The following is a 126,003-nucleotide window of genomic DNA, read 5'->3' as shown; positions in this document are numbered from 1 at the left end:
CAGTGTCACAAAATGGAGAAGACTGGGTGCAACAGGCCTCCCTTCCCAAATCTGCACTAGACTACCATAAACAAGAAAGGAACTTTTATTATTAAGCCACTGAGTTTGGGGAGTTGTTTGGTATAGCAGTTAGCCTACCTTGAGTAATGTCCCTAAGCCCTAAATTCAATAGCTTTTCTTATCCTTTCCTTTTTTTTTTTTTTTAAGTCTAAAGAATGTGCTTTATAACTTTTTACTGATTTATTTTTTAGAGACAGGGTCTTGCTTTGTTGCCCAGGCTGGAGTACAGTGGCCTGACTATAGGTCACTGTAGCCTCAACTTTCTGGGCTCAAGTGATCCACCCACCTCAGCCTCCTGAGTAGCTGGGAATACAGGAGCACACCACCACACTCAGCTAATTTTTTAATTTTTTGTGTTTGTAGAGAAGGGGTCTCACTATGTTGCCCAGGCTGGTCTTGAACTCCTGGGCTCAAGTGATCCTCCTGCTCTGGGCTCCCAAAGTTCTGGGATTATAGGCATGAGCCATCGTGCCCGGCCTCTTATTCTTTTCTTATTTTTTTTTTTTTTTTTTTTTTGTTGAGACAGAGTCTCACTTTGTTGCCCAGGCTAGAGTGAGTGCCGTGGCGTCAGCTTAGCTCACAGCAACCTCAGACTCCTGGGCTTAAGCGATCCTACTGCCTCAGCCTCCCGAGTAGCTGGGACTACAGGCATGCGCCACTATGCCCGGCTAATTTTTTCTATATAGATTTTTAGTTGTCCATATAATGTCTTTCTATTTTTAGTAGAGACGGGGTCTCGCTCAGGCTGGTCTCGAACTCCTGACCTTGAGCGATCCACCCGCCTCGGCCTCCCAGAGTGCTAGGATTACAGGCGTGAGCCACCGCGCCCGGCCTTTATTCTTTTCTTAAACTTAATACCATATGACCCTGGTAACCATTTCTTTCTTTTTGAAACTCTCTTTCCCCCCAACAATCTGACTTATTTATGGTCCTTTAATGATAATAAAATAGCTACCATTCATGAAGTTCTTACTATATGCCAGGTACTGTGCTAAGTGCTTTATCTTCCTAAATATTCTATGTGGTAGATGCTGTCACTCCCATTTTACAGATGAGAAAAGAGGTTTGAGAGGTTGAGCCCCTTGCCCAAAGTCTTACAGCCCCTCCTCCTTCTCCGTCTCTACTCTTTCTTTTGACAATCCCACCCAAATCATGGCTGCTGTGATTGTCACGTCTGTGTGGATGGCTCCCTGATCCCTCTCCTCATCTCCAGTTCCACATTTCCTGGCACATGAAAGTGCTGCTGGCATCGTAAATTCAACATGTCCAAAATGCAGCTATCCCTTTGTTAGCACTGTTCTAGACACTTTTTTTTTTTTTTGAGACAGGTTCTCGCTCTATCACTCGGGCTAGAGTGGAGTGGTGCCATCATAGCTCACAGCAACCTCAAACTCCTGAGCTTAAGTGATCCTCCTGCCTCAGCCTACCAAGTAAGCTGGGACTACAAGCATGTGCCACCATGCCTGGCTAATTTTTTTACATTTTGTAGAGACAGGGTCTTGCTATGTTGCCCAGGCTGGTCTCAAACTCCCGACCTCAAGCGATCCTCCCACCTCAACCTCCCAAAGTTCTGGGATTACAGGCATGAGCCACCAGGCCTGTCCTGTTCTAGATACTTTTCATGTGGTAATAGTTAATTCCCAGAGCTACTCTATGAGATGTTATTATTCATATCTATAAGGTAGATAGTATTATCTACATTTTACAGATGAGTAAACTAAGGCTTAGAGATTCAGTATCCAGCTCAAGTTTACCCAGCTTGTACACAGTAGAGCTGGGTTGAGGGCTGATTTCAAGGCCTAGATGGCAGTAATAACACCTCAGCTCTGCTCACACTGAGCTCTCCCTGTCCTGTCCTGTTCCATTTCCTGCCTTCTGTATTCATTCTCTACCCCTAACTTTCAAATCCTACCTCCCCTTCAAAGTTCAGCTCAACTGCCATTTCTCCACCAAGTCTTTTCGGCTATCTCAAGCTGGAAGGGATTTCCACCTTGTGTGAATTTACAGAAGACATGCTCTATACTTCACCTTTTTCTAAGTACACAAGTAAAACTTTAATTCATCCTCATCATTAAAAGTTCAAATAGCAAAATATAGAGCAAGAAGTTTAAGTGTCCTTTCACTCCCCACATTTGCTCACTTTCTACCTTGATTAATGTTTCTGTGTATCTGCTAGCAATTCTATTAGACAGTTATTTGAGGACAGGAGGCATAGCTGAGTCATCTTTATTCCCCTAAAATAGGCATTAATAAACAATTGCTGAAAGAATCAATTAATTTCAAATCCCTTGAGCCCGCACATATTACATTTTTAGCTGACAGTGAGAGGGTCTGTTCAAGAAGTGATTTTTTTTTTCCAGGGAGACTGGTAAAGACATGTCAAATGCACCCTCTCCTCCCACCTTTATTAAAGAACAAAAAAGCATCTACTTCCAGGTACGTGAGGCATCTGGTTTCTGTTTCAGCAGGGTCTCAGAAGGAAATGACTTTTCTCTGAAATTGTAGACACCCCACCCAGCTGTGGCATTGTTGGACCTCAGGGTAAACAGGAAGCTTCCTGCCTTGGGCTGTTCATGTCCCTCTCCCAGACTATTAAAGACTGTTAATAGGACGATAAAAGGACAGCTGCTGGCCATAAAATCAGCCCATTCCTTAGATCCTTAGAGAACAGCAACTAAAGCCCTCCAAGGCCATAGAGAAAACTGTGTCTGTCTCCAGGCTGTACCAGGAGCGTCCACCTAGCTGGGGTCCTCAGTTGTAGGGTTTCTGGGCACGAGGAGATCTAGTGTGGAGGTTAAGCGGAGACTGTCAGAGCAGTGAAATTACACCTATCCTGTGGGGTTTGAGTCACCTCTTCCAGCAGGGGAATTATCAGTCCTGATTACCCCCCAAAAGGAGGCAAAGAGGAGAATCCGAGAGCAAAGAACCCAGCGGTCCTACCTTAGCAATAAAGAGCTGAAACAGGACCCTAACTCCTCCTGTACACAGGGCGGAAGTCCCTGGATTTGCAGCTGTTGGCGAGGAGAGAGCGAACAGCTTCTGCCAACTGGAGAGACACTAGGGCAGGGGTGATCATCTTTTGCCAGGAAGGGCACTCGGTGTCTTGGCAGAAAGCAGAGGGCTGCCCCGATCTGTGTGTACATTTTCAGAAGCATTTGACTCTGGACCAAATTCTCTCAGCTGTGCTAACGCTGCGGCGGCGATGGATGGGAAATGCTTATTGGCCAGGCTGACCAGAAGCTCCAACAGAGGGTGCTGGGGCTCAGCCAGGAGCTTCCCTTCAGCTGGCAAGTTTAGCTTTCTGTCACGGTCGGAGGGAGTGTGTCAAAATTCCAATTCTCAGGGCTCTCCAGAAGCTGCTTGTGATTACCCATCTGTTTTGAAGAGTTTCTGCTTATTGGAATTTTTGGCTCAAATCGGGAGTAAGAGAGGTGATGATACAAAGCCGAACTCTGGCTCAAGGAATAGGCAAAAATAGCTCAGCAGGGGTCAATGATCTTACTACAATTAGAGTGACAGGCTCAACACCAAACGGGGGCCAGGAAGCACAAGGCAAATACCATTTCATTCAACCTTGGACTTGCTTACAATTTACCAATTCATGCTGCTGTGGCAGCTCCTCTGACCCATGTCTACCAATCAAGCAAGCACAGGCGCCAGAGAACGGCAGGGCAAGGAGCCTTATTTGCCAGGTGTCACTGCTTTCCCTCATTCAAAGGAAAGATCACGTAAGTTACTCCTTAGAGCCACACGCCAGGGTGGAGGAAGAGTTTCTTCTAATTGCTGAAAACAGGAGAACTAGAGATATTTTCTCCTAAAATCACATGTTTAAGCCTCCCCCTAAGTGTTGAGACTGGGATGATTCTGTTGTTTAGGGCAGTTCCTAAGATCTCACCACTGAACCAGTCTGAGCAAGAGCGAGACCCCGTCTCTACTAAAAACATAGAAATTATCTGGACATCTAAAAATATATATACAAAAAATTAGCCGGGCATGGTGGTACATGCCTGTAGTCCCAGCTACTCAGGAGGCTGAGGCAGTAGGATTGCTTAAGCCCAGGAGTTTGAAGTTGCTGTGAGCTACGCTGACGCCAAGGCACTCTAGCCTGGGCAACAGAGTGAGAGTGAGACTCTGACTCAAAAAAAAAAAAAAAAAAATCTTACGGTTGAAAAGGATCTACAGGAGACTATATGGTTCACCACCTCCACCCACCACCTCGAAGAATAACAGCATTTCCCCTAGTTTCAGAGGAGGTCACCAAGGCTCTGAAACACTCCCAAGGTCACACAGGGTGTTCACAGGGTTTTACTGAGACAACCGTTTGGGGACTTGCTCCTGCCACATTCTTCTTACCCTGACTTTTTTTTCCCAAGTGATTTGTATTATTTTTAAAAAGGTAATTCATTGCATGTATAATTGAAAGTAGTTTAATTTGCATATCTTTGTAAGATTTTTCATATAAATAAACGTACAAACCACGAAAAAATCATCAGAAACAATGTCTATTTAGAAAAGATGGTCCTACTTTACCACTGCCACTGCACTGTTGAGGCCTGCACCATCTTGTGGGGACTACCACCAGCCTGTCAGCAAAAGCCTTTGATGAAATTCGCTTTTAATAATTTACATTTAAATTTATGCATGGGTCAGTGGTAGGTTTAAGACTGTCCCTTCACTGACTGAGTAAAAAGATCCAGGTGTACTTTAGACTTGGAATAAGATAATCTTCACTTACAGTAAAAATAGTTACTATTCTAAAATTTGACCAAAGGAGGACCAGAAAGGGCTCTCTATGGCTCACACTTCTCCCATTCCTGACCAGCCTTCAAAGAGAGATTCAAACGGACACAGTAATGATCCCAGGACAGTGCAGGAAGTCCCAGTGTGTATTTTTACTTTCAGATCCCTGAGTAAAGTTGGCTTCCAGCCTGTCCCTGGAGACTCCAAGTCATGTCCAAGGCAGGAAGTTGCAATGTAGGAGTAGTCCCAGGAGCCAGTAACTCAGGAAGTAGCCTAGAATGTATCGTGTGACTGGAGAACAGGTCTTCCAGTTGTACAAAAGTCCCATGATAGAATTTCTGGGGACCTTTTGTCCTGGTGGGGAATCTCCTGCAGGAGGCTTCCAAGGCACAGTCTCTAGAGATCTCAACAGCGGCTCTTGATCCTGAAGCAAGTGAGCTGGAAACCAGTACACAATGGGAGTGGAGGAGCCCAAAAACCTGGTGAGAACCTAGAAATCATGAGAGGGGGGAACCCACACATTTATTGTAGTGTCACTGACTCAAATTGGACCAGCCTGGGGACTTCTCTGCTGCTGGGTGAACTATGGTCCCCCATAACTAGAAATGTATTATGCTGGAAAAGAAATTCAGCAGAGTTTAGGGTCTATCTTATAAAGATAAGTGTGATACCAGCTAGGCAACCTCTGTGTTACAAATAAACATAGATAGCTAAAGACTAATTAACCACAATAATGGGCCAATCAATACTAAAACTCTATGGGGTCTAATTTTAGTCCAGGGCCTGGACTCTAAACTCTGGGCTGTTGACTTGGGAACCTAAGACGGTTCCCTTACCCCACGGGGGTGGCAGAGCAGACAGAAAGGGTAGGTCATCCTGTGGTTCAACATTCTCCCTCTTTGGGGAGTTCAGAGCCCAGTCTCCAAATGGCCTCCCTCATCTAACCTGGAGACCCTAAGCTTTGCTGGCACTCACTCTACTACTGGCCAATCCAGCTACAAACACAGAGTGCTACTTTCTCTTTCTCCTGTTCCTCTTAGCCACACAGCCAATATACACCTCTAAGAGGCAGAAACTGCTAAGGAGAGGTTGGTAAGGGGAAAAAAGACTTCCTGGAGTGTGGCCAGAGCTAAGGACAAATATTCAGATGTAAGATCAAACCCTTCCCATCCCTCTTTATTGTTACCTCAAATATTGGAAAAGATACCTCCTCAGAAAATTGGGCATCTGCCTGGGCTCAGAGTACCTCAAGAAGCCAATGTTCAAGAAGCCAATGTGGGTATACCTATATACTAGGGGAAGCTCCCAGAGATCTCCTCTGTGCTTATTCCTGTATCTCAGTTGAATCGGGTCCTTTCACAGCCCTCATGTCTTCACACGTGCCCTTCCATTTGCCTAGAATGCTCCTCCTCTGCTTCTTGTATGGTAAATCCCTTTTTACTCTTCAGGACCCAGCTTAAATATGATGCTTTCCTCAACTCCTCCAGCGAGTTAGCTACTTTTTCCTTTCTGCTTCCACCATACTTTAGCTGAGCCTTTTTTTTTTTTTTTTAACATCTCAAAACAGTAACCCCCCTTCCATCCCACTGTACTATAATTTTGTCAGTTGAATCTTTGTCTCCGTATTTATACCATGAGACCCACTAGGGCAGCAATTTTATCTTACTCATGTTCCATCCTCACAGGTCTAACCCAGGGTCTGGCACAAAGAACACCCCCAAATAGTTGCTGAATGAATAAATTAGGTACGGGTTACTCAAATGGGAGAAGTTAGCTGTCTTCCCTGTCCTTGGCCAAGGGGTTTTGAGTGTGTTCACATCCTTATCCCAGCCAGGAATCCACCTCACCTGAACATGCATGCACAAACTTCCAAACAGCAGCAACACTACAGCGTGGACCAGGTACACAAACACCTGAGGACTGAGGAATCCAGGATCAGGCTTCTCTAAGGTCTTACTGTTCTTGCTCCTTTGCAGCCCAAGTGTAAGGCAGAGCCGAGGGTGGGTGGTCACGTATGTCCATGTTGCCCAGGCAACCAGTATAGCCATCGGTGTGGCCAACAGAAAATTGGGCACCTGCCTGAGCTCATAGTATTTCAAAAAGCCAACATTCCAGTAGACATCCTGGATATAGCTGTATATCAGTGGAAGGTCCCAGGAGCACCAGGGGGGCTCATTTCCCTCTGCAATCCGGTAGCCCTTGTCCATAGCTAACTGTACCAAGGGCTCAGGAATGGGGTGAGCCGAGCCTGGCAGACAGAATTGAGTGTAGGCATAATATTGAAAAAGGGCAAAGGGAAGGCCAAGTGTAAGCACTGACAGAAACAGAGAGGCCATCAGCTTCAAGAGTTGTCTCAGGGGATTCAGCACCGTAAGAGAAGAGAAAAAGCCTCGACACTGAGAATACATGAGGAAGCCAACACTGACCAGCCCGTTGGAGCGCACACCCGTGGCAAGGGCAAAGAGGAGTCCACTAGTCCAGACTCGGCCCCTCTCCAGCTGCCCCATAGCACTGAATGTCAGGAGGGCAAACAAAGCTTCTGAATAACCAGCTGCCAGGAAGACACTGGCAGGGCTGAGGCAGAAGAGCAGTGCTGCGTAAAAGGCCTGGTGGGGACAGTGCAAAACCAGACAGCCTAGGTCATGAAGCGCGACTGCGGCCAGCACAGAGAACAAGGAATTGAGCAATGCTACTGAAATCAGCAGGCAACTCCGGAAGCTCAAGAACCACCGCAAGGGTCTTAGCAGTTCAGTCGTCACCAGCAGGGCCAAGGGGAAACCAGGAAAGAAGGCAAAGTTGTGCTCATACAGGTACCCATGCTCAGCAATGAACAGGAAGTGTTCAGCATCCCAGCGAGACAGGCCACCTAGAAGACCTTCCACAAGTTGGTCCACAGAGCCTGAGGGGGCTAGTCGAGGAGGACAGAAGGCTTCTGCATGGTGATCTGGGATGATGGCATTGAAGATGGCCTGTGGGGTAAAGAAAAATGAGGATTTTGGGTGAGTAACTAGAAGAAAAGAATTGCCATTTAATAAAATGAGGAAGAACATACCTGTGGGGGAATCAAGAGTTCAGTTTTGTACTAGCTAAGTTTGAACTGGACACTCTAGAAGTCAACTATGCAGTGAGCTATAATGAGTCTGTGGGTCAGAAGAGAGATCAGGACAGGAAATAGAAATTTAGGAGTTATAAGTACATGGCTGGTATTTAAAGAAGACTGAATGAGATCTCCTAGGGAGGAAGTACAGACAGAGGAAAGAAGAGATCGAGGTCTGAGTGTCAACATTTAGAGGCTAGAAAAAGGGTGAGAATCTAGCAATGAAGATAAAGAAGGCACAGTCAGTGAGATAGGGGGAAAGCCAGGAGCATGGTATCTTTGAATCAAGTGAAGCAAAGGAGTGATCAACTCTGCTAAATGCTGCAGATAGGTCAAGTAAGATGGGGACTGAAAACCAACCACTGGATTTAGCAATGTGAAGGTCACTGGTGACTTTGACGAGAGCTATTTCAATGGAATGAAGGAGAGTGAAGCCTGCCTAGACTGAGTTCAACAGAATGGGAGAAGGGCAACTGGAGACAGTACAGACAGACAATGATTTTGAGTTTTGTTGTAAGGAGAGCAAAGAAATTGGGTAGTAGGTGAATAACAAAGTAGAGTCAAGAGAAAAATTTTTTAAAGTGGGAGATAAGAGTTTGTATGCTAGTGAAAATAATCCAGTGAAAAGGAAACCACTGAATATGCAGGAGAGAGAGGGGAGGATTGCTGGGCAGGCAAAAGGGGATGGAGTCCTGCCACACAGATGGAGGACCTACCTTAGAGAAGAGGACAGACAGTTCATCCAACCTTCAGTACTGAAGGCACAGAGATGCAGACATAGGTAGACAGATGAATATGGGGGGAGCATGTGGAAGTTCTCTTCTAATGCCTTCTTTTTTTCTGAGTTTTCATTCAGGAAAGCAAGTTATCAATTGAGATTGAGTACTGGGGAAAATGTGTAACCCAAGTCATCTATGACTCTGGTTCTCCAAATAGACTGTGCACTGGAATCACCCAGGGGGTTTCAAAAACTATTGATGCCTGGGTCCCTTCCTCAGAGTTAATGATTTAAATGGTATGGGGCACGGCCTGGGCATTGGAATTTTCTTTTAAAGCTTCCCCAGGTGATTCTGATGTGCAGAAAACTTTGAGAATGGGAGGGTGACTGGTCTAGGAAAATACACTAAGATTGCTAGGTAGCACAAAGGACTCACTTGCGTTAGTGATCTTGAATTAAAAAAGACTAGTTAGTGGAGTTGTGTGTTTTTCTCTGGGCAGATGCAGGCAAGGAGTAGGCAGAGAATTGGATTTAATGAAGGTTGGGCTTTTGTCTTGTGACTAAGACAGGGAAAAGGGAGCAAGAGAGACAGGGAAAAGGGAGCAAGAGAGTTGAGTGTATATACATAGGGATGACCACCATGATGGACCATGGAATCTTAGCTGGGTAAGAAGGGGAGTTGAAGCCATGCAGTGGGTGAGGGACAGTGAAACAGTGGTAGGATCAATGGATTATAAATCCTGACAGGGTGGAAGAATCGTTAGAGCTGAGGTACTAGAGAGGGTGAGCTGGAAAGATAGGAGATAGTGGTCAAAGAATGGGATGCATGAAACTGAGATTATTTGGCAGGGGTTAGGGGTTTTGGGTATGATTATGAGAATGCTGAGGACAAGATCACTAGAAAGTAGCAGGACAAGGAAGTCAGAGACCAGGGCACTGCATGCATCATCTTCATTAATATTGAAACCACTAAAAAAATCGAAGGAAGTAGTGCTGGGAAGAGTGACAAGTGAACCAGGAGCTAAAACCTTCAAGGAATAGCTGTCACTGACAGAAAAATGACAGCAACAATGAACAGTAACTAGGGATATAATCTGAGGGCTTGAGCTTATTAAAGTGGGGATGAGGGAGGGAGGGATAATGAAATTGCATTTATTGTTAAATGTCTTTTTGCCCCCTTAGATTGTCAGCTACTTAAGGGAAAAGAGGCCATGACTTTTTACCACCTAGCATAGTTCCTGGAACACAATAGGTACTTCAAAAATTTTTGGTTGGTGAGTGAACTGCCGAGAGGAAACATACTATTTCCAAAATCACCACCTGAATTAGAATCCAGCTGCCCTGGCTATCCCAGATACCTATGCCGGGCAACTTCCTGATACTGATCTGCAGTATTGCTCCTTTGGCTCTGTTAATAACTCAGCTAATACTGAGCTATCACTGACTCAGTCTCCCCAGCCTGGCAACAGGAACATAGCCCCATTTTTAAGGCTCTTTCCCTTTTTGGTCAGTTTCCTTATCAGGCTACTTCAAACAGTGAAAACAAATGGGACAGGAGTGACAGTCATAGATAACAGCCCTAGCCTCCAGGTTGAGGACTTGTTTAACTAACCCCTGAACCCAAAAGAGCCTGCTATGCCGCAGATAGTGGGGGAGGAGAGAGGAAAGGAGGTTTCTGCAAAGGAACCAGCTTAGAGCCTCAGAGGGAATGGTGCTTTGATAAAAGGCACACATAATTATGTTAATATAACATCCCTAGGGTGTTGCCATACATTCAACAACATTCATTTATTTACGAACATATATACTGAGGACCTAAGCAACAGGCACTGTGCTAGGCACCAAATCATTCATTTATATGTGAAATTAAAAAAAAATATGTATCAAGGGCAGCCTTGGAGAGGCAAAGGGAGGTGTAAAAGGGCACAGGCATGGAGGGCTGTACATGGGTGAGGCAGCAAGGGGAGGTTCCTGGGGGAGAAGAGGAGCCATTACTGATTAGTGAGTACATACAGATGATCTCAGGATTTACACAGTGCCACCTCTGTCCCACTCAACTGACTGATACAGTGCTCAGTCCCCTGGTAACGGGGCCCAAAGCAATGCTTTGAGCTGTCACACTGTAAAAGTATCTATGGGTACAAAACATCATAGTCTGTTAGAAAGACCACTGGCTCAGGAGTTAGGAAATATGGGGTCTGACTCTGGTCCTTCTCTATCTTGCTATGTGGCTTTAGGGAAGTCATTTAACCTTTCTGGGCCTCTGTTGCTTCATGTGTAAACCAAGGGATTAATATACTGTTTCTAAGATTCCTGACCACTTTTCAGTCCATGGTTCCCTCCAATCACATGGAGGGGCACACCCTAGCCCAGTCATGTAGCAATGGCACATTCAGGACAAAAGATCAGAGACCGACCTGCAGCATCAGAGTCAGGACACGGCAGCTGACTGCAAACCTCAGCACCTCCTTCTGGGATGGGTCCGGGGGCCACATCCTCTCAACACCAGGAATTCAGGGGCTGCTACCAGGACTGAGCTCCCTCAGGCTTCTAAACTCTAAAACCCAAGGAAGAAAATGTCATACATGGGTTGAAAGCAAATTCTTGAAGGAATTCTTCATAGGAACCGCCCCCTTCAGCATTACCATAGCAAACTTAATCCCTAACTTCCCGGATGAGGGAAAAGAATCTTGAAGGCAGAAGGGTTCACTAAGTGTCACTCTGAAGCACTGTATTCTTGTCAGAAAACTTCCACACAGATATGCATGAAGCTGGAAAGAAAGCTAAGCTCACAGAAAATCTTTAAAAGCCTGCTGAGTGCTCCTATGCACTGAAGACCTGGGTTCAAGTTCTGACTCTGTCACTTACAAGTTCTCTTTAGTCCCTCTGAGCCTCAGTTCTTTACGTAAAAAATGAGATCAGTCTACCTTTTTATTTGCCTGTCTCACAAAATTGTCATAATGGTGAAATGGACCAAAGTGTGAAGTACTACACAAATCTATGTTGTAGCTGCTATTATTTGGTGTGTGCCCTTTTCTTCTTGCCCAGAATAATAAACTAGGTCCCAAACCAGAGTCCCAAAAGTGGGGCATAAAACCATATTGGAAGACCATAATGACTACACACTCCAGCTTAGCTCTTTGATGTGTGTTCAGCTGGTCTGTTAAATTAAGTGGAGAAGGAAAAGAAAACCACCACTCAGCAGGACTTCAGCCAGCTCACATTGCTGAAACAAACTTAGGATGAAGACAGAGTCCTCTACTAGGGATGGAGAAAAACTGTTATTTCCATCTCTTTGTAGGAATGGCAGCAATGTATAAACAACTGCAAGGCCATTCTGAGGTAAAGAATGCACTTTAAGACTTCTTTTTTTTTTTTTTTTTTTTTTTTTTACAATTCCTTGGGCTAAAAGAAGTAGCAATGGCTCCTACAGAACTTTCAAACACCAGCCTGAGAAATCCAAAAGGAGAGCAAGAGCATCAGAGGCAGCTCATCGATCTGGGGTGAAGAACTACAGGAAAAAGATATTTAAACTGCGAAATTTAACAAGGAGGGCTGGAAAACTCTTCTTTCTTATCTGGCTAATACCCATCAAACCTTTAGGTTGGTTACCACTTGTTTCTGGAATTCTTCTCTGATCCTCACTAGACTACGTGCTATGCTTTCATAATACGCTCTTATTGCCCTCTGCTCTGTCGTATTTATTGATAGTGCTTATTTAAGTTGCTGGTGAGGGCAAGCGCTTTATATCACAACTATATCCCCAGGGCCTAACATGCAAATACACATCTTAAACCTATGTTCTGAATGAACGGAAATGGTAGGGACAGAATACACCATCACCAGTTCACTGACTCTAGATGCATTCCTCCCATGTTAAGAGCAAGACAACAAAAGTCACAGAAGCCACAGGAAAATAAAATTTCCCCAGAAAGGGAGCAAGGTTGGCCAACAGCAACAGTACTCCTTCCGCAACACAAGGGGGCGCCCGCTGCTTACTCCATCTCCAGGGGGCCTGAAGGAAGGGAGGGGCCGCCAACTTCACACCGGTTCGCTCACGAAAATTCAGTTCGAAGGCAAGCTTCCGAAAACGCCAGAGAGTAGCGGTAGTTTGTGAATCTACCCAACATTTCCAAAGTATGACTCGCTAAATCGAAAGAAATCACGGAAACAGGCACAACCCAGCTTCACACAGCTATCCTTCCCTACCCTAGGGTGAATTCGCTCTTTTTCCCTTCGTTGGCTTCCCACCCACATGCAGAAGAGACGTTGGGAACAGAAAAGCACTTAACCCACCTCTGCCTGTTGACCAGGCTGGCATTCTTCCTTTCCTCTCTCCAGAGTCAAGCTCTAGCCTCAGCGACCACAGAAGATTTGTAGCCTACTCTTAGCTTATAGGTAAACCAAGTAAAAACAAAGCTAGTCAATTCTCCTTCTCAGCTAATTGTCAGCCTCACTTCCCAACAACCCTTTTGCAAAATCAGACACTCAACTGGCAGGACACCTGTAGATCAACTAGTTTCACTCTTATTTTCCCATGAGATAAATAGGCCCCAGAGACCTCATTAGACACTGTGAGGCCAGCATAATTACCATCGCCATTTTATGGATGTGGACACTGAGGCTTACCAGGGTCAAGTGACACACCCAACGCTACTTAAAGAGGGTGTCATGTTTCTTGCTTCTGAAACATGGTATCAGCCTGCATCCCGGCCAAGGGTATGCACTCTTCCCTGGCCAGGATTATGACCCAGATCTCCCAACGCCTAGCCCAGTACTTCCTCCAATGACAGAGCATGCTCTTGCTGGGTATGCTTAGGGCAGGTGGACCCTATCTGAGAATTTGGGAAAGCCTGCTGAATTGGAGCCCTGGACCCTCTGAATAAGACTAACATTCTCCGTGTTTTGGCTAAGTCGCTCTGACCCAGCGTTCTCAGGGCCAAAGGCCTCACGGGCCGTCCCGAGCCAGGGGCCGCCGTCTGACAGCCCAGCCGTGTCTGAAGCCCGTTCTGGCCGGCTCCGTCCCGACACAGTCCCCACCGGGCACCAGGCATCTACCCCTCACCCTAGAGAGGCCAGGGCCCGGCGGCTACTCCCTAGGGAGCCTACGCAGCCCGGTCAGGCCACAGCGCCGGAAGCTGACGAGGGTGGGAGGCTGAAAAGGAAGAGGCGGCGCCCTAGGCCGCTATGGCGGAGGGGCGGGGCTCCCGGCTTCTTCGCGGCCTTCGCCTCATTTCTCTCAGTCTCCGTTTGACAGCTTCCCTCCCCCAAGAACGCCAGGGCTCCCAAGCTGCCGCCAGGTCCTCCGCGCCTGCCGGTCCCGACCTCCCCGGCTGGGCCCGAACCGCGGCTCCTCCATCCGGGACCCGTGCAGCCCGCGCCTGCGCGCTGGCTCCGCCGACGGCGGCCCCGCCCCGCTCCTGCCCGGACTCAGAGCCGCCCCGCCTCCCCCTGCGGCGGCCATGTTGACTTCGGGCGGGCTGGGCGGGGACCGCGGTTCCGCGCCTCGGCGCGTAGCACCTTCCCACCTTGGTGACACTTGAAGAGCTCTTTCTTGCACTTCGCCCTCCTCCAACTCTGGCCCCTTGCCGCCACCTTCAGTTAGCGCGCCGGGGCAGCTGTCTCAGAGTCGGTGCTCTTGCCCCAGTTCCATGCCCCAGACGTTCACCGAGTTCCCGATGTGGGCCAAGACTCTCGTGGTTGGGGGCTGAACCGCGCGCGGCCTCTTCACAGAAGCCAGAGCCGCGCTTTTCCTGCTGTCAGGCAACAACGGCTTAGCACTGGGTCTGGCACACAATAGATGTTCTCTGAATAGTCAAAGAAAAGCCTTCTTGGGGTTTCTGTGGCCAGCAGTGGCACCCTGCGTCCTGGGTGTGAAGAAAGTAGGGGATCCCCCTGATTTTCCCCTCCCCTGGCTACCAGGGACCTTCTGTCCCACTTCAGTCCTCAGCCCCACCTCAGTGGCTAGCGAGGATGGTGAGGAAAACCTCAGAATATCCCCAGGACTCCTTTCAGCTCTCTCACTCAAGCAGCTTCTCTTATAGGAAGTGGGGCCAAAAAAGAAGAAAAAAAGAAGCAAACTCAACAAAACCGTCTGTTTGGGGGGAGGGGAGCGGCCAGTTGGTACCCCTGTAACGGAAACTGTTAGAACAACTTTGCACCTTCCTTAAAGGAAACAGATAATAAATCCTTCTCCGTTGGTGGATTTCTTGTTTTTCAGGATTCCAAAGCCTTCTGTGGTTTCAGTTATCTGCCCTGCAAACCAAGCCAGGGTCTGGGTTAGCCTCTGGCCACAGCCCTGACTGAGGAAGGGGTTTATCTTCTGCAACAGCTACTAATGTGGGTGGGAACAAAGAGATGGCTGCTACCTCTCCAGGCAAAGACTAGCCCACATCAGTTCTGTGGGGGCCTGGGACTGTATCTTTTGATTCTTTATAATGCATTTCACACCCTGAGACCTAAACTGCCCTCAGATATTTGTTGTGTGTAAGGTGAATAAAGTACAAATCACATTTGGTCCTGTGTTGGAGAAGGGGGAAAAATGGAGTTTAGAAGGCTCTTCCCCCAGAATTTTCAGTGACTCACAACTTGTTCTCAGGCCAGAAGCCTGTGAGTGAAACGGCAAAGCCTAGGGGCACACTTGTGACTGGGGCCTGAGGTTGTGACTTGAATCTCTAGAAGTCCACCATGAGGCTCCAGGCAGCACTCTGCAGACAAACTGAAAAATGAACTGTCCTTGCTCTGTAAATTCACAGGGCAAAAAGACATACATTCTAGGGTTCCCCCTGTTCCCACCAGATTCCCTCAAAAATCTATTTGTAAAAGGGCAGGGATCTCTTGTGACAAGTCAGAATGTTTTCTAAAAGCTCAGCTCTCACCCTGTGGAGGTAGAACTTTGTCCAGATCTTCAGCTCTACTTTCCTGCTATTTCTCCTTCCCTTCCTTCTCTGCTACCCAACCCCCTCCTCTTCCGCTCTGTTTCCTGTTTCATTTTCGGGCTCCTGAGCTGACAGGAAAACAAGGAAGCTGAATCTTGTGTTCTCAAAGCCCTGGCTCCCTGGCTCATGAGGTTGGAGAAGGCTAGGTGGGATGGGAGGGGGTTCTGGGGCTCTAAGGCTGAGAGGAGTGCAGGAGGCAGCTCTCTCCAGTCTGCTTGTAGAGTCTGCAGCTAAAATGGAGCCTGCATCTACAGAGAGCCAGCGAGCTACCAGAATTGTGGAAAGCGAGCGAGACACAGCCATATCTCAGGGCTCCAGAAAGGCTCCACACCTCCTAGCCACTTCTATTAAGAAGCGAATATCCCACACCACCAAGAAACAATTTCATATACAAATCCCTAACCCAAACAATGAAAGCAATGCATCACTATTTCTAGAATCTTAGACTTTAAGAGGGTTACATCACTTCTATTCCTTGAATTTGCCTATCTCTGTTCTTGCTATTTTCCATTTGCCCTGCTTGAAACACTCTTCCACCAGACACCACCCGTTGGCCAGCCCACTATATTTGGGTCTCAGCAGAGATGTCGCCTACTCAGAGAGGCTCTCCCTGACTATGCAGCCACACCACTGCCCTGTACTATCCCATCACTCTGTTCTGTTTTCTTCATAGCACTTAACATCATCTGTCCCGTCTGTGCGTTTTACTCGATTCAATGTCTGTTTCCCTCTTAGGAATGTGAGCTTCTGAATGTAATGGAAGAACAGGGGCTCTGTTCGCCAATGTATTCCCCATGCTTAGAACAGTGCCTTGCATACTGTGTGTCTTCAGTGAAGATCTGATGGCTAAATCAATTTGTTTAATCTGTTACCTATATTTTATGGATGAGCGAACTAAGGATCACAAAGGGGAAGTGACTGGCCTGAAGTCACACAGCTAGTGGCAGAGCTGGAACTTGAATTCAGATCTCTAGCCTCCCTGGCTGGTTCTTACTACCGCTCCACACTGTTTTACTCTTTCACAGGTTTACCTCTTTCCCTCTTTTCCTTTTATCCACATGCCCAAGAGTCTTTGCAGGCTATGTTAAGAATCCTATATAGGGCACACCAAGTCTCAGCAGCTCCTGCTTACTCTTTCCTCCACCCAATTCTTACCTTCCTTGTTTGATTTATTCAACAATATAGGAATGCCTACTATGAAGGGATGAGGATGCGACAATGAGCAAGACAGACACAGTGCCTGACTTCATGGAGATGATAATAATATCTGCCTCACAGGAATTATAGTGCTTGGCATAAAGTGCTCAATAAAGATGGGCTGCTATAACTCACTGAACAAAAAAGAGCGAGTGATTTTCCCACTGAAGGTGTAGAGAAGAAAGGTCGTTCCCATGGAATACTTACCTCCCTGGAGCAACTGACTACTTATTTCTCTCTGTAGCTGCCTTGCCTTGACCTGCCTCCACATCTGGAGGTGGCCTTGGCCCCAGACAGGGCAGAGGGACAGCCCAGGATAGGGTATATCTACTCTCAGCAGCTCAATTTCCAGACACTCAACTTTCGATGGCCCCAATCCTATGGGATTGGAATAGCTGACCCTGATCTGGGATGTTGGCTCTGAGGCCATGCCATTGTGGGGCAAAAGTGACTACACTGGCCTCTTATTCCTGTCACTATCAACTATTTTTTTTTAATGTTCTCTCTCAGCAGAGTCAAAATATTTACCTTTTTTTTTTTTTTTTTTTTAAAGAGACAAGGTCTCACTATGTTGCCCAGGCTGGCCTTGAACCCCTGGGCTCAAGTTACCCTCCTGCCTCAGCCTCCAGAATAGCTGGGACAACCAACAGGAGCCACTGAGCCCAAATTATTATTTTTATTTATTTATTTTTTTTTTTGTTGAGACAGAGTCTCACTTTGTTGCCCAGGCTAGAGTGAGTGCCGTGGCGTCAGGTTAGCTCACAGCAACCTCAAACTCCTGGGCTTAAGCGATCCTACTGCCTCAGCCTCCCGAGTAGCTGGGACTACAGGCATGCGCCACTATGCCCGGCTAATTTTTTCTATATAGATTTTTAGGTGTCCATATAATGTCTTTCTATTTTTAGTAGAGACGGGGTCTCGCTCAGGCTGGTCTCGAACTCCTGATCTTGAGCAATCCACCCGCCTCGGCCTCCCAGAGTGCTAGGATTACAGGCGTGAGCCACCGCGCCCGGCCTATTATTTTTATTTTTAAATTTATTTCTTTAGAGATGGGGTCTGACTATGTTGCCCAGGCTGGAGTGCAGTGGTTATTCACAGGGGCAGTCATAGCACACTACAGCTTAAAACTCCTGGTCTCAAGTGACCCTCAGCCTCCTGAGTAGCTGGGACAACAGGACTGTGCCACTGTGCCCTCTGTCACTATCAACTATTAACAGGCAGAGCCAATGGCTGTGATGACAGGCAGCTGTGCCTTACCAGAACTTTATGCTACTTCTTTTTGCTGTGGATAAAAGAGCATTCCTTGGCAGTTTCTTCGGATGCTGGGTGACAGTTACATCTATCCTAACACCTGGGGTGACACCAGTCAGGTCTCGGACATTTACCAAAAGCATCCTTTTTGGCCTTTGCAGGATTGCTTGAAGATGTCCATCCACCCCAGGACAAAGACCCTGCCCCACCTCCAATTGCAGGAACCAAACACTGATCCTTTAAAGCCCATGGGCACTAGATATTTTTCACCCTTCCTTCAGTGTTTGCCTTTCAGTAGTCAGAAAACCTTGACCCCACTGAGAGGCCTAGCGGGAAGGCCTTAGCCACTTGTGGGTGGCAGTGGCTGCAAGGCAAAAGAGCCAATGAGGTTGAGAGTATTGTTTAGGCTGGACTTGGCTGCTCTCCAGCTATGAAAGAAGGTTAAGGTCATTTGGGGGGTGAGGAGGGAGGAGCCTGGGAAAAGAACTACTGGCCACACCCCTGGGTTCTCTGCTGGCGAGGTTCTATTTACTTCTCAAAAGCAAATTACTCACAGCTCAGTGGCTAGCAGTTCCCTTGGCCCATGGTAACTCCAGGCAGAAACCGGAGACCAGGCTAGGCGCCCCCTGCATTGCAGGAGAGCAGATGAAAGGAACCCAGGAAACCGAACTCCTAGGTAATGCTCCACACACAGCCCAGAAATGCACTTTCTAGACTAGAAAATGGAGCTCAAGAGGCCCAGGGTAAAAATAGCCATTAGCAATATTGCTTACCAAAATGTAGATATGAAAAGCTTGCCATCCAGTTTTTTCCAGACGAGTCCTAGGAAGGCATCTTGGTTGGCAAAGGTTTTTCTCTCTCAGTAGAAAAAAATACTACTTATTCATTTCTACCCCTGATGCAAATATTAACAGCCACACTTCATTTGATGAACACTTGATTGAAATTCTTAGGATAATTTTGCCTCATGTTAAATACAATAAAAACAAACCTTGCTTGCTGGGCTCCACAGCTAGGTCCGGTTACCCCTGTCATCCAGAAAGGAGGTACAGTGTGGTGTGTTGGGAAGCGCATGGGCCTTGGAGCCAGGTGAACCTTGCTTGGTGTATGAACTCAGACAAGCCTTTCACTTTTCTCAGCCTCTTTCCCAAACTGTAAAATAGCCACCAGAATCCTAACCTCACAGGCATAGGACTGTTGTAGGATTATTCATGATGTACAATGTCCAACATACAAATAGGTGCTCAACAGAAAACTGTTGTTTCAAGTTTCACTTCTTAGTGTCCACGATAACAGCATTTTCTGTTACTGCTTCTGATTTCTCCTGAGAAACCTGAACTTGAGGTTTCTCCACTGTTTCCCTAAGGAAGGAGATGTACACAGAAGCTATATATAGTGACATTAACCTACCTCTCATAAAAGCAACTCCATCTGGTCAACATCTATTTCGTTCGAGAACTACTTGAGTAGGTACTACGTGCCAGGCTGTGTGTTAGGACAGGGATGTAGCAGTGAATAATACACACCCCCCACCCCAGGTTTTACATTCCAGTGGAAGATGACAGGTAAGTACAATATACAATAGGCCAGGTGGTAACAAGAGCAGTAAGAGAAACAAGGCACAGAAGGGCAATTGAAGCAGGGGAGCAGAGACTATTTTAAATAAGGTGGCCAGAAAAAGCCTCACTTGTGTGACACTTGAACAACTCCCTGAAGGAGGTGAGGACTCGAATCATGCAGATATCTGATAAAAGAATGTTCCAGGCAGAGGGAATAGAAAGTACAAAGACTCCAAGGTGGAAACAGCCCTGTAGAGTGAAGAATGGGAAAGAGAGAAGATGGTGCCAGAAAGGTAGCAGCGAGGTAACCGAGGGCCTTGTTAGGCCATCATAAGGCTCTGGACTTCTGCTTACTGAGAAGCACTGATGGAGTTTGGTCTGACTTAATGTTCTATAGGGATCCTTTAGGTTGCTATGTTGAGAGTAGGTTCAACCAGGCAAGGCAGAAGCAGGGAGGTCAGTTTGGAGGTATTTCAAGAATCCAAGACAGAGAGTATCTTGAACTATGGTGGTAGTGGGTGGATTGAGGATTATTTTCTCAAGAGTGCTAACAGACTGGATGTGGAAATGAATGATTTTTTTGGCTAAGTGACAGAAGGATGGAGTTGCCATTTACTAAAAAACCTGTGGGAGAAGCAGGTTTCCAGAGGGAAAGACAGGGCATCTTAGCTTGAGCATGTTCACATTCAACTTCCAAGCAGAGATGGCAAGAAGGCAACTGAATTCTAGTCTGGAGTCAGGGAAAAGAACCAATCTGGAGATATTTGTGATTAAGTTGGAGGCTGCCTCCAGATAAATGGGTATCTCGTTGTTAAAAATTTCTAGCTAGGGCTGGGCACAGTGGCTAACGCCTGTAATCCTAGCACTTTGGGAGGTTAAGGTTCAAGGATTGCTTGATACCCAGGAGGCTGAGGCTGTAGTGAGGTACGATCACACCACTGCACTCCAGGCTGGGTAGACCTCGTTTCTTTAAAAAAAAAAAAAAAAAGAAAGAAAGAAAGAAAAAGAAAACAGAGATCCTCCTTTTGCCAACTATTTCTGAACATTTTTTTCTAGATTATCATCAATTCCTTTGTTATTTAAACCCACTTTATTTCAAGTGGTAACATGCTTTTTATGCCCAGAACTTCCTCTTGCAGGTTAGATAATCTCAGAGCTTTTTTAGACGTACAGTGTAGAGCAGCAGTCCCCAACCTTTTTGGCACCAGGGACCGGTTTCATGGAAGACAATTTTTCCATGGACTGGGTGTGTGTATGGGAGGTGCGGGGGCAGAGGGAGCTGTAAATACAGATGAAGCTTCTCTCCCTCCCTGGCCGCTCACCTCCTGCTGTGTGGCCTGGTTCCTAAGTTTCATGAAAGACAATTTTTCCATGGACAGGTAGGGGAGCACAGGGAGGCAGAGCTCAGGTGGTGATGCACAGCCCGGCTCCTAACAGGCCACGGCCCAGTACTGGACCACAGCCCAGGAGTTGGGGGCTGCAGCTGTAGAGGTTAAAGTAGAATACAGTAAAGAAATAACAAGGTCCAGAATGCCACCATTTAGGGGAGAGAGCACACTATGGGAGGTTTGCAAGAACAGGACTAACCCTCCCAACCGCCCCCCACTCCCTCCCAAAAGTCAAAGTTTTAAATAGTTTGAAAACAATAAAAAGCCTCACAAAAGTCTTACCAAGATTTAATGTACATTTATTCTTAACACGTGGAACATATAGTATAAAGATTTCATACTGAATAAATGATATTCATTAAGCCAAAAAAGGAAAAAAAGGAGGAATTTACATCAAGTTTTAGCTACATTGTTGAAATACAAATATGCAGATTTTATCACTGAAAAAATCTCAATTGTGTTTCTTCATCAGAACTTCAACTGAACCTAGAACTTTTTCACACCTCGATTAGAAAGAAAACAAAACAAACAAAAACCCAGAAAAAAATAAACTATAAGTTGATTGGCTGCTGAGACAGCAAGGACTTTTTACAGAGACCTGTACAGCATCGCGCCAAGAGGGGCGATGTCTGGCAAGAGATTAAATAGCTGTGTCTCGCTTTGTGCAGGTCACCAACTTGTTAACTCGTCATACTATAAAGGGGTAGCTGGGAAGGGGACCAAACTGTGGGGATTCAAGGGTATGTGCAATGTACAACGTCATATATATACACACGTGGCAGCGCAGCCGCTGCAGCTAAAGGTTAAAACCAGTTCTAAGAGGTGATCTCAGGGTTATTCATACAATCAAGGAGGAGAGAAAGAGGTCAGGGTGTTGTAGGTTCACACATGATACTTTGGGGGAAAAGCCTTTTTTTTTTTCTCCTCAACGTTTAACTAAAAACATTTTTAAAAACTACAGCTTGCTGCTGACCCAGCGTTTTCTCTTGTTTCCATGTGAGACATTATTATTACAGTATGTTTACAGTATCAGGTGTACAGTACAGTACATGAAAGGGTCTACACTCTACTGCACAGGCCTCTCCAGTGAACAGGGTCTGTCCACAACTGCGAACTTCTTGGCTCCTGCAAGATTGTGAATGTACAACAATAAACCACACACAGTTCAGCAGTCACCTTTTTTGTCCTTCAGAGTTTTTTTTTGTATTTTTTCCTTTTTTTTTTTTTTACCATTAAAAACAGTTATGAAATGTGGCGTCCCGTTGATGCAAGGGCCGGGAAAGCCATTTTTGTTTTATTTTTTTCCCCAAACTCACTGTAAACAACAGTAACTTTGGTTAAAATAAAAAAGTCTTCTATGTAGGCAGACCTTTGTCTTTTCAAACAGGGTGGGGTCCTGAGGGGAGTAAAGTGAGGACAAGGAACAGAAAGGTGTAAGGTGGGGAGGGGGTGGAAGGAGGAAAGAGAAACAGGAGAGACTTTTTTCCCAAGGGAGAAGCTGGACAGCACAGGGTAAACTGGATTCTGAGGTGGTTTTGCATAAATAAAGGGCAACAGTCAGTTTCTAAGTTCTCCACACACGCACACACACACAGGGGGGGAGATGTCCCACGGCTGTCATGACTGGCCAATCAAAAACAGTACATCACAAATGACTTGTGAAACCAATGAGTTCATCAATGGTGATACCGAGATGTCCAACAGCCGTGACTCGTACAGAGTAAACTCTGAGTGGTTCTCATCCACCTTGGCCAAGGCAAGCAGCGCGCGGGCAGCCCGTCGCATCATGTCCACACTAGTTGGCTCAAAGGGCGGGTTCTGCATGTGGAGGAGGCTGGCCTGGCTCTGCTGGAACTGCGTGGCAGCAAGGCTGTCCTCTAGGAAGCCCAGGAGGTTGCCGATGCTGCCCTTCTGTACTGCGATGGCGCGGGCTGCCAGGCTGTCCCCCTGCGCCAGGTTGGCCAGCAGTACCACGGCCATCTCCCGGCACACTGGGTTCTTTCGGTCACTGAGGAAGCGCACCATGGTGCTATACAACTTCTCCAGGCGGCTGAAGGGGGGTGTGGCCAGGATCAGGTCCACATTGTTGTCCTGGATGCTGAGTTTGCTAAGGGTTTCCAAGACTAGTCTCTGGGGGGAGAGGACGGCGTTGGGGCCCAGGGTGGAGAAGGGGTCCTGGGCTTCAGCTGAAGGGCAAACTGCCCAGTGTAGGAGTCCGTCCAGGACAGGCAGGCAAATGCTCTCAGGGTATGGGGAGAGGTCCAACTGCCCCGAGATGTTGGCGAGTGTGACCAAGGTGTTTTCCCGGAGCATCTCCAAGCAGTCCCACCACCACTCCACTTTGTTGCAGCTCACCCCTTGGTCCTGTTCCTCCTCCTTCTCATAAGTTAGTGGTGCCTGCTTCCGTTCTGGGTGCTTGTGGTGCAGCAGGATCAGCTTCCCTAGGATGAGCAGCAGCCCTGGGTGTTTGGACATCTCAAAGTCGTTGCCTGGCACAAACGACAGGCTTCGGATGGTATTGGAGACACAGACACAGCGCTTGGCCAGGGAATCCTGCCAGTCCAGAAGGGTACACAGTGGGGTCTCATCCTTACTGTGGGGTTCATCCTCTAGGATCTTGATGTTCCGGTGGCTCTGCGCTGGGCTAATGCCAAATGGAAACTTGCTGCTCTCCTTGATGGCCTCTGCAGTCTTAGCTGCCTCCTCGGACAATGTGCTAGACCGGGTAGACAACATGTCATCCATAGTGGCTGTGATCCGTTTTTCTGGAGGGCCATCAGGCGGGGGCCCCTCCTGTTCTGTTGTCCCTGGCATACCCTCTGCTGTTGTGACATGTCTCCGGGGAGCTGGTGGGCAGGGTGCATGAGGCCGGGAAGGCAGTAGATCTTTCCTGCTCTCAAAGTGGGTCTGGATATGCTCAGTCGTGTCCCCCCCACCAATCCGCCAGTGCAGCAGACCACTGTCAAACTCTTGCACGCGCCCAAGCTTATCTGAGCAGTCCACCACAAATGGGTCATTCTTCTGCACGATCTTTACTGGAAGCTTATCAAACTTACTGATCAGCTTCTCCTCACTACTCTCTGAAGCTGGCTTGTCCTTGCCCGAAAAGGCCATCTCCTCATCATTTTCAACTACTTCCTCTTCTTCTTCCTCAAGTTTAGGACCTAGAAGTTCTTCATCTTCTTCCCCTTCCGTGGGGGCTGGACTAGACACCTTGCTGAATCTCACAGGGTCCAGCAGTGTTCTCTGGCCTGGGTCACCCACCTCATACTCCTTTAAAATGCCAAAGATCTCGATCAGGCATCGTCGGAAATATTCCACAAGGAGCTCTAGCAACCCTGGGAGCTAAAAAGAGAAAGAACAGGAAATAAATTAAGGAAGAAAAGTGACCAAAGAAGGGAATCCTTGATTTGAGAGCCCCAAAGTCTTCCATCTAATTACCCTCACTTTCCTTCTAGGACAGATATCTGAATCACTCAGGAGAAGCAGAGTTGCTCTTTTCCCAAAGGTTCTCCAGAGAGAAAACTGTTTACCTTCGTCTCTCCTATACCCAGCATAAAGTTCTTCCTTCTGCCCAACCTACCTTCACTAAGCCTGTCGACACTAGCCAATAGCTTTGCACCTCACCCACCAGTTCCACCCCTCAGCCTCGTCTTTCCCAACCAATCTTCTGCTTTCCTTCACCAGGCCAGTTTCCTACCAGGTGGTCATTGTCATTATCTCTCTTAGAACACTTTCTACGTCCCACTGCCTAGTGGAGTCCAAGCCTAGGGACGGTGGGATGACCCAACACAAGTTTAGAGGAGAGAATGTGATGCAGGCAGATATTCATCTGCTCCCTTCTCCAAGCTCCCCAACATTCCGTGAGGCTGGACTTCCATGAATCTTGCACCATAATGAGTGGGATGAGGCTTCAGCTCTTCAAACATTGGGCTAAGCTGGTGTTAAGGAAACCCAAATTCCAGCATGGATTACTATATAGACTATTTATTTACCTCTAGAAGGAAATATTACTTTCCAGTCAGATTAATCTTTGGTTGAACAGTACAGCAAAGTGGCAAAAAATAAGGACTATAGAATTAGATCTAGGTTTGAATTCTGGCTTTTTCAGGAACTAGCTGCATGAAATGATGGAAATCTCTAAACTTTACAGGGTTGTCTGAGGTCTAAATGGAATATGTCAAATGCCTGGCATATGGAAATTGCTCAATCAAAATTTGTTCCTTTCCTTTCTCATGGGAGGCAATATTATGCAATGGAAATAAAATCAGGCTTTGGAATCAGATAGATCCTGCTGACAGCTGTGTGAACCTGGGCAATGGTAAGACTTTGACATCTCTAAATGGCCACATATCCTGTCTCTGAGGGCTACTATAAGGATGACATGAAAAAAAAATTAAGGACCTGCCACAAAAAACGGTAACTACTACTAACAATGTCCTCCTAGTCAGTTCCTTTATAGATGAGTTGGTAGGTACTAACAATGATCAAAAGAAAGAGTAGGATGGTGTAGCACAAACTCTTCCCAGCTACTGAGAAAACACAAGGTGTACATCCTGTGCAGGGTGGGTCTGGAGAATCAGCTTTGCAAGAATATCACTAAACAAACCTCCCACCCATTTTACACCTAAGGAAACTGGGATCAACAAAGACCCCTTCTATTCAGAGTAAAAGAAGAAAGGGAAAAACGGAAAAAATCGCTCTATTTACTAATTAAAAAAAAAAAAAAAAAAAGACCACAGGTTGTCCTGGGTAGTCTAGAAAATAAGGTGTCCTCACATCAATAGAATCTGCACTTTTTTTTTTTTTGGAGACAGGGTCGCATTCTGTCGCCCAGGCTGGAGTGCAGTGGCATAATCACAGCTGACTGCAGCCTCGAACTCATGAGGATCAAGTAATCCTCCTGCCTAAGTCTCCCAAAGTGCTGAGATTATACACATGAGCCCCCTCACTTGGCCAGAATCTGCATTTATTAACGATACCAAAAAGTGTCTCCCAAATTCTCTTTGAATTCATTACTATTATCAACATGATGCCTTACAAAAATTATTATTGTTCTCAATATCCTGGGCCCATGCCCAGTGGCAAGAGAAGAAAAACAAAGTACTGGCATGGAAGATATGAGAGAGTGAGAGGACCATGGTAACTAGGAATGGCTTCATTTCTCAGTGTCACTTACTACTGTCCTTTTTTTTTTTTTGAGACAGAGTCTTGCTCTGTCACACAGGCTAGAGTACAATGGCATCATCATAGCTCATTGCAACTTCAAACTCCTGGGTTCAAGTCATCCTCATGCCTCAGCCTCCCGAGTAGCTGGGACTAGAGGCGCACACAACCACACCCAGTTAAATTTTTTTTTTTGTAGTAGAGACAGGGTCTCGCTCTTGCTCAGGCTGGTCTTGAACTCCTGAGCTCAAGTGATCTTCCTGCCTCAGCCTCCCAGAGTGCTAGGATTACAGGTGCGAGCCACTGTGCCCGGCCTATTATTACTGTCTTAAGATCCCAGGCCCTCTCAATCTTCCCGAGCCACCTGTACTCACCTGACTGAGGTTGAAGGTCATGATGCTGTTGTCATCATATAGCAGGATGTTAATGGTGTCTAATGCCCACGTGCTCTCTGCCAGGAGCCCAGACTTGAGGGACATCATTACCCGCCATGCCTCCGGGGTTCCTGAAACAAACCTCCATGTCGTCCATCCACCAAGCCCAGGTTGGCTGGAGGCACCCCCAGGGCTGCCCCATCAGACAGGCTACTCTGAAGATAACACAAGGTGGAAGGCAGTTCCTATCTGGGAGGTGACACACATCTGCCCCTCTTGGCTTCTTCAGGTAAGAGATCACTGCATGACAATGCTTTGAGGGAAAACCTGAAATCAGCTTATTTCTTCCTTACCCGAAGTCCTTTCAACACTGGACCAGATTTAACCTAATCCAGAATATGAGACAGAGGGAACAATGGACAGGATGGTAAGGGGCAGATTAGGCAACCCAATTAGGGAGGTCTCCTTACCAATGTCTTTCATCGTGAGCCGCCTCCTCTGCTTCAACACAGGCTGTGTGGCTTCAACAGAGCCAGGTGGAAAGGTGATATCCCGTCGAATCATGGGGGGCTGCACAGGGGCAGGTGCTATGTGCGAGGCAGGTACTGGGGGTCCTGCCTTCTGCATTTTCATCCCAGAGTGTAGGAATGGAGACTTGCTAGGAGAGGTACGGTTCTCCATTGGCCGGGGCAGGGGAGCGGGGCTGGATACCTGAGGAATGTGATTCTGCATGCTTGGCGAGGGCTGGTAGTTAGATGGAGGGGGCCTTGTCATGGGGGGCACGGGGGCAGAAGGACCATATGGGGGTTGGCGTGTGCCATGGGAAGGCCACGGGCCTTCATGGTTGGCCCTCTGATCCGTGTGCAGCATTTCATCTGTTCGGTTCACACCATGATAGGCAGGGCCCTGGGGGGCAGAGCCCGTGCTCTGCCTATTGGCATAATTATAGGTCATGTCATTACGCCCCTGCCACATGGTGCCTTGCTGAGAAACCTCAGCTGAAGCCTGTATGGGGCCGCCCATCATTTGTGGTGGCATGTTCTGCTGGGCACTGGAGCCAGGGGGTACAGAGAGACGGTCTCGGCCAAACTGGAATGGAAATTGGTTCTGGGGGCCGCCTGTTGGTCGGCGCTCAGTAGCAGCGGTGGCAGTGGCAGGATAGGCATTGCCATACTGGTTGTATACATCTTGCTGAGGGGAAGGCTGGGCAGCTTGTTGCTGGCTGGCAGGCTGGGGCTGGGCTGGGGGCAGCTGCTGCTGCTGCTGCTGCCCCTGGCCGGTGCTGTACGGCACGCTGTACATGTCCCCTTCGTGTCGCTTGGCAGGAGGGCCGTATGCACCATCCATCGGCCGCTTGTAATTCTAAGAGAGACAAGCACGGGTGAAGTTAATACTCTGCACTCAGGGACACAAAGTCCACAGATGCCAAGATGGCTACACCAGAAACTTGCTTGGTTTACTTCTGTCCCTCTAGAAAAGAGGATATAGACTCCAGGGATTCACCTTTACAAAGTATCTTTTGCAGTTATTTCTGAAAGCAACCACCACTCTTTCTCTCTGGCTATCCCTTGCTTTAAGGCAGAAAAATGTACAAAACCTCAAAAATCAAAATAAGGTCTATTTCTAGTACTTGTGGAGAACTAGGGAGACTGGACTCCAAACGGAAGAGACTGAGAGGACTTGGCTCTTCGGGCTAGTTGGGTGAAAGAACACCAAAGCATCTAAAGTGCAATTCTTAGACTTCAACACATTAGATTAGTTTACTAACTAGCTTTCAAGGAGAATCTGCACGCCAGTTCATTCCCAGCTACCCTCCTCACCTGCTGCTGCTGCTGATACATTGTGGTCTGCTGGCTGGGAAAGGGGCTGCCGGAAGGGGTGCCTTGGGTGGAGAACTGATTGCCATAGGAATCATGTCTATAGGAGGGAGAGAAACAGAGGATCAGGGTGGGAAATGGCAAAGCTGAACCACAGCAGCACCGAGACCAGGTTTACTCACCGTTGCTGCTGCTGCTGCTGCTGCTGCTGCTGCTGCTGCTGCTGCGGGGGGTAGCGGCTAGGGGAATACATCCCCGAGTCTGGGGTGGAAGGCATAAGATTCGGCTGGGGGGCCCCAGTGCCCATGTTTCCCTCGGGCCCTATTCCAGGCTCCGTCCTAAAGAAAATTGGAGAGGCAGACTGAGTGCGCTATAGCTGTGGGGTGCTGGAGATGGCAGGAGCAGGGGTCATGCTTACCTCACTCTGTCATAAGGACCTCCATAGGGATAGTGCTGTCGTGGTCCCATCGCCACATTTCCCAGCCCAGGGCCGGCAGCACGGCTGTAAGGGTCACCCATCCCGCCGTTGGGGCCCTGCCCTGAGGACATGAAGGGATCACCCCCTGGAGCTGAGTGCAGAAAAGCAGGCTGTGAGCAAACTGGTAGGTCAGCAGGCCTAGCAATCTACAGCTTGCCTGCTCCAAAGACCTAGGCCCTCTTCAGAGTAATGGGTTTGATCTCACTGTTTTCCTGATAGGTCTGAAACAGATCTAAAGAGGCCCCAAACAGCAAAAAAAACATGTACTTGTTAAGGGGTGACAAGGTGAGGCCAAGAAGAGAGAGATAAGAGAGGAGGTAGGGATGAAGAAGGATGGGTAGGTCAGGCGGTTAAGTCAGGAAATACTTCATTTCAGAGGATGGTGCCACAAGAACTCTGAGCCACTCTCAAGATATCCCCCTATGGCCCTGGCCTTGGCTTCAAGGGAATAAGGTCAACAGCGGTTGGTCACCTTTCCTCATGCTGCCATAAGGATCCTTATTTGGCTCGTAGGACATGCGCCCCATCATGTCAGAGGTATTCATACTGGGCTGGTACCCAGGGTTTGGAGTCATGGAATTCCGCTTCTGGAATGTGGAGTCACTTCCATCAGGAAAGGCATCCTGGATCCCAACTGAATTGCTCCTGCTCCAGAGTGAGGAAAACCAATTAAACCCCAAACAGACCAATTCCTTTGATATAACACAGGCCACACAGGAGTCAGTGGCTGGGCAGGCAGCAGCAGGGACCACCCTTGGGCTCCACAGAAGTTCCAATGCACTTAGCCCCAGGGTCCCCCAAACCACCTGCCCCTGATCTTGGCCTTACCTTATGCCTGGCAAGGGGGGGATCTGACTATGTGGTGTGGATGCTGGAGTTGGTGGCTTCAGGTCTCCTCCTTCTGCCATGGAACTGCTGGTTGACTGAGGAGTCTGTGGCCCCTGCATAGACCCTGATCCCGCTGTGGACAGAGATGCAGGGTGAGCAGTTTGCTTGACAGGAATGTTTAACTTTCATAGAAATATACAAATGCCCCAGAATCTCTTTGGAAAAGATCTTTTTAAGGCCTTTGAAACCTCCATCACCCTCATCAGCAGGGGATCTGCAAGACCAGGTCCTAATAAGGGGAATTTGAGGTTTCTGTTGCCCCTTGTTTTTGTTTTACATTTAGAGAAGAGAAGTGACATGCCATGACATTATGCTGGTGATTTCTCAAGTCACTGCCAGCATCCCCGGCTATTTCTCTTTACTGCTCCAAGGATCTTGTCTAATTTATTAAACCCTGCAGTGCTGGTGCACGAGCTCCCAGTCAGAGCCCCAAAATCCAGGGTGGGGAGAGTCCATCTTGTCCCGAACCAGTAGCTCATTTCAGGAGCCAAGAAGCTACTAAGCTCAAGTATCCAGCACAGTGTCATCGCTCAGGTTCAAATGCTACTCTAAGCTGACGTGCACAGAACTACCAGTAATTAACGTTTCCATTAGTTACCATTCCCAGCAGTAGATATCCCACTGCTGAGGCCTCCCCAGTGGATGAGTCATCTCAGGCACTCATTACACCCTCAGAGGTCAACACCAGGGCACATGTGTTTACACCCACCTTCCAGCCACCCTGGCCTTCTTCCCTCCCCAGGCTCGCCTAGGCCCCAGCCTCCTCTCAGAAAGAAGGGTGGGCAGACGCACTCCCATCAGAGTTCCATTCATATCCCCTCTCCACTCTCTCCTTCCCATTCATTACCATCTCAGCTCCCTGGAGAATTCAGGGCTCTAGTCTGAGCTGCATTCTAAGGTGCTGACATCAGTGGGCCAAAGCTCCCAGATGGCCCTGTCTTGCTGCGATTTGTCAGTTTTCTCCTACTCATATGTCCCTCCCACTTGCCAGTTTACAAACATTTGGCAAGATGCCAGGTGCACAACAAAAATTGAAACTTAAGGGCTGGGCTGGGCATGGTGGCTCACGCCTGCAATCCCAGGCCTTTGGGAGGATCACTTGAGGCCAGCAGTTCCAGGCCAGCTTGGGAAACATAGCAAGACCCCTGTCTCTACAAAAAATAAGGAAAATTAGCTGGGTATGGTGGCACATGACTGTAGTCCTAGCTATTCAAGAGGCCAAGGCAGGAAGATTGCTTGAGCCCAGGAGTTCAAGGCTGCAGTGTGCTACGATTGCACCACTGCACTCCAGCCTGGATGACAACTCCACCTTTTTAAAAAACAAACAACCCCCGCCCCACAAACAACATTAAGAGCTGCTGCAGAGTACTGTCCATGGGAGTTGCCAGTGCCCACTCTTTAGTCTGCCAACCTGTTAAGCCCTGTGGTAGGGCAGGGAAGAGCACACATCCCTGGCATCTCCTCTGCTACCCTAAAGGCGGCAGGCACCACTGCCAGGGTAACAGGCCCTCAGCCTTGGTGGGGCTGCTCACCGATCCTTACCAGGAGAGGGAGGCTGGATCTTGGCCTGGGACTTCTTGGAATCAGCAGCTGCAAAGATGTCTGGGGGAGGGTCTTCTCCCCGTTCAATCTTGCACTCAAAGGCATAGAGACACTGGATATACTGCTTTTTCAAGGAGCTGGCAGCACTGCTTGATGTGCCTACATTCAGATTGGTCGCGAGTTCCCGCCATTTTTTGTTCTTGTTGACCTGTATAACCAACCAGAAGAGTCGGGGTATATCTTCTACCTGGTTTTCCTGCCCATAATCCCCAAACCCCATCAGGCTGCAAGACACTCATCTCTTATGGAATCACCATTTTTAAGTAATTGCAAAAGTTAATACTGCTTGGTGAATAGCCCACAACAAATGTTAAATCTGTGGCTGGTTCCCTCTACCCTCAGAATGCTCCACTGCAACTATCAGAACGTGATTGTTCAAAATAGGGCAAATCCCACATTCCTATTAGAACGGAGTTCAGAGAGTCTGGTTTTTGCCTTACACAAATAACACTGCTGAAAAATGGTGTGCAAATCACCTGCAGATCCAAATCCTATCTTAAATGCACTAATAAAAACTAACATTTTATGAAATGGAGACTCTTGGGGTAATATCAATGACCACCCTGCTTAACTTATTTTTTCAAACTGTGAATTTTCACATCTGATTTTTTTCTCAGTGTGCAGCTTCTTGCAAATTTAACATTCCTGTGCTGCGGCTCCCCTGCATCTTAGGGACATATAACCACAGGTTCCTTTCCCTCACCAGTCACTGTCTCAAGTGTCCAGATGTTCATGGCCTCATGACTTCTTTTGTACCTCCCCAGCAGCCAGCCTATAGGCCTGTCTCCTTCCCTCAGCTTCAGGGCACATTGACTAAGACTATTCCCCAAATGCTCCCTAAAATTAGTCTTTCTGCTTTAGCCTGGTAGGTTTCCTTCTTCATGGGTTCTTATAGGTATTAATCCACCATATGGTAAGCCTGTCCCCCCAAGGCTGGGAACAAGGGCTTTCCAGTCCTGATCCACAAAGGAAGTTCAATAGGTTGTGACACTTGTTGATATGGTACCTGTGATACCAGAGAGAAGAGTTTAAGGAAGCACAGAGGGGGATGACCTACATGAAGGGGAAATGACCAGAAATAACTTCCTAGGGCGGGTAACACCTGAGCTGAGTCTACATGGTTGGAGATGGCCTTGGTGGAGGAAATTCCAGACTTTTCCCCATACCCATGCCATCTGGGCCAGTCTATTAGAATGGCTCATCCCTCTACCTAAACACCACTAATCCTTTAGAAAATCTCAAGACTCCATCTTTTGCCTTCTTGGAACCTTCACAGACTAACTTATAATAGCACTCTTTTACCTCTGAATTCTCATTGACTTTAGAGTTCAATACAAAGCAGTGCCTAAAAGGTTTGCATCCTTTTGCAAACTAGAAGTCAGGGCTAGGCATTAGGATTCCTCCTGTGCCTCATCCTAGGTTCACTGAGTCCAGAAGCCCACCTAATCCTAACCCAATGCGCCCTTTACCCCACAAGCAAGAGAGGCCTGGTTATGAGTATCAGAACGGCAGGAATAAGCCCAGGGTCACCTCAGAAGACTTCTGTGGCTTTGCTTCCCACGCCAGTTATGTGGCAGTATGCACGTGTCTTGTTTTGTTTTGTTTTCCTTTGTGGGGGAGGGGAATAAAGCCTGAAGGGAGAAGGAATTCATAACTGACTGTTGGTTGGCTTCATTCCAATCACTTTTCTTTTCTGCTGGTGACAGCTGTTTTCCTCTTCTGATTTAGAAGGTTTAGAATAAGTCCCTCCCGCCACGCCTCCCTCTGAGCTCAGCCACAAACTCTGATCCAACAGCAGGTTTCTGGTCTGGTGACTACAGAACATACACAGGAGGGAATTCTGCAAGGCACAGTGTGCTGTCTGTCAGTGTTGCCTCACCTGTTTGCCTCCTGGGCTGAGTCTAAAACAAAATTGTAAGGTACCAGTGTAAGTGCAAGCTCTGGGTGATGTCCAATTCAGAGGTTTTCACCAAGGATTAGTCTATTCACTTAAGTCTTCTATACAGAGTAACTAAACACATAATTTTCCACCACTTCTTCCTTCATAAACTATTTCTATTAAGCAGCTCCTGAAATCCTATCTCTACTGGGAAGCTTCCGGAATGAGAAGCTCAACAACTGCTCTGGTCGCTCCTGTACCATCTTGCAGACCAATTTATGTGGCAGAAACCTTGCTGAAAGCTTTAATATTATTACTAACTTTTGACAGCCTAGCAGAATATACACTGGCCGTACTTTACAAACAAGGAAACTAAGTTCAGAGTGGTTATATACCTTGATTAAGGTCATATATGTTATAAGTGGCTAAGACAGGATCAAAGCCAGGCTCATCTCTCCAAATCCTGCCCTTGCTACTGTGCCAAATTGCTTCCCATGGAATCAGAATGCCCAGACTCTCCCTATCTTTGTACCTCAGTGGGATCCTAGATATATGGTAAACTTACTGCTAATACCTCATACTACCAGGAAGGTCTCAGCCTCCTGACTCCGCCTTATTTTCTAAGACCTGTGCTCCCTGGTCTGACAGTATGCGATTCAGAGAGTGGGAGAGGGTGACGTCCCTATGGGATGCATGGTACCACATGAAGCCAATGAGTACCTAGAGAGGAAGCTTGTTGAAACCACAGGGGAAGTCAAGTGTCAGGCACTCACTCACCTGAGTCAATCCACCAATCTCCTTCACAGACACATAGAGGCGATAGAGGTCCAGAGGTTTCCTACCCACAGCAGGCAGATTTGTCATGCCCATGGCCTTCTCCTCTGTGAAGGCCAGATAACGGTCCACCCACATCTTCCTCTCAGGCTCACCACCCAGCTCATACAACTTGGTGATCTTCTCATTGGTTGTAGTAGAAGAACTGGATTTCTGGAAGGTTCAGGTCAAAATTCATAGGAATGGGTCAGATTCAAGGCCCATGCTAAGGGTCTCAGAAGTCTCTTGATGAGGGCAGTGATAAAGCTTCTTACTCTGGGATGGTCACTAACACCTGCACTCCCTTCACCAGGTTGAAGGGCCAAAAGGGAGCTAGACTTTCTTTCTACAAAGGAAGGATGCTAATACTGACTATATGTTATGTACCAGGAGCTGTGCTAGATGCCTTTACATATGAGGTATTATAAATTATCCCCATTTTTAAAGATAAGGAAGAAGGCACAAGGAAGCAAAACCTAAGATCTCACAGCTTTTAAGTGGCAGTGCTGAGTGCCAAACCCTTATTCACCTGACATCAAAGCCAATACTACCCCCACACTACTACCCAGGAGCCTGGACACACTTAGGTACTGTGTTTTAGAGAATTTGAGAAATTCAAAACACAATCTTGAGGCCATGGGATAGATTAAAATGAAAAGAAATTCTTTCTCCTCACAAGAGAGGAAGGGTGTCCCACCTGGCTGAAGGCTTTGGATATCATCCTGTCCAAGACAGGAGGATGGCCAGAAGGGCTGGGAGCCAGAGGTGAAGATTCACAGGAGATGGCAGCTGTGATTTTTTTATTTTCTCTCCTTATATAGATAGGGGAAGTGAGGTATGGCTAAAGATGGAAATGTTTCAAATAACCCAAATGCTGAGCAGGTTCCAAGGCTACCACACAGCCTAACAGACAGCACACCCAGGACCAACCTACAGGGAGGCCAAGGACCCAAGACCCATCTGCCTCATCTCCTCCTTTACAGAACACAGGGCACCAACCATTCCTATTGTTATGAGTAAGGCTGAGGAAGAGAAGAGCAACTGGTTGCCCATGGCATACCCCATCTATCAGTGCTTGAGTACAGGAAGCACAATTTCACACAGGGCACCAGCCAAACAGGAGAGAGAACTCTATAATGCAGGGTCTGGCATTTCCTCCATAACATGCAGCTCTGAGAATATTATGTTATTTACGTCAGGATCCCGTAGGCTAACTCTAGCCTAATTCAATGAGCTATTATTCTGGGACCCTTCTTGATAAGAAGGGTCAACAGCAGCTTTTACAGAGACTTTTTTTTTTTTTTTTGAGACAGAGTCTCACTCTGTTGCCCGGGCTAGAGTGCCATGGCATCAGCCTAGCTCACAGCAACCTCAAACTCCTGGGCTCAAGCGATCCTCCTGCCTCAGCCTCCCGAGTAGCTGGGACTACAGGCATGCGCCACCATGCCCGGCTAATTTTTCTATATACATTTTTAGCTGTCCATATAATTTCTTTCTATTTTTAGTAGAGACGGGGTCTCGCTCTTGCTCAGGCTGGTCTCAAACTCCTGAGCTCAAGTGATCCTCCTGCCTCGGCCTCCCAGAGTGCTAGGATTACAGGCGTGAGCCACCACGCCCGGCCTACAGAGACTTTCTAATTGGTGTCATAAAAGGCTGGAATCTTCTCCCTCTTTTCTTTTTCCCTCCTATCATTGAAAAGGATAGTACACAAAGTTGAAAGGATTCAAGACAAAAACCATTACCTTGGATTTGGATTCTGTCTTGGGTGTCCCATCTGCCTTGTTGTTCATTTTGGTGGCTGGAGTTAATTTGACATCCCCAAGGCCCATCATCTCTGGGCTGGCTGCCATCCCTGTAAAAGAGAAAAAAATTCTCAAGCCCAATAAGTTTAGCTAAGATGTGACAATCACCCTTCTTCTTTTTCTTCTTTTTATGAGATAGGGTCTTGCTCTGTCACCCAGGCTGGAATGCAGTGGCATGATCATAGCTCACTTCAACCTAAAACTCCTGGGCTCGCGCAATCCTGTCTCGGCCTCCTGAATAGCTGGGACTACAGGCATGCAACACCATGCCCAGCTATTTTTCTATTTTTTTTTTTTTTTGTACAGACAGAGGTCTTGTTATGTTGCTCAGGCTGGTCTAGAACTCCTGGGCTCAAGTGATCCTTCTGCCCTGGCCTCCCAAAGTGCTGGGATTTCAGGCTGGAGCCACTGTGCTTTGGCCAAAGATCACGCTTGAAGAAATCACTGGGGTGAGCAATGACTACAACTTACCTGCAGAATTGTTGGCCATGGTTCCACCCATGGAATATGGGGGTCCCTGAGGGTTGATCATGCCAGCCATACTATTAATCCCTTGTCCATAGGGAGGTCCAGTTCCCATCATGCCCCCTTGATTCATATTGGGGTAGCCTGGTGGCCTGAAGAAGAGGGATAGTGGAAGAGAGACTAGGGTTAGAGACTCTAAGCTTTCAGATTGGGACTTGAGCTAAATGGGGTTGTATGATCATCTATTTAGGCTTAAAAGGAAAAATTTATGAGTCCCAAAAACCAGAACTATGCAACACCCAGGTATTTTTTTTTTTTTTTTTGAGACAGAGTCTTGCTCTGTTGTCCAGGCTAGGGTGCCGTGGCATCAGCCTAGCTCACAGCAGCCTCAAACTCCTGAGCTTAAGCAATCCTCCTACCTCAGCCTCCTGAGTAGGTGGAACTACAGGCATGTACCACCATGCCCAGCTAATTTTTTTACACACACACACACACACACACGCACACACACACGCACACATTTTTTAGTTGCCCAGCTAATTTCCTTCTATTTTTTTAGTACAGATGGGGTCTCGCTCTTGCTGAGGCTGGTCTCAAACTCCTGATCTCAAGCGATCCTCCCACCTCAGCCTCCCAGAGTGCTAGGATTACAGGCGTGAGCCACCACGCTTGGCCCAGATATTCTTATCTTTTACCTCCCACAAAAGGTTCTAAGAGGGTTCAAGCTCCACATAGCAAACAATAGCTCAATTTTAAGGGACATACTGTTTGAAGAACAGAGCCCTATTATGTCTTGTAAGTACCACCTTCCTCAAAGTCACCTCTAAAGTCAAGATGTATCTCCACATAAGGGCCCTCTCTATGGCAAAAGGCCTAGAAGAAATGCTCAATTGTACCACTCTTTGTCATGCCAAACCCCAACCAGACTGGACTGGAACTATCAGCAGAGCACCTGAAGGTGGCTTTGCATTCTTTCCTGATGAGCCTAATGCAAACTCTGCACTTCCATCATTCTGAAGTTCTACCAGATCCACCTCTTTACAGACAAATCACTCTGCTCTAACTGGGTTCATCAACAGCTCAATAAGATTTACTTTAAGAATGGTGGGCATCACAGGCCAAGTGACGCCAAGTTTAAAAAAAAATAAAATAAGTAGAATAAAAAAAGGTGGGCATCAAAAACAGGGAGTGGAGATGGAGCTTTGAATAACAACGGAATCATAGTCAGTGAAGTCCATGGCCAAAGAAGAGATGAATCTTTAAGTCACTAAATCTAATCATACAAGCCTTCTGCACTTCAGCACACAGGACCACATAGAGCAGTAGGAGAAACAGCAAACCACAACCCTACCATCCTGTTTCTCATACCATAGATTCAGGTCACGTGTATCATTAAGAATCCTTTTGGAAACCAAAAAAATTGATTGATAGGTATGAAGCCACCTACTCTGAAGAGATTTTTTTTTAAATTCAAATAACCTCTTCTTTCCTTCATAGTACTTAAAAACACAGAAACAAAATAACCTGTCCTTTATAAGCTCTTTATGTATGATATTTGGTCATGTGAAATTTCATACCAGTCTAAGATGCTTGAAACCCAGTTTTCTAAAGAGCTCTCACACCCCGCTCCTGGTTTAGGTCCAGAAGCATCTCAATGTCCTGAATGGCTCTACGATGGAACAAGTAGAATTTCTTGCACTGACACGCTATTCACTTCCCAGGCTTTACCTGTTTTGGATAGAATTGGCAGCAACATGCATGGCGACAGCAGTTTCTTGAGTTTTCCGGTTCATGCCCCCTGGTGGGGGACACATCCCTGACCCAACCTGAGGTGGCATATTGGCCATATTAGGGCCATAAGGCCGGTTGCCCATGGAGGTGTGACTCATTCTCCCTGGAGGAAGTGTGCCATAAGGTGGGATGCCCGGCTGTCCATGCATCTGACCTCCAGCACCCATGGGATTCATGCTTCCAGCCATGCCTGCACTGGGGTAGTTGGCGTTGGGCAAGGCATTATAGTTTGGCTGCCTGGGGTAGCCTCCTGAGAGGGAAGGGAGAGAAGACACAGAGACTTGGTTAGTGACTCACTAACAACTCATTAGTATTTCTCAACTCTCTAACTCCAAACGATGGGAATCATTTGATATTTTGGTCAGGAAAGAGATCAACTGCATGGTAGCCTTTACCTCCATGGGAAAAAAAAAAAAAAAGGAAAGAGGAGGCTAGGATCATATAAAGGCAGCAAAAGCAAGGTTGGCTTTGCTACTATCCAGGCCCTTCAATTCCTAGAATTATTTCTTTTCTATACATTCTTTCCTTTCTTGCTTTCTATTCCATGCTCTGTGTAAGATATTCAGTTTTAGATCTGCCTAGGGCTAATTTTGAGCAAAGAACTATTAGGACTTATTTACTAAAAAAATAATTGTAATAACCAGTGGCTATCATATATTAAGTGTGTGTGCTCAGTGGTGGGCTAAAACACTCTATCTCAATTTTTTTTTTTTTTTTTTTTTTTGAGACAGGGTCTCTGTTGCCCAAGCTGGAATGCCGTGACACAATCATAGCTCACTGCAACCTCCAATTCCCAGACTCAAGTGATACTCCTGCCTCAGCCTCTCCAGTAGCGGAGACTACAAAAATTTTTTGTAGAGACAGGGTCTTGCTATATTGCCCAGGCTGGTCTTGAACTCCTAGCCTCAAGTCATCCTCTCACCTTGGCCTTCCAAAGTGCTGGGATTACAGGTAGGATCCACCATGTCTGGCCTATAATTTCATTTTTATAGATGAAATAGAGGCTCAGGAAAATTCAAAGACTTTCCTGAATAAGGAAAGACAGATTAAGTGGAGACAAGATGGAACCCTGTCCTGCCCCTACTTCAGGACCCAGGCTGGGTGGATGTAAGGCAAAGGATAGTTCTATTCTTACAACCCAGATGGCAGCATATCAGACAAGGAACTGTTCTCTCCTCTAAACTCTACTCCTAACTGGGCAGAGTATACTCACCTTGTGGGCCATACTGACCACCCTGGGGACCATAGCTCCCCATGGAGTTCTGCTGGTAGGAGCCCATGCCTGTGTGCATCTGTCCTCCGGAAGGCTGACGCGGAGATAAGGCTGAGCCGGGCTGGGGGGAACTGTACTGGGGCATCTGGGGGTTCCTCTGCATATAACCTATTTGTGGGTGGTATTCACACAGTTATTAGCTCAGTACAATGGGAACAAATGCTCCCCCCCTTATTCTGGGACTTTACCATATACATTTTCTTTAGCAGCTACTTGCATGGAGTCTCTATCTGGTTTGCTATATAGTCATGTGCCCTTTTAGGCACCTCCAAAGTGACATAAGCCATTAAACAGGGCATGCCAACTGTTTCTACTAAATGGAGGTTTAGAAAGACAAGGAATGATGACAAAGATCAAAATGGTGAATGACTTAATGGGTGAAGATTCAATGCTGAGTCTTCAGCAATTGCTGACCAAATGAGGTATAATGTAGGAGGAAATCTATCAAAACACAGACAAGCACTGAGAAATGAAGAATGACTGCTGGGGAACATGATTTTGGAGAGAGCAACATGGCCAAGCCCACACTAATTTCACAATTTGCTGCTAGGTTCCATTACAAAGAAATAATAAATATTTAAGATGATGGATATGCTAATTACCCTGATATGATCACTATACATGTATTGAAACATCACTATGTACCCCATAAATATACACAATTATTACATCAACTTTAGAAAAATGTAAAAACAGTTTGATATTGGGATTGTCCTAAGCTTCATGGTCATACAGTTCTCTAAAAGCTAATGTATAGGCTACTCAAGTGTCTACCTTAGCTCCCTGGCCCTCCCCAAAGCCTAGGCCCTCACCTCGATCTTGGGCAATGCTTGATTGGTTCATGGAAGGATGCATGATGCTGTCCGACTGGCCACTGGGTGGCCGAGGTGGCATCTGGTTGCCTGCTCCAGACAAAGAAAGATATAAGCAAATCATGGCTAAGCCTGGGAATTCTAGCTAGGAGGACAATTCAGAGCTGTGAAATAGCTCATGGAGAAGCCAAGCACCTCTCAGTATCTCATACAGAGAGATCCAGCCAGAGTTCCCATCTCCCTTCTTTAAATGGTAAGGGGAAACCATCTAGACATGAGCCAGAGATGCTCCCTCTGCCAATAGAAAACTGGGGCTCCTTAATGTCACTGAGACCAGTCACCTTTCCCTCTCCCCAAAGCCCAGCACTTGAGGGTACCTGGCACTGCAGCAGGCGAGAGTGGTCCTGAGCGAGATTGAGCAACACTGGCGGGAGAGCCAACAGGGGATGGGGAGGGGCCTCGGATGCCAGGCAGGTGAGGGGAGGTATGAGGAGAGAATGGAGACTGAGCTGGATTACTCTGCTCTCCTTGGCTGCTGGAAATCCCTGATGTGCTCACTCCAGGGCTCAGAGCTCCTTCTGTCCCCATGGGGAGATCATCTATTGAACCAGACAGATCCTAGAACATACATACAAGAACATGGATTAATATATTAGGTAGAAAGATTCTTCTGTCAATAATCCCACTACTTGTTTAGCATTTTCCTTAAATAACCAAGAGAAAACACACACACTCGTTAGTCATGATACTATAGCTTATATATGGCAAACTCTGTTAATGAGTAGGCAGAAAATATTTTAGACTTGATTGGTCATATAGTCTTTGTCAAAACTACTTAACTTTGCCACTGTGGTAAAATCGTAATCACAGACAATATGTAAACAAATGGGTGTGGCTGTGTTTTAGTAAAACTTTATAAAAACCTACCTATGGTTTGCTGACCCCTATTCCATGCCCTCAGAAGCAGATTAAATACTTTCGATTTTTTTCCCAGTCCTAATCTCTATAGTCATAAGAAAGCAGCTATTTCAGGGAGCCTTTAGTTTTTTTCCAATGGGGAAACTTTACAAAATGCTGCTAGTATGGCACCAGGAGCTATGAGAGAATGTTAACAAATCTGGGCAACATTTTCAGATCCCTCTCTCCTTCCACTGTATATTATAATGGTTATTATAGATTATTACTATTACTACAGATTATCATAACTTCCATTTACCAAGGACTCACTCCAAGTCACCATGCTTTGCAACATAAGGGGTAGGAGGTGACAAAGGGATACAATGCACGGCAAAGAATTTCTTAACTGCCAAGAAGGTCTGGGACTATATTCCTAACACCTGGTCTACAACAGGGATAAACAAATGTCTGCCAACTGAACAAATTCAGTTCTTTTTCCAGGTTTAAGTTCTTCAGTGAGAACTTGGTTGTAGGCTTTACTTGTCTTGAATTAATCAGTAAAGAGTTCACTCTAGGTCAGGCATGGCGGCTCACACCTATAATCCTAGCACTCTGGGAGGCTGAGGCTGGAGGATCTCTTGAGGCCAGGAGTTCAAGACCAGCCTGACCAAGAGTGAGACCCCTTCTCTACCAAAAAAAAAAAAAAAAAGGAAGAAGAAGAAAAAGAAAAAATTAGCCAGGTGTAGTGGCGAGACCCTGCTCTACTAAAAATTGGAAAATTAGCCAGATGTGATGGTGTGTGCCTGTAGTCCCAGCTCCTTGGGAGGCTGAGGCAGGAGAATCACTTGAGCCTAGGAGTTTGAGATTATAGTGAGCTATGATGACACCATTGCACTCTAACCTGGGAGACAGAGCTAGACTCTGTCTCAAAAAAAAAAAAAAAAAAAAAAGTTCACTCTAGGTCAATAAACTCCACTATTAGCAACTGGGAACTCAATTTGAAAAATATTCATCCCAAGAAATGCACTCCCAACCCACTTGCCCCATGTTTACTCTCTAGCAATACCATTCCAGGGTAGGAACTAACTGCTGAATAAAGGATGAAAACCCTAGTACTTAAAGTTAAGAAAAGAGTTCTGGCTGGTTGCAGTAGCTCACTATAATCCTAGCACTTTGGGAGGCCAGGAGTTTGAGACTAGCCTGAGCAACACAGCAGAGACCCCCGTATCTACAAAAAATACAAAATTTAGCCAGGCATGGTGGTCCACACTCATGATGTCCCAGCTACTCAGGAGGCTGAGGCAGGAGGATCGCTTGAGCCCAGTAGTTTGAGGCTGTAGCAACCTATGCTGATGCCACTGCACTCTAGCCCAAGTAACAGAGTGAGACTCTGTCTCCAAAAAAAAAAAAAAAGAGTTCTCTGAAAGAAACACATCTAAAGAAGGAGATACAACCTGGCCTGATTTGAGCCTTTTCCTACTCACATAGACAATCTCACCTTGGAAAGATCAGTTCAAAGTGACTCTGACCCTGGAATCTCACAATCACATTGGAGGTTAGAGGGCACCTATTAGGATCTCCCTCAAGTATCCAGGCTGGTTGGACCTTCCACAAACCATTTGGCAACTTCTCTAGGCTGGAAGCATTTCTGCTGAGTTCCATGGAAGCAAAGTTTGCTTTGAAGGCAAGGCAGGTCAGTAGGTGTGCACTGGTGTCTGTGTCCAGCTCTCCATGTTAGCTGAGAAGTCAGAAAATCCTAACTTTCTTGTTGATAAGTAGACCCACTGTACCATAGCATACTTTGAAAATACAATTAGAATTAGTTCCAGTGCAGTAGAGAACTCAAGAAGCCAACCTCTAGGTAACAGCAAAGGACATCTTCTCAAAGGACTAAAGTTCCTGGAGCTATTAAGAGCCCCAAGTTCATCCCAAGAGAGGGTTTCCATCCCTGTTCTGAGGGCTAAGTTATAACAGGGACACCTGGCCTCTGAGCCAAGGAGAACAAACTCAAAGAGGTAGTAGTAAGATGACAAGAGGAGCCAATTGTGTAGGAAAGGCCTACCTGTTAGACCCTACAGTCTGTAACATAACCCATAGTCCAATGCTCTGTTATAGGGATCAGGAGGTTTCCTCATGCCCTCTCACCCAGTCTCCACTCCTTACCAAGCTGTGGCTTCTGATAATAAGAGCTACTTGCTTATGGGAAGAAGAAATCTGTGTATTTCAGAATAGAATAGGAATTAAGGGGCCATCCATAAGATAATAATTTAGCTTTGTTCAAACGGCTTTGAAAAATTAAGTGTTTTGCTTTGAAATGTTTTTGTCTTTAATTATACAAATAAAACATGAACACTCTCATGGTAAAAACATTTCAGTTATTACAGGTAAAGCCAAAGTCCCCTGTGACTGTCCTTCTGTTGCCCTCAACGGAGGAACCCCTGTTCAATTTGGTGTATATCCTGTGACCTACTGAAGAATTGAGGGGAAAAAACCAAACACAAATAAATAAAACACCAAAACCCACCAACCACTGCTATCAGATCAGGGCAGAGACTAACGAGGTTCCTTCAGCCACATTTCTGTTAAAAAAAAAAACAACAGGCTCACCATAGATCCACAAGGTGAATGTCCCCGGTCCAGCTGAGGGATCCTAGGGGCCTAAAGAAAATTCCTGCAGCCCTTCGGGCGGGGGTCTCAGGACCTTGGAGGCATCTGTGGCTAGCAAAGAGGTAGCTTCTACTTCATCAGAGTGACAAAGGCACAGTTTTGGTAAAGTGTCCTAGGCTTGAGAAAAAGTGCTAAATAAACCACTGTCAACAGAAGCCCCACATGGGTCGGGATGCTTGGGCACAGAGTAATACTAGGGAAGGAAGCAGCATTAATCTTATTTCTCTGATTTGGTTGGCTTGAAGCCAATCTCTCAAACTGTCATTTGCATTAGATGGCAACTGGTCAGCATTGGGGTAGTTGGTTTAAAATCATTTTAAGAACAAGAATGTTAGCATACAAAGGGACAAATCATCTACTATTAATGTCATCTATTATTAACAATAGCTACCATTTGAGTATTTACTATATGCCAGGCATTTTGTAGAGTTACTTTATTTTCTGTAATTCTTGGTTATAGATACTACTACCACTACCATTTTGAAGATGAGTAAGCTGATGCCCAAAGAGATTGGGATGCTGAATTCATCCAGCAAGTAAGTGGTGGAAACTAGATCTTGAACCTCAGCCTGCTGAACTCCAAAGCCTATGCTCACGCTCTCTCTACTATGCTGTGATACTATATGAATGGAGGAAAAAGCACTGTGCCTTTGAGTCAGGAGACTAAGTCCCAGCTTTTGGTACTTAGCAGTTGTAACCTTGGGCAAGCTGGCAACAGCTGGGCTTCAGTTTTCTCACTTATACAATGAGAGGGCTGGACAAATCTGAGTTCGCTGACACCCCTAGGGCACACACATGAAATCCCCTAGCACCATATGGTCAGAGCCAAATGACCAGCTGCAATACTCTAGAGTGAGAGATTAACAATATATAAGCAGTGGCCGGGCACGGTGGCTCACGCCTGTAATCCTAGCACTCTGGGAGGCCGAGGCGGGTGGATAGTTCGAGGTTAGGAGTTCGAGACCAGCCTGAGCAAGAACGAGACCCCCCCGTCTCTACTAAAAATAGAAAGAAATTATCTGGCCAACTAAAATATATATAGAAAAAATTAGCTGGGCATGGTGGCACATGCCTGTAGTCCCAGCTACCCAGAGGCTGAGGGAGTAGGATTGCTTAAGCCCAGGAGTTTGAGGTTGCTGTGAGCTAGGCTGACGCCACAGCACTCACTCTAGCCCGGGCAACAGAGCGAGACTGTGTCTCAAAAAAAAAAAAAAAAAAACAATATACAAGCAGCGTAAGATCTAAGACAAACCCACCAGTCCCAGTGGCTGATCACAGTAAATTTGGGGGCTTGTGGGGGAGTGAGAGTGAGTGGTAAGGGCAGAAGTCTCCAAAAGACGTCTCCCCCCTCTATCTACATAGACAGATATTCCTCTGAGCTCATGTCCTTTTATGACATAGGACACACCTCTGCTTTCTACCCTACAAAAAGCCAGTTTTTCAGGTCTTTTGTTCCACAAAAAGGCAGATGTCTGATTGTTGAGTCAGATCTCAATGTGCCTAACAAGTTCAGTTTTCTATAACACACTCACCATAAAGAAAAACTTCAATCAATCCAAGCCCCTATTCTCCCTGGTGGAGGTCGCCTTTGGCATTTCAGGACTCTGAGGTTTTCAGTTCTCCCAAAAGGGCACACCTAACAGGCATCCTTCTATGAGGACTACTGAAAGATTTGTAGCAATGTCCCTTTAGTGGAAAGATTTCTTTTCCCGGGTTTGCTCTCCTCCAAGTATAATCCTGCTGAGAGATGGGAGGTGAGGATCAGCCCACTCAGTGCCCTGCCAGTTCCAAGGAAGCAGCAGGGCCAGGAGAATTTCCTCACGTGTTTCCAACGTGTTTCATGCATTTTACTGCTCATCTACCATGCAGATCAAAAGCGCTGGAGCAGGTCCAACTATTTCACACAGAATCTCACACTCCAGGCTGGCTACAGCCCCGAAAGCCTTCATTTCTTCACTTGAAATACTGCCCAATGTTATTTTGGGATGTGACCTGATAGAGGAAGCCCACAGGGACTCCATGACGATAACTGTTCCAGCTGTGATTGGTTGCCCAGCCCCCGTGAGTGCCAGCATGAGTTTGTCAGGCTCTGCTGACAAACAGAACTCAGCAGCTAACACCTTCTCTTTACACCATAACAAAACCATGCCTGAAATCACACAGTCCATACCTCATTGGGGGCGGGGGTGGGGTGGGGGTGGGGGAGGTGCTGATACTCTCACAGGAAGAATCACAAGTTCTAACACGAATTGGCTGCCTGATGAAGTACATTTTCAAGCAGGAAAGTACCAGATCAGGGTTAGGAGGGAGATTTAAATGATCTCCCAATAGAGCCGCATGAGGATGACATCAGTTCATTTTGCAGAACAGACTAAATAATGGCAATAGGCAAGTGTAAAGAACAGGCTCATGGCAATGCGCAGATTCAGGGTTTTCCCATACATTTGGCTGAATCCTTGAGACGCCCCACATGGAGTTCTTGAATCCATTTAGTTGTAAAAAGCTTTTGCTGAGTTGTGCTGATTACTGGCAGGTAAACCACTCATCAAGAGAACCAGGTAAATCTTAAACACATGCTTGTAGTTAAGTGTGTGTATGTGAGTGTTGGGGATTTGGGGGGGGAGGTGTGTAACGCAGCCATCCCTACTTAAATGACAATCCTTAAACAAAAAAAAAAAGCCCCAAATGACCAAATCTACACTAGCAATTTGCCAGGTTCCCCACCCCCACTCAGGCTGATCCCATGCTGGAGAATGGGAGGAAATCCTGAAGAACACAGAAGAGATTGGGAAACATCTCTTGAAGAAAAGGAAAAGGTAGGAAAAGAGGCAACAGCTTTAACAAACTCCAAGGAAAAAGGACTAAGACAAAACTAATTACTTAAAGCAAACACATTTTTGGGAGATTTGGTTTTTCATGAAACTTTCCTTAAGCAACACAATTTGTCTAGGGTGGCAGGGGAGAAGGTATCTTTATCAAACATTTCTAAAAAAATTTTCAGTACAATAGTTTCAGCTGCAGGCTCTTTTTTTCTCTTTAGTCTTTGCTATAAATGTAAGGAAGGGCAATCTGACCCACCCCAGACTGTTAGGGAATCCAGGGTTACAGAATTCCTGCACTGTTGTCCAAGGAGTGGTCTCAGTCCAACAGATTAACTACCATCTATGCCTAGAGAGCAGGCTAACTGGTGTTGGCTGAAATGCCAAGAAGGAATCAACACACAGAATAGGCTGCCTGCCCCTTACTCCTGGTGGTACTTCCAGGTCAAGGCTTAAGCATATTGGAAGGAAGGGGAAGAAAAGATGTAGAGCTTGGCACCATCCTTTTAGTTTAGGAACAGGCACCATTTCCTGCTTGGACTACCCTCACTGTTTAGAACAGCAGAAACTGTTCCAGGAAAGGCTCAGAAAAATCTATTTCCTATACCCACCCCTCCACCAAGTTTCCAAAAACTTGGTTTGTATCCTAGAAACCACTGCTTAGGAAGAGACCCCCCACCAAACTCCCTCTTCTCTCTTTTTACAATAGGCTATTGTTCTGGAGATAATGGTTCATTCTTTCATTCTTCCTGGTACCTTCTGGCTGCCTGGTGGGTAATGCACAGCAGAGAAGGGTTGTCTTCAGAATGCTTTTCAGGGGCCTTCCTTGAAGAAGAAATCATATATATATATACACACACACACACACACACACATATTTTTTTTTCATAAAGAAAGCTCTGGGAGACCAGATCTCCAAATTCAAAGAAGGTTGGAAAAAAGTTAATAAAGCAACTCCCTTTATTATCCACCCTCCGCTTTTTTTGATATAGGATCTCACTCTATTGCCTGGGCTGGAGTGCAGTGGCATCATCATGGTTCACAGCAACCTCAAACTTCTGGGCTCCAGCGATCCTCCTGCCTCTGCCTCAGCCTTCCCAGTAGCTGGGACTACAGGGACACGCCATCACACCTGGCTTTTTTTTTTGTTTGTAGAGACGAGGTCTTAATATGTTGCTCAGGTTAGTCTCAAACCCCTGGCCTCAAGCAATTTTCTCACACTGGCCTCCCAAAGTGCTAGGATTACAGGAGTGAGCCACTGTGCCTGGCCTATATCTCTCTTTTGAAAGGAAGCAGAATTGACATGAATATATGACTGCTATGTGCCCAACCCTAAGGTTGACTCACATTTAGTTTTCACAACCATCTGATGTAGTTATCACCCCACTTTAACAAAGCAGCAGCAGGCTCTAAAGTTAAATGACTTGCCCAAGGACAGAAAGCTATTAAACAGAAGAACTGGGGTTCAAATCCATATTACTCTGAACTCTCTCCATAAGGTAGAAGCTTGACACTATCAAAGGCTGAGATCCACATTCTCATTGAGGTAAGGCAACAACCTGTCTCCAGACATGCTGGATGATTAGCTACCTGACTCTGGACAGCTACTCTCACAAGGCTTCACTTAGCTCCTTTATAAAAGGAAAAACTGATACTAAATAATCCAACTCTACAAGTCTATAATGCCATGTGCTCCCCTCTTTCCTAACTACTCTTCCTATAACTTTCATAGTTTATTCCAAATCAGCCCATTCACATATAACCCTCTTAACTTAAACTTTTTCTATGCTAAATTAAAGGGAATAGTGCTTTTTCTCACCCCTGGGTTTTCAGAAGGGTATTTAATATATGATGGGGCAGACGGGTGTGGGGAGGGTGACTTTGAATACAGGGAAACAAAAAGGAAGTTGAGTTCCATGAAGGCAAGAGGCTGGGCTCTGCTGGGTATTCAAACTGAATGTGTTCTAATCTTATTACCAAGCACAAGGGTGTGGCTCAGAGAGAGAAATTAAGATATTCCTGGTCTCTAAATGGTCACATCCTAGGCCATTTCAAACCCTCACAATATTCTCCTCACCCAGTCCTGCAGCCATCTTTCCAAACTGCAGGACAACTGGGTCTTGTTTAGGGTCCCATTCCCTAAGCTACAAGATGGGAAGGCTCTTTTCTGGAGGCAAAAGCCAAGCAAGCTCCACAATGGGACAACAGAGCTTTCCTTTAACACACATCAGGTTGGTTGATTTTTACAGCCACCAAAAAGTAGAACTGGGTGGAAGGACAAATTGCTCGACGGTGCATTATAGGTGCAACAATATACTAATCTTGCTTTTAGTCTTGGAAACTTCAAAGATGAGAAATGCTTTGTGGGGGCAGTGAAGGAATCAGAAGCCTCCACCATCCTAGCAGAGATCTGCTAGCCATTCTGTTAAACTATCTACTTTAAACCAAGGCCACAAGACAATTTTCCTAGCCTCCTACCCTGCCCCCAGCCCCCCATAGGCAGGACCCAGAGTTCCTCTGAGGCTCCTTTAGACTCAGTGTTACAGGACTGATGGCACTGTGCTGTATCTGCCTTTTTTTCCTCCACTAGCATGTAGGACCAAGGCTAGATCAGGCTACTAGTGACCAGAAAAATACCAGGCACACAAAAGATAAGACGCTTGATAAATGTTGCTCAGTGAATTATCTACTAAAAATCATCCTCTTTAGACCCAATGTTTATTAGTCTTCTCTCTTTCCCTCAATTTCCATTCTTCCACCCTAACCTGGAACCTGAATTCTAGACCTACACAATGAGGGAGGGACTCTTGGGTGCTGGCATCAAAGGAACCAACTCTCCTATCTAAAACTGAGAAGTACAATCCCGAATGAGCCCTGGAAACAGGTAAGAGCTGTAGCTAGAACTGCAGCAGTGCAGGGAAGGAATGTCTGGAAAGGAGGCTATTAGGAGGCAGGGCTTTATGTCACTGGAGAAATTTCAATCTAATTGCAAAAATACAAGAACGTGCTGTTCTAACCCACCTCAGCAAAATCTCTTGAGGTTGGTCTGACCCTTTGGGTAGAGGCTGAGGGCACTGCTGAGGTAAAAAAGGGGGAGAAGAAAGACTGCTGGGCTGCTTGCATTCCTGTGGTGGGAGCCCCTGCAAACAGCAGCTGGGCCACTGCAGCAGCCATTGATTTTCCAGAGGTCGATATTCTACTCCCACAGATCTGCTCAGCCGGAGGTTTAATCACATCGAGGGCTTCTGCTCAACATCTCCCCTACATGTGCCTCCCCAAACCAATAAAACAACAAACACAATCGAGAACTGGCAAAGGATAGATGAGATGGTGGTCCTTACAGCTGTCCCCCACCCCCAAGAAATTCTAGGAACCAGCTAGGAAGGAATAAATAGGAGAGGGAGCCAAAGCTACATGGGGCAGTCTGCAAGAAGCTCCAGGGGTGGGCGCAGTGGCTCGCCTATAATCCCAGCTACTCAGGAGGCTGAGGTGGGAAGATCACTTGAGGCCAGGAGTTCGGGATCAGCCTCGACAACACAGTGAGGACCCCATCTCTAAGGGTGGGGGAGGGTGGGAAAGCTTCAGGGATAGACCCATGGGCCCCAAAGAACCTTTCAATTCATTGTCTAACACCTCCATACAGACTAATCTAAAATTGGAAGATTTTACATAAACCCAGGCTTCAGGGCAATCACTCTGTGATTCTCCCTATGCACACAATAAATATATTTGTATGCCTTTTCTCCAATTAAAAATAATCCAATTTCTAAAAATAAAACAAACCAAAAAAATTAGAAGATAATACCCTGTCACCTGCCTGACCAGCCCCCATGCACACACACTCTGCCCCCAAAAGGCTTCTCACTGTCCTACCCTGTCAGTAACCACCTCTTGGCCAAAAATGTACAGAATGTTTTGAGGGTCACTAGTTAACAGACTCAAATCTGAAAAAAAATGAAACTGGGTCAGAGCTGGGCCTGAGTTAGAGCAGCCAAGAGCAGTGCATATTTATGGAATAGGGCTGTTCTAATCCCAGCAGGAAACAAGAGCACTGTAAAGCTAGAGAAGGCAAAGAAGTTAGGAACCCCCTACTTTCTCATTCCCTGTTAGGAAGGCCAACCTCACAGAGCTTGTTGCGTGATGATCATCAGCTGTAATCCTAGAACTTGAGCAAAGAGGGCAAGAAAGGGGGTATGGGGAGAGTGAAAGGAAAGGAACACAGAAAAGCAAGCAGAGTTCTCAGTATGAGAGGTCTAACAGGGAGGGGTATTGTCTTAGGCTTCCATATCATCAGTTTCTCATCTCGATAGCAAGCCTGGCTGCCCCTCAGAATGACAGCAACCAAAAAGCAAGCAAGGATGACTGAGGAAGGCAAAGCTGGTACTATGCTGAACATGGCTTAGAACTAGAGGGCTGCATGGCCTCCATGGTTCAGGAGTTAAGGTTCTAAATTTATATTCGTCAGTGGTCTTCCCTACCATAGCCTACTGGTCTAGATCAAATCCAAATATTTGGAGGGAAGGGGTAGAACAATCTGAGAGTGAGGAATGGATAGAATCTTAAACCAGAAAAGACAGCCATCAACCCAAAGGAATTTAAAACCAAAAGAACAACTCTGAACACAGGAGAGCATACTCAAGTTCTAGAAGTAGAAGCTGAGGGATAAAAACCCAAATATTCTCAATAACGGTTCCTCTGAACATTGATCCCTTCTATATGAAACTTGGTTTCTCTCCTACCTTCCCCAAAATGTCAGGAAATTACCTTTACCCCTTTCAGTAAACAGCATTCAATATTCCTCCTACATCAAAGCTAGCCTTAAGGAATAGGTTCCCTGACTGTCAAGACTGGGCCTTCAACTCCTAGTTCCCACCTTCAGCAAGGCACAGCTTCTCAACTTCCTTGGGAAAGGTAAAATGAGAGGGAAGCCTGCAGCTTAGAGGTGAGCTCCGCCTCATGACAACCAGAGCTGATGTCACAATCCCAGCCAATTCTATGCTGATAGCAGGTGGGAAGATGAAACAAGTTCAGGCCATGGAAGTGGACAGATCAAGAGACCAAGCACTCACTGGTGCCTAAAGGGGCAGCACTAGAATACATGCCAGTTTCACCATAGCTTTCAGGTAGAACACCAAATGTCTTGGAAACATGAAAAAAAGACAACAGAGCTAGTTCTACACTTGATTTATGAAGTATGGTAACAGACCTCCACAACTACAGCTCCCTCCCTGTGGGCCAGGTCTGAAGGCAAAGATTCTCACCTTGGCTTAAGGGGCCCTACTGGTTTCTGTAAAGAGCATTTCTACTAGGTGGACTTGTTTCATTTCTTGCTCAAAGGCTCAAGTCCCCCAAGAATAGACATAAAAAAGCTTGGCCACATATCTGGGGGCGGGTTTTCTGATTTTTGGTTGGTCTTTTTTGCAGAAGGACAACAGGAAAAGCCAGGGCATGTGCTTCACTGAAGTGAATCTTCTAGTCAGTTCTACAGGTCAGAAAAGCACTAATAGGCTGGGTGCAGTGGCTCACACCTGTAAGCCCAGCACTTTGGAGGCTGATGTGGGAGGATTGCTTGAGGCCAGGAGTTCAAGACCTGCCTGGGCAACACAGTGAGACCCTGTCTCTACAGAAAAATTTAAAACTTAGTCAGGCATGGTGGTGTGTGCCTGCAGTCTCAGCTATTCTGGAGGCTGAGGCAGGAGGATCGCTTAAGCCTGGGAGTTAGAGGTTGCAGTGTGCTGTGATCATGCCACTGCACTCCAGCCTGGGTAACAGAGCAGGACCCTATCTCATAAAAAAACAAAAAACAAAACCAAAACAAAACACAAGAAACAAACAAAAAAACACCACCCCAAAACAAACAAAACAAAAAACCAGAAAAACACCAATAGGAGGGAAAGGGAAACATGAATGGGTGAAGGTAAGCCACTGTCACTATGGCAACTGAGTTCATCCATATATTGACTCAGGAATTTCAGAATTCTGGGTTTTGAGGATTTTTCCTTCTAGAGTAAATGCTTCCAACATCCTCCTCAAGAGCAGACCTAAATCCAGAAGCTACAGTATCATTAATTTTGCCTAGAAATCTCAACATCATATTTCTCCATACCTCCTTCCCTTTTTCCAAAGAGAAGAAAATATGGAAGGTAAAGTCTATTTTCTGAATATAGCATTCTTTCTTCTTTCTCTCTCTCTTTTTTTATGTTTTTATTTTTTTGAAGAGACAGGGTTTTGTTATGTTGCCCAGGCTGGTCTTGAACTCCTGGCCTTAAGTGATCCTCCTGCCTCGGCCTCTCAAAGTGGTGGGATTACAGGAGTGAGCCACTGTGTCCAGCCTCTTCCTTCTCTTAAAAGATCTTTTTGCTGATCCTTTACAGGAGTTGGTCCTAACAGTAAAAACACTAGACTAAAAGTGAGGGAACCCAACCTTCTCATTTACTGAATGACCTTGGGCAAGTCCCTTACCCTTTCTGGGCCTTATGTTCCTCAAATGTAAAGTGGGGAGTAGGAGGGAAGATAGGGGAGCGGGGGTTTTAGTGTTGGGAATATTCTGTTGGACTGTCTCATGCTGTGTCCATGCTACTCTTTCCCTAATTGTAGAGGTTGAAAAGCTTAAAAACTAAATTTCCAAGAATCCCTTACAGATGGGATTTGTTAATTAGATGTGGACTCGTGAGATTTGATTAAAGTATAGCAGAAACCATATTTCCGTCTCCTTCATGTGTTTCTATAGGAGCATTTTGGTTCTATTCTCCAATTAACTGGGTGCTGTTTCTGACAGCAGCAGCTACTGCTTGATTTCAGCTTACTGATCCCTGGATCACAGGTTTAGAGGAGTGATTTAAGAGCAATCCATCCAATAGTGGCTCAGAGGTAGGAGTTCCTCTGGTGGGTCAAATTTGGGTCCCATTCCTGGAAGCCAAGCCTAGAGTATTCTCCTTCATTCCTTCCAGTGATTTTGTCAGCCCAAATTCCCTACATTAAATCCCTATTAAATATACCTAGGCCTAAGGTTCAGTACAGAAACACTTTATCTATTATCAAATGATCCCAAAAGAGCAGTTGTGAAGGAGAGAAAACAGATTTACTCACAAAGCATATTCTCTGCTAAGCTAGTGCTTTTCTGGGGGAAATGAGCAAGAGCGGGCAGCCTTAGACCTCTAAACACATTTGTCCAGGATACTCTCCCTCACTTCTTCTACAACCTCCTTGCATTTCTCTTCCTACCCTAAGCTTTGTCGGGGAAGCGGGTGACTTGCTCACACAGAATGAAAGGTTGAGTCAGCACATGCTTTCTTTTCCATCTCTGTGTTCTGTTATTCTGCTGAGGATGGCATTACCTGCCCAATCCAAAGTAAGTATCATCTGGGCTTCAGGGAGGCTTAGGCTAGATAGAGTACCAGCAGCAGGAAATGTTTATAAGCTCCAGGTACAAAAGAGCCAGGGTATATCAGTCCTGACACCCCTGTGGGGCTGATGAGTAAGGACAAGTCTGACCCAACTTATCTCTTATACCAATTTCTGGTCTACAGCTTCCTGTAGCAGAGATGGGGACAAACAAAAAAACAAGGTCAAATTCAAATGGTGTGCTTAGTGAGGAGGAGGTTCTTCCCTCCAGTCCTCTGTAGGACTCACTGACTCCAGGAGCCTTGATATTAGAGGTAAGGCTCAGCTGCTTTTCAGACTGAGCTTGTTCTGAAGAAAACAAAAGGTTCCAGCAAGAGGAATCTGTGTGAGACACACAGGCAGGAAGCAGAGCTGAGCCATGAGTGACTAGAATAGAAACAGGAAATGGGCCCAGGAACAAGCATACAGTAATCTGCTGCAAGCAGCACAGGCTCCAGCAGGCACCAGGCAATATCAGGGCTGGAGCAGCGTGACTAAGATGGAGAAACGGATTGGTCAGCCCTGCCAGAGAACTAGCGTTCTAGAGAAGGGATGGCTACATGCACAGAGCACAAACTACATGCTGCTCTTAGCAGTCTGGGCAGATATGACAGAAGGGGTGGGGATTTCCTTTCTGAGACTTTGTGAGAGCACCTGGGTTACAATTCAAGGGAAGCAAGCACAGACACATGGTCAGCTATAAAGAAAACAGGTCACCAACCTCAGAAAGGCCTCGCCTCTTTGGTTATCAAACTTGCTAGTGGCATGTTATCCCTTTGAAAATAAACCATCAGAAACTTAGGCAAGGACTGCCGGCCCTCTCTCCTTGTACGATGAAATGAATAAAAGAGAAGAGAAACTATAAAATTAAAATCCTTCAAACATTCCAATTTTTTAAGCATTTGGAGAATTTTTGTCACTCCTTCTCAATAAACCTAGACAACAAGAACTCTCAGCTAGGTAGCAAGAACCTACGGGCTATTCAACAAGGGTTTACTGAATATCTGCCTGTGCTGGGCACATGACAGGTATCAGATACAGGCCCAAGTGCTCAAACAGAGGTACCAGCATAAGGCTACAACTATATGAAGAAAATGGGGAAGAAGTCCGAAAGGTATTTTGCCTAGATTCTGAAGCCAAAGTAGATGTTTGCTGGGTTTTAGAGAGCGAGCGAGAGAAACAGAGAGAAATATCTTAAACAAGAGGACCAGGAGTTGTGAGGAGCTTAAGGTACAGCTGAGTAGCTGGAGATGAGGCTGCAGAGGTACACTGGGAGCTGTGATGGCTCCACTACGGGCTCTGAACTGTAGGCATGGGGAGCCAGGATTCCAAAAAGCACCCACAAAACAATTGGTGGCTGTCTCCCATACTCAGAGATTATCTAAATCTTGAGAGACACGGTCAGTAAAATTCATTGCATTCCCAAGTCTTTGGTTTGGTATTTCATTTGAAAATTTTACTCTCAGCTCTTAGGTTTTAACTCTGTGCTTCTAAACCATTAGACATATGAATCACTCGGGGAGCTTGTTAACAGTCAGATCCAATAAATCTGAAAATCTGTTTGAGGTGATTCTCTAGTTGGTTAGTTCCTCCAAGTAGGTCCTATAGGTTTGGCCACCCCCTGCCCTTTTCACAACTCATCTGTGCCTCCATCAAGGACTGGGACTGGGAAAACAAAAGTGAAATGGAAATTAATTTATATTCCTTGCTTTCGGACAAGTCTAGTAAATGTTAAATGGCAAAGAGTGCACGCTTTTGTCTAAAAACGAAGGGATCAGATAGTCCATACTTTTCCTCTACTAGGTAGAATGCTAGATGAAATATTTCATGTGAAATACCAGAGCTAAATTCAAATCTTGATTCTGATCCTTGATTTTTCATATGTAAAACAGGAGTGGATGCTCAGTACATTTCAATTCCTGTCCTTCCAGAACAACTGGTGTTGACTATAGCTCCTTTCCCTCTAAATTTTTTTTTTTTTTGGAGACAGAGTCTCACTCTGTTGCCCAGGCTCGAGTGAGTGCCGTGGCGTCAGCCTAGCTCACAGCAACCTCAAACTCCTGAGCTCAAGCGATCCTCCTGTCTCAGCCTCCCGAGTAGCTGGGACTACAGGCATGCACCACCATGCCCGGCTAATTTTTTCTATATATTTTTAGCTGTCCATATAATTTCTTTCTATTTTTAGTAGAGATGGGGTCTCGCTCTTGCTCAGGCTGGTCTCGAACTCCTGAGCTCAAACGATCCGCCCACCTCGGCCTCCCAGAGTGCTAGGATTACAGGCGTGAGCCACCGCGCCCGGCCTCCCTCTAAAATTTAGATTCTACAGGAACAGCATAGCTCCCCTACATTTCCTTTTTCCAGACCACCATAATGCCAAGCTCTGAGAGTCTGAGAACATCACAGAAGTAAAATATGAGTGGTAACAGCCACTATGTTGGTTAAGTGAAATCTAAAGATTTCACTTGGAAGACTTGGCTCAGAAACCCCAGAAATAAAAGAATACCTATGGATAATTTGATAGACATTAAATACCCTAATCCTATTCTCCACCTCCCTCCCAGCATCAATGATGTCCACTTCTACCTAACCAGAGGAAACAAGTATGATCCCGATCTTCAACAGCAGCCTCTATCTTTTTTCAACCAAGGATACAGTGTCCCTTGTAAACTAATCCAGTGGACGCCTTTGATTACTTTTTCTCACAACTTCAGAAAGAAGTACCTGTTTATACTCTCCAAATACTCTGCCAGCATCTTTCTCCATCCCCCTTCTATCTGCCTTACACACATGTGGATTTTGAGATGAAGGTGAGGAACCTGGACTAATTTGGCCACCTCCTCTTCTTTCTAGTGCCTTTCAGGAGTGCTCTTTCCCTTTCCCTTGTTCATTTCCTTTCCTCACGCCCTCAGAAATCTGCCCCTTTCCTTATCTAAAAAGGATCCCAATAAAATGCTTCATGACAAATCCAATTGCCTATTTTCCTTAAAATATAAATTTGATGTAGACCATCTTCCCCCTTTCCCTTGGCTTCCAGAAATTTCCTGGTCCTCCTCAGATCTCTCCAACTCCCTGTTGGCTGCTTCCACCTAATGACCTCAGGCACTGTCCAGGGCTCCATCTGGCTCCTCTCTCCATACTCCACAGCCTGGGAGGCCTATTCTACTTCATTCCATAGTTTATTAACTATAGTTTAACACAGACAGCTCTCAAACTCTTATCTGGACTCAGCTCTTAACAAAGTTAAAGTCTCCTATCTCCAACTAGTAACTAGGCATTTGTTTTTGGACATCTTACTATATCATATTCCACAAAATAAAAATGGAACTTAACTTCTCAAACTTCTTAAAAATGAGTTTCCCTTTTTATCTCTGTCAATGAGACTTCTTCCCCGCTACACCAGTCAATCAAGATCTTTAAATATTCCACCCAATAGAATCCACTTATTCTCAGTTCTATATTCTTTCCTGCATGTTTCATATGTGTGACTGACTAGGTAGCTATGCACATGAGATAGAAGAGGTAGAACTCCACACCTCTTGCCAGAATTAATTCAATAGTTTAACTCATTCTTTTGCTTTCAGACTCTCCTTTTTCCAAATCGTATCACACATCAAGGAATCATTTTTGTAAAATATTAGTTTTATCATGTTATCGCCCTAATTACCTATCTGCATGCCTGTAAGAGCAGATCCAAATGGCTTACTTAGCTCCCCAGGGCCCCAAGTCCTGTGATCTAGCTTTTCTTCCTATTATTTCCCACCCACGGAAGCCTGACCAGCTCCCAAATATCATCTATACTGAACCTCATCCCCATCCCCGGTTGGCTTCTGCTCGTGCCGGACGTTTCCTTTTTAATCACTCAAATAATACTAACTTCTTCCATGATATCTTCCCTTAACTACTTAGACATAAATGGACCACTGACTTCACCACACTCTGACAGCACTCATTATTAACATTTAGGCATATGTTCTTTATGTCTGTCTATTTTACTAATGAAACAGAAGAGGATCCTTGAGGACAGCAACCATGTCATATTCAGAATCACGGACCTAAGAGTTCAGAAGCCATTCAAGTTCAACCCTTGTAAAATACCTATTTGCCTTCTATATAACATCCATAGCAAAAACTATACCAGGTTTTATTCCAGGGACAAGGAACCTATCTACACTTTATTTATTTATTAAATATCCTTATCCTCCGGATCACAAAGGAATTCATATGTCATGCTTTGACTTAAACCTATAGACAAGAGTTAGCTAGAGTTTTTAAAACAGTAATGTAACTTGGCCAGGTTTGTTTTTTTAAGATGATCACTCTGGTGATTATGTTGAGGAAAGACTTGGAAGGAAAAGAAACAGAAGAGTCAGGGGTCTGTAGTAAGATACCAGGTAAGAGATAATAGGGATCTGGAGAAAAAAGGCAGTGGGGAAGAAGAGGGGAAACCAGATTCAAAAGCCATTTCAAGTCTGGGCGCGGTGGCTCATGCCTGTAATCCTAGCACTCTGGGAGACTGAGGTGGCAGGATCGTTGAGCCCAGGAGTTCGAGACCAGCCTGAGCAAGAGTGAGACCTCGTCTCTGCTAAAAAAATAGAAAGAAATTATCTGGACAACTAAAAATATATACAGGGGAAAAAAAATTAGCCAGGCATGGTGGCACATGCCTGTAGTCCCAGCTACCTGGGAGGCTGAGGCAGGAGGATTGCTTGAGCCCATGAGTTTGAGGTTGCCGTGAGCGAGGCTGACGCCACGGCACTCTAGCCTGGCCAACAGAATGAGACTCTGTCAAAAAAAAAAAAAAAAAAAAAAAGCCATTTCACGACCAACTAAGTGTGGCCCCACTAATGGAAGGGATCCAGTGATGAGCACCATAGAGCGCTCAGGGTGGCACTGGCAGTACAAGGGCTCCCCTAACCCAGGAATAAACTGCACTGAGGCCACAGCTGTAAGGCAATCTTGCTTCTTCTAAGACTCTTTTTTCCCCGCCATTCTCAACCCACAGCCTGCCCTCAAGATCATCAAGAGTCAAACTATAGTGTAAATCACCCCTATTATTCAAGCTACCTCTGTGGCTTCCTAGTCTAATAAATTTTTTTCTTACCCTTTCAGAGAGCTACCTACCTCAGTATTATTCCAGTTGTGGTCTTCTGAACTGGCAGCATCTGTACCACTAGAGAGCTTATTAGAAATACAAATTCTTGGGTCCCAACCCACACCTACTGAATCAGAATCTAAGGTAGAGCTCAGTAATCTGTTTTAATTAACCTCTAGGTGATTCTTAATACATGCTAAAGTTTGAGAAGCACTAGCTAACCTCTCAGATCAGAGCTTTCAATCCTATATCCATTTTCCATCACTCTATACCAGGTACACTTTCAAGACCAAAATGTAAACTTACAAATGTGCCTCAGTAAGAAAAATTAGGGAAGCATTCACTATTCTAGGGAAACCACATACACTTGGATGAGTCATTTAAATAGAAGCTTTTAAAGATACAACTCCATGTCGGTCTCAAAAATGACTATCATCAAAAGTCAGATACCAATTCTCAGGTAAGTCCCTTAAAGATTTTACCCCATAATGAAGAAAATTAAAGACCTTAATGAAACACCTAGAGATTTGCTCACCCATCCCTTACAAGAACCTTCTTAACATAAGGTGAAGTGAGAGATATTTTACAAGACAGATGACAAACCCTAATCTCACTTCTTCTTAAGGTCACTGTCAGTAAGCACAGATAAATCAATCTACCTTTTAAAATGGAGTTTGGGCCCTCCCATAACAGTCTGTGGTACCCACTTTGCCCAGCAGTGGAAACAACATTCTAGTAATATGGTCAAGCTGTCCTCTGTCAGACATATACTTCCTGAATGAGCATCGTAATGGACACTGCTCAGGTTCATTTGTCCAATGAGTTGGCACCTACTGTATGCCAGGAACTATGATAGCAACAAGCAAGACAGCAAATCAGCCTCCACTAAGCCTGCATTAAATAAGTAATTTAAATTACATTTGAGGTAAGCACTGACAAGTATAGGTGCTAAGCGTCTACTATAGCAAAGGAACCTGACACAATCTGGAATAGTAGAGCTCTACCCACAAATCACAATCACCTGGGACAGCTTCCAATGACACCGACGCCCAAGCCCCATCCCACATCAAACAAATCAGAACACTATGAACCTGGACAATGGTTTTTAAAGATAATTCACTTCTCCAGGTAATTCTAACATGCAGCCATGGTAGACAACCACTGGTCTTGGGCATCACACTATAGGTGTTGGGGGCATAAAGGTCAAGAACACAGTGCCTGCCCTCTAGGAGCTTACCATTCAAGTAAGCAGAGGCATCAATAAAATGCTCTGTCAGCATGGAGCAAAGAAACTTCAAATACAAGATAGTGCTTCTCTGGGTAAAGAGAGAGACAAGTAATCCTAGAGGGCTATATAAGGTTTTACCTGTGTTAACAAAGTTTGGTTTCTAAAGATGGGTACTCAGGCACTGAATTTTTCTTTAAACTTTTTTTGTTTTTAAAGAGATGGAGTCTCACCCTCTTGCTCAGGCTGGAGTGCAGTGGTGAAATCATAGCTCACTGTAGCCTCAAACTCCTGGGCTCAAGTGATCCTCTTGCCTTGGCCTTCCAAGTAGCTTGGACTACAGGTACACACCACCACATCCAGCTTCTTTATACCTTTTTGTATGTCTTAAATATTGCAGGATTTTTTTTTTTTTTTTAAGATAAAAACCACCTTTAGTCAGTAAAGTCATCATGGAAGTTATTTAAACTGAGTCTTGAAGCTTGATTAGGAAGAAGTTTTCTAAGGAAATGATCTTAAAGTCTGAAAAATGAACAGGAGGAGTTGGGGGGAAAGTAAAAAACAAAGGGAAGAGTGTGTGCAAAGGTCTGAAAGCAAAAAAAAAAAAAAAGCATATGGGGCCTTAGAGAAACTGAAAGAAAGCCACGAGGAAGACAGACAAAAAAAGAATAAAGCAGAGGTTCTCAAACTGCCATCCCTGGTCCAATAGCATCAGAATCACTGAAGAACTTGTCAGAAATGCGAATCCACATGCCCCACTCCAGATCTACTGAATGAGAAGGTGTGTGTTCAGGGCAGGGGGACAGCAATCTGTGTTTCTGATGCCTGGGTAATATTAAGGATTTTGGACTTTATTTTAAGATTAATGGGAAAATATTGAGACCTTTAAATACAGGGATAACATGTTCAGGATAATAGCAGCTAAATGGTTTGGCATTAATAATTGAGCAAAAACTCCTCAAAATTGAATTTTTGCAATAACCAAGGTCACAATCATAATGCCTTTAGGGCCAAGCAGGTAAGGTGAATGAGTGAAGAAGTCAACAGGAAACTGGAGGGGCTGCTCTCTAGTCAGCCAAGAATCTGCTCTGATGTCAAGCACAAATAGGTGCCTCATAAACATCTGTTTAGTGAAGAAATGCACCGGCAAACTTAGGGATCTTTGAACATCTGGTTAAGAAAGGAGAGGGCCCTTGTAAGGAATCTGACTTCTCGTTTCTTCAGATGTGACTATTTCCTAGCCTGGGTAGGCAAAATCAAAATTTCAAAGAATAACTACTTTTTGTTTCTTGTCCAAGTAGCAGAGGGATAAAAAGCAATTCAAAAAAACAAGATGCCAATAACCCAGCCAGCTCACCTCCCACATAGAGCTCCTACCACAGAGCAAATGACCCATTTGGATGAATCTTTAGTGGAAGTCTAAACTTGGGAATGTTCCTTGTGATAGGCTTCCCAGGAACATCCCTCCCCTGGGCCTAAAAAGCTGCCAACACCTTCATTTCAGTAGGTCAAATCAGAAGCTCTTGGATTCCCAACCCTCAGAACACATGCAGGATCTTCGTATATGAGCCTTCCCAGGACTGAAAAATACCAAATACAGTTCTATTGAAAGGTCACCAGAAGCAAGCAAAAACTTTTTGAAGGGAAGCAACTTACAGCACTGACAGAAATCCATCGATTTGGGTTCTTGACACAATAACACCTCACCCCGATTTAGCCACAGACCACAGATGATGAGGGAGTGGTTACATATTTCTGACTGAATCAGGTTAAAAAGCACATTCCAGTGAAGTTCAGGATGCAGAAAAGGATTGCAACAGACACTAATGAGAAGGGAACAAAGAGTGATCGCTTTATTCAGACACTTCCTTCCCTCAGTTCCTTAGCTGAGAAAGTCAACAGCCTCAGAAGTCCTATCTGACAGAGTGGCTCTTCATCCAGGCCTTGGAAGCCTGAACACCAGGTAGTGAGGGACTCTATAGATCTTGCCCTACCTAAGGTCATGTCTCAGACATCTTTAGGGGAAGCCAATGGAGGTTTCATAATGAAGAGAGTTTCTGCCTTCTACCCATTCCTTAAAGATCCAGAAACTGAGTCAGAATAACTGAAAAGACAGGCTTCAAATCCAAGTAGAGTCAAAATTTTAGAAGACTATTATCTGGGCACATGTGGCTAAATTTCTATTTCCTAACTGAAATAGGATTTGTGATGCAGGGCTTGCTACCTACCATCTTACTAGATTTCAGAGTCGCCTATTTTATTTCTGTGCCCACCAGATTAATTTTCAGAGGCTGAGTGACTTGCCCACAGAGCTAAGACTAATGGTAAATGTTCCCAGAACCAGCCTACAATTAAATAGTGGTGTTAACTGTCTTTCAGATATCAAGCACAGTCCCTATGCCCTCCGAGACAACGATTATAAAAGCTGACATTTATGAAGTGCTTGTAATGTGCCGATGCCCATGCTTGCTTGCTCTCTATTAACCTATTTAATGTTAATCACCACCCCATGAAGCAGATATTTTTAGATTCATTTTACAGATGTGAAAACTAAGGCACGGAGAGGTGAAATGACTTGCCCCAGGCTACAGAGTTAGTGGCAGAATCAAGATGCAAACTCAGGAACTCTGGCTCTAGAGCTCAAGCTCTTAATCATCAGACTATACTGCCCTTCTCAGGATATGATCAGTCCATTCCATAAACAAGCCCCTGATTCCATAATCAAGCACCTGGGCACCAAGCACGCTACTAGAAAAAAAAGCACCTATTCATACAAAACCACCACCAGAAAAACCGCTTAGTGTTTACCTACCTCCTAGGTAAACACTAAGCCAAAAACCTGAAAATTAAGCCCTCAAGAGTAAAGTCAAGAAACAGACTTTTTTCAGCTTTGATGGAGAATGGTGCTTCTAAAATCTCCATCTTCTCTGCCCTTCATGAGTTCATGCCTAAGAGCCCAAGCTTTAAAAACAAAAACAAAACCAATAAACCCTATAAACAGATCACAAACCTATTCCTGGGCAGGTAGACAGAATAGATATTCTACAAGTCAGTCTTTAAACGCCTACTCAAGAATTTTGAACCTGAATTCAAGAATAACTTATTGTTCATTTAGATCAATACAAACAAAACTTCCAACTGGAAACTAGTTTTCTTTGGTTTCCTTTCTGCCCCTATCACTTTTGAGAGGGTAGCAGAAATACTCACAGGCAAGCTGGAGGGTCTTGACTGAAGGCTCAGGTTCATATCTTCTTGCCCTCCCTTACTGGAGGTCATTGAGGGGGCTGAGGATGCCTGAGACCCAAATGAATCTTGAGATAGCTCCTAAAACAAGAAAAACAAAAGCTGTGAAGACCTGGTATCGATAAACTTGGTGGTGAAAGAGCTATGGGACTCTCTCATGCAACGGGGAAGTTGGGTGCAAGAGAAAGCCCAATTGTGAGCAATATTATCTGAAAGCAGAAAAATTCAAGCTGTGGCTCTTAAGAATGTCTTTCATGAGCAGCCTGAGGAACATAGCAAGACCCCTGTTCACACACACACAAAAACCCAGGTGGGTGTGGTGGCATGTGTTTGTAGTCCTAGCGACTCAGAAGGCTGAGGCAGGAGGATTGCGTGAGCCCAGGAATTTAGGAATTTGAAGTTACATTAAGCTATGATCTGACTGTTGCATCTCAGCTTGGACAACAGAGTAAGATCCTGTCTCTTAAAAAAAAAAAAAAAAAAAAAAAGAATGTCCACAGTGGACTCTTTCTATTCTGATGAAATTGTTGCCTATTTGTTGCTACCCACAGAGAGCTATTTCTTGGGGTTATAGGCTAACATCTGGCTAACTGCAAGTTATACCTATCAAGGAATGAGACCAATTAATTTAGTTTAATTTTTTTGTGTGTGAGATACTTTCTTGTTCTGTTGCCCAGGCTAGAGTGCAGTAGCATGATCACAGCTCACTGCAAACTCCAACTCCCATGCTCAAGCGATCCTCTTGCCTCAGCCTCCCAAGTAGCTGGGACCATAGAGTTGTGCCACCACGCCTGGCTAATTTTTAAATTTTTGGTAGAGACATGGTCTCACTGTGTTGCCCAGGCTGGTCATGAACTCCTGGCGTCAAACTATCCTCCCATCTCAGCCTCCCAAAGTGCTGGGATTATAAGCGTGAGCCACTATGCCAGGCCTCCAATTTATTTAAAAAAAAATCTCATGATAGAACCTCTGCATCAAAATGAATATTGCTTCCTTCAAAGACATCACCTTGGGATGAGATATTTATTCCAATGATGCCACCAATGCACAAAATCTTTAGTGGACCTGTCATCATTCAGTCATTTCTCCTCTTTTGGCTCTATAAAGAAAAACCCAAATTGCTATTTTAAGGCTTCAATACCTACATCTCTTTCACCAGACGTAGCTCCAGATGAATTTTTGCTATCTCCCAAAATCAAATCCACCCTCAAAAAGTAAGATTTGCCACCACTGAGAATATTCTAAAGAATGTGGTATCAGCTCTGATGGCAATTTCAAAAGAAGGGGTCCAAATATTTTGAGCAACAGCAGAATGGAATGGCAATTGGAATGAATGTATAGTACAGCCTTCCAAAGTGACTGTTTTGAAAAAAGACCAAACTCACTTGGATGCTCAAGTTCTGATATGCTCGTTTAAAAGGAAAAAAAAACAGTCCTATTTAATTTCTCATCTGTCTATGCAACTTTCCATTGCCCTATTTCTTCATCATTAAGGAGAACTACAGGTCTTTAAATAAAGGTTATGCCTTTATTAGTTCAATCAATCCAGTTAGCATGTTTACCCAGAGTTTAATTAGTCTTTAAGTGTACATTAGAGAACGACTTTGTATGGCAAAGTTCTCCTGACACCAACCCCCAGGTTGTCTGTGGAAACACACAGGGAAGGGCACGAGGCAGGGGCATCTTACCTGTGGTGGAGGGAAGCGCTGCTGGGAATAGGCAGTTTGCTGGGACTGCTGAGACTGGGGCTGAGGATACGCAGCCTGCTGGGAGAGCGTCGAGGGTGCTGGCTGCTGGGGTTGCTGCTGCTGGTAGGGAGACTGTGCCTGTGGCTGCGAATAGGGGGGCTGGCTCTGGGGGTGCTGCTGTGTCGTGGACTGCTGGGAGGGGTATGGGGTTGGGGACTGCTGATGTGGAGGCTGGGATGGCTGCTGAGAGTACGAAGGCTGAGAGGACTGGAGCTGTGAAGGCTGAGACTGTGGCTGCTGCTGATATGAAGGTTGGGCATGAGGGGTCTGGGATGGCGGTTGCTGGGAGTATGGTGGCTGCTGCTGCTGGGGGTGAGGACTTTGCTGGTTGTAATATGGAGTCTGGCCCTGTTGACCATACCCACTGGGGCCTTGCTGTCCATAAGGAGGAATCTGTAGGAAAGGAAAAGATACTTTTAGCACTGATTCTCCTGGATGAAGAAAAGTGAAGTATTCTATCAGAAGCAATGCCCTGAGGATGAGTACAGAAAGCAGGCAAGCCAGGTCTCACAATGAGAAGGCCCAGGGTTTTTCTACCATCCCTGTCTAAACTGTGTCAGGAAGGATGGCTAACCTGGGTTATTAGTTGGCTTGTTTACAAGTGGACTACATTCATCCAATGAAAATTTACACTATTTAATATCTGGGTAACTTATAGGAGTTTAAGAGTAGCTGTTTTCACCAATGAGCGTACTCTTTTTATCATAGCCTAGACTGTTTTTTAAGTTAAGAATCTGAATCCTAACCACCACGAATCTTCAATAGCAACCTGGCTCAGCCAACTGAAAACCTAGGGTTTAGTAATCCAGACAGTGTACAAATCACTAAACTACTCTGGTTCTCTCGTTTAGTCCTCAATTAAAAAATATTTGAGGGTTTACTTGTACCAAGCACTATTTTAGTCACTGGGAATATATTTGGTAAGCAGGCAAAAAAACCAAACAATAGTAACAACAACAACAACAAAAAAAAAAACCCCACACAAAAACCCCCACATTACCCATCTCTCCTCTATTTTCTCATTGGGAAAAAAAAGTGACAGGATCCCATTTTCCATATTAAAGGGTATATTTTGTTTTAAAGTCTTAGAAGTAAAGTTAGGTTTTATATTCCGTCCCTCACCATTTTCAGGGTGAGTATCACTCAAATATAAACAGTAGCAAATTCTGTCAACACAAAAAGTGACAATAAAAAGATAATGATGCACACTTTTCTGGGGAAGAATGGCAAAAAAAAAAAAAGAAGAAAAAAGATAATGGTGAGGATGGCCAGACAAAAGGTGAGGAGGGGACATCTTAACATTTGCAACATCTATTAGCATCTTTACGGTTTAATCTTCCCTCTTTTTTCTATTCCCATTCCCTCTTAAACATGAACTGGACGGCTGATAGACTGAAGAAACGTGAAGGGTCTCTTTTGTCCCCAGGGCACATAGTGTGAACGGTTTTCTTAGCAGTAGCAGTGGACAGGTGCTCAGCCACTGCCTTTCATCCCACCTCCTTCAGAGATCACCACTCAGTGGGTATAAGCAGGCCAGCCAGGTCAAGAGATAAAGATGGACATGTACAGCCTGTGGCCAGAGAGCAGTTTTCCTTGGAGCACACATGGGATGGTGCCCACAACTTTGGCCTTGTTAGTAGCATACTGTAACTAACTGAGCCAGTTGGCCTATGCTCCTGTCAAGAGGCTTGGAAGCCAAGGATACATTCTGATTCTATAGCTCAGACCAGATCCTGGACAGCAACGAGGGTCAAGGTAATCAGAGTCACCATCTACCTGCTGTACATAAGAGAGGCCGCCCATGGCACTCTGCGCCCGGCCCTGCATGGTCATCGGGTACCGCTGCGGGGTCTGGGACCCATATGGCTGCCCTGGGTACCCATGTCCTTGCTGCGGTCCTGACGGAGGTCCCTGTTGCTGCGAGTATGGGTTAGTCCCGCCATATGGCTGAGGTCTCATCTTGCCCATCTGATCCATTGGACTGGATGGCTACAAAATAAAGAGCAATTCATTAACCTGAAGCTTTGATGGCCTCTGGCCAATATGAATATACAACCCAAGTATACAGGTTTTTTGAGTCTGTATGCCACAAAGGAAACCAATTACTATGAAAAAAGTAATGGGACAGAGCCAGTAACCCTTGAGTAAGTGAATTAACCCTCCTTAGAATCTTGATTTTGTCATATAGAAAATGAAAATACCACCTGTTTGTGAAAGCTAACAAATACTTTGTAAGATCCAAGGGACAGGCCAGATGTGGAACAATTAATATATGCACTCTGTGGTATAGACAATCAGAACAAAAGCCCTTCAGTTAGGAAAGGACAGTGCTACTCTACACTGCTATGACCTCGTTCAACAATACCAAAACTGATGCTTCAATGCTGTGCCTGGGAATTCAAATACACAAGCATCCAGATGTTTCTATTCTTCCAAGAGTAGAAACTTTTTCCTTACACATCTGTAGTCTGTTTGCACTATGGCACAAGCAGTTAAATATATGCTTTCTTCCAAATGAGCAATGAGGCGAGGTTATAATTATTGCGAGAACAGTAACTCTGAATTTAGAACCTTGTTCATCTCAACTGAAAAGTTCATCTCCTTTATTAAATATGAAAGAATTTGAGGATATAAGGAGGACAGAACTTTTGTCTCTTTAAAGAACAAGTTTTTCCAAGAACCTTTTAGATAACCCAAGTTGGAGAAACTAAATCGTACTTAAATTGGGGGTAGGGGATAGATACTAATACTCTGAGCCTGAATATCATTAACTCTCAAATGAAGGAGTTCAGCGGTTCATAAATTTTAGCATGCATCAAAATCACCCAGAGGGCTTGTTAAAACACAGACCACTCCCACCCCCCTCTGATTCAGCAGGTTCAGGGTGGGACCTAGCATATGCATTTGTAACAAGTTGCCAGGTGATGTTGATGCTGTTGGTCCAGGGACCAAACATTTTAAGAACCACTAGTCTAGGTTACCCCCCAGGGTCCCTTCTAGTTCTATTATTCTATAACTTAAGATGTGTAAGACCTTAAAAAAACAACACCACTTCCAAAATAAGGGAGGGAAAAATCTAAACAATTGGTTCTCCGCAAGTATTTTTTTTTTTTTAAAGAATGCTACTATGTGTTTTATGTTAATAATAGAAGAAGTAGGGCTTTCATGAAGGAAAACAGATAACACAATAAGCCACAGAGGCTGTTCTTCTAAATATCAAAAGGAAAAATAGACGAGAGTTCTCTTTAGGCTACAGCTGAAACTTCAGCTAAAAAGGTAATAGTGATGACAGGAGTACTTCTCCCCTACGGCTTTTTTTTTTTTTTTTTTTTTTGAGACAGAGTGCAGTGGCGTTAGCCTAGCTCACAGCAACCTCAAACTCCTGGCTCAAGCGATCCTACTGTCTCAGCCTCCCTAGTAGCTGGGACTACAGGCATGCACCACCATGCTTGGCTAATTTTTTCTTTATGTTTTTAGTTGACCAGCTAATTTCTTTCTATTTTTAGTAGAGACGAGATCTCGCTCTTGCTCAGGCTGGTCTCGAACTCCTGAGCTCAAACGATCCACCCACCTCGGCCTCCCAGAGTATAGGATTACAGGCGTGAGCCACCACATCTGGCCTCCCTCACGTTTCTAAACTGTGGAGAACCACAGCAAAACTGTGTCCCAAATCACCCCTACACATCAATGTTATTAAAAGTGCTATTTCCCACAATCCTAACTAAACAATTTTTGCCCAAGTCCTGCATGTATATTCGAATCTCATTGGAGCTTCCCAATCATAATTTTGGAGCTACATGGATTCTTTCAGGACTATTTAACAACAATTAGACTAGTGAGCTAATATATAGCATGTGGTTTTCCCCCAATACACCTGGCAATGGAGCAAAAAAAATCACCATTTTCTCTTGTAAAGAGCTTAGGGGCCTACACGGCCACACCATGCCACATAACACACCAAGGTTCTCATCTTAACCCAGACCGCAGCTACTGTCCACGTGGCCCCCAATGGAAGAGACTATGTTTGTTGAACAGAGACCACCCGCCTGCTCTGGGTATCTCTGTCAGTCTAGGTCTCCCCACAACATGAGAGGCAGTCATTACCATAGTTACCATGGAGCTTCTAGAGCAGTAGCTATTAACCAGGGCTGCAGATCAGAATTTTCTGTGAAACTTCACAAATGCCTGGGCCTCTCCCTAGAGATTCCAATTAGTGGGTCTGGAAGGATTTGGTCTCCTCCCCATGCCCTAAGATCCTTGAATGATTCTGATGTGTACTATTAGCTGAGAACCAGTGATCTAAGGAAGCACTGTCCAATAAAATTTTCTGTGATGTGTAACTATTAAGTACTTGAAATATGACTGAGGAACTAAATTCTTATTTTTATTCACATTTAATTAATTTAAATTCACATAACCACATGTGGCTAGTGGCTATCATATTAGACAGGGCAGTTCTACAGCAATGCTCCCAAATCACTTTAATCACTCCCTGCTCAATAATAGCTACAGACTTCTTACCCACTAAATCCTGTATAGTATTATCACACAGAAAGAGCAGAGTGAAATAATTTAGACTTGGGTTCAAATCCTCTCTCACCATCCTATTTTGAAGACACCAACTCTTTATCTAAAAGGCACATAACATACTTCATACAATGCCTGGTTTTAAATGCCCAATAAATGGTAGTTGTTCTCAATAATGATAAACAGTGCTTATACCTGGCTCTAAAGCCCTCCTACAGTGTGGTCCTGTTCTCCATATTTTTTACGTCTCTCTCCAAGGTTCCCCATATACTATACCTTCCCAGCTCTCTACAATGGCACCCTGCCCTGCCCTCCTGTCCACAATGGCTTCTAATAGCAGAAACCTGACCTTTCAACACAAAGCCACTTCCCATATCTTCAGCACACTTTGATTTCTCACATTTCCAAATGTCCTACTGTAAATTCAGTTAGCATCCTAAGATTTAACATGTAGTTGTAGCTAACTATTCCAACTGATAGCATCTCTCAAGGCTTAAGTTCTGGGAAGCTAAAGTTCAGGTATTTTACCTTCAAAGTTTCCCCAAATACCCAAGTGCAGAGCTAGGGCTCGGTAACGGTTCAATGTTACCTTATTGCAAGTGGTCAGGGGACACTATGGGGGGAGAGCCCAGACCAAACCATCCAGCCATAAGGCCAGGGGTACCCCCTAAACCCAACTCTAGGACAGGTTTGACTGTGAGGGCAGAAAAAAAAATTGGATTGAACTGAAAGAGAAAAGAGGAGGATGGAAAAGTCAAGGGAAACCAAGCACACTTTGAGAATAAACATATGTGCCATGCTATACCAGGGAGGATTTCAAAACTGCAGGGGCATCCCTAAATACACTGCTTAAAAACAAAAGGCTGAAGACAAGTCACCTTTTCCTCTCTCACATCAGGAAGACTGTGCTCCTAAGTGAGTACAGCTATTACATGGGGGCTATAAGGGTTCAAGGAATGTCCCATCTCAACTTTAGGAAATCTCTGCAGACCAAAAATACATGCACAAAGAAATTCTTATTCTAAAATTAAAATTAAGACACTTTCTTTTTCTGGTCATCAGATTTCTGACTCCCTTCACCAAAGGCTTATCATTAACGGAATATGCAGTTTATTTGGAAAACTAAAATATATTCAGTTCAAACAATCAGATTACTCTGGTCTCATGTCAGAGTTAGACAGCTCATATCAGAAGGAAAGGTGGGTAGGAACCTAACTCACACTTCTGACATTTAAAATGATTGTGAAAGATTTGTGATTTGCAGTTATAGATGAAATGCCATCTTCCAGTCTCTCATAACAGAGAAGCGGCCTTAAATCTTCACTAATCAGCTTTATTGGAAAGTAGCGATTTCAGACCAGAAAAATCTCTACTACAAGCAAGACATAACAGCCAGTATCAGCAGTCTGCAGGCACAAGGCAGGGGATGGGAAACACCAAACCCTAGCTGCAAAGAGCCAGAGATTCCACTCTGGGAAAGACAAGAGAGGAAATCCTTTCAATGGGAAACCACAGGAGTAGATTACTGTGATTACACTTCAAAAGCAAAGGCTGTGCCACAGAGACACATAATTGAGATGAAAATGCTGCCCCTTGATCAGCGAGGGAGGGGGGGCAGGGGCAGCCCTGCTATATACTCTCCTGCATTCATAAAAAATAAAAATAAAAAAGGGGTAAAGAGCCATAAGAAAATTCCTCATCTCCATCCACCACTGATCTCTTTCCAGATCACTGGCCATGTTATAAACTGCCTGCCAAATGAAATGCATTGAAAGATGCAGGTTGGGGGCATCAAAGGCAAGGATGCCCAGCAGGCTTGTCCTTCTAAATATATTCAGAACAGCTAGCAGACTTACCACTTGCATATAGAGTTTCCCTGCTCCAAGCAAACAGAATTACACCCCCCAGACTAGTTGGCTATTGGAGTCTCTTACAACTTCTTATTGAACCACAGAAATCCATAATGACCCTCAGAGGTTGCTGAGATATAACAAACTAGACTTTAAGGTGGACCTGGGCTAAAATGTCATGTAACCAAAAGTAACCAGCTTCATGAAACTCACAGATTAAACACAGCTGCAAATTCTTTATCTGACCACGACTGAGAAGAGAACAGAGAAGACTGGGCCAAGAACTCAAAACTTCTAAGCAGAGATACACCATTCACCAAAATGTACTACACCACGTGGCAGTGGAACCAAGAAAAAGAAACTTCATAATTTTCTTGAAATAAAAGTCCAACTGAGGAAACCTCCATTTTCAATCCAAAGATACAGAAAGGAAGTGACCAGGCAGCAACCCTAAGGAGCCAAATTTAGTACTCAACAGTGCCAAGGACTATCAAGAATAAGAATAGAGAGGGATGGGCCAGGGGCTGCCAAAAATGTGTCCATCAGAAAGGAGAAGTCTTGACCACCACTCGTTCTGTCATCCTAAATGCCAACTAGTTAGGGCCAGTATAAACCTAGAGCCATTACCTTGGATTTTGGACATTTAAATATTATTTCTTACTCCTTGTGCTTTCAATTTATTCCTGGCCAGATTTGTTGTATGACTTTTAATAATAACAATAAAAAATGCATCCCTGGCTCTTTAACCAAAAGAACCCCCTAATTGATTCCCACAGTAATTAACCTGCATTTTACCTCAGAGAGCGGTAGTTAAGGAAGTCGGCACTGCTATTTATAACTCATCTCAAATTGAGGGCAGACTGCCTAAAATCTAACACATCCCAGCTGTACTCCTGTTTGAACTGGGGCCAAGGGAATTTTTTAAAGCAATCTTGGCACCGAATGAATGACACCAACAGTATGAGAGCGAGAGTGGTTGTGTTGTGGTGACGTAGCATTGGAGGTGGAATGGGAGAGGGGGGCCAGTGTACTGTGATCCCTCTCGTGCATGCCTGCTGCTTGCTGAGTCCCAGTACAGTAAGCTGGGAACCGCCCACTGAGAGCCAAACACAGGAAAAGGCTTTTCCTGTGGAACGCCTTGAAGTGAGAAACACATGGCTAATCTGCATAAACTGGAAGCCACACCGCCCCTGCCAGGAAGGTTAGTGCTCGTAATCTCTGGCCATGAAGCTGGCTGCCTGGGAGGACTTGGACTGGCGCCTGATAACCCAGAAAGAGCCGAGAGAACAGATGGGTAAGGACCCCGGCAGAAAACAGCCCCAGGTCACGTGACTCGCCACATGGCCCCGCCAGCACAAACTATTGTCTGGCTGCAGAGCTCCCATACAAAGGCACCCGGCCTCGGCTTCCTGTGATTCCAGGGGCAGGCGGCAGCTGTTGATTCAGTTCCAGTATGGGACCCTCCCCTGTTCAGGAGCATTCCAGGCAGGGACAAGTATAAAAGTTAAAGCCTCTCCCAACCAACAGCTTTCAGATTCCTGCCAGCTCCACGTGGCTCACTTAGATCTTAGGAGTAATACCTTAAGACAGAGTATGCTTCCACAGAAAGAACCACCCTTTGATACCCTCGTATACATGAGTTGACCAGCATAAATCATTCTCATTGACCCTTTTCTCCCCAGCCACAGACATCTGTAACTAATGACTGCTTATCCTCTTTTTTTTTTGCTTACCCAGTACATCGTAGCTTTAAAGACTAGTCACGGACCCCCTCCTACCCCAGCTGAGGAGAAACTGCCCAGAAACCTGTTAGTTGTACCCCCAGACCAGGCCTAAAATAAGGAAACTACTTTCATTTTGCTTTACTTTTAAACAGTAGGGAAACGTGACTATTTATGTGACCTAGGACAGTAAGAGGTTCCTAACCTATTTAGCCTCATCAGGGACATCACTAAAGATTTCCTGAAGCTAAATTGGTGACAGGAAAATATCTCATCAGATTATACCAACACCTGACCCAGAGAATCAAACCCACTCAGCCTATGTTTCTGTTATTCATAACCCAGGAAACACACCCCAGTTTTCTACTTCACAATTCCTTCATTCTAGTTCTGGTTCATTCAAGTTCTAAACAAATTGGTCATCTGCCTTTGGTGAGAAAGGAATCACCAACAACTAGTTTGCAACCCCAAAAATAGTTTTGTTTTTTTTTTTAATTCTTTCAAGCTTTTGTAAGTTTCCAAACTGAATGAAAATAATCCAAAGTCAATGAAAAGTAGTTCTGTCTACTGCATTCTGTTTACAGAAACCATTCTAGAAGATCTGGGCATGTTCCCCTTTGCAGACTAACAGCCCATTTCAAAGATACCATCTGAAGCACCAGCCTGAACAAACCTCCAATAAAAGCTGTAACTAGACATCAGACTTGGGACCTTCCAACTCACGCTATCTCAAAACTGATAAAAAAAAAACAAAAAACAAAAAACAAAAAAAAAACCCCACAAGACAAAAGGCCTTGTTCTCTCCCTAGCTCAGAAATATATAGGCTACTGTGCTCTATACTTCCAGACCAGAAGATCAGGGGAAAATAACTAAGGTTAGAAAAAGAAAACCAAAAAGGGAAGAGCCATTGAATTATCTAGCAAAACTCAATCAGATTATGAGAGCCAACCATAATAACCACCTTACAGCTGTCCACCTAAAAGAGGCATGCCAGAAAAACCACAAGCAGGTGGTTGGTATTTCTTTACTTCTTCTTTGGTTTCAGAAAGAGCCCTTCAAATAAAGCAGCTAGAGCACCAAATTAATGAATTCCCCAACAAATGATAAAGTCCTTCTCTTCATCCAAAGCACTTTCATTAGTCACCTTTTACAGAGAATATGCTCTTCCTAAAACAATGAAGATCACTTTTTTTGTAAAAACCAAACTTAGCTAACCAATTTCTCCTTACTTCCAAGAAATAACATAAAGCCTCTAAGGAAGCCAAGCAACTTCTTTGGAAAGAATTTCTCTTTGGGTACCACTTAAAACCCAAAGATACAGAAACAATAGTAAGGCCCCAAGAAGACGATCAAACAGGAACCAAAATGCCATCTGATAAAATTACACATCCTCTTCTTTATAATTTTCTATCTCAAGAGTAAGGCAGCAGGTACAACCTGGTGGAAGGAGTACTAAACTGAGAGGTAGAACACCTGGATTCCAATCCCAATTCTCAAACCAACTTCCTGGGAGAGTGGTCAAGACAATTAACCAGGTGATATCTTAACCTCCTCAACTACTCAATCCAATCCTGCTCTCCAGATTCTGAATCAGCAGGTCTGGGGTGGGGGCAAGAATTTGTATTTTTAATCTCAAGAGATTCATATGTCCCGTCTGGGAGCATTTGGGCTACATGGCTTCTCTCCAAAGCTCCTCTCATCTCCAACACAGAGTGACATTAGCATTGAGATGCACATTCCTTTTCCTTAGCCAAAGGATGGTCTGAAGAGGGCGGTGGCTGGCCAACAGAGTGAAACCAAAACATGACCCAGATTCCCAAATGAGCAGCACTTTCAGTCAAAGCCAAGCTTTCCCAAATTCCTATACCTGGTCCCTAATTTTCCTGTTCACCTGAGCATGTTACTATATGCTTTGCTTATTTCTCCTGTTTACTGTTTGCATCCCTGACTTAGAATATAAGTTGCAGAAAGGTAGAGATCTGTGGGCAAAACAAATTTCGCATCCTAAAGCAGGAAAGGAAAGGAGACTGTAGGAGAGAAAGTAAAACTCTAAAAGCCTTGTAATTCCTACCCTCATTCCTGCTAAGAGGAAATGCTTTGGATCTACAGTAGTCCTCCTTATCCAAGATTTCACTTTCCAAGGTTTCAGGTATCCATGGTCAACCAAGGTCCAAAAATATTACATACTCTGATATGATATTCTGAGTATTCTGAGAGAGAACACATTCACCTAATTTTTCTATTTTATCATTAGTTATTGTTGTTAATGTCTTACTGTGCCTAATTTATAAATTTAACTTTATCATACGTACATATGAATACGAAAAAACATAGTGCAGTTGGCCCTCTGTATCCGTGGGTTCTATATCCATAGATTCAACCAACCAGATTGAAAATGTAGTTAGGCCTATGATGGTTGTATCTGTACTAATCATGTACAGACTTTTTTTCTTGACATTATTCCCAAACAAACAATATACTATAACAACTATTTGCACAGTATTTACATTACATAAGGTATTATAAGTAATCTATAGATGATTAAAGTATACAAGAGGATGTACATAGTTTATACACAAATACTATGCCATTTTATATAAGGGACATGAGCACCCACAGATTTTGGTATCCTTAGGGGTCCTGGAACCAATCCCCCACATTTACCAAGAGACATCTGTATATACAGGGTTAGGTACTATCCACAGTTTCAGGCATCCACTGGGGGTCTTGAAACATATCCCCTCCACAAATAAGGGAGTACTACCAATCAAGGCCAGTCCTAGGCAGTGGTTTAAAAGCTCTGCTCCTGAAGTGCCTTCAACTGCTCAGTTTCCCCATCAACAGACTAGAGACAACAGTAGCACTATCAGGGTTGAATGAGTTAAATTAAAAAAAAAAAACAAAAAAACCAAGAACAAACACTGTTCCTCAAATCAGCTGGACATGCTCCAGCCTCAGAGCTTTTGCATTCACAGATCCCTCTACCTGGAATATTCTTTCTTCTCCCAGACATTAGTATAGCTCACTCTTTCATGTCAAATATCACATCAATGTGGCCTTCCCTGGTGAATCCATCTAATATTTTAATCCTGCACACTCCTATACTTGGTCCCTGATTAATTTTTTTTCTGAGCACATATCACTAACATACTACATTGGTTTACTTATTTATCTTGTTTAAAGTCTGTACCCTAGACTAAAATATAAATTCTGTGTGTGTTCACTGGTATATCATCTAGCACCCAGAATGTTAGCTGTTATCATCCCACAAGTCCCAGAGCTTAGAAACCAAAACAATTAAGGTCTGTCCCACACATAAAAGACCAGAAGCCCAAAGTGGCCAACTAGAGGTTAACTGACAATCAAATAAATTAAGGTTATATTTTTTAAAAAGGAAAAAAGTACAGACTTTGACACCACTTTGAGAAAGTCACTTCATTCCTTGGCACCAGAACGACCTGTAAAACGGGGATTAAAAACTGTTTAACAGCCAGGCACAGTGGCTCGCGCATGCAGTTCCAGCTACTTGGAGACCTGAGGCAGGAGGATCACCTGAGCTCTAGATTTTGAGACCAGCCTAAGCAACACAGCAAGACCCTGTCCCTAAAGTAATTTTTAAAAATTAATAAAGCCTACAACTGTTTAACAAAGATACGAGACAGTTCAAATGATAAGTATGTGAAATGTTTGTTACAGTTCCAGTTCACAAAGCACACACACAACAGATGACCTCCCTTTCTCCATTCTCAATAAGAGAAAAGGCACGAAAAGGCAGAATGGGGTGGAAAGCAGAGTTTCAAAATACCTACTTAAAAAACAGGACACCACCAAAAGGATTGGCCAGTCCAAGTCTCAAGTACCACCTACTTTCAGTCTGTTCTCCCAGAGGAATTTGTTCAATAGCTCCTTCCAAGAATCCTGACAGTACAGCCAATAGTTTTCAACTGGGGCAATACCAACCACGGAGAAGTGGAGAAGTGTTTGAAAATAAATGTATGAAAGTGCCTTTTTTGGTTGTCACAGCAACTCTGTAGTGCTATTGGCATTTATTACCTGAGGAGCAAGATGCCAAATGTCCTACAATGTAGCTCCACAAAAAGAGCCTTGTTGAGAACAATGGACGTTAGCCCATTACAACTCAGATGGATAACGTCCTGTAAAACTTGACTGGAGAGCAGTGAAGGGAAAGGGACTAGGAACTGACCAGTACCCATCCCAAGAGTCCAACAGTACAAAGCCACCCACTAGCCAAGGTAAGCATAAACAAAAATTTATTTTAAAAAATAGTTGGAAGATAATTTACCAAAGGTGGAATTTGTCTTCCAGTGTATTTATTGCTATTGTAATTGTATAGTTATTTGTGATTATTTGCTTACATATTTCTTCCCCAGTAGAAGGCACTCCAGGAAGGCAAGAATTATGAATCCTATGTTCTCAACATACTTATTACCTGATACATTGTAAAAGCTCAACAAGTATTTGTTACATTAATGTAAGCAACTAGCATATGGTAGAGGTTTTTCAAAAAAGATTTTGCCATAGGACTTCTTACATTAGTGAGTCCCCAACTATTTTATTTTATTTTTTTCCTTTAGAATTTAGAGGCTCAGTTCTCACTACACTGTCCAGGCCAGTGTTGAATTCCTGAGCTCAACAGATTCTCCCACCTCAGCCTCTGTGGTAGCTGGGACTACAGGTGCTCACCATCACACCTGGCCCAACTATTTTATCTTTAAATTAGACAACATTTCAGCAACAGGCAATTAAGTGAGTTTTTAAAAAGTTCTTATCCTGAAAATTCCGAAGAAATGGGAAATATGATCAAAGTCTAGGAAATCTTGATCGTATGCAAAGAAGACAGGTTGGTATACTGCATCCCAGCACATGCTCAGAAATTTAAAACTTAAATAATGTATAGACCTTGTTATCCACATGAGGTGATACAGGTTGATACCAGAAAAAGGTGCTTTCTCCCACAAACCATCCTCTGATGCTTCTACTAGGAAAAGGACTTTGGTGTGGATGGACCACAAGCCCAACTGAATGGGGCAGTTCTTTTTAGGTTTTCTGCCCTACTTATTTGTCATTATCTATCATTAAGTCATATGCTACACTTAAGGAATACATAAAGGGGCAAGGATCCTATAACCTTACAAACAGAGCTTAACCCAGGAGCACACATTCCAACTTTTCAGTAAAGACAACGTTGTTCTGAATCATACCCAGCTCCTCTGATCTAGTTTCTAAAATACTCCTCTCTCTCCCTTTCATATTAAACTGATTTGCAGATCGGTGCTCAAAAACAAATAAACAAAAGTAAAGGCAAAAACTGCCCCTAGCCACAAAACTTCAAAGCCTCATTTGCTTTCTCTTTAAAAAAAGCTCTCATTTCCCCTAACTCTGAGCTTGGGCTGGTCTTGTATTAGTTATACAAAAAAGAGCCTAAATTTCTCTAATACACAGTTCTACCTCCTGCCAAAGTCTTTTCTTCTATACTAAAAAAGGTATCTGTGACACATCACTGAGTTGTAGGGACTTAATTTACATGCAGTCAGGGATTCCATTTGTCATCATGCTTCTGCATCAATCAATCCCATCAAGTACTATATTCTGATAAAGACACCAGGAAGTACCGGCAATGCTACTGTGTTGATTTCATTAATTTCTAGGGCCGACTTGGACTACTTCCTCAAAATACCAACCTTTCACTAGGTCCCCCTAAGTCCACTCTAACAGGCACAATGAAATAAGTTAAAGAATGGCCCAGGGCACAGAGCCAACCTTATTAAGATTATAGGTGCCTCCAAATCCTCAGGTTTTAAGCTCAGCAATTCCCTGAATGGAAAACCAGAGTCCTAAAAATTCTCTAGCTCTTTTCAAAGCTTCAAAAGTATGTTGGCATGACCAACCTCCTCTGCACCACTGTCCAGACAATTGTGTACGGGAGACCCCGGCTTCATGATTTATACCAGAAATACACAGGACCAGACCAAAGTCATCATCTGTCTTTTCAGAATCTTACTGTCTCTCTTCATTTGTTATTTCTGGCCAGTAAATCAAATTGGGATGGATACTAAGCTATAGAAATCTAGCCAACTTTTAACCCTCTTCTCCGTACCCACCCCCCTCCTTGGTCTACCTTGGCTCATACATTCGCTTAAGATTGTTCTAGTTAGGGCACAGAATTTCCCTTTGGTAAATGTGTCTGGGTGAATAAACCCAGCTATCTCAATCTTATTTTATTTTAACCCAAAATACCATAATGAGACCACACATTGGTCACTTGAGGTTTTATGTTGGAGTTTTAAAGAAGCCAATTTAAAGGAGCACTGGGAAAACAGAGGATTCAAATCACAAACTGGAAAGAAAAATAAGAATGTTACAAATCTGTCCTGTGCCAACAGAACCCCAAAAACAGATTAAGGAGGGTTAAGAATCTGTATCCAGACCAAAGACAATAAATTGGAAAATGAGAAGAGGTAGAGACCACTTAGGAACTTGTTTATTAGTTAGTTGGACATAGGCACTTCCTGCCTGTAGTTAGCCAGGCTTTTCCAACAGAGGTAAACAGATACTACAAATGTTAATCAAAACGATAACTAATCTGAAAGTGGTATAAATTGCATCTCCAGTCCTTTTAAATTGCATTTCTAGCATTTTAAAAGATATTTTACCAGCTCTGGTGTGGTAAAGTTACTGTGGTTTCCATGTGCTTTGCATTCTACTAACACATAGTTAGCACCAAAGGAGAATGAAAAAGGAAAAAAAAGAAAACAGAAAAAACAAAGCTAAAAGGCAGGGGGATGATAAAGTGAGTTTAAAATCCACACACACACACACACACACACACACACAAAACATAAGACTTCCTACTAAAGTATTCATCTGTACATACAAATATCAAATCACAGATCAAACATACTGCTTCCTGGAAACCACTGCCTTCATTGCTCCTGGGTCACAGTGATTACAGCTACACTTCTCAGTCAGGAGAGAAAAGAGCCCTGGTAGTAGGATATTTGCTTTTAATGGGAGGGTTAGAGAAACCACATCAGGTTTTCAGAAAGCCCAAGTGAACCAGAATACTGGTTCTCCACTTGGTCTTTGAGCTGTTAATGTTTATTACCTGACCATTTCAGTAACTTCCATTTCTGCGCTAAGCACAATCCTTATTAATTAAATCACACAACTAGAGACAGTTCTTAGCTCAAATGTCTACTCCTTAGAGAGGCCTCTGCCTCATTCACTCCAGAGATGGGGTGACTTGTCAGGAATCTATTAATACTTAGAGGCTTTATTTGCTAGAACTTCACAAAGGACACAAGGAAAGGAATTCAAAGCAAAACTCAGGCTGGCCACTAAGGAATGGGGGATGAGGGAGGGAGAAAAGTCAATAAAGATGGCCTACAGATCACCAAATGTCCTGTTCCGGCCATCATAGGCAGAAGGAACATCATGGCATTTTTATTTCATTTTAAGAGACAGGGTCTCACTCTGTCATCCAAGCTGGAATGCAGTGGCATGATCACAGTTCACTGTAGCCTCAAACGCCTGGGCTCAAGGGATCCCTTCTGCCTCAGCCTCTCCAGTAGCTGGGACTACATGCGTGTACCACTACGCCCAGATAATTTTTTTTCTTTTTTTGGTGAAGATGGGGTCCCATCCAGGGTGCTCTCAAACTCCTGGCTTTAAGCAATCCTCCTGGGTCTGCTGAGATCACAGGTGTGGGCCACTGTGCCTGGCCATCAGGGCATTTAATTAGAGCTCCAATACTGACCATTAAGTGGCATTTTCAAGAATCATTTTGTGGCCAGGCATGGTGGCTCATGCCTATAATCCTAGTAACTTTGGGAGGCTGAGGCAGGACTGCTTGAGGCCAGGAGTTAGAGACCAGCCTGAGCAAGAGCCAGACCCTTTCTCTACAAAAAATAGAAATACTTTCTGGGCATGGTGGCACATGCCTCTAGTCTCAGCTGCTTGGGAGGCTGAGGTAGGAGGACCCTTGAGCCCAGAAGTTTGAGGTTGTAGTGACCTATGATGACACCACACTGCCCCCTGGCCGGGGAGAGAGAGTGAGACGCTGTTTCTAAAATTAAAAAAAAAAAAAAAAAATCACTTTCTTAGTAAAGTTTACTATATTGGTCATACTTGGAGATCACCATAGTCAACATTCTAAAATAATCTTTTCCATCTTCATCAAACTCCTAGGACCACAAGCCCAGATTATTTAAGAGAAATGGAAGGCACTGAGTCCCCAAGTCCTATAAACTCTCTCTGAAGGTGAGGGACTGGCATGTGAGCATACGGCAAAAGACAGAAGACAGTTAAATACAATCCAGGAGGAAGACCCTCACCAAGAATCAAATCTGTCAGCATCTTGATCTTGGACTTCCCACCCTCCAGAACTGTGAGAAATAAATGTCTCTTGTTTAAGCCACCTAGTCTATAGTACTTTGTTATAGCAGCCCAAACAGACATCCCCCCCTTTTAACCTTTTCTCCACCTAACAATACCTCCATCATAGGAGGGGCACACACATAAAACATCAGTCTACAGTATAATTTAGAAGAAGTCTGTCAAGTAATTCAGATATACCCTGCAGCCCAGGTGAGTGTAAATGCCTAAATCTAGCAGTTCTCAAACTTGAGTGTGCATTAGAATTGCCCGGAGGGCTTGTTAAAACATTGCCAGAGTTTTGGATTCAGTTGGTCTCCAGTGAGGATTTGCATTTCTAAACAGGACCTACTAATGCTGATGCGGGTGGCTGAAGACCACACTGAAAGCCACTGCACTAATTACTAATTCACCTCTCAAGCTAGAACGGGCACTTAATAAAATTTGTATTTTTGTTTTAAAAAAAAAGCATTAATAGCCAGGCATGGTGGCATGCACCTGTAATCCAAGCTACTTGGGAAGCTGAGGCAGGAGGATCACTTGAGCCCAAGAGTTTGAGGCTGTAGTTCCCTATGATAGCGTCTGTGAATAGCCACTGCACTCTAGCTTGGGCAACATAGGGAGAAATGTCTTTTAAAAAAAAAAAAATTTTTTTTCAAAAAGCATTAATATAACTGAGATGTGGCTAAGAACTATGGGATACATTTTTAATTCAGTGAAGACCAACACTGTCTTTAACCACTCAATTCTATCCCCCTCTCAAGCAGGGGCCTCTACCAATCAGGAGTAATATTAGGATTTTATTTGACAAACTAATAGTACTTTCACATATCTTATTCAATATTCACTACAGCCTGCCAGGTAGATATTTTTCCTCATTACATAGTTCAGAATTAGAAAAGTTAAGTGACTCACCTAAAGTCATAAAGTCAAGTCCACTATGAAACTTTGAATGTGGCACTTAACTTTGTGCATTCACTTTCGCAAAGTGGCAAATTAAGACAATAATCCCTGCCTCTCCAGCAAGTGCCCCAAGTTTCTGGAAAGTAAAATCACTGCAAATATTGTCATAATGCAAGTCACTCTCATGTGGATCAAAGTGAAGGACTCTATCTTAGAGCCTGAATCCCACCCCCAACCCCAAAGATCCCTCTTGAGAAAGGAGGCTATCCAAACCTGAATTACCAAGAGTTTCACACTCCTGAACCAATGCTGGACCAACGTGTGAACTCTACCACCTTAGGACCAGAACAGAATGAGCAAAGCTACAAGAGAGAAAGACGTATGTATTTGCCAGAGAAGACATAATAATAAGCATCAACTAATTCCCAGCATTTCTGCCCAGGTGACTTGTTCTCTAAGGACAACAGAAAGCCTTAATGTCTGCCCCAGAGAAGGGAAATCACTGGGCAAGAAGAGCCCAAAGACATATCGGTTTCCTCCAAAAGGCAGCACCCAGCACCATGTAGCCTTTAATCCTCTACCACACGGGTGAACTTGTACTATCCTTAAAGTCAAATTACACCAGGCTTGAGTCAACTGAGAGTAAACAGCTGGGCCTAATTGTACTCATGCCCAGCAAGCACGTTGTGACCTCAAGGAAAACAGGAGGAAAAGTAAAAACACCAAGCACACAACAAATGTTTTTAAATGGCTGATTATCATACCGGCCACCCAAACTCCTCTGCTGCTGTCAGACTGGTGCTAGATCTTGGGGGAAATGGGAGTTCCTTTTAACAGAGATGCCTATAAACAAGCAAGCTGAAAGCTAACAAATTTGAGAGAAAAGCATACAAAAATCTTGGCTGCTGCTGATGAGGCACAGAAAATCATGAATGTTCCAGTGCCAAGGGAGGAGGAAGTCTAATATCTAACATTGCAGACTTGGGAACATAGAAACAACAAAGCCATAAGGAAGCCCAAATGCAAAAGAGACAAAAAAGGCACATGGCACATTTCCTCTTCATATGGGTGGCAATTCAAGCAATGCTCTGGGCCTGCAGAGCACTTAGCCCGGTCCCCAAAGCCCCTCAGTATTTAATATCAACATAACTTCCTGGAGGGCAACAAAAATCTGTCCCGGATTACTGGGTGATTTCTAATATGTACCATAACCAACACTAAGTCAACATTTTAAGGATCAAATTTCCTACTCTGCAGCACATTGGAATGCATTCTTGGCATTAGACTTCCTCCCATTTCAGTCCACCCTTAGAAAATGCAGAAGCCACTGGGAAATAAAGACTCAACCTGTCCCAAGACAGTATTCCAGCTATGCATAAGTGACTAACAAAAACAAACAGAAGTTCACTCAGACATCCCTTCACATTCAGTAAACAACTAATTTCATCCATTTAAGTGGGAGGGGCAATTTTTGTGAATACTCAAGGAAATTAAGTCAATGTTCACCCTAACCTGGATTCCTCTAAAACCTAGAATTGGCTAAGAAGTTCATCTCAAGCCCCTACACACCTGCTGTCTATGGCAGGTGAACTACAGTGCCCAATTCTGAGTTACTAAAAAGCCCCTTTTGCAAAATGCCAAAATGACAAGGCAAAAAAGAAGTTGGAAGCAATATTTCTAAACCAGAATCTGTGGTCAAGACTCCATACTTCTATATTGGAGCAGTGTAACCCATCTTCCTTTTCCAGGTGAAAGCACTGTGGCAGCCTGGCACTGGGCACCCTATGCATCCTCAGCTGTTAAGCATCCACTGATGGTCCTTGACAAGCGACAGACCCAACCACACATGGACTAGTAGGTAAAGAGAAATCCAAATGACCACATTTCAGAGGCTCCATAAGGAATAAGCATGTGTTTGCCGCATTTATGAGTTTCTTGGCCACAGCCAATCTAATCAAAAACAATATTAAAGGCCACTTCTATGAATAGATAGGCAAACTGCCTATGTGCAGGCTTTCCCAACCCAGCCATCTTAACATAAAGTCTAATCCAAGCAACTCAGCTTGAGCACAGCTCCCAGCTCTTCAGAAACAGCAGCAGCCTAAGAGTCCAACAGGTACTTTGTGACTCCTGTTTTGTTTAAGAAAGGTCAACTAACTCTGCCAAGAAAGAAAAAGTCCAGGCTCACCAACAAAGCTGAACCACCATCACATCACTGTAGAGCTGTCCAAGGCACTCTGAAGGCGACATGACCTTCCAAACCCCAAATTACTGCAAAAGAGCCCCTGAACTGTCCAAGAACTTAGCAAATTGTACCAAAGGCCCTACATGACCACAAGAAACACTAAGACCCTGGAACCACTCTTTTTCAAGGAATTTTATGGTTAGGTTCCAAATTCTCAAAGTCTCTAGAACACTGAGACAACCACAGGTCTAGGGATGGATGTGCAATTTGGATTCTATAAAGCCTATGTAACTTAGAGTAGAATTATGAAAAAGCAAACTAATATTTTAACTTTCCCCTTCTTGAACATTTAGCTTCACAAATCAGGCCTCCAAAAAGCTGTTCCAGGTTAACCCTGCCCAATTCTGATTGAGCCTTATTCTCTAATTCCTTCAGCCCATATATTTAGTTTGGTGTACATCCATTTATAAAACCTTGCTTTGCAAGTTTTTCAGATGTGTGCACATAAGCATGGGGAAAGCATGTTTCCCCAAGAAAACTAAATTCCTCTGAAGCAGATATTGCCTCTACCTTTTAAATTCCTTCCTAGTACCTAGTTGGTATTACTACATAGGGCATAGGGCTATTTCCCACGCCCATTGGAACCTCTAGATCTCCCTCACTTAGAAATCATGCTCTCGATAAGTCTGAAGTTCTAAAAATCTCACCCACCATCACGATACTGGGGAAGACCTGCACCATACTGAGTAAAACCAATGTCAGTATCAACCTAAGTTTTTGTATTTTAAGACAAGTTGATAGCCTTTGGTAAGTTAGCTGACCCCAAAAATTATGGTCAGGGCCATAATTACATTCATATCCCCTGGTACTGTATAAACAGCTAAGTCAAAAAGGTGCTTCCAGAGGGCAAGCATGGTGGCTCACACCTGTAATCCCAACGCTTTAAGAGGCCAAGGCGGGAGGATTGCTTGAGGCCAGGAGTTCGAGACCAACCTGAGCAACATAGTAAGACCCTCTCTCTATATACAAAAAAGGACACTTTTAGACTCTAGTCTAAAATACACTTTTTGTGAAAAAAATTGGTCAGAGTCAGTAGATTTAGTTTAAAAAGACACTTTGAGAAGGTAAATCTGGTTATCTCACAGGGCCACCAAAGCAGAGTACCACAGGCAGACAGCTAAAATATTCACAGATTATTCTTCTTCCTCCATAAAAAGAATGCGTCACTGAAGGAATTCAGATATGTTTTTAATCCTAAAATGGCAACTTCAAAAACAAAGATTCTATCTGCTCACATAACGCACTTCAAATAAGATTTAGTGAGTCCCCAAACATTTGGACTTTGTACTGATCCAGGAACAGGGGTTAGGGGTATTAATTTTAATATGTATAAGTGCTACACTGAAGTCCAATAAAAACTACATAAATAACTCTAGCCCTTGGGTGGTGGGCTTATATTCCAGAGAGCAACAGCAAAACAGAGGCTGAGGATGACACTGAAGTTACAGTATCTTTTTTCTTCTTTCTCGTATTCCAAAAATGCAAACCCAACCCAAAATACATCAAACTATAAACCCTTTCCGAAGGAGCAAGGCTTTAAAACTCAAAGTCTCATAAACCAAGTTTTGGAGCATACTATTGAACCTTCAAACCTTTCCAAGCTTCTGTTTATTTTCACTAAGAAATTGCAATTGATTTTTAACAGGGCACCACATGCCCTGAACTTAGCACGGAGCCAGGGCCATGGAGGCTTCACTGCCAGGGCAGCATCTTTCCACTTTAAATCTTCTTTAGATCACTTATCTCCATACTCCCTGGCCCCTAGCACTACCCTCTTCCCTATCCCCAAGTCTTTTTCACCAATGTTATTTCACTCCACCACATGAGGAGACTAGCATTATCTTTGCTTGAAAACTGTTTATTAATTTGCCTGTCAAACATTCTATAGAGCCATTTACATCTTACTACAGAAACCTCCTGGGTACATATTGACAGCTCAGCAAGTATTTACACAAAGCTCTGAAACATTTGGTTCCTTTAGAGACGAAGAAGATGCTGTGTCAAGCAGAGAATTATCAAACACCTTTCCCTCTCTACCTTTTTCCTTCCTTTATAAAGGGAAGCTTCCTTCTAGCTCACCTCTAATATGCCTAAATTATACTTCTAAACTACTAAGCCAGGAGAGGAGAGAATGGAAATTCAGTGTGCTAGAGAAGAAAAAGAACAGCATTTCCAGGACCACGTGCAAACCACACCACACAGTTTTTTAAAAACCACGGGTATGAGAATAGACAAATGCATCTGTGAAATTGACCCTGAAACAACTTTTCCTGTTCCAATCTCAAGAACTTTTGCTCCCTCTCAGCAAAACTTACAGGGCAAGTCCAGGCACTCAGATTACAACCAACTGCCCAAACCAGACCTAGACCTGCCCCAACACCAGAGGAGTCTGGAGAGCTTAATGCTACCTCTCTACCTCCCTACCCTACAAATAGAGGTGGAGTGGTAACACTGAATTTATGAATATCCACTTCTCACCCCCCCGCTTCCACCCCCCCCCCAGTGTAAAGCCTCCTGGGGATCTTGAAGCAACTATTTTTCAAGTCTTGCTTTAATGAAGTCTACCTAACTTTTCAATTACTGTTTAGTGTTTTAAAACCACCAGCCAGGTGGAATGACTAATGACAAACAGATTAAGTTTCGAGGCAACAGTCGGTAGAGCTTTTTCTGTAAAGGTCCACAGACCACTGTGGCACCCAACTGTTCAGAGTTTGTTCCTCGGAATCCTTGGGAGATAACAGCCTTAAGTTCCTTAAGCCCAGGAGAAGAAAGATGGTCTCAAAACCCCTGACAAATAGACAGGAAGAAGCTGCCCTCATAACAAGCCAGTTATAAAAGCATAGATGGATGTGTAGCATCAGAGTAAAAAGGTCATGCAGATCACCAACTTCATTTTACTGATGAGGAGAAAATGAAAAACAGAGAAGGCAAATAACTTGCCCATGTCACACAGCTTAATCTGGAGGTGCATGTAGAACCTAAACTTGCTCTCTCCTCCTCCTCCTCTTGTAATTCCTGTGCTCTTTACCTTTCATCACTATGCAACACACAACTCAGCGTACATCAGTAATGCTAATGACCCATCCAAACAAGGAAAAACTCAGAGATAAAAGCCACAGGGAATCAGGACTCCATTTCAGACCCCCAGGTATCATAGCTCACTGGCAGGAAAGAACTATTCAGTACCAATTTATTTTGAATATCATATTTTAACCATACCTGCATGCTTCAGCTGCTTCTAGAATTTTGAGATTTTAAGCCAATCAATAAACCTTTTGGGGGGTGGGAATAGGGAAGGGCCCTGCCCATTACTTCGTTAGCCAAGTCTCACATTTAAAAAAAAAAAATTCACTAACCTCTCTGCAAAAGATTTACAGTAGACATCACATCCTACAGGAGTCAATCCAACATATGAATGTTTAAAGCAATCCAAGCCATCTTGTTACAGCAGGTGCTGCTTGTCATGATCACTCTGTGTCACACAAAAAGGAAGGGACCTAAAAAGTACTCACAGGGTCCGATGCACAAGAAGCCAACCTTGGTTCTTGGCTGCTTTCTCTCTTCTCACACCACCATCTCAACCCCTATCACCCCCAGTTCTCTCATGAACAGCAGAGAAACATGAAACCCCCACAACTAAAGTGCCATCTCAGTGTGGTTTTCCTGGTCCCTCCTACTTGAGAGAGCTCCAGGAGTCCTGTATTTCAGCCAGCCCAGAATTTCTGCCAGTAGGCATCCCCATAATAAATCCAGGATTCCTGTATCTGTTTCCCAGGAGTCGGAAATATCATTTGATATTTCCATAGCAGAAACAGCCAAACTTCTACAATCAAATCCAACTTCATCCTGTACTACTTATTGTATTCATTTTTTACCTTGATAAACTGGTACTACTCTCAAGGTATTACCACTAAAAGCATCCCAAGTAAAAAGCCTTACATCAAATTCAAGTGCATAGGTAACCTAAAATGATTTCATCGATATCAGGATCCAACACCTTGAGGCACAACACTACTTATAAAAACGGATAAAGGAAAAGTTTTTGTCTGCTGGTATCTTCTCACTCCTGTGAAAAAGATATATCCACAATACACGCACTTGCCTAATCTTTATTAAAAAAGTCAGAGTCAAGAGAACATTACCACCTTAGCTGCGTTAAGTCTCTGCAAAATATTCTTAATCTAAGACTAGGTCAGAGAAAGAAGGCAGCAGAGCAAGACCCTATCATTTAAGAATGCTTAGGAGCAGGGCATCCTGGTCTGAGAAGAGGTTTTATCAAGTAGCAAAGAGGAATTCAGAACAAAGTTTATGCACCTAGACTACTGCCACACACCTGAAGAAGTCCACAAAACTAGAAGTTGCACTGTTTCTTCCACAAGTGAATGCTAACCAAACCATTCCCTTGGTCTCCAGGGAGCAGGCAACTGAACTAGATAGGATGCTATGTTGTATGGACGGCTTAATCTAGTGATATTAAAAGAGATCAGAAAATTCATTCAAAGACAGCACAGACAGGTTTCTAAACAGGAACTGTATCTATTTCTCCTATCATTTACCCAGGACAGAACATAGTACCTAGCATGTAGAAAATGTTCAATAATGTAATGACTGAAAAACAGAAATCAATGTGGCAAAAGTTGTTTTGTTTTTGTTTTTTTAAAGTTTACCTAAGTATCCCCAAACCATTAGAATTCAAATCAATTTTGTTTTCAAATGAGCCTTGACTTATCCCAAATTATTCCCTCTAATAGTTTTCAGCCAAAACAAAACAAAACAAGGGAATGAAGGGAAGGGGATATGGATTATAGAATGACCCAGGGACAAGAAGATGACCTCTGTCAGATCAGAACCTGGGCTGGAAAAAGAAAAAAAGAGGATGCTGTCTTCTAAGACAAAACTTATTATTCTCCAGACACTAGAAAAACAATTTAACATTCCCCTATTTCTTGCCCAGATGCAGAACGTCATGGAAGATGGGGAATCAAGGCACAGAGCTCCAAGCCCACCATCTAACACAGCTATTTTCAAAATTTCCAGCTCAATGGAAAAGTAGAAAAGTAGCTCTAGGATGGGGAGGGAATACAACTAATTAGGCCATCTAAGTGAACAGAATCTCCTCCCAGCACAAAGGTACAACTGCTGGGGGGGGGGGGGGGGACCATGATCAGAGCTTTGCTCTTCTTTGAAAACATATATGACTCCATAGAATACCCAATATTCTGACCAAAGGACTGAAGACAGAGTATGCTGAAGAGGGAAGAAAAGCAAATAAAATAAAATAGAACAGAATGTATAAAAAGGTACGTGAAAGTTACAGTTTGTAAGCAAATCTTCCCAAGATATCTTTATATCTTGCAAGACAGGAAAAAATGGCACATACATTAAAATGGCCAATCTCTATTTCAAAGCTCTAAAATGACTGATGACAAAACAGAAAACTAGCCTTTTTTACATTCCAGGAACAAAAGGTAAATTTCACCAAACCAAGCTTTTAGGAAAAAGACGAAAGTCCCTCTCAAGACCATGAAAGGTATCAGCCTCCTTTTAAATTAACCTGCTATCCCGAAGTTTAATTAAAAAAAGAAAGTGTTAACAAGATTCAACATGTAAACAAAGAATGAGGCCAGCTTTCCTTAAAACAGAACACTTGAACCTAATATGAAATTTCCTCAGAAAGCTCCCACTTCTAAAAAGCAAACGAAACGATTTCTCCCCCCAATAAAGATCTCACATTTGCCACTCAATAAAAAGCCCAGTAAAATAATTTCAATTCTGCAAAGCCAACAGTGTCAAAATTACTCAAGACAAATGCATCTACAGAGCCATCAAAGAAGTCATTTATATAATCAGGAAAGTCACAAAACCAAAACAAACAGCAAACCCATTGTAGAGAAAAAACTCAGCTACTGTTCTGACAACACAGAATCCATTTCAGGCTGCATAAAACATAACAAGCAGAATAAATCCAAGGTACAAGCAAAATGCCATTGCCTCCTCTTTTGTTTCGGGCACAATGTAACAAGGGCAGCCTGTCTGGGGCTCTGCTCCTGCTGATACAGTATTGCCGCTTAAACCTCCCTCCTCAAGGTCACAGCCAATTTCAGCTCTGGAATAAAAGGCAGATAGTGGCAGCGATGGTTTGGGTTATCACTGGCAGAAAAGCAGAGTGTAAAAGTTTATGAGCTCATCAGGATTGTTGTACCATTACATCAGAGGCAATTATAAATGGCCAAGAGCAGGAGATGGGGAGCCAATCAGATCACAGATAGGATGTCAACCTAAGACCAACTGTCTCCTGGCTTTGACAGAAGGATTTTACCTCCATAATTCAAATCCCAAACCAAAGCAATCTGCACTTACTACTCCAATCACTCAGCTGTTTACCAGCACTTCCAGGGAGAAGCCCAGGCCACTGGGCCAGCGAAGCCCAAGACAGGAGATGGCCCAGGCTGCCCTGGGTGAACTACAGCCGGCCTCTAGCTGCCCCCAAGCAGGTCCCTGCCCTCCCTCGAGGTCCCCACGAGCTCGAGGGGCCCCTCCTTGAAAGCACAGATGGGGGCGACCTAGGGGAAGGCAAGGGGACAGAGAGGAGCGGCAAATGAGCAAAGAAATGGTCACTCAACTCCCAAGCTTCTACCACTGCCTACACCCCTAACCTGAGCCCCCAGCACCCCCTCACCCTGGGCCTGGCCCTTTCCCACACACACTGCCCCGCACCCCCTGGAAGACCCCTGGAGTTCGAAGGGACCAGGGGAGAGGGAGAAGAGGAGCAGATACCTCTGGAAAAGCCCTACACAAAGGCTGAAGGAGGGAAGGAGAGGAAGGCAGACAGGCAGCCATTTTAAGAGAGAAGAGCCAGACAATGGCAGCTCCCCAGCGCCGGGGGCCCGGGACTGAGGGGAGCCCACGGCTGTGGCCCACTCCCCGCAGCCGCCACCCATCCCGAGGACCACACTTGCCCCAGCCCCCTCCCTACTCAGCTGTGTACCTGAGGGGTCCGGGCGAGCGGCTGCCCCCCGCCGCCGCTGCTCCCGGGGCTCATGGGCGCGTGGTGGCTCCTTTGTTGGGCCCCTCCCGAAGCGGCCGCCGCCGCCGCTGCCGCCGCCGCAGCCCCCCAGCACTGTGAGGCCATGTCCGCCGGGCCCTTGGCTGCGCCCCCGTCCTGGGGCCCGCCGCCGTAGTCGCCCCCGGGGTAGCCCTGGTAGCCCCGGGCCGAGCTGGGCGACGTGAGCAGTTGGTTGAGGGTGGGGGTGGCGGTAGGCTGGGGGGTTCCCCCGCCGGCCGCTGAGGGGCCGCCTCCCCCCATGGCCCCGAAGCGCTGCTGAGCGAAGGACGAAGACGACGAGGAGGCGGAGGCGCTGGAGGAGGGAGGCGGCTTGGAGCCGGCGGCCGCCGCTGCGCCGGAGCCCGGAGTGCCACCTCTCGGGGAGCTCAGCGCGTAGGCCTGGGGGGGCGGGGGGTAGGCGCTGCGGTTAGGGTAGTAGGAGTTGTACTGGTGGTTGGGGAAGCCGTGGTCGTGCGAGTTCTGCTGGGGCCCCGCGTAGGGCTCCAGGCCCCCGCCGCCGCCGCCGCTCTGCAGCGCTGCCAGGCCAGGGCTTTGTTGTCCGCCATGTTGTTGGTGGAAGACGGCGGCCGCCGCGGCGGCGACCGCAGACGGGCTCCGGCCGTAGGGTTGCCCGAAGCCGTACGCTGGGGGCGGCAAGGCGGCCGCGGCTGAGTGAGGAGGCGCCCCCACCCCATCGCTGCTGCCGCCACTGCCGCCGCCGGGCGGCTCCGTGAGGTTATTGTTCAGGGCGGGCCTAGGGCCCGCGTTCCCGTTCGAGTTCTTCAGGTCCGGCTCCGCGCCGGGCCCGCCGCTGCTGCCGGCTCCGCCGCCGCCGCCACCCCCATTGCTCTCGGCCCCGTCCTGCAGCTCCTTTCCCAGCGGCTGCGGCGGCCCCACGGCGGGGCCCTCGCTTTCCTGCCCGGCGGCTGCCTTCATTTCCCCGCGCTCGGCCGCTGCTGCCGCCGCCTCGCCCCCCGCCTCCTCCCGCTGCTGCTGCTCGGCTTTCTTCAGCTCCGAGGGCGGCGGCGGCGGGTTGCCCAGGCTGCTGGCGGCGGCGGGGGCGACCTGCGCGGCCATGATCCCCGCTGTCTCGTCCGCGGAGAGACCCGGCCCTGTCTTCGTCTTCTCCCCCCCTCCCACCCCGCCCCGGGGCCGAGTCCCCCGGGCTGCCCTCCCCACCCGCCCGGGCGGGCCTCGCGGGGCTCCGCTGCTGCGCTGCGCTCGCTCGCTCGCTCCTCTCCCCCCCGCCCCGCCGGCTCAGGCTCCGGGCTGGCGGCGGCGGAGGAGGAGGAGGCGGCGGCGGCCGAGGCGCCGGCGGCTCAGCTGCTCCCGGTTCTGTAGGCTCGGGACCCGGCTCTCCCGGCTCATTCCCCCCAAGCCCTTGCCTGGGAATGAGGGGGGCGGTGGAGGCTCCGCTCCCCAGGGCCTGGCCCCGCTGTGACTCTCCGCTTTCTGCTGCCGGAGAAAGGAGGAGGGAGGGAGGGAGGGAGGGAGGCGAGGGGGAGGGGGCGGGGAGGGAGGGAGCGGGGGGAGGGGGACCCGGGACGGGCGGGCTGGAGGGCGCGCGGCAGCAGCCGGGGCGCCGAGAGGTAGAGTCGGAGCGCGGGGCCGGGCCGGGCGCCCTGCCTCCCCTCCCCGGCCGCGGCTCGGGCCGAGGCTGCTGCGCGGCAGCGGGTGGGCGAGCAAGCGGTCGGCGGGACTGAGCGGCTAGAGCGCCCCACTCTCCTCCGAGTCCCCCTCACTCCGACACGAGGCTCAGCACTGCCATTTTACCCAGCGCCGTCGCGGCCGCCTGACAAACCCGGAGTGGAGAGCGGAGCGGGCGCAGGCCGTGGAATGGACTCGCTCCCTTCCCCTCACAAAGGAGGAGGGGAGAGAACGAGCCGCGGCGGCGGCAGGCTCTCAGCCGCTTTCGCTCGGCAGCGCCGCCGCCGAAGGCTTCGGAGAAAACCCGGCCCGGAGCTCGCGCCTCTCCGGAGCCTGTGCCGCCTCCCTCACGCCGTCCCTATCCTGGTCTGTCCCCTCCCGGCGGTTCCGAGGGGAGCGGGCAGCGTGAACTTTACCCGCGGCTGCAAAATTGGCCTGAGCCCGAGACCGCGGCCGCCTCGGCCCAGGCCTGACCCCCTGGCAACGGGCCTGGACTGTTGGCTGCTGCTTAGTACCTCTACAGCACTTTTCTTCTTCAAAGCCTGCTACAAACCCACTCTAAAGACCCAGCTAAAGTGAGCTCTGCTTTTCACCCCCTTTGCAAGCCCAAAGGAGTGACTGATCGTTGTTCAAACTATCCGTTTTCCCGCTTGCCTGCCCTCATTAGCAGGTCCTCACAAGGCCCTGGGAGCATGAGGTCCTGAGTATCCCCATTTTACAGAATTGAAAGGAGAGGGGAGGGGACCGCCTGTCACTTAAAGTCAGAGGGCAGAGGGTGGCTTTAAAAAGAAGTGGAGTCCCTAAAGCTGCCTTCTGTCTACTTAGCCATATATATATATATATATATACACATATATATACATATAGGCGGTCAAGTTGTGAAAAAAATCCAACAATGGGATCAGAATATCAAAATGGATTTGAAATCAAAGCTGGTCATCTGACCACTGATTTAAAATGGTGGCCAATAAAGGCTGATTTGAGGCCACAGGACAGTCTTCTAACAGGACAACCCAAGCCCTATTATCACTTCCTAAGAGAACTTACTTCACAATGACCAATAGCCCCAGTCTCTAAAGACAGAAACTTGTAAGACTGAAAACTCACAGAAGAGGCTCCAGGGACTCAACGAACCTGAGTGTTCAAACAAACCACTGCAGAACGGGGATGCAGAAAATGGAAATCGTTTTCTCCTTAAAGAAAAAAAGGCACAGTCTAACAGTCTGCTTCACTTAGTAAGTGAAGGAAGCTACTCAGATGTATTTTCTATCCCGCAGTGTAAAGATTCTTTAAAGTTTACCATTACATACTAAGAGACCCGATTGAGCTGGAGTTGGGTATAAGGCCAGGTTTATCTGAAAAGATCAAGGCATGCATAGAAAACTCCAGTGTTGTCCTGATCTACGGGCGCCACCAAATCCCAGCAGTGGCTTTTTCCTCCTCAGGCTGACTTGGAACGCTCTGACACAACAGGCTACGAAAGCCAGAGGGGATTCCAGCTCTTCACTAGACCCAAGGCTGCCTTGGGAAAGGCCCAGGCCAGTGTCCCTAGACACCCCGCTCTCTTTTCCCTCTCAGATTTTATAAATGAAGACTTCATAGCCATATCTTACAACTTCCAGATTCTGTAGGCTCCTGGAGTTCCGGCCATGTCACTGATCACCGTGAATAATTCCAAAAGCCTGAACTCATTTCTACCTCCAAGAAAACTTAGAGCATCTTACTCTAAAAGGCAAAACCTTCCTGTAAAACTAAGAGTGGTGAGATCCAAAAAACCCCACAGCTTTATTTCTCCCCCAAGCCAAGAACCAAACCAGCCTACCATGAACATCCCACTGACTGGTATGGGCCAGTGCCCTCTTTTCACTCACAGTCCTCAGGGGCACCAACTCTCCCGGTGCATTAGGTCCTAGAAACCAAATTATAGGCTGTCTCATAAATAGAGCTTGGCTATTTAATCAACTGCCTCTGAGCTTGCGGAACAATCCTGAGTCCTGCACACAAATGAGGAATTTTTTACATGCAATTACCCTGCTGTTTTCTTCAGAGCTGGGGTGTAATGGGAAACCTGGAGCCCAGAGAAAATCTGGAAGCCCGAATGGATTTATCTCCAAAGAAAGTCCTCACCCCCTTTCTTCAATGGCTGTGAAATATGGAAAGCGCCAAAATCTCTTTCCCTACACGTGAGCACGCTGTTTTGGAAACAGTCACCATTTTCATCTAGCAATAAGGTGAAGTGCACAAAAATATATGCACCTGGGGGAGGTAATGTGCGATTTCTTCTTTCCCATTTTTTTTTTTTTTTCCAATCCTTTAGGTTTCAAGATCTTCCTCTCCTCCTGTCAGAGCCCTACACCACTATCTCAAGGTCTGCAGCGCTGTGGGAACTTTCTTAGAAACTGGCCCACCAGCTTTCCCTAGGGGCGGTGGCACCGGGAAAGGGGGGAGGGGAGGAGCTGGGCACGTGGCTGGCCCGAGCTGCGAGACCCCGGCTTGGGGCTGTGGGTCCTCCCTTCAGTGGAGTTTTCTCCCCCACGGCCCCTGCCTTTTAACCCCACACCGGGCAGCTCAGGAATCCCGGCGCAGATTGGAGAACTAGGACTAGGACAGCGCTACCCTCGCGAAAGCGCCTCTGCCACCAACAGCCTGATGGCAAATACGGACTGAATCGTTGACATGGAAACCGGACTAAAGTCTCGCTAGCTCTGCCTCACAAGAGAGTTCTTATCGCCGTCCCCGACAGTACGGCGCTTGGCAAACGCGGACTGGATCTGCTGCCCGGAGGATCAGGCGGAGTTTCTGGGCATATTAACTCCAGCGGCAGAGCAGCCAAGGAAGGGAGGCAGGGCTGCCAGGACAAACGGGCTGAAAATGGCAGAGGATGTGCTCTCATTTCATGCAGCTGCACAGTGTGCATGGATTGGGCCCGAGAATAAGGGAACAACCTATTAAAATCCACACAGTGAACTGCAAAATGTGGAACCGAGGCCTGGACGGTTTGCTAGGAGAGAGAAACGTCTGCAGGGAGGACAGCCCTTCCTCTCTCGCTGCTTGCTTCCCCTAAAGGTCTGAAATAACAGAACTCGACAAACAAACAAAAGATCGGGTTCTGCTCCTCGGGGCTCCTTCCTTCCCCCACTCCTTGGAGGGGAAGACGTTTTAAACCCAGGGACCCTCGTGAGGGTTGGGTTGGGTTCTCTAAGGCGTGGAGAATCGGTGGAGCGCCGGGTGGTGGCCCCCACGCATTCCCGCCGCAGCAAAGCAGCAGACACCCAGCAGAGCTCTCTCGAGTGCGAACTGGAGCTGCGAGTTTGAGCAAAAGGGCAACTATGTCAGTTGACGGAAGCCAGAAGCAGAGTTCAAAGCCTGGCGTGGATTTCCGTCAGGAGCTGTCTGTTTCTTAAAGTTTGTAACTCCGTGTTAAGAAACAGCCCCAGCGGAGGCTTTGGGATCAGTGTGAAAGTCTAGCACTGCCATCTGACAGCGAGCTGCAAAACTTTGGGCTGCATATTAAGCGAGGAAAGTGGATTGAAGCGAGAGTCAAGGCAATTCATTATGTTGTTACCGGCTCCCAGATGGGAGCTGTAAAATACGAACTGGATCAACACGGGGAAAATGGAGTGGAGCCTGAATGGCGCTCAACTGATCTTCGCGTTGAAATTGTGCCTGCCAAGGACCTAGAAATCTCAAAGGAGCAAGCCAGGAGGCATTAAGCTTGGTGAATGCTCAACAACTGCTTTTCTAGATCCTTTTCCCACTCATCTCAAAATCTTAAAATAAAAAATTTGAGGGAATTTACATTTCAGAAGAATGATAAGGAGCACATCTTGAGAAATGTTAATTTCTGAATGAGACTTTTCACAAGAGTAGATATGAAAAAATAGCTTTAGGCATAGGTCAACTAGCTTATTTTGTACCAAAATAAAATAGGAATGTCCACACCACCACCTCCCCCAAAACGAAAACCAAAAATAAAATAAATAAATATTCGGCTTGGTCTGGTTTATGGCAGATTTCAAACAAAACATAACACTCAGGGGCAATCTAACATGAGGAAAAAGGTACTAAGGCTCTCACACTCTAATAGTACATCCTCCTCATTCACTATTCTCACTGGTGAGCTTGCTATTTTTTTGGAGAAGACTGAGTAAAACTACACTAATATTAAAATAGAAAAAATGAAACGAGTTTTTATAAAACCATTGGGCAGATCAGGAATTTGGATTTCTCCTTTCTGCTGAGTCTCATTGAAGATTTGTTTGTATGCATTAGCTGATAGAAAAAAATAGTATATGAAAACCTACTCACAAAGAAGCTTGATAGCCACTTCATAGTCAATCAAAACAGAAACTTAACTATTTTGTACTTGGCACTTATTATGCTAAGCTGCTTTTAGATTTGGAGGGCTAAGTACCAACAATATTAGCAAGGAAAGGTAAGGTCACCAATCTTAATACAGAAGGCTATTGCCCAGGAACAGGAAAAGTCTGTTATCTTTGACTTTCCATATTAAATCATTGTAGGCTGCTTTTGTTTTGTTTTGTTCTGTTCTTTAAACTAGGAAAATATCATACATATAAAATGATCGTAAAGGAAATTTTTGAGAGTTGAGGATGGGGAAGAAAATCAGAAGGAAACATCAAATACTGTATTCTACGTGGGGATTTCTTTCAGCCCTTGCTTGCATAAAGCTTTCTTACACTGCCATTTTACTGAGATAGGAAAAAGAGTCAGAGTGGGGAAGTTTCTCACAGCAACTCTGGAATGGATCTGGAATGGAGCCTTTTATTCCAACACAAGTTCTCTAGAAGAGAATTGGAAAGAGAAGGAAAAACACAGTGTGAGCACAGACAAAATGGAGTTAGATAGACATGCAGTCCTGTGAAACAGGATAGGCGGCTAAAAAAGCAAATGTGCTGCCTGTTCTCTGCAACATAGCCACCTCAAGAGAATCTTTCAGCATGATCATACTACATTTTTTGTGTAGGAATCAAACAAGATCCAAAGAAATCTATCAGGCATAAAGATAGGAAGTGAATGATCCCTAAGGGAAAGCATTCTGTCTAGCTTTAACGGAGTTTAAACCCATCTATCCTGACAGAAAATGACTTCTTCCAAAGGTAAACTGGCCCAAACAAAAAAGTCAGGCCTAGGACTGACTACTGTAGCAGTGGTGGTGGTGTGGCACTCCACGCCAGTGAAATGCAGAACTTACCAGTGACACAAGGGAAAGCTGCCAGGAAAAATTACTGAGAGTTTTGGCACTTTTCCACATTATCACTTTCTTCCCTGAAATTTAACAACTGGATTCAGAAGCCACCAGAGGGGTTGGGAGTGGGGACCAGCAGGTTGGTTCTTATTGGCCTACCCCTCCAAAGAGACTACTGGAGGCCTGTATAGAAGCGTGTTGTTGCTCTTCCAGTATTGCTGTGGGAGGGAGAGAACAGGAGACAAAGGAGGAAATAACCCAGTACACTTCAATGAGCCTATCCAACAGGATTTAAAAACTGCACTGAAATGCACACACAGGCACACACTCCTCTCCACCACGATATGCTTTCATTAATAGAGCCCATCCACAAACTACACTCTTAAACAAAAGAGTACATAATGCCATGCACCATTAGGCACTATTTTTGCCCCAAACACCAAGACCAGGGTATAGATTACATGTTTTAATGGTCCCTTCTGAGCTCAGAACAAAGCCCAAGAGCTCATTTAAGTATTTTTCCCCAATAAATCACAGCTCCCTAAAAATATGGACGCACTGTCCTGCAAAAACCAGAGTTCATGGCTGATTTGTTTGCCGGTTTAGTCCAGCTAAAGTTAGAAGTCCAGAGTGTTTAGGAAAGAGGGATTCTAGTTGACTCCACACCTACCCTCTGGTTCTTTATGAAATAGCAGCTAGTGTTTCCAAGACGGAATCATAGGAGAGTTGAGGTAACACATGGCTTCAAAAAGAAGATATTTTCTAGGAAAAAGCTTAGAGGTCAGGAGGTTGCAACCTGATTGCCTACTGAGGATTTTTAGTAATCCATCATTAGCATAATTTGTCACCGATTGTAGAGAGGTTAGACAGAAGCCATTTAATAAGCTTAACCAAGTACTATAGACCAAGGCTGTGCAGTCTCTACCCTGAATACTCCCCTTTCATGATGAAGCAACTTCACCCTAAGCACCTGCTCATCTTCAACAATCCTTGAGTTGCATGTGCTGTTCTGACCCAATTTCCACCAAACTCAGTCTTCCGCTGAGGCTTAGAAATTTTGTGAGCATGTTATTCTTTCAAATAGAAATTAATAGTATGACTATTACTAATAATAAGCATTCCAAAGCCATATTTATAAACTTCATTAAGTACCTGGTTCCTTGATTTAACTATGCCCTAGAATGCTTACTAATGCTATAGAAATTGCATTTATTACTATTACTTGACAGTAGAAATTTCTAAAATTCTACAGTAAAATTCACAGGAGAGTCCTGCAATAGCAGCAGTGCTAGGACTAAATGCAATAGCCAACAAGGAACAGTTATGCTGAGCCATAACCAATCACTGACATCACCTTTTTTTTTTTTATGTTGAATTTTCATTACCTTATTTTATTTTTTATTTTTATTTTTTTTGTTTTTCAGCTCACTATGGGGGTACAAAAGATCAGGCTATATACATTGCCCATGCCTCCCCATCCCCCCAGGTCTGAGCTTCAATTGTGTCCATTCCCTAGACAGTGCACATCACACTCATCATGTAGGTGTGCACCCCTCCCCTCCCCCAGCCCCATCCCCCCCAGTCAGAACTTCAAGCGTGTGACATCACCTTTTGACTGCCAGTGAATGATTCATTTACTCTGTGATCTGCTAATTGAAGATTAATTAATTTAGTAAGTTCTTCACCATTGTATATGCTATTGACCGACTCTCCCCCTTACCTCTACCACACACATGCACACACATATGCACAAACCTCTGAGATCATGTTTTGGGATATGATGCCAAAATATTAGAAATATTTAACAAGAACACCAGGAGAAACATTTTCTAAACAACTAAAAATATGGAGGAGATCTGATAATAAGGGACATTTCTTTTCTTTTTTTTTTTTTTTTTGAGACAGAGTCTCACTCTGTTGCCCAGGCTAGAGTGAGTGCCATGGCGTCAGCCTAGCTCACAGCAACCTCAAACTCATGGGCTTAAGCAATCCTCCTGCCTCAGCCTCCCGAGTAGCTGGGACTACGGGCATGTGCCACCATACCCGGCTAATTTTTTCTATATATATTTTTAGTTGGCCAGATAATTTCTTTCTATTTTTAGTAGAGACAGGGTCTCGCTCTTGCTCAGGCTGATCTCGAACTCCTGAGCTCAAACGATCCTCCCGCCTCGGCCTCCCAGAGTGCTAGGATTACAGGTGTGAGCCACCGCACCCGGCCCTATTTTCTTTTTTAGTTAAGGTTTTTACTTCTGTATTTTAACCCTTGAAAACACACACATACATACACACATACACATGAACACACACAAACACACACACACACACACACACACACACACACTTTTTTTTTTTTAAGAGATCGCAGATGCTGACCAGGAATCAGGTTATACCAAACATATTCTGCTCTGCCATTTTTCAAACTAAATGAAACAGAGCAAAAACATGGAGGAGGAATTTACAGGAATGGAGTACCACAAAGAGATGAAAACTCTACAAAAGTGTTCTTCGTAGAGGTGAGTGGGGGTAGAGGATGAGGAAAGGAAAGACAAGAGTTAAATGAGTATGGCCTACCTAATAGTCAAAGCATGGAGACTATAGTTTGAGAGCTAGCTCAACATTTGAGACAAATATCTAGACCTTCATTCTAAGTCATGTGTCCAAATGGCTACATGCATGTAAACCGTAATGACCAAGATTTCAAATAGACTCACAAAATCTAATCATATGGGCTATGTATGCTCAGAAGCATCAGAGCAGAGGTTCCCCTCAAGTCGAATGGCCATCTCTTCACTGTGATGTTTTGAAACCAGTTTGGAATTTTTCACTTTTTGATTTGGGATGTCAATCCTTTCATTCAGTTTACTATAAATGGGAGATCCTCTTACAATTATCTTGCTATGATATACAACATTGTATATATGCTACCTTTGGACCTGCCATAAAGTATATTATAGGCTGATTTCTACTTAAAAGGAAAAACATACCTCCAAAATAGTATAGGCCTGTTGCATTCAAAATTTATTTATAAATTCCTCATACTCAGATTAAGATCCCTCATTTTGCCAGGAAAGCCCAGTGACATGTGCCTGTAGTCCTACCTACTTTGGCTGAGGGGGAGGATCTCTTCAAGTCCAAGAGTTCGTGGCTGTAGTGTGCTATGATCACACCTGTGAATAGCCACAGCACTCCAGCCTAGGCGACATAGTGAGACTCCATCTCTTAAAAAAAAAAAAAAAAAAAAATCCCTCATTTTCCAAGAAAGCTGATGAACAAAGAGAAAAGAAAAACAAGGAAAAACTGAAGAAATGGCAATTCTCATTCTATGGGAACTTAAAGCGATTTTGGTGAGCACAAGGAAAATAATGGATTTTTTTAGTACTTTGAGATCACTGGCATAATTATCAAAGGTATTATTATTAACATTATTAATGCTCTTATATTCAGGTTTATAGTTTAGTCATTTTTTTCCCCTAGAGGATAAGAGAATTAAGGTAACCTCCTCTCTTCCTGCTCTTCCCTTTCCTCCTTCTCTCTCTCTCTCTCTCTCTCTCTCTCTTTGGTCTCAGGGTCACTTAGGCTCTTACATTGGGTGATTGCACTTGGACTAAATGGCACAAAAATGTCCACACTGCACAATTTATGCCACACACTTAAATTGAGACAATTTAAGCTCAGGCTCCCGCACATAACAGTGCTCATGCCAGGGATTCCTGCCTGGTTTGAAACCCGGTGCTCCTGAGCACAGCCATGTGGAATGACGAGATATTTGTTCTACCTATTCAACTGATTCTGGGTTTAGAATGGTCTTTGTAACAAGAGAAACAACTGTCCACCAAAATGAATGGCTAAGATGTATCAAATCAAATAATGTCCTTAATTGGCTAGATGAGAAAGGAGAGAGCAAGCCCTACTTAGAGCCTATTTCATTACAACCCTCCAACAGAATTCTGGTGCTAGACGAGGAAGCAGAATATAGTCTCCCAACCTTTTGATCCTTGCTACTGAAAGACTAGAATTTGATCTTTAGATCAGTGTTTGGTGGGTTTCAAAATTAGTGACCTGGGAAGTCCCAGACCAACAGCCGGCACTTGCTCACTCCATGAAAGCACGGCTATCCCTTGCAGGTGGTTGGTTCCTCCTGTTTGCCTTTTTGAGGACCTCAGCTAGCAGAAGACACAAAGCAGAAGAGTTAACTGAAGAAATCCTAAGTATTCAAAGCTGCCTTTAACATGTAGAACTCCTTGTTTTCTTTTTCAAATTTGAAAATATGTGTTCAACAGAATTCTCTATAAAAAAGGTTTTTAAAAAGTGGCATGTCTAAAGCCAGTTTTCTATTACAGTATTTCTAAAAGTTAGAGTGATATTTACTTTAAACTCTAAATATTTACCAATTGACGGCATTAGAATCTTCTATAATTTAAAAAACAAACAGAGAAGAAAACAAATTCTTAAGTCTTCATACTGCTTAGGCCTTCATGTGGGTAACGCTGAGCACACAGTGATAGAAAGGTGTTGGTAAGAGGTAAGAAAAAGAATGGTTTAAAAAAGGAAGAAACAGATGTCACTAACGTGGTACGCCAGAAACTTGCCAGTGACAGTATTTGCCACATTTTCTTCCAGAGACCAGGAAAACAAGGAAAATTAAGTCGGCCTAAAAGTCAAAAGAATATAAAAACAAAAAGAAAGCAAACAAGTCGAGCAGCCTCTTGTGTCTGTCATTGTAACACTCAGAGGAGAATAGCCCAAGTATTACATGGGAGAACAAGGCACCTGCGTGCTCACCTAGCGCTGCAGCCTGTGACCCTCCCAGGTCAGAGCACCTCAAGAAGGAAGCCCCAGTCCTCCCTCTAGCCCCAGCTGTGTGCCCCTGATGTCCTGTCATTTGCAGCAGTGTAGTACTAGGAATCCCTCTCCCATGGGGAGCTATTGAGGAGCAAATCAGCTCCAAAACATGGTTTTCCAAATTGCCTCACTGGGTAGGCTTCCCTGAGGGCCAGGCATTGGGAGAACTTGCTTGCTCTACCTGTAAAGGAAAAGGAAAATAACAGAGGCCCTACACCAGGATGAAGAAACTCAGAGGGAAAGAACTTTCAACAAAAGTAAAAATCACTTTTGTTGAATTATTTCAGCTTCACACTTAAAAATCAGGGAGACCAAAATCAGGGAGATTGGTTAAAAAAAATTAAAATAAAAATTGAAAGACTGAAAAAAAAAAAAAAACCCAATTAGACCAAAATTCCATGTTGAATATTCTAAACTTTTACTCTGAATCCCTTAATATCAGAACCAATACTAATGAAAGGAAGCGACATCTCCATATGAAAAATGATATTCCACATAGATTTTATTACTGGTCTAAACAACAATGCCTTCTTCAAGTGGATGAAAAAAAATCTTAAGGAAGCATCTCCAATACAACCAAAATTTCAAGATGTAGGAGATTTAAAAGATTTAGAAGAAAATATGGGCCGGGCACAGTGAGTGGCTCATGCCTGTAATCCTAGCACTCTGGGAGGCCGAGGAGGAAGGATTGCTTGAGGTCAGGAGTTCAGGACCAGTATGAGCAAGAGCGAGACCCCGTCTCTACCAAAAATATAGCCAGGTGTGGTGGTGCACACCTGTAGTCCCAGCTACTGGAGAGGCTGAGGCAGGAAGATTGCTGGAGCCCAGCAGTTTGAGGTTGCTGTGAGCTATGATGACACCACTGCATTCCAGCCTGGGCAACAGAGCGAGACTGTCTCAAAAAACAAAAAAGAAGAAGAAGAGGCCGGGCGCGGTGGCTCACGCCTGTAATCCTAGCACTCTGGGAGGCCGAGGTGGGCGGATCGTTTGAGCTCAGGAGTTCGAGACCAGCCTGAGCAAGAGCGAGACCCCATCTCTACTAAAAATAGAAAGAAATTATATGGACAGCTAAAAATATATATAAAAAATATTAGCCGGGCATGGTGGTGCATGCCTGTAGTCCCAGCTACTCGGGAGGCCGAGACAGGAGGATCCCTTGAGCTCAGGAGTTTGAGGTTGCTGTGAGCTAGGCTGATGCCACGGCACTCACTCTAGCCTGGGCAACAGAGTGAGACTCTGTCTCAAAAAAAAAAAAAAAAAAAAAAAAAAAAAAAAAGAAGAAGAAGATATGGCGTGATGCAGACATGAAAAAGAAAGTGGGGTAGATCCCTTCATACAAATTTTACAACAATAAAAGGTGCTATCTCACAAGTGACTACTACATATGTGCCATATAGTCTCTAATACTCACAAATCCACTAAGATAGGTATTACCTTCATTCTGTAGGCAAAGAAACTGAGACTCAAGTAGATTAAGTAATCCAAGGTCATAACACTGGTGATAGAGCCAGGATTCAAACCTAGCTCTCTTACAAATTCTAAATCCTGAGATTTTTCAATAAAAATGGGCAATAAATCTCATAATGTTAGTAATGTACTTTTTCAAGATACCAGTATTACCTGTTATTAAATGAAGCATCATATACACGTGTGTGTGTGTATGTGTGTGTGTGTGTATTGCCACTAGCAAACAGGGGAAAGTCAAAATACAAATATTTAATTGATATTTTAACTTCATTACAGGGCTGACATAATACTGATCCCAATCAAAGAATATAATTTCTTTGGGTCTCTTAGAGGCTCTCCTTTCAAGTGTGATCCTAGGACTAGCAGCTTAAGCATCACCTTGGAGCTTCTAAGAACTGTACAATGTCAGGCCCCACCTCAGACATTCTGAAACAGAACCTGCATTTTGACTAGATCCCCAGGTGATGTGTATGCAAATAAAAGCTTGAGGGGCACTGTCTTAGAGGTGGTTGGTTCCAGCAAGAGGGATGCTTCTCACCCCTGTTGAAGCCATCCACATTCATAGCACTAGGGAGGGAGAGGCTGCACTCACATTATAATCTTTCATCTCTGGTTTTTCACTAAATGCTCGTCAGCCATTCTTTTTTTTATATATATAACAGCTTTGAGATATAATTACAATTCACCCATTAAGGTGTACAACTCAATGGTTTTTAGCATATTCAGAGTTGTGCAACCGTTACAACCATCATTTTTAGAATATCTCATCACCCTAGAAAGAAACCCCATACCCCTTAGCAGTCATCCCCCATTCTCCCCAGCCCCAAACCCTAGATAACCATTAATCTACTTTCTGTCTCTATAGATTTGCCTATTCTGGACATTTTATACAAATGGAATCATATAATATGTGGTCTTTTGTAATTGGCTTCTTTCACTTTGTGTAATGTTTTCAAGGTTCATCTATGTTGTTCACTGGTCTTAATCCTTCCTCATAAGTAGCAATATTCTTTCCATAAATGTGTGGGTGCCAGACAGCAATGTGACCCTAACACCCACTCCTCCCAATGGGGCTCCTGAGTGCCGTTGCTGCCCTAGAAGTCTCTCTCCTCCCATTATCCTAATAAGGAGGAGTTTAGCAGAGTTCTCTTTTTCCATCTTCTCCCTGGAACTTAGCAGCTCAAGTGCAGCTGGCCCTTGGCCAAGCTTCCTCTCCAAGACACCTGCAGGCACTACCAGTGCTGCCACCTTATGCCCATTTCTTGAAGTAGTGGACACTGGATCAGGCACTGTCTTCCTCCCTGAGAGTCCTGCTTTTTGCTGTTTTCACATCAATCAAGATTGTGACTCATGACAGAGTGTGACCAGGAGAGGTCGAGGGTGTGCTGTGTGGGAACTCGTGCCTGGTACCTTCAAACAACCAAGAGGCACAGAAAAAAGCAAGTACAAATGCACTTGGGGCTAAAGAGGAGCATGATTTTAGAATCTCTCTTCCTGATTCTCTTGGCTGTTTCTTCAGCTTCCATTTCTCTTCTTCTCCTTAGTTCACTTTCATTTCTGTATGTTATTCTTCACAGAATAGGGAACCTAAACATTTCTACCTGGATTGTTTCCTCTTGCCACTTTAAGGGGCATAATAGTTGTATTATTAGACATTGGGTATACTTAATTTATTTCTATTAAAAACAATTGGTCTAAACATTCTGCCTTACTGAACAGCAAAACAAGGAAAAGCTTTTCTGTTCTCTAAAATCAAGACGTTCTTTCTTAATAAATGAAGTTACACACATCCAAATTTTTGTTATGAAACATGTTTAAATTTTTTTTTTTTTTTTTTTTTGAGACAGAGTCTCGCTTTGTTGCCCAGGCTAGAGTGAGTGCCGTGGCGTCAGCCTAGCTCACAGCAACCTCAAACTCCTGGGCTTAAGCAATCCTCCTCCCTCAGCCTCCCGAGTAGCTGGGACTACAGGCATGCGCCACCATGCCTGGCTAATTTTTTCTATATACTTTTAGTTGTCCAGATAATTTCTTTCTATTTTTAGTAGAGACGGGGTCTCGCTCTTGCTCAGGCTAGTCTCGAACCCCTGAGCTCAAACGATCCTCCCACCTCAGCCTCCCAGAGAGCTAGGATTACAGGCATGAGGAAATATTTAAATTATAAGTCCCAAAGAAAGACTAGCCTAGTAACAAAAACACTCTCCCTTAAATGCTCATGCCTGCGTTTGGGACCTTGTCTGAGTTTATTCTGGGGCACGTAGTTCCATTACAGATTATCATGCACCACCTTGTACTCCCTGAATAGCCCATGTATCTCCAAATCATGCCATTACTGCTTTTTCTTTTTTCTTTCTTTTTTTTTTTTTTTTGAGATAGAGTCTCACTCTGTTGCCCAGGCTAGAGTGCCGTGGTGTCAGCCTAGCTCACAGCAACCTCAAACTCCTGGGCTCAAGCAATCCTTTTGCCTCAGCCTGCCAAGTAGCTGGGACTACAAGCATGTGTCACCTTGCCCGACTAATTTTTTTTTTTCTATATATTTTTAATTGTCCAGCTAATTTCTTTCTACTTTTTTGAGTAGAGACCAGGTCTCGCTCTTGCTCAGGCTGGTCTCGAACTCCTGAGCTCAAACGATCCTCCCGCCTCATCCTCCCAGAGTGCTAGGATTACAGGCGAGAGCCACCGCGCCCAGCCAATGCCATTATTTTTAAGAAGGACTTTCCAAATTAAGGCTCCAAGGACTTATGCTACCTCAAACTCTCATTGCCCCTCTATCATACTCATTCAAGAAATGTTGGAATACTACTGTATGCCAGCCCTGTGCTATAGACAGGACAGACAAGGTTCCAGCTCCCAAGGGGTTTAGCTTCTGGGTGGGGAACTATAGTAGTAAACTGTGGCCCTAAGACCTGTGATGTGCTTGGATGATTCCCTCAGGGTGTCTGGATGAGTCCTGCGACCCCTGAGTAAAACGGGCAAGAAAGACTGCTGTCCTGGACAGCAAAGAAAAGCAGATGAACTCAGGTGGTCCTGGCTGGAGGCCTTGCAGAATCTTCTGCCTTCATCTTGCTTTGACCCTTGACTAACTTCCTGAGAGCCATGGAACTAGCACAAAGGTTGAGAACCACAGCATTAATGGACTTCACAACACTATTGTATTTTCAAACTATAGCTTATATACGTAAGGCATTGCTTAGAAATTGTTTTTCTATATGATCTTTGTTAATTTATATAGTTTTATGTTATTTATCAGTATAAACAATTTACATTGTGGGTTTGTATGATCTTTCCTTAATCCTCAGGAACTCAGAACAAAGTGTCATGTGCCTTTCTTATTTTCTTCCCCTTTTGTCTTCCACAGGGCTGGGCATACCAATGGGAGCTTGTTAAACTTTTACTGTTAGTCAGCTTGTAGAGGAATGCATCATTCATTCTCTCTTGCTTGGGGGTCAAAGCAACCAACCAGATCTAAAGACACATTTAGAAGACCTGTCAATGTAAACAGGTGTGTATTTACTCTGACTTTGCTATTAAGATTTAGTAAAGCTTCATTTATCTAACACCTTTGCAGAAGGTGAAAAGCCTGAATTCATTTTCTAAATAATTAAAACTAATCCCTCTAAGTACAAAATGTTTTAAAATATGCCTTTAATGAAATGGTATTTTAAATAAAATAGATCCCTTCCTTCTTAAAATGTATAGCAAATGTAATTTAACCTCCTCTTATTTTCCTGGTCGTTATTAGCATTCAGAATTAGACTGCAAAGTAATGCATCTTTGGGAAATATCAGAATATGCTAGATCTTTGCTCTACCTAAAACGATCCAAGGCTGGTGTGGTTTTGAGTTATTTTATGTCCTTCTAATAATTTTCTTTCTGTTTTTTCCCTTCCTGTGTTAAACCATTAGATAATACCTCTTGCTACTTACTAGGTGCCTGGTTTTAGCAATCCTCTTCCTAATCTGTGTCCTAGAAACCAGATAACGAAATGCATTAGCATTGTGTGTAAAGTAAGAGCAAATAGGTTTGGATATGAGGGTCTTTCTAGGAAGTGAATAGTATTACCTGTTCAAAGTAGTTCAATAGTCTTTTTTACTTGCTCTAGTGTTTTCAGTTCCCCTACTGATGCCCTAAATTGTTGGATAAATTACCTTCTGTAGAAAACCAAGGTGTTGGGCTGGGCAGGTGGCTCATGCCTGTAGTCCCAGCACTTTGGGAGGCCCAGACAGAAGGATCACTTGAGCCCAGGAGTTTGAGGTTGCAGTGAGCTATAACCATGCCACTGCACTCTAACCAGGGCAACAGAGCAAGACCCTGCCTCAAAAAAATAAAAATGACAAATAAATAAATAAAAATAAAATTGAGTATCCATTACATGCCAGGTGTACACATTTTCTTTCCTATATTTAGAACAGTGCTGCAAAGTATATAGCAAGCCTACTTTAGATTTGTGGAAAACTCAGACTAATAGAAATTAAGTAATTTAACCAGAGCTACAGGAGTTTGAAGTGGAAGAGCTGACATTCAAATCCAACTCTGAATCCAAAAGTCTGGATTTTTATTTTTTTATTTTATTTATTTAATTATTTTGAGACAGGTTCTTGCTCTGTCACCCAGGCTAGAGTGCAGTGGCTCCATCATAAATCACCACAGACTCAGACTCCTGGGTTCAAGCGATCTTCCTGGCTCAGCCTCCCAAAACCCTACGATTATAGGTGTGTGCCACCATGCCTACCTAACTTTTAAAAAAAGTTTTCGTAGAGACAGGGTCTTGCTATGTTGCCCAGGCTGGTCTTGAACTCCTGGGCTCAAGTAATCTTCCCACCTTGGCCTCCCAAAGTGCTGGGATTCCAGGCAGGAACTACCATACCTGGCCTAATTTTATTTCTTAAAATAGAAAACAGAACTGTATTTCTCACCTAACGGTCTGGAAGGAAGTAGACCTGACCTGGACTTTTCTGCTCACCTGGTCAATCAGGGACTTGAGATCCTTGAATATTGTCGCTTTGCCCTACTCTTAGAGATTTCACTTCAATTGCATAGTCAATGTTTAGTCTCAGGTACATGTAAGTCCAGGTTGCTCTGTAGTGGTGGCAGCCAGACAGAGTGTGCAAGGGACCCTCTGAATGCCTGCATATTGAGGGAGAGGAGGAATAGGGGATCTGGGTACTCCTGAGTGAAAAAGGAGGATTAAAGGACTGGGGATGCCAATCTCTTCACCTCTGCCCACCTCCCTCCCATTGGTACCCAGACCTAGAGAGCTACTTTCAAAGTCTGTGTTCTTATCATTAAGTCAAGATGCCTTCATTATACTATTGCTAAGAGGTAATAAGAGGGTATTCAGCATGTATACTGGTATTGCAGCCAACATGACCATGGACTAGTGGTAATAAATGTTAACTAACCAGCTATCCAAAGCCAAGTGGTTTAAAGGCCAGGATTGGGTTCCATAAGAGCAGATCTAAGGTTATTTAATGAAAGCCAAATGGCTAAATATTAGGCCATAATGGATATGAACAACCCCGTTCAAAGTACAAAGGCAAATATTGGGTTGATGGAATATAGCGTTGATATTTCAGTGAGAACAAGTACAGAAGTGGTTCACTAAGAAGTTTTAGGCGATTTTCTCAAACACCTGTGATTGTAAGATAGGTACATGGGTCTACCTGGCTTAAAGGGTACAAGGGTCTTCTGTGAAGATGTATGAGATGACTTAAATCAGGGAAGCCATTCACATTCTGTCAGTCAGTGCCATGGTCACCTAAAGAATAAAAGACAGTGAGAATTTCGCTTTTTGGAGTTTTTATTTAATATTTACAGCAGCTTATTTAGTCTTTAATTCTTTGGCTTTTCTTCCTTTTTCCCTTTAATTGTGATAAACACCAATCTGGTTTGCCTCAGTTAGTTCATATTCTTTCTTCTATTTTTTTGGTTCCACCTTAGGTTAGTGTTATGCTCTAATTAATTACATGTAAAATATATCTCTAAAGCTACTGCCCAAATTGCTTCTACCTGATCAGCTATACATATTCCATGATTCTCTGACAAATTCCATCCTTGAGTTTTTTCATGACTTTTTGTTCCCTTCTTTCTGATTCTTGGATTTGCAGTTTTGTCTGTACACCTACTATGCGTCTAGACTTGAGGGGTTTTCCTTTCTTTAGACCCTCCACCCCATCAAAATTGGAGCCAAAGCTCAGTTGTGGTCAAAACTCAGTTAACTAAAAGTTTACAAAGGGCAACAATTCACCATTCAAAGATTTGCTTTGGTCTTTGTGTGAGAAGGGGGAAGTGAGGATGTGGGCAGTGAGCTGTGGTACCATCTTGAACTTGTGTCTCATGTTTTCCTGATAGCGTGTTGTTGCTTCAGTTCCTGTAGCTGTAAGCTGCAGTGCTTGGGAGAGGGGTTAACCTAGTATAGTTTTTCCTTCAGTAAATGATTCCTTTCTAGGATGTTACTGACATATCCCTTCATACCTTTTCTCACGCTGCTCCCTCTACCAGGAGTGCTCCTACAATGCCCCCTTGTCTCATCCCAAATATCTCCTCTTTAGGAAGCAGTCTCTAGTTCCTCGAAACTTGGGGCCAGCAAATATCTTCCATAAAAACTAGATAGTAAATATTTTAGGCTTTATAGGCCAAGAGCAATGAGAGTGCTATATAAGGTCTCTGTCCCAATGACTCAACTCTAATGTTGTAGCGCAAAGGCAACCACAGACAGTAGACAAATGGGAGTAGCTGTACAACAACAAAACTGTATTTACAAAAACAGGCAGTAGGCTAAATCTCTCCCATGGCTGAGGGTTTGCTGACCCCTGCTTTACTTAGATATTTCTTCTCCAACCTAATTATTCATGCCTCCGTTATCATATTACTTCTATGAGTTTACCTCCACCAGAATATGAGCACTGAAGGCATGCATTCTGTCTTCACATCTCTCTGAACTGAGCAAAACTGAGCTCCTAATGGGTACTCTATAAACTTTTCTGGAAGAAAGTGGGGAATAAAAGTAGAAAGGGGTGGGATCCTGATTAAGGAGGAAACAGAATCATGCAAATCCTCCACTGATACACACCTTCCCCTAGTAACATGATCAGGTGCTTTTATAAAATGGCTGTTTTGGGCTCTTCCAAAAAGTTTGACTTCAGCAAGCTTGCTTTTGTCTTTTTTTTTTTTGCAAGCTTGCTTTTGGAGATTCGTATATGTAGTAGCCAGTCTTCAAGATGGGCTCCAATAATCCTTTCCTCCTGGTATTCACGTTCCCACCCACACCGAGTGGGCATGACCTAGGTAATCGATAGGATATGGTGAAAATAAGGGTGTATGAAATCTCAGGCAAGTCATAAATGATAATGTAGGTTTTGCCTTGTTCTCTCTTAGATCACTCTCTCTGGGGGAAACTAGTTTCTAGGTTCTGAAAACCTATGTCAAGCAAATCTATGGAGAAGTCCATGGGGCAAAGAAGTGAGGCCTCCTGCCAACAGCCTTGTGAGTGAGTCATCTGGAATTGGATCTTCCTTTCTCAGTTAAGCCTTTAGATGACTGCAGACCACACAGCTTTGAAGAGGACCTCCTAACAGTCATAGGAGCCGCCCCTATACCTATGGTGTTTGACTGGAACATTCAAGTTCGAAGCTCTAGGACTGGGCTCTGTATATATGATTTCATATAAAGAGCATCTCAGCTCCAAATTGTGACTTGCTCACCAAGAGTCTTTCATTGCAATGGTCAGGAGGGAAGGAGCTTTATTAACTGATAAAGCAGACAAAGCCATTAACACTTCCTGAGAAGTTACCATGAAGGCCTGAATTCTAACTTCCATAGAAGTAGTCAGTTTCATTATATCCAAGTTAATATATTCATTCAATTTTTTTTTAATTTTTATTTTTTTTAATTCCTCTTACTGTCATTCCCAATTTCATTATATATTTTCAGGCTACAATGGCAATCATTCATTCAACATATATTTTTTGAAGGCCTTCGATTTGCCTGGCATCGGGTGTTAAGGATACAGTGGTGAACAAAGTGGACAAAAGTCTCTACCCTTAAGGAAATTAGTGGTGGGAGATAGACAATAAGAAAAGAATTAAAATATAGGTAAATATATATGTTAGATGATGGATTGAGGAAAAACTAAGCATGGAAGAGGGACAGGGAATACCAGATTAGGCAGAGTTGCAAATTTAAATGAGATAATGAAGAAATAAATACCGCAGAAAGGAACACCTGAGCAAAAGCCTGAATAAAGACTGTATCAGTCAGCTTGGGCTGCCCTAAAAAAAAAAAAACCCATAGACTTGAGGGCTTAAATAACAGAGTTTATTTTCTCACACTAATGGAGGCTGAAAATCCGAGATCAGGGTGCCAGCATGGTCAGATGCTTGTAAGGGCTCTTTTCTTGATTTGCAGACAGCTGCCTGTTTTTTACATGCTCACATGGCCTTTCCTCAGTGCATGCATATATAGAGAGACAACATGCTTTCTGGTGTCTCTTCCCATATGGACACTAATCCTATTGGGTTAGGGATCCACCCTGATGACTTCATTCAACCTTAATTACCTCCATAAAGGTCCTATCTCCAAATAGGAGATTACACTGGGGGATAGGGCTTCAGTGTATGAATCTGGGGGATACAGTTCAGTCCATATCAGGGGGTCAGTAAGTAATGCAGATAGATACCTGGGGGAAGAATGTTTTAGGCAGAAAGTTTGCTCCAGAGATATGTTGGGGAGTTGTCAGCATATATTAATAGATGATATTTAAAGCCATCAGATTGGATGAAATCACCAGTACAGTGAATGTAGAGAAGAGGAACAAATCCAAAGTCTGAATCCTGGTACACTCCAATGTTTAGAGGTCGGAAAGATGAAAAGGATCCCACAAAGGAGACAGAGGAGCAGTGAGTGAGCAGGGTAGGGAGAAAAACAGGAAGATGTAGTATCCCAGAAGCCTAGTGAGGAAAGTATAGTATTTCAAGAAGGAGGGGATGAGTGCTGTGTCACACAGCATGAAGGTTCAGTCTTGACCATAGGATTTACAACATGAATGTCACTGGTGACTTAACCAAGAACAATTTCAGTGGAATGGTAAAGGTAAAAGCCTTACCGGAGCGGGTTCAAGAGAGACTAAGGAGAGAGGAATTCCAAACATTGAGTAGACAAGCAACAAAAGAAAAAATAGATAAGTTGGACTATATCAAAATTAAAACCTTTGGGCTGCAAATGATACCATCAAGAAAGTGAAAAGAAAACCCACAATATGGGAGAAAATATTTACCAATCGTATATCTGATAAGGGACTGATATCTAGAATATATTTTTAAAAACTCTTATAACTCAATAATTCACAAAACAAATTTTTTCAAATGTGCAAAGGATTTGAATAGCTATTTCTCCAAAGAAGATATGTAAATGGCCAAAACACACTTGAAAAGATACCCAACATCATTAGCCATTAGGGAAATGCAAATCAAACCCACAATGAGATACCACTTCCCATGCACTCAGATGGCTATAATCAAAAAGACAGATATAGGTTGAGTATCCCTTATACAAAGTGTTTGGGACCAGAGGTGTTTCAGATTTGGGATTTTTTTTCAAATTTTGGAATTTTTGCATATACATAATGAGATATCTTGGGGATGGGACCCAAGTCCAAACATGAAATTCATTTGTTTCATATATACCTTATACACATAGCCTGAAGGCAATTTTATTTTTCCCTTGGGGACACTGAATAAACTATGTGTTGTGAACCTGTGTTTGACTACGACCCATAAGGTCAGGTGTGGAATTTTCCACTTGTGGTGTCATGTTGGTACTCAAAAACTTTCGAATTTTGGAGCATTTCAGATTTTGGATTTTCAGATAAAGGATGCTCAACCTTTAATAACAAGTGTTAGTGAGGATGTGTAGAAATTGGAACCCTCATACACTGCTGGCAGGAATGTAAATGGTGCAGTGCTTTGGAAAACAGTTTGGCAGTTCCTGAAAAAATAGAGTTACATTATGACCTGGTAATTCCACTTCTTGGTATGTACACAGGAGAAATAACATGTGTTCACACAAAAATGTGTATGTAAACATGAATGTTCACAGCAGTATTATTTATAAACAATCCAAATGTTCATTAACTTCTGAATGGATAATTGAAAGTAGTGTATCTAGTCAGTGAAATATTATTGAGCAATAAAAAGGAATTAATTAAGTACTGATACATACTACAACATGGATGAATCTGAAAACATGCTAAATGAAAGAATCCAGTCACAGCTGGGAGACTGAGGCAGCAGGATCACTTGAGCCCAAGAATATGAATCTACCCTGGACAACATAGGAAGACCCTATCTCTTAAAAAAAAAAAAAAAACAGTCATAAAAGACCACATGCTGCAGAATTTCATTACATGAAAATCTCAGAATAGGCAAATCCATAGAGACAGAAAGATTTGTGGCTGTTCTATAGGATAGGGAGTGACTAATGGTCAGGGGTTTTCTTTTTGGGGTGATAAAATGTCCTAAAATTGTGATGGTTGCACAACTCTGTGAATATGCTAAAATAATTAAATTTCACACTTTTTTTTTTTTTTTTTTTTTTTTTTTTTTTTTGTTGAGACAGAGTCTCACTTTGTTGCCCAGGCTAGAGTGAGTGCCGTGGCGTCAGCTTAGCTCACAGCAACCTCAGACTCCTCGGCTTAAGCGATCCTCCTGTCTCAGCCTCCCGAGTAGCTGGGACTACAGGCATGCGCCACTATGCCCGGCTAATTTTTTTCTATATAGATTTTTAGTTGTCCATATAATGTCTTTCCATTTTTATTAGAGACGGGGTCTCGCTCAGGCTGGTCTCGAACTCCTGACCTTGAGCAATCCACCCGCCTCGGCCTCCCAGAGTGCTAGGATTACAGGCGTGAGCCACCGCGCCCGGCCAAATTTCACACTTAAAAATTTTTTTTCTAGAGATGGAGGTCCCACTGTGCCCAGGCTGGTTTCAAACTCCTGGCCTCAAGCAATCCTCCTGCCTCAGCCTCCTGAGTAGCTGGGATTACAGGTGTGAGCCACTACAACCGGCTTAAATTGTACACTTAAAATGAGTGAATTTCATGGTATGTGAATTACTTCCCAATGAAGATGTTTAAAAAAACAAAACAAACAAGAAAATATTGCATAGCAATGACTTGAGGAGCAGGGAAATAAAATCCTAGAAGATAATTATTCACGTTACCATTTGGGATTCAATTCTAAGTGTGTCTGACTCCAAAGCATGTGTGTTCTTAACCACTCTGCTATACTGCCTCCTAAGGATTACTTCCTTAAGTTATATTATGTATTAAATAGAATTACTGAGACAAAGGATATGAACAATTTACTCATGGGCCATCAGGGCTTGCCAGGTATTAATATTAATACATGCCCGCCTTCTAGTTAAAATGATCCAAACTGTTCTCTTTTTTGCTCAGGTTCTGTAACTCATACAGCCTCTTTTGAATGAGACAAACTCTGCTATCATGGCGGATAACCAGTAGCTTAAACACAAGCCAAAGGCAACTATATACAGGCTAGCCAACTGCCACTGAAGCAGTGGCAGTGGCTTAGTGTTCAAAAGCAGCACTCAGAACCAAGTAATGGCAAATCAATCTAATCAAATTCTCTCTTTAGGGACATATAAATGCCAAGTGAACAAAGAGAAAAGGCAAGTAACTCAAGCTCAAGTTGTTGAGATTTAGCAGCTGTGTGGTAAGTGTGGAAAATGAATTATTGATGGAGAAGCTTTCAGTTGTTATCCAAAGAGTGAACCCAAACACTTCTTGAAAACAAGCTCACCCCACTAGGAACCCAGATATAGCACTTTGAGGCCAAGTCATTTATACCACTAGAAAAATAAAATTGTATGAAGCATTCTCCAAGGATAAAGACGTTTTCAAAGGGAAACCAAGTCATTCCATCAGATTGAATCATTGTATCAATAAAGATTTTAAATAAATAAATTGTCTTTTGTTCCAAGGGGGAAAATGATGAGAGGTTAGACTATCTAATCCAACAAGGCCTCTAAACTTTCTAAGTCTTCATCAAACTTTAACTAAACTCTCCTCAAACTTTAGCACCCCTTTCCTGCCCTGCACTCTCAGCTAATGAATTTGCCCGTTTAAGTCATTGGGAAAATATAGACAATCAGATAAGGATTTTCTCAGCCTCTTACCACCCAATCAACCAACCTGCCTGCATTGGAACCCATATTCTGTCTTCTAACCTGTGACAAGGGAGAAGTGATGCTCTTCCCATTAAAGGCCAATCATTCCATTTGGACTCTGTATCCCATCCCCGCTAACCTAGTCATGGACTTCGCTTCTGAAAATTTCACAGATCTCTCCTGAATCATCAATGTCTTCCTTTCTATTGAAAACATTCAAGCATGCTCTAGCTTCTTCCCCATACTTAAAAAACTATTCTGGGAAATTAACTAAAATACTTTGGAGTAGGGATGGTTTTTTTAACTATGATACAAAACTTGGATAAATTCAACTACATAAAAATAAAAAGTTCTACAGGAAAAAAAGTCACACTTAACAAAGTGAAAAGACATTTGCAACTCATATCACAGAGGGATAATGTGTCTGATATATTAAAAGCTCCTACAAATCAATAAGAAAAGGATTGACAACCCATTAGAAAAATGAGCAAAGGGTAGGAAGAGAAAATTCAAAGAAAAAGAAATACAAATAGCTTTTAAACTTTTGAAAATATGTTCAATCTCACTCAAAATAAAAGAAATGAAAATTAAAAGTATACCAAGAAACCAGCTGGGTGCAATGGCTTACACCAGTAATCCTAGTGCTTTGGGAGGCCAAGGCAAGAAGATCGCTTGAGACCAGCCCAGGCAACATAGTGAAGAGATCTCATCTCTACAAAATTTTTTTTAAAAACTAGCTGGGTGTGGTGATGCACACCTGTAATCCCAGCTACTTGGAAGGCCAAGGTAGGAAAATCACTTGAGCTCAAAGTTCAAGGCTGCAGTCAGTTATGATCTTGCCACTGCACTCCAGCCTGGGCAACAGAGTGAGACCCTGTCTCTAAAAAAAATGTATACCAAGAGATCATTTTTCACTTATCAGATTGGCAAAGATAAAAAACTTGATAACACACTGTATGGGAAAATAGGCCTTCTCATCATTGCTGATGGGAGAGAGACTGGTACAAATTATATGGAAGCATTTTGGCACCACATCTATCAAACTCCCAATGTGCTTATACCTTTTGACTCAGTAATTCTTCTAAGTAATTTTGTCCTAGAGATATGCTGCCACATGTATGAAATATCTATGTAAAAATTATTCATTGTAGGCCTGGCACAGTGGCTCACACCTGTAATCCTAGCATTCTGGGAGGCTGAGGATGGAGGATAGCTCAAGGTCAGGAGTTCGAGACCAGCCTGAGCAAGAACAAGACCCCATCTCTACTAAAAATAGAAAAAGTTAGCCAGACATCTGACAATATTTAGAAAAAATAAGCTGGGCATGGTGGTACATGCCTGTAGTCCCAGCTACCCAGAAGGCTAAGGCAGAAGGACCGCTTAAGCTCAGGAGTTTGATGTTGCTGTGAGCTAGGCTGACACCATGGCACTCTAGCCAGGGCAACAGAAGTGAGACTCTGTCTCAAAAAAAAAAAAAAATTATTCATTGTAGCTTTGTTTGTGATAGCAAAAGATTGGAAACAACCTAAATATTCATCATTAGGAAACACTAAAGGATTGAATAAATAAGTAATGGTATGAAAACACAATGCGGCCATGAAGAAAGCAGAAAACCTTTTTGTATAAATAAATAAACAATCTCCAAGATATGTCGATAAGTAGAAAAACAAGGAGCAGAAATAGTGTGTCCAGTGAGCTACCATTTGTATATTTGTTTAAAAAAATGGAAGGTTGAAGAACACACACACACACAAATATTTGCTTGTATACGAGAGGACATTTCCAGAAGGATTCATAAGAGTGTGGAAACATCGAACTAAGGAGGAAAACACTGGCTGGAGAAAGGTGTGTGGTGTACACCTCTTTGTAGCTTTAAAATTTTGTACCATGTAATGTAATCTAGGCAAACATTTGTTTATACTAAAAAATATATTTAAAGTTTCCTAGACTCACCTCCTCCCTCCTTCCATTTCCTATCTTCCTAATTCTTCACAAAACTACTCAGAGAGTTTGTCTGTATTTGCTGTCCATACTTTCTACTTTCTCATATACATTCTCTCTTCAACCCATTCAAACCTAGTTTTTATCCCCACCATTCTACTGAAACTTCCTTATCCAGGTCATTACAGCTGGACAATAAAGCTTCCATTTTTTCAAATCCAATGGCGATATCCCTACCTACGTCTTAGCCTTTCAACAGTATTCAACCTTGTTGACTACTCTCTCCTTGAAATAATTTCTTGGCTTCTAGGACACTTCATTCTCCTGGTTTTCTTCTAGCCTCCTTGGCCACCCTCAATCATCTTGGTTGGATCCTCCTCTTCCTTTACCTAACTTTTAAAGATTCGCTCTACCTTTGGCTCTTTTCTATTCTATCCACACTTTGCTCTAGGGGATCCCATCCAATCTCATAGCTTTAAATACCATCTATGCCATTGACTACCTAATTTATAATCCAGCCTCACCCCTCTTTCTTGAGCTCTCAGTCTCATGTATTAAATATACACATGACAAATCACTGGGACATCTATAAGGCATCTAAAGCTTAACATTTCTAAAATAGAACTCTTGACTTCTTTTCCTTGAAACTCTGTCCATCTCAGTCTTCCCCAGCTCAGTAAAAGGCTCTTCTGTATATCCACAGTTGCTCAAGTCCAAAACCTGGCATCCTCTCTGATTCTTCTTTCTCTGATACCTATATTCAGTCAATCATCAGGAAGTTCTTTCAGTTTTACTTTTTTTTTTTGAGACAGAGTCTTGCCCTGTCAGCCAGGCTAGAGTACAGTGGTGTCATCATAGCTCACTGCAACCTCAAACTCCTGGACTCAAGTGATCCTCCTGCCTCAGCCTCCCAAGCAGCTGGGACTACAGGCGTGTGCCACCAACACTGGCTAATTTTTCTATTTTTTGTAGAGATGGAATCTCACTTTTGTTCAGGCTGGTCTCGAACTCCTGACCTCCAGTCATCCTTCCACCTCAGCCTCCCAGAGTGCTAGGATTAGAGGCATAAGCCACCATGCCTGGCTAGTTTTACTTTTAAAATATAGCTTAAATCCATTCACTTCTCTTTTTTAAAGATAGGATCTCACTCTGTTGCCCAGGCTGGAGTGCAGTGGTGTGATCATAGCTCACTGTAACCTCAAACACCCGTGGTTAAGGCAACCTTCCCACTGCAGCCTTCAGAGTAGCTGGGACTAAAGACATGTATCACTATGCCCAGCTAATTTTTTAATTTTATTTTTGTAGAAACAGGATCTTGCTATGTTGCCCAGGCTGGTCTCGAACTCCTGGTGTCAGATAGTCCTCCCACCTCGGCCTCTCAAAGTGCTGGGATTATAGGTATGAGCCACCACGCCACTGCGCCTGGCCCATTCAATCCTATAAATTAATAACAAAATGATAAATAATCCAGCCCATACAACTTCCTAGCCTGAAGCATCATTATCTTTCTAGTGTGGTATTCATCTTTGTCCTATTATTGGTAATTTAATATTTCTGTTTCCCCAGATATACCCTGAGCCTCTCAAAAGCAGGACCCATGTCTTAGTTATCTTTGTATTTTTATAATAGAGTGCTTAGTATGTTACAGCTGCATAATATATATTTATTGAATGAATAAATAAATAATTGGAGGAAGAAATGAGTGAATGGTGACAAGTACACAATGACTCAGGTAGCACCCGTATCTAGTGTCTCCTGACAGTTCCTTCCTAGAAAGGCAAAATCTTTACAAAATTTCATATAGTAGGCACTCATTAGGTTTTCTGTTCAGCATCTTATTTTCTGGGAACTCTTTTCTCCACCTCCCATCATACTAAATTCACCTGATAACAGTAGTACGACTTTGGCAACCATTTTGTGAAATTTTTCACAAATATCAAAAGATACCATAAACTAAATGAAATGGAAGAAAATATACACAAAGGGCTAATACTATTAATGTAAAAAGAACTGTAAATTAATGACAAAATGATAAATAATCCAACAGGAAAAAAGGACAACAGGGCCGGGCGCGGTGGCTCACGCCTGTAATCCTAGCACTCTGGGAGGCTGAGGCGGGCGGATCGCTCGAGGTCAGGAGTTCGAGACCAGCCTGAGCAAGAGCGAGACCCCGTCTCCACTAAAAATAGAAAGAAATTATCTGGCCAACTAAAATATATATAGAAAAAGATTAGCCGGGCATGGTAGCAAATGCCTGTTGTCCCAGCTACTCGGGAGGCTGAGGCAGTAGGATCGCTTAAGCCCAGGAGTTTGAGGTTGCTGTGAGCTAGGCTGATGCCACAGCACTCACTCTAGCCCAGGCAACAAAGCAAGACTCTGTCTCAAAAAAAAAAGGACAACAGATAAGAGCAGGAAATTTATAAAACATGAAATTAAAAATGTCAAAAAAATCAGATGTTCAACTTCACTAGTAGTCAGGGAAATACAAAACAGATTTAATTGTGGTAAAATATTTATAACATAAAATTTATCATTTTAACCCTTTTTAGGTATACAGTTCAGTGGCTTTAAGTACACTGCAAGGACATTTAGGACATTGTCTCTAAATGATACCATTGTCTATTCTTACTCAAAACATATCCATATTGGAGGTGGGGAAGGTGGCTCACACCTGTCATCCCAGCACTTTGGGAGGCTGAGGTGAGAGGATCACTTGAGGCCAGGAGTTAAAGACTCTGTCTCTACAAAAATAAAAAAAAATAAAATAAAATTTAAAAATTAGAGGCACCTATAGTTTCAGCTACTCAGGAGGCTGAGGTGGAAGCATCACTTGAGTTTGAGGTTGCAGTGAGCTATGATGGCACCAAAAAAGAAAATCCATATTATTTATTCTTAGAAGGAAAAATAATGTTAACTATCCATCTCCAGAACTTTTTTGTCATCTCAAACTGAAACTCTATTTGCGTTAAACAGTAACTCCTCATTCTCCTTACTGTCTTACCCCCAGCCCCTGGTAACCACTATTCCGTCTTTTGTCTCTGTGAATTTGACGATTCTAGATAAGTGAAATCATGTATTTTACCTTTTGCTCCTGGCTTATTTCACTTAGCATCATGGTTTCAAGATTCAGCATGTCATAACATATATCAGAATTTAATTCCTTTTTAAAGTTGAATAATATTTCATTGTATGTATATACACACCACATTTTATTTATTCGTTCATCTGTTGGTGGACAATTGGGTTGCTTCTACCTTTTGACTACTGTGAATATTGATTGCTATGAGGTTGGTATACAAATATCTGTTCAAGGCCCTGGCTTCAATTCTTTTAGGTATAATATACCCAAAGTATAACTTTTGGATCATATGATAATTGTTTAACTTTTGAGGAACCACGAAACTGTTTTCTAAAATGCTGTACCATTTACATTCCTACCTGTAATATCTGAAGGTTCCAATTTCTCCATATCTTTGCCAATACTTATTACCTGTCTTTTTGATTATAGCCATTCTAGTGGATATCAAGTAATATGTCATTGTGGCTTTGATTTGCATTTCCCTAATAATTAGTGATGTTGAGTATCATTCATGTATGTTATTGGCCATTTGTATATCTTTTTTGGAGAAGATGTCTATTTAAGTCCTTTGACCATTTCTTAATTTTTTTTTTTTTTTTGTCATTGAGTTGTAGGAGTTCATTGTATATTCTAGACAATAATCTCTTATCAGATATGATATGCAAATATGTTCTCCTGTTCTATGGGTTGCCTTTTCACTCTGTTGATCATGTCCTTAGATGCACAAAAGTTTTAAGGTTTTTTTTTTTTTTTTTGAGACAGAGTCTCACTCTGTTGCCCAGGCTAGAGTGAGTGCCGTGGCATCAGCCTAGCTCACAGCAACCTCAAACTCCTGAGCTCAAGCTATCCTCCTGTCTCAGCCTCCCGAGTAGCTGGGACTACAGGCATGCACCACCATGCCCGGCTAATTTTTTCTATATATATTTTTAGCTGTCCATATAATTTCTTTCTATTTTTAGTAGAGATGGGGTCTCGCTCTTGCTCAGGCTGGTCTCGAACTCCTGAGCTCAAACGATCCACCCACCTCGGCCTCCCAGAGTGCTAGGATTACAGGCGTGAGCCACCGCGCCCGGCCAAAAGTTTTAAGTTTTTACATAGTTTTTTTGTGCCTATGCTTTTGGTATCATACTCAAGAAATTGTTATCAAACAAAATGTCATGAAGCTTTTCTCCTATGTTTTCTTCTAAGAGTTTTATAGTTTAGCTGTTACATTTAGGCTTTTGATCCATTCTGAATTAATTTGTATATATAATGTAAGATAAGAATCTTTTGTATGTGGATATCCAGTTTTCCTGATACCATTTATTTATTTAGATAAAGTCCCACTCTGACACCCAGGCTGGAGTGTGGTGGTGTAATCATAGCTCACTGCAGCCTCAAGCTCCTGGGCTCATGCGATCCTCTCATCTCAGCCTCTCAAAGTACTGGAATGACAGGTATGGGCCACCACACCCAGCATCTTTTAAAATGTAAGACATCATTTTAATGCAGCAATTTCACTTTTGGAAATCTTTTCTATGGAAATAAAAACACCAGTACATAAGAATGTGCATAAAAAGATATTTATCATGGCATGCTTTGTAGTGGGAAGATGCTGAACTGGAAAACTATCAAGTAACTACTCTCTCTCCATCTTTCTGTCCCTGGAGTCACATACTTTTATATCTCTATTTCTTTCTGTATTTCTTCTTAGAACTGAAGAGGGAGTCTATGGCCATACCATCCTGAACACGCCCGGTCTTGTCTGATCTCAAAAGCTAAGCGGGGATGGGCCTGGTTAGCACTTGGATGAGAGAATTTCAGATGGACCAACAAGGTCACCAGACTTGAGCATCTCTGATCTTACAAATTTCAGTGCTCACCACTGTCTCAGACTAGAGTTTTTATTTTGTTCGTTTACAAATCTACTATGTTGCTTATTTATGTCACTTTTTATAATTTCCAGTTCTCTGCCAAATTTTTCAAGTTTGGCTTTGATCTCCTTGAACATAGTACACAGAGTTGTTTTACGGTCTGTGTCCAGTCACTCCAGAATACAGAGTCTCTGTGGATCTGTTTCTATTATCTGTTATTTCTCCTGCTTACTCCTGGTGTCTTGTTTCCTTGTGTGCCTGGTTATCTTTGTACTGGACATTGTTTTTGAAAAAAAAATTTATGCATAAAGTTATTTTTTTTCCTCCAAAGTGGATTTTTATCTGCTCTTGCCACTAGCAATTAAGACCAACTTAATACTAAGTCAGGCCTTGAGATTTTTCTGGGCCACTTAGATGATTTGAAGTCAGCTTGCAGTCTATATAAAAGTTAGTTTACTGCTAGTGTTTCCTTGTACCTACAATGCGGTGTTTTAAAGTCCTGGGCCAAAGCAGGGGGTGATATATTAGGATTATTACCCTTTATTGGTCCTGGACTCTAACTTTTGTCCCCACGGGCTTTTAAGGCTGCCAAAAGTGCATCTTAGCTTTCCAGTTACTTCTTCCGAATCAGCAAATGCCTCAGACAAAAGTATCATGAATGCCAAGCTCTTCACTGCAAATTCCTTACCTATCCAAAAATCTTGTCCTCATTGATTCCTCACTATCTTGATAGTTATGAGATGATTTTAAAGGATGCTTTTTATGCTTCATCCAGCTTGATTAGCTGTATTTATTAGGAGGACTGACTTGAATTACATCATCTACCATTAACAATAAAAGTCTATTCAGTTTACTTTATTCCTGTAATAGAAACATCTCATTAGCTCCAGTCAAGGGCTCATTCCTGATTTTGTGGCCAGGGGTACAGAGTCATTCAATATATAGGGTATTCACTATATATTGGCTTTGGGAAGGGCAGGTTTCTAAGAAGGGGATGTTAGTATAGGAGAAATGACTGGCATCTCTAACATACCAGATTACTTGCTCTTCTTTAAATGTATCCTCCTTTTTTCTTTTTTTTTTTTTGTTTTTTTTTTTTGTTTTTTTTTGTTGAGACAGAGTCTCACTTTGTTGCCCAGGCTAGAGTGAGTGCCGTGGCGTCAGCTTAGCTCACAGCAACCTCAGACTCCTTGGCTTAAGCGATCCTACTGCCTCAGCCTCCCAAGTAGCTGGGACTACAGGCATGCGCCACTATGCCCGGCTAATTTTTTCTATATAGATTTTTAGTTGTCCATATAATTTCTTTCTATTTTTAGTAGAGACGGGGTCTTGCTCTTGCTCAGGCTGGTCTCGAACTCCTGACCTCGAGCGATCCACCCGCCTCGGCCTCCCAGAGAGCTAGGATTACAGGCGAGAGCCACCGCGCCCGGCCTAAATGTATCCTCCTATATCATATTCCTGTGTACTTTTTCATATGCTACTCCCTGAGCCAGAATTTCTTCCCATCCTATTCACCAGGTAAACTCTTACTCCTTTTCAAAGACTTAGCTAAAGTATTGCTACTTCATCTCAAAAACAAACAAAAACAAAAACCCAGACACCTTTTCATCGGTGTAACTCTTTGTAACTTTGTAACTTTTTTTTTTTTTTACAGCAGAATGTCAAGCAAGCTCTTTGTAACTTGCACAAACCTTTTCATAGCAGTTATTCTATCAGGATAGGATTGTTTTTTCACCTATGTGACCTGAGGTTTTGTCAGGCACATTCAATAAAATATTTGTTGAATCATGAATGAATGAGAAGGAACAACACTTGATTAGTTGTATCACACAATGTCTACATTTCCTCAGATCTAACATTCCATGATTCTGTGAAAATCCAACTCCAAAAAATAACTTGACTTTGGTGGTTTGTCAT

General features: G+C 44.1%; 2 protein-coding genes across 13 annotated transcripts; both read right to left on the bottom strand.

Moving 5' to 3' along the window:
• Positions 1-4,510: 4,510 nt before the first annotated feature.
• PIGV (phosphatidylinositol glycan anchor biosynthesis class V) lies at positions 4,511-14,231 on the bottom strand. 9 transcript variants are annotated; one of them, XM_069479630.1, is made up of 6 exons: positions 13,509-13,966; positions 12,912-13,006; positions 11,033-11,172; positions 7,676-7,769; positions 6,648-7,048; positions 4,511-5,290 (listed from the first exon to the last, which is right to left on the bottom strand). In XM_069479630.1, the coding sequence occupies exons 3-6, from the start codon at positions 11,108-11,110 to the stop codon at positions 5,009-5,011; spliced, it is 855 nt and encodes a 284-aa protein (XP_069335731.1). In that variant the 5' UTR covers positions 11,111-11,172; positions 12,912-13,006; positions 13,509-13,966; the 3' UTR covers positions 4,511-5,008. The 9 variants fall into 9 exon arrangements, with proteins under 9 accessions (XP_069335731.1, XP_069335727.1, XP_069335723.1 ...); XM_069479626.1 differs by having other exon boundaries at positions 6,648-7,769; positions 13,941-13,979; XM_069479622.1 differs by having other exon boundaries at positions 6,648-7,769.
• Positions 14,232-21,226: 6,995 nt separating this feature from the next.
• Positions 21,227-93,339, bottom strand: ARID1A (AT-rich interaction domain 1A). 4 transcript variants are annotated; one of them, XM_069479619.1, is made up of 20 exons: positions 91,812-93,339; positions 66,959-67,171; positions 65,123-65,575; positions 63,399-63,515; positions 40,486-40,726; positions 40,109-40,198; positions 39,237-39,404; positions 37,961-38,273; positions 36,239-36,384; positions 35,708-35,817; positions 33,930-34,139; positions 31,214-31,421; positions 29,612-29,744; positions 29,256-29,431; positions 28,724-28,874; positions 28,506-28,643; positions 28,309-28,405; positions 26,959-27,850; positions 26,489-26,619; positions 21,227-24,293 (listed from the first exon to the last, which is right to left on the bottom strand). In XM_069479619.1, exons 1-20 carry the CDS (start codon positions 92,943-92,945, stop codon positions 22,566-22,568), a joined length of 6,849 nt encoding a protein of 2,282 aa, XP_069335720.1. In that variant the 5' UTR covers positions 92,946-93,339; the 3' UTR covers positions 21,227-22,565. The 4 variants fall into 4 exon arrangements, with proteins under 4 accessions (XP_069335720.1, XP_069335721.1, XP_069335718.1 ...); XM_069479620.1 differs by having other exon boundaries at positions 26,959-27,199; XM_069479617.1 differs by having other exon boundaries at positions 22,278-24,293; positions 28,488-28,643; positions 91,812-92,985.
• Positions 93,340-126,003: the final 32,664 nt, after the last annotated feature.

Source organism: Eulemur rufifrons, chromosome 8 (genome assembly GCF_041146395.1).
Source record: "Eulemur rufifrons isolate Redbay chromosome 8, OSU_ERuf_1, whole genome shotgun sequence".
Taxonomy (NCBI): domain Eukaryota; kingdom Metazoa; phylum Chordata; class Mammalia; order Primates; family Lemuridae; genus Eulemur; species Eulemur rufifrons.
This window is presented reverse-complemented; position numbering and strand designations above follow the sequence as displayed.

What these genes read in the sequence shown, in the direction of transcription:
- ARID1A (XM_069479617.1), bottom strand. Translation starts at nt 92,945, where the DNA reads ATGGCCGCGCAGGTCGCCCCCGCCGCCGCCAGCAGCCTGGGCAACCCG. An exon ending in CAAGACCCTCCAGCTTGCCT is followed by an intron (nt 40,727 to 63,398) that starts GTGAGTATTTCT and finishes TGTATGTTCTAG; the next exon opens with GATCTGTCTGGTTCAATAGA. An exon ending in TGACCTTCAACCTCAGTCAG is followed by an intron (nt 24,294 to 26,488) that starts GTGAGTACAGGT and finishes TTCTCTTTTTAG; the next exon opens with CTCCCAGGGTTGCTAGAGCT.
- PIGV (XM_069479629.1), bottom strand. Translation starts at nt 11,110, where the DNA reads ATGTGGCCCCCGGACCCATCCCAGAAGGAGGTGCTGAGGTTTGCAGTC. An exon ending in TCCTGACTCTGATGCTGCAG is followed by an intron (nt 7,770 to 11,032) that starts GTCGGTCTCTGA and finishes TTTACCCCACAG; the next exon opens with GCCATCTTCAATGCCATCAT. An exon ending in GTTTGTGCATGCATGTTCAG is followed by an intron (nt 5,291 to 6,647) that starts GTGAGGTGGATT and finishes CATGATTTCTAG; the next exon opens with GTTCTCACCAGGTTTTTGGG.